Source organism: Phyllostomus hastatus, unplaced genomic scaffold (assembly GCF_019186645.2).
Source record: "Phyllostomus hastatus isolate PE091 unplaced genomic scaffold, TTU_PhHast_1.1 phas_scaffold_93, whole genome shotgun sequence".
Lineage (NCBI taxonomy): Eukaryota > Metazoa > Chordata > Mammalia > Chiroptera > Phyllostomidae > Phyllostomus > Phyllostomus hastatus.
This window is the reverse complement of record NW_025334042.1, coordinates 9668472-9812650: the sequence shown is the minus strand read 5'-3', so window position 1 is coordinate 9812650 and position 144179 is coordinate 9668472. Positions and strand designations below refer to the sequence as shown.

The window sequence follows — 144179 nt, the reverse complement described above, 5'->3', positions numbered from 1 at the left end:
GCTGAAACCTCCGCCTAAGCTAAGGCTAAGGGAACGCCCTTGGAACTGTAAGCCAGCAAGGAGACAAAAGCTTATCTCCCTGGCAGGAATGCTGCTTCTGCTGCTTTATTCATGACTGAACCCCCAAAAGCTTGGTCGGTTAGCCAAAGACGGGTAAGATTCCCCACGGGGGGAACGACCTAAGCCAGGCACGATCACTTTGGGAGGCCCCCCCAAAAGAAGGACTTGGGGGGCTGCAGCAAAAGGGGGTGATGGACCCTTGCTCCTCGGCTCTGACATAGCCTGAGTTCTCAGCGTCTGGAAGAAAATCTCCTTATCTCTTAGTTACCTAGTTCCCTTGCTCCACCTAAGCCTGAAACAATAACAGGGTGGTGCAGCTCGGTACTGAGAAGTGCGGATTTCCCGGGGTGATCAGGCCTAAGAAAGAACATGTAAATTACTGTGAAACCTTCTTTGTTTAGAATGCTCTCAGTTGAATGAGAAGGGTCCAAGGAGGAAATTAGTTTGTTCCTCAGTCTTACAGCTCTTTGACCCCAACTCAATAGACCGGCAGAGTTCTTTGTTTTCTATAGTTCCTTACTTCCCCTAATGAGTACTGTACTTTACCTGAATTATTATGCAAAATGAGCCCAATAAAAGCAGGTATGGACGGTAAATCAGCGCGCTCCCCACTGGGGGGGTGGCCATTTCGTCCCTACTTCCCCACAGAAACTAGTTTGTCTCTGTGCGTGTTGTTATTTCTCGCGTGTTTATCGTCGAGCCATCCACAGTGTTCCGTGGTCACTGCTGGCCGGTGACCCACGCGCAACACAATTGCAGATTAAACATTGCAGACTGCACATATACATTTACTTTTACTTCCTCCTCAGTCCTCACAAGATGACAGTTACAACCCTGTTTGAAAATACACATGCTCAGTACTCCCTGTTTCACTTCTCTGCTTTATATTATTCTCCATAGGACTTATAACCTTTAAGAAAACCATAACATTTATTAATATATTTTTGCTTATTATTTGTCTTCTTCCACCACAATGGAAGGGCAGGGAAGGGCTTTTGATCGTCTTATTCATGTCTATATTCTTGGCATATGGGACAGTGCCTGACATGCTGGCAGATTTGTAAACATGTTTTTGTATAAATGAATGAATGAAGAGAATAAGCCACAACAATGAAAACAGGAACAGAAACAACCTGGATGCTAAAAAAAACCTGATCAATCAGAGGTAACTGTGATAGATGGATTGCAGTAGCATCCTTTTATTTCCTTGTTGATGCTCATTGCAATGTGACTTTGAAGATCCTTCCATCAAGAACTACAGCCTATTTCCCTGTTTCTTGAATGTGAACTGGGCTTGTCATTGGCTTTGACCAGTAGAAAGGGGCAGAAAGAAATGTTATCAGTTCTAGCCTAGACCTCAAAAGGCCTATGTGTTTCTGCTATGAATCTAGGAATCCCTGCTTCTACCATGAACAATAGTGGACTTAATCTGATGAAAGATGAGATAATACATGGGCCAGAACCGAGTCAGCCCAGCTGCTCCAGTCTAAACTGCAAGTATGTGAGTGAACTCAGCCAAGATTGTACCCAAATGCAGCTGCCTGAGGAAGCTCAGCTGAAAGCAAAAAGATCACACAGTTGGATAGACTTGTGTGTAAGTGATTATGGGGTTAAGCCACTGAATTTTGGGGGGGGACCTTGGTACCTAACAATAGCTAACTGATACAGTAAATCACTTGGTGAACCAGAGAAGGCTGAAAACTGTGGGAAGGCTGAAAACTGAATCCCACTGTGGGATTCCACAGTGGGGAAGCCAGGGAAAAAGCAGGCTGATTTCTCCTGCCAAATTACCCTGCGAAATCTGAGCTATCACTTTCTATGGAAGGTGGAGGTCTGTGATTTAAAGCCTTTAAAAAGAGTGTTTAGAACCCTAGATCTTCTTCCCTATCTGAGCATCCAAGTAACTGTTCAAACCTTTTGGGAGAGGTCTTTAGACTCAGATACACCGAGCATATGTGGGACCAGGAATGGTGAAGAATCATACTAAAAATAGGGAACAATTAAAAGCCATTAAGGTTAATGGTAAAATTCTGAGCCCTCAACTTGGTAACCAGGACAAAGCAGCCAGGCTCAAACCTCTGAACAGCACACTGGAGGGAAATCTGCCCTGTCCATGGAAAAGAATTCACACATATGACCAGGTGCCACCCAGTGACCCTTCAACAAAATCTACCAGCTGGCAAGCTCTGTCTCCACACACAGAGGGCTTCTAACCAGTGTTTAAATGTGAACTTTCAGTTATGTGAGGAAAGTCTTTTGTGTGACAGTGAGAGTCTAAAACAAATAAACACTAATGAAGGGAGCAAAAGAAAACTTAAAAAACCTATAATTAATATCTGAAGGAGATAAGAAGATATTGCACCTTCGAAACAAGACAAGGACACTATTTTAGGACTTCCAGCCAAGATGATGGTGCAGGTAGACACACTGTGCCTCTCGCACAACCAAAACAAGGACAACAACAAATTGAAAAATAAAAACAGCCAAAAATGCCAGAAAATAGAACTGTACGGGAATCTGACAATGAAGGAGTTAAAGAAGAAACATTGACCCAGACCGGTAGGAAGGGCAGAGAGGATGCACGGCAAGGTAGACTGGGTGAGGCAGTGGCTTGCAGACTGGGCAGTCCCACATTCATGTGCAAATAATCTGGGAGGAAAAACTGGGGAGCAGGACAGACTGTGCAACCCAGGGTCCCAGTGTGGGGAAATAAAGCCTCAAACCTCTGATTGAAAACACCAGTGGGGGTTGCAGTGCTGGGAGAAAGTCCCAGCCTCACAGGAGAGTTTGTTGGAGAGACCCACAGGGTCTTAGAACATACACAAACCCACTCACCCAGGAATCAGCACCAGAAAGGCCCAATTTGATTGTGGGAAGTGGGGGAAATGACTGAAAACCAGCAGAGAATAGAGCAAGCACCATTGTTCCCTTTCGGACCCCACCCCCACATACAGTATCACAACACAGCCAAGTGGGTTGCCCAAACCTGGTGAACACCTAAGGCTCTGTCACTTACTATGTAGCAGGTACATTGAGACCAAAAAAAAAAAAGAGGCCCAAATGAAAGAACAGTTAAAAGTTCCAGAAAAAATACAGCTAAGCAACAAAGAGACAGCAAACCTATCAGATACACAGTTCAAAACACTGGTTATCAGGATGCTCCAGGAGCTCACTGTATACTTCAACAGCATAAAAAAGACCCAGGCAGAAATGAAGATCACATTATGTGAAATAAAGAAAAATCTACAGGGAACCAACAATGACAGGAAGGAAACCAGGACTCAAATCAATGGTTTGGAATAGAAGGAAGAAACATTTAATTAGAACAGAATGAAGAAACAAGAATTCAAAAAAAATGAAGAGAGGCTTAGAAACCTCTGGGATAGCTTTAAACATTCCAACATCCAAATCATAGGGATGCCAGAAGGAAAAGAGGAAGACCAAGAAATTGAAAACTTATCTGAAAAAATAATGAAGGAGAACTTCCCCAGTCTGGCAAAGGAAATAGACTTCCAGGAAGTCCAGGAAGCTCAGAGTCCCAAAGAAGTTGGACTGAAGGAAGAACACACTAAGGCACATCATAATTACATTACCCAAGATTAAAGATGAGAGAATCTTAAAAGCAGCAAGAGAAAAGGAGAGAGTTACGTACAAAGGAGTTCCCATTAGACTATCTGCTGATTTCTCAAAAGAAACCTTGCCTAGGAGGCAAGAAGGGGCTGGAAAGAAGTATTTGAAGTCATGAAAAGCAAGGACCTACATCCAAGATTACTCTATCCAGCAAAGCTACCATTTATAATAGAAGGGCAGATAAAATACTTCCCTCATAAGGTAAAGTTAAAGGAGTTCATCACCACCAAGCCCGTATTATATGAAATGTTAAAGGGACTCATCTAAGACAAAGAAGATAAAAAATATAAACACTGAAATGACAACAAACCCACAGCTATTAACAAGCAAATCTAAAAAAAACAACCCCAAAACTAATTAAGCAAACAACTAAAACAAGAACAGAATCAAAGAAATGGAGACCACATGGAGGGTTATCAGTGAGGGAGTGGGATGGGGAGAGAAGGGGAAAAGGTACAGAGAATAAGTAGCATAAATGGTAGGCAGAAAATAGACAGGGGGAGGGTAAGAGTAGTATAGGAAATGCAGAAGCCAAAGAACTTACATGTATGACCCATGGACATGAACTAAAAGCGGGGGGAATGTGGGTGGCACAGGTGTGCAGGGTGGAGGGGAATGAAGGGGAAAATGGGAAAACTGTAATAGCATAATCAATAAAATATATTTTTAAAAGGAAAACAAACAAACAAAAAAAGAAACAAGACAAGGACACCATTTTTAAAAGAATAATCAGAATAAGAACAAGTTTTGGAAATAAAATATCTGACAGAAATAAAAAATTTAACAGGCATGTTAGAAAGTAAGGGTAAGAAAATCTTCCCAAAAGTAGAACAAAAAGGCAAAAAAAATGAAGTAATGAGAAAAAGAATGGGATTTAGAAAAGAAATCCAGAAGGCTTAAAATGGCATTCCATAGCATTGAAATTTATTCAATCAACATTTTATGGCTTAATATTAAAACTTTCTGAATTTTGTAGTTATTGACATTTATTATAGTGAACATCTTTGAAGCTATATTTTGGTCTGTGCCATAATTATTTCCTTAGAATTAAATTACAGAATGGAATTACACTTAAAATATATAAACATGTTAAGGTTTTTAATGTTTTGTCAACCAAAAAGATTTTTTTTATTTGTAATGCCAGGATTTGAGAAAAGTTGCTTGTAACTTTTTCCTAAATTCAGTCATTCTTGTCTCAGTCTATCTGGTAACGGGCTTCCATTGTATCAACAATAGGAATGGAAATTGGCAGTTGCAATTTACTTTTATTTTCCAACAGGGTTAAACAACCTATCATTGTATAGAATCCTGAATTGTCTCACTATATTCTGCTTTCTTCTGTAGACCAAAAACCCTGAATGAGAGTTCAGAGGAATTTAGTATTGATAAGTAAAAAAACAAACAAAAAAAAAACACCCAAAATGAAACAAAGCAAAACCCTCTGTGGTAACTTGCTTAATTTCATCTTTGTTGATTAAGTGTTTATTTTTATCTTTCTCTAGAAAGAACCCATTTTGGGATATAATTTTGGTTGTTCACAGGTCATAACATTTTGTCCTTTAACTTAGTCTCTGTAACTTAAATAAAACCTTCCCTCTCTCCTTCCCTCCCCCCTCCCTCCCTCCTCCCCTCCCTCCCTCCCTCCTTCCTACCTTCCTTTCTTTTGTTCTAAGGGCATAATATCTTATCTCTTAGATATTAATTTTAGAATTTAAAAAATATTTTCTTTTGCTCCCTGCATTGTGTCTGTTCCCTTTTTTCTGTTTGTTTGTTTTAGACTCTGGCTTTCACATAGATGCTTTCCTCACACAACTGATGATCCTTGACTGAAGGTTCATATTTAAACGCTGGTTAGAAGCCCTCTGTGTGTGGAGACGGAGCTTACCAGCTGGTAGATTTCATTGAAGGTTCACTGGGTGGCACCTGGTCATATGTGTGAATTCTTTTCCATGGACAGGGCAGATTTCCCTCCAGTGTGCTGTTTAGAGGTTTGAGCCTGGCTGCTGTTGTCTTGGGAACCAAGCTGGGGACTAAGCTCACAGTGAGGAAGTCAACTAGAAGCAAGCTCATTCCTCCTGCCAAATTGTGCTATAGAATTAAAGTTATCATTTCCCATTGAAGGTAGAGGTGCATGGTTCAAAAGCTTAAAAAGAGTGTTAAAATTCTATAGCCCAGTCCCCACCTACCCCTAGTTCTTTCCTTTCAGGGGTATCAGCCCTGCGGAGAGCCAGGGCCTCATGGTTTGACCTCCTTGCCTTGCTCCCATTCTTTCCCTCAGCTTTCCCCAGCAAGGAAGGAGCTTATATTTCTTGTCGGATGCAAGGAAAAAGTCCACAGGTTAATGATGGCATTTAGCTCAAAAGCACAGGGGCTCATGGGTGACAGATGTTTTTGCCTTAAAAAAAAAGAGTAGTATTATTATTTAATATTTAGGTAAAGGAAACAGCTGTAAATGGTCATCCCTGAAAATTCATTTCAGGAATTTGCCTGGTCTGCTCATGCAAAGAAGCCTTAGCTTGGTGATATATATATATTTTGTACCTTTGAAACTGAAGTTGGTAGCAAACATAACAAAGAAAAATTAACAGGTGGCACTTCTGTCCAATCATTTAATATAATGTCTGGCCCTGAATCCCATCTTATTTAAACTTTATTCAAGGAGAAATTAGTTGTTTTCTGATGGGATCTAGACACAAAGCCAACTAGAGAAATGTGAGGAGCATGTTGCAAAACAAGGGCTTGTTCTTCAGTGTCTGTTAAGAATTAGCTGTCTGTCTTTTTCGGTGTACAAGTCCAATCTATGAAATATCACATTCCTGGAAGGTAGATTAATGAAATTCTGAAACCTTCTATAAATATGATACACCTCTGGAGTAATCACCATATGTTAGAATGGTTACAGACATTTTCTCATCACTACAATTACAATTTTTTGTGTGTGGGGTAGGGGGAAGGAAAGAATTCGTGAAATTAAAGTCCTTAACATGTGGCAAGGCCATCATCTACGTGATAAATCTTTTTCAGAGCTGCACTCTGTAGGACGAGAGTGCCTATTCTCTTCTACCACCCCCTGGCCTTCCATAACTCAGTACTTCAGTGTATAATTAAACTTCGCATCAAAACAAAATTCCAAAGGCCCCCAGTGGGCAGTTTGTTTCTTGCTGAGTGCATTTGAAGGTTGTATTTTGAGTTGTTTGTCTTTCCCTGCCTTGAATGCCATGGAGCCGTTTACCAGAGCAGAATTGTTTTTATGTGCCCTTTCCTTTCATGTCTGTTTCTGGCTGGCTGTTCAATAGTGTGGCCATTGGCATGAGCTGGGAAGCTGGGGTAACTGGGCAAGCAATTAGTAGAGCCAGAAAGATCTTCCTTCTTCAGCCAGGCTTTCCTGGCTCCTCCAAATGCAGTCAGCCAAACAAAGACCAAGTCACTTCTTTCTTTAAAAGAAACAAACTCAAAACATAAATAGTTGCCATTTTTCAGTTGAGGACAAGATGCTTCAGGAACCGATGCCACAGCGGGTGGCTGGATGCCATCCTAGCCCATAGTTTCCTGTGCTTACTCTACTGCGCCTCCCTGCCTCCACTGTAGTCCGTCACCCTGGGGAAAACATTCAGATTTCAGATCCATGCATGGCTAGTGGAAGAAGCTCCTGAAAATCTCCACTGACATTCTGAGAAACCAGCTTGAAGTGGAAGAACTCCGTGAAACAACTCTTCAAACATCTTGGAAACAAATGACAGATCAGTGCTGGAGCTGTAATTAGAGTCTGAGATGCGATTTCTTCCATCCTGGAAACCAAACAAACTAGAGGAAAGAAAAAAAATCCAAATATAATTTATGGACACAAAAGGAACAATTGAATTAGTAAAAATAGGCAAGAGCTCAAAGGTAAATTGGAGCATGAATTCTGTAGGCACGGGATCAGATGAAATATATTTTTGTACGCCTTTCAAACCTCTGAATTCTGTTGCTTTTGAAATGGAGTTGAAGAAATGAAAAAAGCATGGCTGGAAACTCTGTTACAGCCAGCAGAGTAAAAATTCTTGGTTCTAACTGGTTGAGCTCATCTCAGGGATGAGGATGAAGAGCAAAGGAGTTGTGTTCCCACATCATCCCTGTGGAGTACATGAGATCTGTAGCCTCACTCTTCATTTGACACCATATGGGATCACTCTTGGTGATGATAAGTCCTTAGTGACTGTGATATTTCTCTTTAAGATCATTCAGTTCTGACATGGGACTGGGGTGGGGTGGGAGGGTAGAGAAGGGGGAGAGAGAAAAAGAGATCATAGGGGATGAAAGGAGGTAATGAATTTCAAACAAACCACAGGAAGACAAAAAGATTGGACTCCTCAGAAAAGTTTCAACACTTCCAAAACAAGTAAGTTAGGGAAACCTCACTAAATATGCTGCCCATAATTTAAGGTAGTAAGGGAGAAGATTCCTTTGTATCGTGCTTCTGAAGGCTGGAATAAGTTCTGATGGATGCTTTTGCAAATAATACTGTAATTTTTAATTTCTCAACTTGCTGGAGCTTGCCACTTAAGGAGGACACCTAGGATGCAGTTGGTTTGTGTGTTTTTTTCAATTTATAAGAATAATCACAAGGGAAAGAGCACTGTATTAGGAGGCTGCAGATGAGGGGCCCCCCATGGACTGATTTGTGTGACCTTAGGGAAATTAGATGCATCTCTGGATCTGCTTGCTCAGCTATAAAATGAAGGTGTTGGGTTGAATGACCTTTCAAAACCCTCTAAGTTCTGAAATGCCCTCAAAGCTAACATTCTACAATTTGAAATTTACCTTATTTTTCCTCATGGACATAACTCTCAGTCATCCCTTCTGGCAATTTCCTCAGAATTCTCTTGAAAGGGAAAATTTCATTTAAAATATTTCCTATATAGTGAAGGACTTCAGAATATACCACCCCAAAATATGCTTCTCATGCATATCAATTATTATGAGTTAAAAGCATATAAAAAACAGCAGATATAAGAAGGGTCCTCTGATCTTATTTTTCCTTTCTGAAAGCAAGACATGAAACTCCTCTATGGAGAATGTCCTTCACATACGTGGAGGAAAGAAACATTCTTATCACCAGGAATGAGTAGTTGAGGCCAAGAGAAATCTGTGCAAACAAACCTTGTTATACTAATTATTATCTTCCTAGTCACTTCTCCACAACTAACCACCCTAGCCTAAGCCCCTTTGCCTTGTCACATTTTCACAATTTGCTAGTCCTTATCCAACTTAACATATAAGCATTCAACTCCAGCTGCTTCGTTTTTCCTGCAAGGGCTCCAACAAGCATGTAAAAAATAATGAAAACTTGTGTGCTTTTTCCCTATTAATCTATCTTTATGTCAGTTTAATTCTTAGACCCAGTTGGAGACCCAAAGAGGGTAGAGGAGAATTTTTTTTTCCTTAGTCTTTATTTGCTAAATGCATGTGACATACATAACCATCTGTATGAGTGCTCTCCTACCTGCCTTCTGGGGGAAAGTCTTCCTTTCTTTCTGTTTTTCATGATTGCAAGTGATGAAACCCAAGTAGAATCCTTGAAAGCAATAATAGGGAGGAAAAGGGAAGGAAAAGAAGAGAAAAGTGAAAAGGAAGATCTGCCTAAAATGAGAGGAAGTGGAAGAGGACATGAGGAAGGGATTGGTGAGGGAAGAAACTACAAGCACCATGAGGAATGGACTTTGTCCTGGGCAATACTCAGGACAATAGAGCTCAACTTCTGGGTTCAGCAGCCCTCCTGTTGCTCAAAAGTTTTTAAAAAACAAACCTAGAGATGCTTTAACTGGTCTCACTGAGAATATACACCTGTTGATGCTTCCTCTTGAGCTCCATGGGGCTTTGTGTTACACAACTAAAAGAGCCCTGGAATTTGACTGTCTGACATGTTGCATCCGGTGTGACAAAACCAGGCTGGATTTCAGCAGGAGCCCCCTGCAGGCAACAGAATTCAGCATCTCTGCCAAACTCCTTCTCATGGGAATTACTGTCCAGGTCTATACCAGGCAAGACTCAGACCATCACCCATTAATCAGCAACACCAGCACTATAGAGAAGCAGAACCAGGTCACTGCTCAGGGAAATGATGTTAGCACTGTGGGGACCTTGGTCCCCAGGATGAGAAGCTTTATTCTGGAAGAACCAATAGTTAGTTTTCTTCTTATCTTTAAAATTAAAAAAAATTTTGTTTAAATAATTTTTATTTTTCAATTATAGTTGATGTACAATATTATATGAATTTCAGGTGTGCAACCCAGTGATTAGACATTTATATAACTTACAGAGTGATCACCCTGATAGCTTTCCTCCTTTAAATCTCCTTTAAAAATGAACTGCTTCTGACAAAACCAGTCCTGGTGGCCCGGAGAAGTGGTAGTGATCGGCATAGCAACATGGCCACTGGGTGCTGGCAACGTTCCTTTTCTTGATTTGGGTACTGGTTACACAGGTGTGTTTGGTTTGTGAAAATTCACTGAGTAGTGCAGTTTGGATTTGTATGTTTTGTGTCTGTGCATGTGTTACTTGTCAATTTTAAAAAGTTGCCTTTAAAAAGTGCCCTTGTGCTTTCCTTGAGGGGAGAGACTCTGTTTTCTTCATTGCTCTATCCCCTACTTTGGGCATAAAGTCTGCCCCATAACAAGTATGTAATATTTGTTCAATAGAAAAACAGGAAGGGGTGACTTTCCTCTGATTTCCCAGCACCGACCATTTGTGTCCTTCAGAAGTGAGCAGTTGCACCCACACAGCTCACAGGTGTCTGCTTGTGGCGACATTGCAGTGCTGCTCTGGCCAGGACGCTCAACGGGCAGGTCCAGGCCTTTTTGTATTTTAAGTTCTCTTAAGCATAGGATGGATTATCAAGCCTGGGAAACCATGCTAATAACAAACGGGACTCATCGGGGACAAAAGCTCCACGGTAGAGGGAAAACCAAAAGGTGTAAAAGCCCTCCTGCTCTTGGAAGAGCCAAAAGAACTGTGCCAGATTCTGTCTTACCTGTAGTTAACGGAACAGCCAGACCTCCTGACAATTCCAGGGGAACCTTGCTGTCAGGTATTCTGTTGTCGCCACAGGACATATTTGTCCTAGTATTTTAAAAAAATACCTAGAATTTCTTTCCTATAATCATTAACTTTACAGAAAGGTGGCAACTGTAGTTTCTTGTGAACTATGAGAGTAAGTCACCCACCCGATGCCTCTCATCCCTGAATATTTCCATGTGTGCTGCACACAACAAGGACTTTTTCCTACATAGCCACAGCACAACCATGAGATTCAGGAAATTTATGGAGAGGCATTGCTACCACCTAAACTTCAGTCTCCATTATAGTTTCTCCGACTGGCTCAGTGCTCTTTATTGCGCAAGGGCCAGTTCATAGTCATACATTGCGTTTAGTTATCACGTCTCCAGTTTCTTTCAGTCGGCAGCAGTTCTTCTGTCTTTCCTTGATTTTTGTGACCTTCACACTTTAAGGGATTACAGGCCATTTATTTAGTAGATGTTCCCTTAGTTTGGGTTTCTCTGTTGTTTTTTCATGATTAGATTTTGGTTAGTCACTCTTGGCAGCAAAACCACAGAACTGAGGCTGTGTTCCTTTCATTACGTCCTATCAGTTGCACAGGATTTTAATTTGTTCCATGACTGTTAATGTTCACTTTGATTACTTGATTAAGGTGGTGTGCGCCTGGTTTCTCCACTATATAGTTATTTATAATTATAGGTATTTGGGGGGAAGGATAATTTAAAACTATGTAAATATTCCATTCATCATCAAACTTTTAATTTATTCATTTATTAAGTCTGTGTGGACTCATGGTTTCCTTCCTATTTATTTAGTGGGCTATGTATGATGTATTACTATCATTATTTCTTTAGATGCTCTAATTATCCCTCAGTTTGGTCAGTGGACCCCCTTCAAGTTGGCTTCCGTGTCCTTTTGACAAATCTTAATTTTTCTTTGAGTACTTCTTCATTTCCTGGCATATGATATTCCAGGCTTACCTTGTACTTTCTCTACTCTAGCCAGAGAATGAACCATTTCTCCAAGGAACAACACATACCCACCCCACCCCCCTTTGTAACTAGCTTTGTATATGGAACTAGGGTACACATCCATACCTTTGATTCTTGTCCAACACCAACATCACAGGGTTCATATTTGTAGCTTCCTTTTCTGACAATGAGAGACAGTATTATCCCTACAATAGTTGCTAATTTGATCTAGCTCCTTGAACATAACTAATCTCCTTTCTCCTCTGCCATCCCCTCCTCTGTATGGTCACCCTTCACACCCTCATACCCTGGTGGAGCTCTCTCACCCTCTATTGGGTCACTCCTCCTTGTGGCCTTTCCTCACCCTGGTCAGGCTCTGACATCCATGCGGGACCCCGGCATGTTGGGCACCCTGCTCACCTGCTTTGTCTCTGGCCACCAGTGCTGCCCTCCCTTCTGAGGCCCCTGACACTCTGTGTGCTGGACTGTTCCTTCATGTGGCTTCCTCCTCACCTCATCTGGGCTCTGATACCCTGGCGCAGTTGTCTTCATGCGTGGGCCCCTTCTTATCCTACCTGGACCCCGAGCTCTGCTCTGGGCCCTTCAGCTCCTTTCCTTTTCCTACTGCCAGTGTGGATGCCCACCTTGGTCTGCCCTACCCCACAGCTTTAGGAATGAATTGTTCAGGAAAGAAAAGAGAAAGGAAGGGGCATAGGGGGAAGGAGAGATTTCTCCTACAGTTTGGCCCAGAAAAATGTGTTCAGCATAATTGTTTTCTTTTAAAGGTGAAAGAAGTGTTTGTCTGTCTGAAATATACCAGATACTTTAAAATATTCAATCATTAAAACAATTATATGGCTTATTATTGACTCATTTTTCAGAAAATATAACTGAGGCAAAGAAAAGTTTTTAAAAATCCTTCCCAAGGACATGTAGCTACATTAGAATTTTTGGACTATTTCATATTCCTTTCAAAAAGTATCATGTACTCCTAGTCTTAAAGGATTGAATTTCCTCCCATTTTAATTTATTAAAAAATTTTTTGCCAGTGATCCTTTTATTTTTAATTTTTATTATTTTTTTATTGTTGACAATATTACAAATGTCCACCATTCCCTCCCCCTTCTTCCCCATCTACCAAAGCCCTGCCTGCTCACCCCGTCCAGTCCCCTCACACCCACTACATTGTTGTCTGTGTTCATGGGCTTTGCATATATGCATATATGTTCTTTGGCTAATCTCCTCCAGTCCCCCAGCCCTCCCCTCTGAGATCCATCAGTCTGTTCCATATGTCTATGCCTTTGTTTTTATTTTGTTCATCAGTTTATTTGCTAATTATTTTTTAAAAATTATTGTTGTTCAAGTACAGTAGTCTCCATTTTCCCCCCACCACTCCCCTTCATCCCAGCCATCCCTACCTCCCACCCTCAATTCTACCCCAGTTTGACTTTGTCCATGTGTCCTTTATACATGTTCCTTGATGACCTTTTCCCCATTCCCCTCCATTAACTCTTTCCCTCCTCCCCTCTGGTTACTATCAGTTTGTTCTTCATTTCAGTGTCTCCGGTTCTATTTTGCTTGCTTGTTTGTTTTGTTGATTAGGTTTCACTTATAGGTGAGATCATATGGTATTTGTGTTTCACTTCCTGGATCATTTCACTTAGCATAATGCTCTCCAAATCCATCCATGCTGTCACAAAGGGTAGGGGTTCTTCCTTTCTGCTGCATAGTATTCCATTGTGTAAATGTACCACAGTTTTTTGATCCACTCACTCACTGATTCCACATATAAGTGAGATCATATGGTTTTTGTCTTTCTCTGACTGGGTTATTTTGGTTAGCAAGCTATTCTCTAGGCCTATCTATGCTGTTGAAATGAGTGAGAGTTCCTTCTTTTTTACAGCCACATAGAATTTCACTGTGTAAATGTACTACAGATTTTTTATCCATTCACCTGCTGATGGGCACTTGGATTATTTCCAGACCTTATCTGTTTTAAAGAGTGCATAGGGATGCATATATTCTTTCTGATTAGCATTCAGGATTCTTAGGATATATTCCCAGAAATGGGATCACTGGGTCAAAAGGCAGTTCCATTTTTAATATTTTGAGGAAATTGATACTATTTTCCACAGTGCACCAGTGGCTGCACCAGTCTGCATTCCCACCAACAAACAGTGCACTAGGGTTGCCCTTTCTCCACATCCTCGCCAACATTTGTTGATTGTTGATTTGTCGATGATAACCATTCTGACAGGTGTGAGGTGATATCTCATTTTGGTTTTAAATTGCATCTCTCTGATGGCTAGTGATGTTGAATATCTTTTCATGTGTATGTTGCACATCTGTACGGACTCTTTGAAGAAGTGTCTCTTCAGGTCTTTTGCCTGTTTTTAATTAGATTGTTTGTCTTCCTGGTGTTGGGTTGTGTAAGTTATCTTTTGACTTACAACTGAGAAAGAGATATCCTTCCAGACCAGTAAGGAGAAATACCTGATTCTTTGTGTCATAGTTTTCAGAAGAGTGTTTACCATGTAAATCTAATTTCAAGTAACCCTGGGCTAATTCATAAGATTGAAGATGTGGGTAACAATTTCAGTGAGAACAGAAACCTGCCTTTAATTTGTAGCTACCAATCAAGAGAATCACCCAAGTTGCCACCCTTCCTTCTACCAAAGGGATCCTGGTCACACCAAGAACCCGTCTGCGTTGTTGTTGTGGAGAGGGCTGGGATGAGGAAGGGGCTGGATTCGATTTTCATTAACCCCCAGGGCTGACCTGGGGCCATTCCAATGGCACCGCCCTCCCATCACACCCACTCCACGTTTTTTTCCCAGGATCCTTGATCTCTTTTTACTTCATTTTGATCCTGCCCACCCGATGGCACTCCTAGGAGTTTGAGGATGGCTTTGGGGCCTCTTTTCCTATTTGAGATGCTTAATCCAGGTCCCTAAGACAAAAACATCTGTTGCAATGCCATTATCAACATTCTTCCAGGGGCCCAAAGTTCCCTTGGAGGCTTATGCTGGTAAGCCTGAGGATCCCACTATTTTCTGTAATTTTCTCTACATTTAAAATAAGTGCTTATTAAGCAATGTTATCTCAGTCACTTTAATTATACTAAAAGTAATTTAAAAAATAATTTAAAAATAAAATAAAATAATTGGTAATATAAATCCTATTTTGAAAGATTCAGAAATGAGATTATAAGATTTCTAGTAATGAATAATAACAATCATGAAAAAACAGGTAGAAAATAAGTTGATGGTAGTAACCTCGTTAGTGCTTATTAATTTTTTTCCTTTAAGTCTGGACATTAATAAAAATGGAATTTCTAGCCATTTTTCTGCACTTAAACATTGCTACGGATCATCCCGCCTCTGAACGAGGTTGAGTCAGTCACCCTGCACTTGTTATACAGAGCTTACCCAGTTGTAGTTAATTAGTCATACAATTGCTTATTTGATGGCTGTGTTTTCCACTAGACCTTAGGCTCCTTGAGGACATGAAATTTATCAGGCTTGAATAACCCAGTGCCTAGCACAGTGCTTTACACATAGAGCTTAAAAATATTTTAATGAATGAATTAATATTCCCTGAGTACGTATCATGATGTCATTGACCTCACATTATTTAATCCTAATAACAACCCTTTTTATTAATTGGGAGACAGGCTCTGAGAAATTAATCTTGTAAAAATATGCAGGCTTTAAAGGGCAGATCTTGATTACTAACCCATTTAGAGAAAGAATAACCTATAATGGTTAAAAGCATAGGTTGTGAGACCAACTGCCTGTGTTCAGGAATTGTATGCGCTGTTAGGGAGACTGAGAGAGTTCATGAAGGCAAAGCACTTATAGTAGAACTTGTCACAGAGTCGGCACTTGGGCAATATTAGGGATTACTGTCGTTTATGCCTCTCATTCTGTGTCATTCCTACTCTATCATGTTGTCTCCTCTCTGATTAACTAAGCCTCTTCCCCCATTATCTAAATAACTAATCAAAATTCATAAAAATTAATATATTATGGACTATGATAAAAAAAATTGAAAGCCCAGAAGCAGAGCTAGAAGATGGAAGGGGCTTGGTTCCCTGAGTCACTGTGTGGAGGACAGCTGCTCACCCACCAGGTGGGCACCTACCAGAAATTAACTTCTTTGGATAAGCCTCTAAATTTGTGGGGGTTTCAGTTATAGCAGCTAGTGGTATCCCAAATAGTACATCTTTTTAGAAGAAAAAGCTGGGGGTAAACTAGACAACAGTTGCTTTATAGAATTTATCATTTCTATCACTCTGTTTCTCTATCACCTTCATTATTTATCTTTGTCTCAGCTTCTTTTCTCTGACAGTCACACTTGAACATTATTCAGATTTTAAAGAAAATGGGCAAAGAAAACAAGAAGTCTTATTTAAACTTCCACATCTAAACAAGCCCATCTGGGGTATTGGGACATGCACGGATGTTAACAAAGTGGGGTTTTGTTCCAGATTGCCTGTCATTTCCTATGAGTATGGAAATTCTTTGATGAGGAAGGTGGCAGTCAGGGACAGGTTTAGAATTCCTGGATTTGTATTAGTAATATGATTATAGTAGCTCCAAAAGCTTACCTCTATGCTCTGCAGGAAGGAAAAATTTATTGCCTCTTTATTCAAAAGAGAGAATTTAATATAAAATCTTGCTGCTTTCTGTTTCAGTTTATCTTTCCTATAAGAATCCTGGCTGTTTGGGGAAAAAATGTGAGATGATCCTAACTGTAGGCTAAAAACTCAAATTAAGACCTTTGAAGTGTAAGATTTATTATCTCCAGCTAGTGAAATACAAGAACTTCGTGCTTAGCATGCATCACATTTATAATTAGAGGGAAAAGCTGTTTTCATAAAAATAAAACAACAGCAATAACAATAAAAACCAGCAGTTTCAGGCTTATTTGTGGAATGTTTTATGTCAGACACTATAAAAACTATCCTATCACCCCCTTTCCACCTGTCTAACTTGTTTAGGAATTAACTCGAGGCATTTCCTGTAGGAGGAAACTTACCCTAGCTCATGCCTCTTCATTGTGTTCCCTGAACACCCGCCCTCTGCTCTACAGAAGGCTAATAAATGATCTGCTTTCCCTCCTAAATGATTCACTTCTTAATGCAGGGAATTGTTCAGCTTTACATTTAGCACATTGTAGGAATTCAGTGAATATCTGTTATGTGATTAAATAAATGAGCAACAATTTAATTCTGCAGCCACCTTGCTTGGTAAGACGCACATTGGATTTGAAGGTTAGGCTGTGCAAGGAAGGGAGTTGTACAGGCTGGTCAGGAAATAGCAGACATGCAATCTTCCCTTTAAAAAGGGGAAAGCAAATTTCAGGGAGCTTTTCAAATGTCTTGTGGGAATCCCACTTTTGGTTCTCTTTAGGAATCTTTTTTTGTTCATCACCCCATATACCTCATGAACCAAATTACCACTTTTTTTCTTCTTCTGGTGGTTCAACATGTTCTTGGCTATGGAAGGCTGAAATCCTGCTACAAATTGAGCCTTGTAGGAACTTAAAAGGAGATGTGTCTCATGGGAAACCTGTCCTTGGCATGCCTTAAGTGAGACTCAGACATTTGAAGACATCAGATGCAGACAGCAAGATGAAATTAACCAGAAGGAGCTCCCAGGAGGGGGATGGGATGCCTCAGATCACATGAGCAGTCAATTGAGTACAACGAGGGTGCTAATGAGCTGTTTTACACGGTTCTGGCAAAGTTACCCGCACCCATAATTTTCTCTCAAGGTATCATTAAAATCAAATGATTCCCTTATTTTGGGTATCCATTTACACTGTAATTATTTTGGTCTTTTGTAGTGACTTTCGTGATTAAATTAGGCAATTCTCCTGCCTGTGTAGATAATGTAATGACTTTTTAATCATTTGTTTTTTACTGGCCAAATTGTTTCCATGATCCCATTAGAAGTTCTGTAGTGATTCCAGTGGATTTACTGAACTACTGGCGGCAGCCGCACTGATGAACTGCAGGCTGCCTGCTGCTCAGCTCTGCCGATGAGTCTCAGATCCCTTGTGTTTTCTCAGGCATCCAGGAAATATCTGATAATTTTGATCAATGGATATATTTTCAGACATTAAAAGTCATAAAGAATATTATGTGGTTATGGTAGGTACTTAAAAATGACATTTAGTTTTCTGATTATAAAAGTAAGACATTATTACTATAGAAAATTCAAAAATACAACAAATGCTGTTAAAAGACCTATAATTTTGCCAGTTGAAACCATTTCATATTTGATGGTTTTTCATTATTTTATTATTGTTTTTATCTGTTTCTTTTGCTATTATATATCTGTCTGTCTATCCAAAATTGGAGCCATAACTTACAATTAATTTTTAGTGAGATTTTTAAATTTACTATGTATGGTAAGCATTTTTCCTTATTACTGAATATTCTTTTGAAGTTATAACTTCTAGTAGTTATATAATATTCCATTATAGCAATTTGTTTAAATATTTTCTGAGATTCTAGCATGAACAAGCACAAGATTTACTGCCATTTATTTAGTTATTTCCTTAATGTTTGAATATTTTGGTCCTTTAAAAATATGTCACACCATGGCTCTCTGCTCCAAATCGTGCAAGGGCTGCCTGTTTTGCTAAGAATAAAAGCTTAAGTCCTTTGAGGCTCTTCACAACAGCCCCAACCCTTACCTCTCTGGTCTCTGGCTTCATCTCCTACTCCTTTCGCTGCTCGGGCCACTTCAGATACACTAGTATCTCTACTGTGTGCCGCATAACACCTACTATGTGCCGCATAGTGTTTTGGGTGCCTGCAATACATTGGTGAAAAAAATTAGCAAAAAATTTACTGTTGCTCTAATTGCCAGATAGGCTTGTGGCCCTGGGCTTTTGCACCAACTATCTCCTCTACCTGGAATGCCCAGCAACCCACTACCCAGTCTGTCTCAGCTCCTTCAAATCTTTTCTTAAGTGTTGTCTGCTTAATGAAGCAACATGCTTCTCTCTATCTTGCCTCAAGCCACTTCTGATCTCTCTTATCTTGCTCTGCTTTTTCTTTTCTTTTTTCACAGCACCTATTATTTTTTCATGAACTACCATATTTTGTCGTGTATAATGAGTTCCCATGTATAAGGCACACCCACATTTTTGGCCCAAACTTTCAGGAAAAATATCTTTCTCTTTAACTTTTTAATTCAATTATTTATTTATTTATTTATATTTAGAAATAAAACCAATTATTATATTCTAGGGTATTATTTTTCATATGTATATTGTTATTGTTTCTAGGGTTATACTTTTAACACATAAGCATAAATAAAAGAATTAAAAACATTTATATAGATATTGAATTAGTACTACCTGTGTATAATGTGCATCCTTATTTTCCCTAAAAATTTGGGCAAAAGAGTGCACATTATACATGACAAAATGTTATTTTACTTTAGCTATTTATTAAGTTTACTATTTATTATCTATTCATCTCTCTATAGTATAAATTCTATAGTATAAATTCTATAGTATAAATTCTGTGAAGGTAGAGATTTTTGTTCATTTTTTTCACCAATGTATTGCAGGCACCCAAAACACTATGCAGCACATAGTAGGTGCTCAACAAATATTTGTCACATGAATGGATACATGATTTGCATTTTTGGCTATTGTGAGTCATGGTGTATTGAATCTAAATCTTTGACCAAATCTTTTGTGATTTTTTGATACCGAGTCAAAAGAACAAATATTAAGGTTTCCTGATAGGTGTCATTAAATAGCTTTTTAGCTGTAGGTATGGCTATGTCCATCTCATTGCAATAATGTATGTATTAAGTATTGTTTTAAAAATGTCTTTGCCAATCTGATGAAAAATGCTACTCATTAAAAAATTTATAATAAAATTTTTTACAACTATTTGATTACTAGTAAATTTGAAGATTTAAAAATCAGTTTATTAGTCATTGACATCTCTTCTTTTGGGGATTACCTGGTCATATTCCTTATTGATTTTTATATTGTGAATATTAGGATTTTTTATTTTTATTAGAAATAATTTGTACATGTCAGAGAATATGTTTAGAGAAATAAAATAACAGTCTTGAACCCACCACCCCACTTCAAAAATGGGATGTCACCAAACCGTTTGAAACCCCAATGGGTGCCTCCCAATTTCATTTCTCAGCATCTTCACCAAGAAACCATTGTTTTGTGTGTGTGTGTGTGTGTGTGTGTGTGTGTGTGTGTCCCTAAATGGCATATTAATTTAGCTTCTTTGCTTTTGAAAATGGAGTCATACTGTGTGTAGTCTTCTGTATTTCAACATTGTATTTATAAAATTCACCAGTGTTTGATTTCTACAACCGTAGCTTGCTAGTTTTTCCTGCTGTATAGTATTCTCTTGTGTGTATAAACCACCATTTATTCATCCAGTGTCTGTTGATGGGCAGTTGGGTTTTTTCTAACTCCTTGGTATTAAAAATAACACGGTGACAAACATTCTTGCTCAGGGTTCCTGAGACATTATATGCAAAGTCTTTCTGGTGTATGTACCTAGTGGTGAAACTGCTGGGTTGTAGAAGATGTGTGTGCTCAACTTTTCAAGATAATGTGAGACTCTTTCCAATTCGGTATATCAGTCTACGTCTCCACTAATAGTGAATGGGCCTCTCTGTTGCTTCACAATTTTTCTAACTCTTGGTACTGTGCTGGAGTGACTAAAAAATGGTATCCCATCTCTGTTGAAATTAGTTACCTGATTGCTAACTAATGAGACTGAATGTGCTTTCAGATGATTATTGGCTATTTATCTTTCCCTTTTTTATATATCTATATTTAAGGCATGATAACCACCATTATTGCCACAGTCATTTATTTGGGTACTACTTGGTGTGTGCCAATCCCTACACATTATGTGTTATCCTTCATCAACTTTATGAAGTAGTTACCATCATATTTGGGGGCCCCAGAGAGGTGGTTATCAGAGTATGTGTTACAAACAGTGTTTCTCCAACTGATGGCCTTTAAATCTTTATAACATGTGACTTGAGCCCCTGGACTAACCTGTAATCCTGTTAGACTGTAGTTTGACAGTAGTTATCTAATTTTAGAGGTCTGTCCCAAAGTCTTTTACAGATTTAAAAAATCACTAATAGTTATGTAAAAAATATTTCTTTAGAGTTTATCTCCATGTCCATTTCCTTGTTACCATAGCAGAAAGGCCAAGGCAAGTGGCGTTTTGGCTCATGAAGAAACCATTCACAGGTGAAAGTATCAGCTGGAGCAAGTACATACCTTCTCTCAGACGGGCCGTCTCCTGAAGAAAGTCAATAGAGTTTGTTCAATAAATGACTTCCCCTGTTGGATTTCAGAATCCAAGAGGAGTTGGCTGGTGATTTTGTGAGTCTGGAATTTTAGAAAAAGAGAATGTAGTTATAAGGTTTTTAAATGAACCAATCCAGTAAGCATCTATTTTGAATCTACTTTGTATAAGATCCTAAGACACAGATTTATGTGAGAGCAAGAGGATATCATTTCCATGTCCACTCTGTTTCCTATTAAGTTGGAAGTTTTCAAGCTTACTCCTTTATGCTTATTACAAGTAAGCTTTCCTTACTCACGTGTACCCTGGTGTATGGGTCAGGGTGCCTGGTTGGTCTTTAAATACATGGAAAGTCATCATTTTAAGAAATGTTTTCAACAATGCTAATACGTAGGGGAAAAATAAGCAAATTACCTAAAGCTAACGGACTTACTATTTAAAACAGAAGTTCTTTGTGTTGCAAATGACAAGCTTTCATTTTCCTTGAATGAGCTTCAAACAGATAGGATAACATTAAAAATTTTGAAGAAAAAAAGAGGATGTAGTAAAGACCCAACTTCAGACACTTCAATCTATTCTAGGGCTATGTTCCCCAAAGTATGCTGTATGGAATACCATTCCTGGGAAATGCTTTAGGGAAAAGAGTTCTCTTTGATCAAGAAAGCCTGGGGAAGGCTGTGTGCTAGCGCCCTCTTTGAGATGTGTGATGCACACTAGTCTAGTGACGGCTCCGAGCAGTGCTACTGCAAAGACATTGCCCTTGTTTACTCTAATTCCCCAAACCATAGACTTATTTGACTCCAGAATCTGTTTTTTATATAATGCCTATTAACATCTTGAGCAAAATTATATTCTTCAGGACACGATTTTAGAATGCCCACACCAGGGTTATTATAGCCTTTAAATTGTTTGTGATTCAAATCCTGGCCTCAGTTTCTCCTTTGAATTAATAACCCTCCCACAGAGATGCTGTGAACCAGAATTTCCACAGAATGATTCTCTAAAAACTTTGGAATGCTCCGTCTGTGTTGGGCTAATGTTCATTACTGGAAAGCCACCTTATTGGTTCTGCTTTTACTCCACTCTGTTAGGACTGTCAATAAGGCACCTCCTTAAGATTTCAGTTTCGGCTTGGCACACGTGTAAAAGCATGGACACTTTTCCCTTGGCACAGCCAGGGAAGCTACAACTTGTTTCAATTTCAACCTGATGGTCTGTTTCAAAGGTCATTTTTTTTTCTTCTAAAGGTGCAACTGCTGTTGCAGTAATTTCCTTTAGTAAGTTTTTAACCATGTAGATGGAGACAAGTTGTCATAGAATAACCTGTGTTCACATCATTTCAAGGGTGGCTTAAATGTGGAGCCAGGGTGGCTGCAGCCTTGAGGCTCACCTCGGCTCATTACTCTGAAGCTGCCTTCTTAAGTCTGGTTTTGGTTTAGAGACAAGGCAGTACGTAATCCAAATAAACAAGCCAGGGCAGACTGTCCAAATGACTGAAAAGCAGAGCAGCTTTAAAACTCCAGTAGGGTACTTGGAGTTTAGCTCTTGTGACACAAGCCAAGGATTCTTTATTCAGTAAGGTGCTCAGTGGATGGGGAGCCCATGGCTGGCCAGCTTCTGCAGAGGCAGGCTTTGCTCCTTCCCTAAGTGTGCTGTGTTGTGGGCACAAATGCAAACTATGACCAAATATTCCTCTTTATAAAGTATTAAAAAAATTACAAATTTGCTTTTTTAGTTTTGGGTGTTTCCCTGAAGTAAGGCAAAACTAATTTGGACTTTGGGGACATTTGTCTCTGGGGTTTCTGGAGAGTATCATAAGGCTCTTCATTAAAGCAAGCTTCCATGGGTGGAGATGAACTTCATTTCTGTCACAGGGTTTAAGATCCCAACTCCAGCCAGGTTTCTGCCTTTCTGTCTTCTAATAAAAAACAGCAGTTATAAGTTGGAATGACTTAAGATTATCTTTTTGGTTAAAATGGATTGTTCACAGAATTCTGAAAAGTATCTTTCCCTTGTGAGCTATAAACTTAAAGTTACAAATTCTTTCTTTCTTAAGCAGGAACTGAGGTTCAAAGAACCTGACTGGATTGAAACATAAAGCAATAAATTGTGTCTTCTTAATTCGTCTTCCACTTTCCCTCCTATTTTTATGTTTGTAGTGTTAATACAGGAAAAATTCAGTAAGTGGTCGCTGACTTAGCTGGTTTGATGGCTACTGATTCTCCCACTCTCAGGCTTGGGTTGTGACAGTCCGCCATGGGGCTACAGTTGATGGAGGGGAGGCAAGGAAAGAGCTCATGTGGCCAGTGCCTAAAGAGAGGCAGATGTTTTTACCTAAACTTCTTTATACATGGACCCAATAACTTGCTCCTGGACAAGGCCAAGTTCATGGATATGTGAACTGTGCAGCTGCACAGAGCGTGGCACTAAGAAGACCTCCAGGCTTGGTTTAACGCTCTGCAGTCACTATCTTAAAGTTTGTCATACTTTCTGGACAAGGGATCCTGCATTAAACTTTTCTCTGGGCCCCTGAAATTATACAGCTGGTCGTTCTCCTGGGTTTTAGCTGGCCAGGTCTCCTCTTGCTCTTCCTTTCCAGTCATGTCCCCCCATCCAGCCTCAGGACCACACTCAAGGCTGGACTGTCCAATGTCATGTCCACTAGAGCAGGAAGGTGGGTATGCACCCCACAGTGAATCTAGTTTGATTGATCCTCTTGTGGATTTTATGGATTATTTCTCATTTCAGAGCAGCCTTTTTCTTGGTTCGAACTTTAGGGAGATGCCAGGTAATTTCATCAGTTGTGCAAACTGAACATGATTAGGAAATGTGTTACCAAGGAAAAGCCCTGCAATGCCCATGCTTAATAAAAACTCCTTTTCATTTGTAATGTTTATACTCTTATTGATAATAAACCAGTAAACAGGTGCAAAATCAATTTACATGTGGAGTTCACATTAGAATTTTAAAAAATCTCACTGAACACCTGAATACTTTGTTTTATAATGTCAGTTTCCTGAGTATGGTTTCTATTTTTTATAGTAAGCCATATGGAGGATGTTTATTCAATATGCTTATTAAACTTTTATCTTTGTATCACTTGCATAAACCACCTAAAAATTATGACGACGACACTCCTGTCTTTGGACAGTCATTTATTTTCTTTCCTTTTTATTGCCTCATGAAATTCTTCTGAAATGGCCATGTTTCTCATTTGCCCAATTTAAAAATCGCTCACCTCATGATATCATCCCCTTCCCCTCCCCTACTTTGCTAGAAATGTTTTTATTACATTGCACTCCATTGTGATGATTTGTGCCTCCTTCAAGAATGTGGAAACAGCCCTATCTATTTTTACCCTATGTCACGGAGAGCACTGTGTACTGCCTGGTACTCTCACCTCTTTACGAGAACCCACAGGGGGCACTGCTTTCTGCTCTCAATTAGGGCAAAAGCAAGCAAATCTGGGGCTAGGCCTAAGCATATCAAGCTAAAACTGTGTTATATGACTCAGTGGTCTTGGAATGAAGTGGGAAAAAAGTTACTTACCTAAACTTTTTTTAGAAGGAGTATTGCAGCCCTGACCATTGTGGCTCAGTTGGTTGAGTGTTGCCCTGCAGAGCAAAAGGTCATAAGTTCTATTCCGGACCAGGGCACATGCCTGGGTTGTGGGCCCACTTCTCAGTTAGGGCATGTGCAAGAGGCAATCGATCGATGTTTCTCTTGCACATTGATGTTTCTCTCCCTCTCTTTCTCCCCACCCCTGCCTAAAAAATAAATAAAATCTTTTTTTTTTAAAAAAGGAATACTGCATATGGTTGAAGGGAATACTTTGAGAAACCACTTGGGGAGGTGTTAAGAATTTTATGGAGCATGCTCAAGCAACAATAAGCTTAATGAACTTCCCTCTGAGTAGCTTGGCTGGATTTAACTGGAGAGTTTTTGTTCCCTGGTTGGGGTACAGAATTTCTGGGTCAGAGACAAATTGCCTGAGATGGTGGGTGAGAAGCTGAACTCTGTTGGCCACTTAAAAAAAGAAAAGCCCTCTTATTCGTTCATGTAGCTCTTCTGTAAATAAATGTGGAAGAGTTATTTTAAAGACTTTCAAATGGAAGGAATGCCAAAAAGTAGATTTCCCAAAGACCTATATGTCTTGATTTAGCCCAAATGAAAGTTGTTGGTATAGTTTAAATTCTCCTGAGCAACTAGTTAGATTTTGTGTTTATGGTTTCCTGTTTGAGGTGGCTGAAGCAGAGCTTACAGCTAAAAATATGGTCCACCTTCATAAGTGTGCGGGGGTTCCCTCCTTGGTCTGTTTTATGGTCTAACCCATAGTTCCTTTAAATTCATTTTTTTCTACTTATTTTATCTGGCCAATCGGCATGTGTCTTTTCAGACTGCCTTCACTCCTTACTTTTAAGTTACTGTTTAGAGGTATTTTATGTTTATTTATTTATTTTTAATTTTAAATCCTCAGCTGAGGATATATTTTTATTGATTTGAGAGAGAGAGAAAGAGAGAGAGAAAGAGAGAGATATCTATGTGAGAGAGAAACAATGATCAGTTGCCTCCTGTGTGCACCCTGACTGGGGATAGGACCCCTAACCTAGGTATGTGCCATGACTCAGAATGGAACCTGCAGCCTTTTGGTGTACGGGAATATGATCTGACAAACTTGGCTTGGCCAGAGTTAGAGATAATTTATATAAATATTCTCATCCTCATCCTTTCTATTCCTCCCTCTCTTCTTCTCCTATGGTAACTTCATATGTGTAATAACAATTATTTCACATCCCAGTTCTTGGCCTTTGTTTCAAGAACTGACCTCCAATATTGTGATTCTACATAAATTGACAAAGTAACCAAGGGTACATCTTGGATGAAAACTCATAATACACATGGTTATGGGGCGGGATGAAGTGCTCAGGTGATTTGCCGGAGTACAGGCCGTATTGTTATACAAATAAAAATATACATAGGTAAGCTGCAAGGGAGGTTCACTGGATATGGAATCCAAGAACACAGCTGAATCCTACTGTATTTTACCAAAGCTATCATATATGTGTGTGTATCATTAAAGTATTCAACATATAATTAGTATTATTCATTTATAATGTAACTAATACTTAAAAAATTGTTGGCCTAACCTCCTAACTGTATTTCCAAGGCATTCTGCACCATGATGTCGTAAAGGCACTCTAAACTCAACATCTTCAAAACTGAGCTCACATCTCTGGAAACCCACACTTGTTCCTTCTCAGTCTTTAGCATCACTGTCCAGATCCCTCTCTCTTTTTAACCCCTGTATTCAATCAGCCATCTGGTCCATCGATTAGATTTGAAATCTCGCTTGAGTCCAAACTTTCCTGTCTGATGGTAAAATCATTTCAGATTCTATTACCTCTTCCCTTTACCTGAGGTCCCCTATGGGGTGTGTATGTAATGTACTCCAGGGTATATGCAAAACCATCTTTGGGGTAAGTGAAGAATATAATAGAGCTTTTTATACCTTTTCCTTTTAACATTTGTGGCTTTTATAATGCATATATTGGTAGTTATGTATGTAAATAATATTCATATACACATAGGACTGTGTGCTCAAATATTTTGAATGGGGTATGCAGTCAGGATGGTCTGGGGTGACCAACCTAGATGGTGACAGTCTGTCACCCTGCCTCTGGTCCAATTTCCCACCATTCTATTTTTTTTCGTCTATGAGTTAATATAATTAAAGTACTTAGATAAACTAAGTACTGTATAAATGTAAGCTATTGTTATCATTATTATTATCCTATCCCCAAATTTAACTCTCTGCCACTTAGATTCTCATTATTATGCAGTTGGATTTTTGCTTACAAGTCTTAAAAAGTTGGTTCTCATGTTAGGATCCCAAGGTTAGCTCCCTGGTCTCCGTCTGCTTTGCAAGCACTGTGTGGCCACGGGCTGACACTCTGGGCTCTAGTTAGTAAAGGGGAAGGACTGCTGAGGTCTGGCACCGAACGTGACAAGGTGTGTCCACCCTGCTTCCAGCCTCCCGGTGTTCAGTTCCCTAAAGCACACAACGGATCACTGCCACTCCCTAGCATGAGAAAACTTGCAGACTTTAGAATATCTGCATAATAAAGTTCACGTTCCCTTAGGAGAATGAGGAGAATAAAATAGGTGGGAAGATTGCTACCTAGGATTTGTGGAGTTTTGTTTTGTGCTATATTTTGTCAAAAGGAAAGAGAAAGAACAGCAAAGAGTAAGGTTTCATGGATTGAAACCTGTCCATCTTATTTGAAACCATATCCTGTCATAGGTGATCCTGGGTAAAGTGCTTCGTGTCACCATGACTCAGCTTTCTTGTCTGTGAAAGTGCACGATGATGCCTGCCTCACAGGGGTGTAAGGCAACACGTGTGATGTGGGTGGGAAACGGCAGGTCCTTAATTAATGATGGCACTTTTCAGGTGCAACATTCTGACACCATTAGAAAATCTTCCATGAATGTGATATAGGACACATCCTGGTTAGAGAAGAACTTGTGGAAGAAATGATGACAGCTGACAGCTGACAAACAGCAGTATTGTAGGCAGTGACAGCAGGGCGTTGTGTGGTGTGGCTGAGTGGAGACAGAACCCGGCAGCAGAGATGGAGCTGCAGAGCCAGGACGGTGTCTGACAGTGGGGTGGCTTCTCTTTTCAAGTGCGCTGCAGTTTCAACCACCAACTTTATTTTCACAAGATAGCACATGCAAAGACCACTCCATACTGCGCTCTGAAAACTAAAGCAGCACCTTTATTTTATACATACAAACAGTATAAAACGTTTATTATGTAAGAGCTGTGTTTTGTTTACAATATATTATATTGCTTCAAGCCGATGCCAAAAGTTCATACATTATATTCCCTATTTTATTGTGTTTACAATATATTATATTGTTTAAATGCCACTACCACAGTGTTATTTCTTCTTCTTCTTTTTTTAATAGTGAATTCTCTGGAATGATGGTAAGGTCAAAATGTATTGAGAGTTTAAAAATAAGGACAATTAAAAAATGTGACAAATGTCTAAATACAGGACAATAAAATTTGAAATGCTGTAACTTCAGCACAATTAACTGCTTCAACCAAACCCTTGTGATTTATGCTTATTCGTTCCATTTACCTTCTCTAATATACTCCCAGCCCTTCGACACCACGAATGCATTGTGATTTTGGAAATTACCTGCCAGCTACACACTGAAAAGGCAAAATTTTAACCTGATCAACTGCCATAACATAAAAACTGTCCCAAAGCACTGAAACAAGAAAATCTATACCATCATGCTACAGACATGCTTAGAAAACTTAAAAGGAAGAGTAAATATCAGCCCAATGATTTATAATGAAGCTAATAAAATTCAGGCCAGTATTCTTAACTGTAATGAACATTATTTGAACATTCAACACATGAAAGGTTAACAAAGGCTATGAACTTGGTGTAACTTAAAACGTTTCAGATGTCGGAGTTCACCAGATGTAATTGGATTCAGGTGGATCCTGCCGCTCCTCCGCCTTTTTAGGTGAAGGCGTGTGCTGCCTGAGCCGGGTGCCTGCTGGCCTCAGGGCATGCATGAGGCTGGCTCCATACCCTGCAAAATTATTCACAGCTTAAAAGAAAAGAAACTACAAAAACAGGCTCTTCAGATTCATTATTAACCATTCAAATGAAATCCATTTTCCCTTTTCAACCCAGTGTAAAAGACCACAGCAACCACAAAAAGCTACCTGATGGAAGAGATGTTACAGGTTCAAATTCTGTTCAAAGAAACCTATTTTACTAACTCTGTCAAATCTGGCTTCCATGGAATGTCTGACTTACCACATATTTTGGCTATGCAGAAACTCTTGGTGCAAAGATTGGATGAATGTGATTGAATGGCAGGATATTCTCCACCTCAGGGCTGGTAAGGATCTAGCACTGAGGTTTGAATGTAGGGATACCCTTGCAGAGGATTTGGTCATTGATGCTTTTCACTGCATTGCAAAACTAGCCTCAATTATATTGTTCAACTTAACAACCTCTACTCTTCGTATAGACTATCCGATTACGTGTGGCTATCACGTTTACCCAAAAAAGGCATTTTGTAAAGATTAAGGACTTCCATTGTACATATTAAGAAAAGGTTATGGTTTGAAATGCCTCCTTATTAATGGGGGCTTATGAGTTTTAGTCAAGGTGGGCATCTATTTCCAGCTCAGTTGTTGTTAAGTAGAGTTATACAACTTGAGGCCTCCCTTCCTTCTATTTGTGAGCTTTTGGGCACAGACTCATTTCTACCGATTCCCTAAAACTGATCCAAGACAGAAATTACGTTGTAAAAATCTACCTCCATCTTCCTGTGCATGAGAGTCAAGTTCAGCATTTCATTTGTTCCTTGTGGTTTTTAAATGCACGCATGCCATAAATAAGTATGGGGAACAGAATACTTTGTGCCTGAATGTGTTTCTTTGAATTGTCAGGATGCAGGCTAGTAGCTTGTGGAACAGCCAAAACATGAGCCAACAATGTGCTGGAGTAAATCCCCACCCTGCTGTTGGCCCTGCCACCCATGAAGCCCCAAGCCTCCCTGCTGTGAGGGTGAGCCTAGCAGAGTGGTCCATCTCCAGTACCCTCCTCCCCACTGAGGTGTCTGAGTGCCTGGGACCTCCCAACGTGCCACCCCACTGGGAATCTGTTCATAGAAGAACTCTGTGCCTTAGAGCTTCCTTGTTACCTCTTTCTGGTCAAAGTAAACCTCATTCTTTCAGCCTGATTCTCTTAGCTAATGCACGAAGTGGTGGGTGGCCTCTCCCAGAAAACACATTTGCGTTTTAATCAAGTACCAGGGCATCTTCTTGATGCCCTGATCCAAAGGAGGTACACTTGTGACGGAGCTTTCAGCAGCATGGCTTGCAAGTGGGGATGCCATGTGGGGTTGGCACACCTGTCTCAATTGCTCATCTCTACTCCAAGGTGGCCCCTAACTTGCCCTCTTTTTAGAAGAGTGACGGGGAGTGTCAGCAGGAACAGTGGACCTCGTGCTGTCCCCCCATCACTCTCAGTGCTCACCAGGGCCCAGATGTGAATCCCAGAAGCCTTTTGTAATTGAATCCTGGAGTGTACGGTCTGACCTGACACCTAGAACTCCTGAAAAGGTTCTCTGATTCTGGGACAAGCCTCACAGTTTATATACAGATGAGGGTAGAACAAAGTGTTTGGTTTACTCTTTTCCAAAATAGCTCTAGAAATGATGAGTTTTCTATAGGTCTTTCAGTCCAAAGAAGGATTCCCGGTATATAGGTCCTAGCAGGGATACCATTCAACCATGACTTCCTGGGTAAAGGAGCTATTTTTCAGAGAAGCCACATTTCTTGTTATTGAAGCCAATTTAGTCCACTATCCAATCAATTCAGTAGGTGAAAAAGAATCAAATCAATGTGTTAGTGTAGTCTAGACCAGGCACCAATTACCTTAAAATGAACAAATTAATAAACATGTATACCTACATATAAATGTACTATATATACATAAGGATAATATAATGTGAGCATTTAAGCACAAAAATAAATTTGAGCTTGAGAAATATAATTTTTATATTACCTATGTGTTTGTACTAATATAAATAAAATAATGTTGTACTAATATAAATAAAATAATATAAAATGTATTTTAAAACTAGTATTTTTCCTTAGCACCCCAGCTGACCATTTCCACACTCACTGGGCTATACACATCACCCTTCGGAGACCCTTGATCTAGGAAAACATCTGACATGTAAATGATGTGTTCAAGTATATCCATTATTTTTGAGACACAATATGACATACCAGTAATTTTCAACCAGTGTGCTGCAAAAATTTTTAAAACCTGTAATACCTGACCTGTTTAGTCTGGGGCACTGACCTCATTTCCCTGAGATTGTCAAATAAAAAATGACAATAGCCAACACAACAATAGCCATCTGGTGTGAATGAATCAATATTATACCAAATTTTTTGCCAGCACACCAAAAAATATATTTTTGCTGTAGAATTTTAGTCATCAGTTTATGTGTGCCATTAGATAAAAAGGCTAAAAACCACTGTGAGAGACACAATCTGGACTTGTGCTACTGCAGGGTGTTGTATGACTGGAGTGGACAGTGGGCCCCTGCTTGGGAGACTGAGGCCTAGCTGCCAGTGGACAGAAATGGCCTTGTTTCTTTGGTTCACTTGCAAATTGACTGTCCCTCCCATTAGAACCTGGGCTCTACCAGGCAGAGTCTTTTCTGCCTGTTCATTGGTGTGTCCTCAGTGTCCAAGTTCATACTTAGCACAGAGAATATATCAATCACAATGAAGTGGTTGCATTTAGCAAGTTTCATCTTGTGTATAAAACAGGCCAGTGGTTGATTATCTCAATAACTAGTTCATTTTTTATAGTAAATTTGAAAAAATGTAACTCTATCATTGTATCTCTCCCATACTTTATAAACCCTTTCTTTCCCTCAAAAGAACTCATATAATGTAAAGATTTTAAAGAGCAAAACTCTTCATGTTTTTTTATGCTAGTTGATAAATCTTGGAGGATAAAATCAGAGCCACGTAGAAACTAATTCCACATTTGACTTAAAATCTCAGTTTTACTTGTTGTCTCTTTCATATTTGACACCTTTTGTTAACAAAGCAACCTGTTTTGCTAATGGAATCTAGAAAACATTTGTGGTGATGTTTTACAGATGTGATATTTTGCAGAGATGTATTCTCTTTACACTCTAAAACTTAGACTGTGTGGGCAGCAGGAGGAAGCCTGGGGGAGAAGACGGAGGGAAGAAGTTGCTTTTAATGAAGTGGAAAGCAGGCTGAATTATGAGTTGTCCATTAGTCTTTGGAGCCAAGAAACAGATGTGAAAGAGGCTGGCTCCCCAGACAGCTCCCACTCACTTTTATTGCAATGTCTTCCATGCCAGCCTTCCTGACATTGGCATTTGTTGGGTTCATGGCAGGTTCCGTGTGTCCCGCAGCCAGGTTCACAGACAGCTAGAATCAAACGAGATAAAAGAATGTTTCCCAAGCTTTCATTTTTCAACAGAATTACACAGCTGTTTTTCTTACAGTTCTTTAGAATGTGTTAGTTTTGGCTTCATCCCCTAATTTTTTTTTTCTAAGTCAATCATAAGCTACAAGTTAGCTTGGGACTTATTGAGAAAATCCTGAGAGAGATCTTAAACTAAGTTTGATGCTTCTTATTCACAAAAGACACTCAGCAGGACTTTGAAACTGCTGGGCAGTGTAGGTTTATTTCCCTTAAGAAACTCCTAAGGGTTAAAAAGTTCCATTGTGTGTGTGAATGAGTGTAACTTTTTACACGTGTGGATTTCCTACAGTGTCTTTGGTCCACATAAAGGAAACATATATCTCAGTGAGAAAGGTGAACTGTGATGCCCAGGCAACATGCAGTAGGCACAGAAATTATGTAGCACAAGACTGCAGCGACTTTAATTGTCCCATACTCAGGCTGATTGCATCTGGGGTACTTACGCTTTGAACAGAGGTCTCCTTGGTAACCTTTGGAGCACTTACATTTGCTTTTACCAATGCATTTACCTCCGTTTCGACAGGGCTGTGGGCATTTGCCTGAAACAGAGAAGAATGCAAGTAAGCAAGGAACTCAGTGCTTTGTTCAGGGGTAATTACATTTTTCAAAGGAATTACAAAGCTTTGTGAGGATAAAGCTATTAAATGGCAGTTATTTCCACTTATTTCAGATCTAATCTGGCTTCTATTCTGTTTGAATTTCATTTTTGGAAAATAGGATAGTATTTTTACTGACTACTTTGAATATATATTTTCTATAATCAATGTGTTGCTCACATACTATATTCACATTACTTTTTGTGAATAGAATAATATCTTAACTGGTTCATAAGCACTTCTAATTTAATATATACTAAAAGCGAAGATATGATGACCCTGTAAATGATTTTTCTGAGTTCTCATTTTTGAATGTCACTTTTTCTGAAAGCAGGCCTGCACCTGTATGTGATGGCATCTGCCTTAGCCTAGGATTTGCCAGAAAGCAGGGCCTGCACACAGACAGAGTATTTGGGGAAGTGGTCCTAGGACACAGAATGGGGGGATGGGGAGAGGGACTCAGAGAAGGAGGGAAAGCCAGCACAAAAGTATGCTTGTGGGTGGGTCACTGCTGGGACAGTCAGGCTCTCTCCTGCATCCTTCTGAGGAGGGATGGCACCTGCAAATCCTCTGACAGGAAGTGAGAGGGGCCTTGTAGTCATCAGCACCTGCCTCCCACTGGTCAACGGTGAAACCATGGGATAATTTGCTTGTATGCTTCCATTCTGCAACTGTGTTTGAGTGCAGGCTGTATTTTTTTAGGACTCAGAGGAGTTTCTGGGTGGAAAGCAAGAGAAACGTGGAACAGCTAAGATGAGATGCAATCAGGTTATACTTGTGCAAAACAGGTTGTGGTAGCAGTGGCTGGAGGGAAAGGCTGGCAGAGAAGGATGTCAAGGGGGGCACAAAAGGTGCCTAATACACACCTATGCATTTTTCAGGAATGTCTTAGATCCTAATAATACATCATTCTTCTTTCATCTACATGCCAACTGAGTATTGCTAGTGTTTTCACAGATCTTTGAATCACAGGATTTTAGAGCTGGAATTGGGCCTTAGTTATAAAAAACTATATAATAATTTTCTTCTTACTCCCAAAGCTACTTATCTCCCTCTGTACTCTAGAATTTGCTGTCCTAAGGCTGACTTTTTTTTTTAGAGAAGTAGAAGAGAAAGGTTGGTTCATGCAGAGTTGAAACCATGCCCCACAGCTGGCATGATGAGGTGGCAAAGAGAGTGCACAGCCATTAGATTTTGGTAGTGGAGGAGTTTGGATTTTTTTTTTGTTCTTTTTTTTTCCACTTTAGCAGGATACTTATTACAAAGGCCTCAGTACATAAGCAGAAGAAATGAAGTCTTTATCCTTACACACTCACCTTTCCTTCTCTAAGCTCTTCTTTTTATGGTCAAAGCTTTGACAGAAGTTAACTACTGTGTATTTTACTGCTAGCAGTGTGCTTGGTAGACATGAAGTGAATTCCATTATGAAAATCATTTTGCTGAAACATACTTTTCTTTTTATTCAAAAGGACTTTCTGAATGAAGCAGCATTTAGTCATGACGGAGACAATATAAACTTAATATTGAGATGTTAGAGTCTCTCAAAAACCTAGAATGCCATTAGACCTTTAGATTTTTCTGATGTATGAGGTGTTCCAGAAACAGGAACATCCTTCATTATTATAAACAACCTTAATAATAGAATACCACCTTTTTGTTACCCATTCAAAATCCAAAAGGGTCCTTTTTGCTAGGCTTGGATACAAAGAATAGCATTTACTATTTGGTCAAGATCCTAACTCTTACCCAAAGAAAAGGAACACCTAACTCTGAATGTCTGTTTACATGAAAAAAATCTGACTCCATCATATCATATCACAGTATGATCCAGTGCACTGGATCAGTGCACTGAGGTTTTTCAATGTAAGCAAGATGTGGGACAATAATTACATGGCAGCAAAGAAAGAGTACTTATTGTGAAGTACTTGGTGATCCCAAATTTTCCCATGTTCTATGAGAAGTGAACTCGGTAACCGGGGACAACACAGAGAATGATTTGTGGTGAGAACTTTTTCATTGACTCCACGGGTCTTTTTATTTCCTTGGCAAGAGGGAAGTGAGTACCATTAGGTTCACTGCAGCTGCAAAGGAGGACGTCCTCTCCTGGTTACCACAGCACAGAAATGTGGCTGCAGGCAACTGTTAGAAGCCATGCCTAGACCAAACCTCATGAAGCTAAAGGCTCATGAAGATATGATTGTTTTAAAATTCAGAGTCTTATAAGTGTCTTGAATACTGACTTTCTTTTCCTAAAGATATTTTGGTATCCATTAGACAGTGGAAAACTAAGTCAATTTGAGAGATTATGTAAAAGAGGTGAGGGAATTCAGGAAGACAAACAGATTTGACTAAGTGTAAACACTTGGTATTTTTCTGTAACCAGTGGGTACGTCCTGTGAGAACAATGAGATAAGATATCAACAGAATAAAGGTATTAAACTTCCTCTACCCATTGGGTTGTGGGATAACTTAAATTTGCTACTCTGCTTCACACAGAAAAAGATTTTAAATTCTTACGATAAGTACCAACAATCATCATCTCTGTGTCTGAGGGTGATTTGTAATTGTCTCATTCAATATTCTAAATTTTTTACAGAGAACTTTTATAATAATAAGAACCCGTTAAGTTATTTTAAAAATCCATTTACAGCCCTGGCTGGCATAGCTCAGTGGATTGAGCACGGGCTGTGAACCAAAGTGTTGCAGGTTCGATTCCCAGCCAGGATACACGCCTGGGTTGAAGGCCATAACCCCCAGCAACCGCACATTGATGTTTCTCTCTCTCTCTCTATCTCCCTGCCTTCCCTCTCTAAAAATAAATAAATAAAATCTTTTTTAAAAAACCCATTTACTATAGAGTATAAATAATTTGGTCTTTTTAATTAAAGGTTCATTAAAATATTGTGGGAAATCTCTGAAACTTGAATAACAATAAACATAAATTATATCCAGATAACCTCTATTCATGGTCTTATTTGTTAATCTACAAGTGTACTTCATAATCAAGTCAGAATGAAGTTTCAGAAGATATCATTCCTACTACAGGTCAGAAAAAAATATATAAATAATGTCAAAGTACATATTTTCATTAAAAGAGACAATAAATAAGTGTTGGCAAGGATGTAGAATAATTGGAACCCTTGAACATTACTGGTGGGAATGTAAAATGGTAGGGGCTCTTTAGAAAAATAGTTTGGCAGTTCCTCAAAAAGATAAACATTATCGTCTGGCAATTCTACTTCTAAGTATATACCCAAGAGACCTGAAAACATATGTTCACATAACAATTTGTGCATGAATGTTCATAGCAGCATTGTTCATAATAGCCCCAAAGTAGAAACAACAAAATATTCCTCAACTGATGAATGGATAAACAAAATGTGGCTGGTATATCCATACAGTGTGATATTAACCAGCAGTGAAAAGGAAGCAATGATATTTGCTACAATATGGATGAACCTTGGAAACATCATGCTGAGTGAAAGAAGTCAGACACAGATGGCTGTATATTATGTGATTCTACTTACACAAATAGGAGTAGGAAAATTTAGAAACAGAACAGGAAAATCGAAAGACACAAAGTAGATTAGTGTTTTCCAGGGTCTTGAGGAGAGGGAAATAAGGAGTGATGCTAGTAGATGCAGGGATTCTTTTGGGTGTGGTGATGTGTTCTGGTTTAGATAGAAGTGCTGCATGGTTTTGTAAGTATACTAAATTATATACTTATAATGCTAAATTTTATGGTATGTGCACTAGATCTCAATTTAAAAATAAGAATACATAAAATAATAAGTATTATATGGCTCAAGAAACTGTTTCATCAGTGGTCCAGCCATGAGAGAATATTACAGAATTCAAAGAATTACAAAAAATTATAAAGCAGTTATTATAGTTGTAAGTTATTATTGTTTGCTTTTAAAATTTCTCTTAATTTCTCCTTTTTTTCTTTTCTTAAAAAGATTTTATTTATTTATTTTTAGGGAGAGGGGAAGTGAAAGAGAGAGGGTGAGAAACATCAATGTGTGGTTGCCTTTCACATGTCCCCCACTGAGGACCTGGCAAGCCAGGCATGTGCCCTGACTGGGAGTCAAACTGGTGACCGTTTGGTTCGCAGGCCTGCGTTCAAACTGCTGAGCTACACCAGCCAGGAATTTCTACTTTATTTTCTGATGTATCCTGTAAAAGCACAGGTTGTCATTAAAAAAAAAGAATACATAATTCAACTTTTTGTCTCTATTACACACCAGTGGTACTTTCCTACTCAAGACCTGTGTTCATATTTTTTTGGTAATGTGGTTCCTATAATAGAACAGAAGGTTTCCTAAAAGGATTTCATATAACTGTGACAGGGATAATCAAGAGCTTTCAAAGGCCCATGTTTTTGGTGCAGTTAGGAAAAAAACCAGGAATAGAAAACATTGTCTCTGCCAATGGAAAGGTCATAAACCTAAGGGCATGAAAGGGCGTACTTACATGAAGAGAAATGAGCCCATAAACAAAGATCCATAAACATGAACCGACTAACTATGCAAAGTCTGAGAGTAAGTACAGGGAGAAAATTGAGGGGAGTAAGTTCACAGATATCTTTATCATGGCTAGGTAACTAATAAGAACAGAAACCACATCCTGGCAATTAATTACATGTTCTATGGAAACTACAGAGGTATTTCATTTGAACTCTATAAAAAATGGTTACTTCATCTAGTACTCATTAAAGTACAAAAACCCACAAATAAATTAGAGGTTGAAAGTTAAGAATAGGAAGTCAGTATTCAATTTTGAACCCACTACAACACCAAACACAATGGTATTTTACAGATACAATACAGCTGGAAATGAAAACGCCATATTCCAGAACCTCCAGAAAGTCAGGGATATGTGCCCTCATCAGACGTGCTCACTCTGCTTTTGCGCCTTCCAAAGGCGGGAGCTTTGATGTTATCTACCTTCTGGATCATAAAGCCATCTAGAATGGGGTTGGCTCATTTCTGAATTTAAGTGAGAACTTCAGGGACTTGCTGAGGGTGACATGAGTGGTAGGTAGTGAAGCCAGGACAAGAATTTGATGTCCTGATTTCCAAAACAATGATTCTCTATCACATTCCACCTGTAATTTTTTTTTGTATTGGAGCATGACAAATATCTAGTGAAAGCATAACATGCCCCAATCTTAAGTTTACAGCTCAACTATTTTTTTACATAAATAAAACACTCATGTGACACTTCACCAAACAAGATATAGAGCATTTTTGGCAGCCCATAAAGTTCCTTTGTACCCCCAACCACTATCCTGGTTTCTACCAGCATCCATCGGTTTTGCGTGTTTTTGAACTTCAAAAAAAATGAAATCATGCAGTGTGCACTTTTTTGTATTTAGCTCCTTTTACTTAATGGGAGATCTGCACGATTCATTCATGTGGTGTGTGCTGTTAGTTTGTTCTTTACTGCTATGCACCCTTTTTTCTCCTTTTTCCTCCTTTTTCTTTAGTCTATCCTTTTGTCTTAGATGGGTTTCTAGGCTCAGTCTAGTTTAGGAAATGTGGTAGTGAGTAGCAGAGGAAAAAAGTCTCTGTGCATGAGGGTAGGTGAGCCAATTCCAGCTGTCCCAAAGCTCTGGTCTACATTTCCAAGCTAAAACTATGTGCTCTGCACAATGAGAAGGAGACAAAATCACCAACAAGAACAACGCAACAGGCTGGACAACAACCCAAACCCAGTCATAACTCAGCAGAGTGTTTGCTCTTCAGTCATCTGGGCTCAGCTTAGTCACTCTTTGCCCCACCTTTAGCTAAATGAATGGGGGCTGAGTCTAGTGAAGAGAAACCACTGTCCTGAGACCTTAAACAAGCGGCTCATTGTCTCTGGGCTTCAGATTGCTCACTGATAAAATGAAGGGGTTAGATGGAGTTTCTAAGGTCTCTAAAAATCAAAGAGAATGCAGGTCAATACTCACTTATTTCACACTGTTCTCCCTCTAGTCCTGGAGGGCAAATACACTTTCCGGGGTAGAAACAGGTCCCTCCATTAAAGCAAGTAGTTGAGCAGTTTGCTGTTAGAATGAATAATGGTATTGCATTAGACAGTAGGTTAAATCTAAAAACAGAACTTCACTTACAGTTAGGTGATATTTTGGAGGCATCTGCTACTCACCCATTTACTTATGTAGTAAAGTAAGCCACGCTATAAATACAGGAATTGGAACCACTTGACCACATATGGACTCCCCCAGCATAACAGGATGCCACACACATTACACAGAACCCACCCAAGGGGTTATCCCTTAAGTGAAAAGAGGCACGGTGTGCAAAGCATTCTTTTCTATTTTCTTATAAATATCTGTACCCTTAAAAGGAGATCACTATAAGCTCCATTCCTCTTATTTTTTTTAGAAATTAAAACATTGTTTTTAACCTCAAAGAAATTTGTTTTGAACTACAATACATCTTCAGTCTCCAACCCCCGCCAAACCCAGTTCATGTCACCCTCCTCCCCAGTGAGGGAGTCACGTAGTGTTCCCTTTGTAAAGCTTCTCACTTATATTCTTGAGCCAGATTCTCCTTAAAAGCTGTTTGCAATAGTGAAAAGGGGGAAATACAATGTCTAAAGGGAAGTAATGTCCTACTACTACATAATGCTCCATTGAAACCCTCCCAAAGTTTTTAAGATAAAGGAAGAAGAAAATGAAAACTTTCAAAGGGAAAAGTTTTTAAGTTGAAATAGATAAAAGGAAGAGAAGTCCTAAGTATTAGGATCCAACAAAAAAGAAAGCAACTTTTTTTTCCAGAATAAGAACAAAGGTTCATCTTCAGTAACAGTATTTTTTTTTAAATCAACTTTCATGATGTTTGGGAGAAGGGATATTTGTACTCAGGAAAAGACAGCCTGTCGACCCTTGTGAGACCCCATGGGCAGGGAAGTGGCAGCAGCGTGAACCAGAGGGATGAAGAACTTGGGTATATTACTGTGGAAATCCAATTCACTGGATTATCCAGGTAAAAATTGGACTGTGTGCAATTCACCCTAAAACCTGGCTGTCAACTTCTGGAATTTGGCTGCTCACTGGCACCTAAAATAGAAGGAGGACAGACATGGGGATGGGGGAGAGCAAATATCTAAAAATAGATAAGTTGGCTCATTCTATAAAGGGGATTAAAATAAGAGCTTGGATTTTCAGCAATTCCAGTTATATGGCCTATGTGTTCTTGTCCTATATAAAACAGGCCAAAGTTGGCTATAGATGAACAAAAGCTGAAGTAAGCGTCCAGTAGGAAAACCAGAAAGGAAATCCAAAAGTTGTAAGTGTGTGCTTTCTTTGTGAAAAAGGAGTCCTACTAGAGTGTTCTATGAACACCATGCCTCTTAAAAGAGAAAACTTTTTGTTTAAAATCCCAAGTATCTCTCAGCTTAAGACAATGATGTACTCGTTTTGGCAAAAATCAAGCCCACTATGTGGGAGACGGGGAGCAGCAGCATGTGGTGCAGGATTTAGGATGTGGATTTGGGGGAACCAGCTCTTTTGGTTTCTTCTCTGCTCCTTGGTGCTGGTGTTGTTAGGGCTGGTCAGTTGTGTTTGTGGGTGTGTCTTGTCTCCCTACCTGTCCCTGTTTCTCCTGGGGATTCTCAGATGTGAAAACATCAGGATCAGTGCCCAAATGGCTGCAGCCCTCTGGGCACCAGCCCTTATTAACATGTAGAATTCAGCAGGCCTGGGAGGTTGTTTGAAAGTTACAGAATATGACAAAGCTGGTTATAAAATTTGGCCACACTCTTAGTATTTGCATCATAGCTCACAGTGCTGACCAAGCCCCTCTACATTTCTGCTGTGTGATGCTTCTTGACCAGAAAAGTGAACCACAAACCCTCAGTGGCTTTCACAGGCACCAAGGGTATGGTAGGCCAGTGCATTCCTGAAGTTTGTGAAGATGTCCCAAGAGCCCATGAAAATTAATCTTTAATGTTTCTTTAAATGTGTAGTGCTAAGGTCTAGGTCCATGCCAGTAATTAAACCATTTTTCAGAAGCTCTATAGTCCCTCCTGGACAATAAAAGCATTTTTGGTTGAGGTAGTAAAAAAAATGTTTTTTAATGTTCCTAGATCTCCAGTGAGACCAAATAAAATTTCAGTAGACTTTCTAGAAGAATTTTAAAAATTAATGGAATTTAACAAGGAAGGAAATCCTTTATCTAAAAGGTAAGTAAAGTATTATCAAATGTAAAATGTACTGGAATACAGATAGATATTCTCCCTGAACAGTGATCATGGTTTTGTAAAACCATGTCAATAGAAAAATAGTGCAACTGGCCCTGGCTGGTGTGGCTCAGTGGATTGAACACTGGCCCATGAACTGAAGGGTCGCTGGTTCAACTCCGAGGCAGAGCACAAACTCGTGGTGTGGGCCAGGTCTCCCATGGGAGGGATGTGAGGGGCAACTGATCAATGTTTCTCTTGCACATCGATATTTCTCCCTTCCTTCCCCTTTCTCTAAAAAATCAAATAATATCTTTTAAAAAATAAAGAAAGAAAAGCAGTGTGATTGACACTCCACTGTACAAAGTACACCAGTAACAGCCATATCTACATAAGCAGGCCTCACAAATATTCCCATTAAACCTGTTAATACATGAGTTCTTCACCCAAATCTCTGAAGGACTTGCTTTATTTCCAAATAGTTTCAATATAACATGAATTTAATTCTGCTTCAAGAAATGCCTAATTTTCCAATAGCTGAATGCTAAATTTAGACAACTTAAATAAAGATTCACAATAAAGAATATCACACACTGGTTGTTATCTGTATCATTGGTGCTTTATGAATACCAATTAAAAAAAATTTTTTTATCCAATGCTCTACTTTTAAAAGATTACTTGGAAAAAAAAGGTAGAAATGGTTTCACATATTATCTCAAATGGCTGTGGGGTCGGGGATAAGAGGTCAGTGACTTCATTTCCAGTTTAGGAATGGGGAAACATGACCCACAGAGAGGTCGAGGCATTTGCCCAGATTCAGTGTCACTCATGAAGCAGTGGTCTGAGTGTCAGCATGGGGCACTGGAAGGTGTGTGTCTGGATTAGTCTCCTCAAGCTGTACAAACTTCAGTTATCTGGGAATGCGATGGATGAAACTCTATACATCTCAAAAGGTTGTTGAGAGTAAAATCAGATAATTGTATGAAAGTACTCTGCATCAGAAAATAGCAGGCAACTGAAATTATTATCCTGACTCACGCAGAAGGTTCTTTCTTTTAGCTTTCCTTCCTTCCTTCCTTCCTTTTTCTCTTTCTTTTCTCTCTCTCTCTCTCTTTCTTTTTCTTTCTTTTTTAAAGCTGCTCATTTCAATCTTAATTGGTGCTAGCTGCATTATCACTAAAGAGACAATTTTCAAAAATAGCACTCAATTTATTTCAAGCATATATTTGTTTTAAAAACTAGTGTTCTACTCATGCAATTGGCTATTTTGACACAAAGCATGTTCCATTCCATGAATACACTTTACAGGATATTATTTAATTTTTTCCATAAGAGATGTGAACCTGTCAAAATAGACAGATATCTTGTCAAGAGTATGAATCATTCAATAACATTTTAGGGCCAAATTTCAATCCACTTTCTAAGAGTAACTTGGCTATGAGGTTGCATTATAGGAAGGAGGAACCTGATCTCTCAGGGATGTGATCTGTAAACAAAGCATTGAATTGGGGGTTCAGCGAACATCTGGGTCAGGCCATTTGGAGCAGGTTGTTTCAGTTCTGTCTTAGAAGTTCATGCATAAAACTGATTAGGACCTACCCAAACCCATGTGGCAGGGACAGCTAGCTGCTCACAAAAATCCGGGGCTCCCCTCCCAAAAAATTGTCAGTGGAAGACAGACATCCAGCCTGGGACTTAATCGTGGGGTTAATTCCTACCTATGGAATAGGTGTGGAAATTTTGTGGGCCACTTCTGAGCCTGTTTTGTGTGTATGTGTTTTGTTTTTAAGCAGTGCATACTCCATTCTCCCTTTCTCTGCTTATTGGCTGGATCCAAAGAGCTCCAAAGTAGGACCATAGATGGAAGGGACCTGGGTCCCTGAGTCACTGCTTGGAGAAAAGCTGCCCAGCTCGCTGACTGTGTATTCCTGCACAGGAACATTCTGTGAGTGATAACAAACTTCTACTCTGTTAAGCTATAGTAAGAGTTGGGGTTCGAGTTATTACAGCAGCCAGCTAAGCAATATACCCTGTTTATAGTGCTGTTATGAAAAGTGATGATATATTAAATATATGTCTCTTATGAAACATTTAAAAATTAAAGAATCTTTGTTCTTAAAATAAAGAAAAGAACTGTTACCTTTATCACAATTGACTCCATAGAATCCAGGTGGGCAAATGCAGAAACCAGGAGTAACACAAAGCCCGCCATTCATACATCGTGGTGTACAAAGGGCTGGTAGGGGGAGAGAGCTCTGATTAAGGCCAAACAGGGTTTCGGAGCAGGAACATTTTAGAAATGTCAGTAATATAATAGGCCTACATTTTCAAGCTTTGTGGTTGACTAAAAAATGGTCACTCTTTAGAGATACAAGTTGTCTATATTAAAAATTATTTTTGTGATGTAAATCAGACTGTCTTTTCATATCAGACTATTTTTAACCAATTTCATGGAAGAAAATTTTGGAATTGTTCTATCTGAATGGCTGATCAAAATTTGCCCAGAATCATTATTTCAACTAAGATGTACTCATAAGACTGTGAATATTTTTTCCTGTTCTATTTCCTTGATCTTCTAATTACAAAATAAATGCAAATAAGAAAAGTCCTTATTTCTTGAAGATGAAAATATTTTGATTATTTTGATCAAATAAGCTCTTAGGATTTAAGTACTATGTGGTTCATAACACATTTTCTTGTTTATCTCTTTCCTTTATATAACTTCCTTAATAGTGATTTCACTTAAATGGATATGCTCATTACACAAATTATATTCATCTTTTTTTTGCCTTATAGCAACTTAATAACTCAGGTGTAGACATAATTTTGAATTGAGCTACTTTTAATTGGAGTAGAAACTTTCAAATCATTTATAATACTAGCTTTTAAAACACAGTTTAAGTAGAGGGAAAAAACCCCTCAAAACTTTTACAAGATTACATCCAAGCATAGTGCATATAGTAGTTAATATCTGGGGGGAGGAGTGGCCACAAAGAATGTAGACATTGTGCCAGAGTTCTCTGACCCTGTCACTACATACTTTCATTTAACAGAAAACCCACTTCCAGAAGAGATCCCTTCCAAGAGCTCTCCTGTGGCTTTTTTAAGATTTCACCAAAGCTTATACTGTGACCAGAAAAATAATTTCAGGGGAGGTGTTACAAATATATACAGGGCCCCTGTGTGACATCCATTTCATTAGGGAGCAAGCAAGGGAAGCTGTCTTTACCTTTCTCACAGTGAGGTCCGTAGAATCCATCAGGACATTCACAGACACGTCTTTCATTACAAAACCCTCCATTTCGGCACCCTCCTGGGCATTCAGCTTCACCAAAGAGAAACAAGACTAATGGACGTCTTTGAAATCATTACAGCAAGCATGAAGAGGTAGTGGTCATTCTTCCCCTCAGTGCACCAATGACCATAATTTATTGAATACTTCTACCATTTTCTTTCTATACCACTAGTACTTTACTAAGTCTTCTTCAAAGTAAGATTTCACATCTCTCAATCTTACTTCCTCCATAGAAGAAGGCAAAGCAAGCCTTATTCTGCCTTCATCTCCACCTGTCAATCTACTATACCTCCTTAAATTCATGCTAGAATAGAATGATTGACAGTGCCCTCACCAATTGCTTTCAAGGGGTGGAATGACCTCCTGGTACATCTTTACAGAACCGAAAGCTCCCAGAGCTTGATTCTATGCTGGAAAATCTTGTACCAGGATGGGAAAGGAGCCAGGCTTTCATGTGTAAATGGGCATGGGGGTGTGGTGGCGAGATGCCTTTGCCCAGCAGAGATTGCTAGCATGATGGTGGCACCCCATTCTCTATGGAAGTCAGCAGTGCCAAGTTTTGGAAGACAGTGGGGAGTGTTGCCTTCACAGGTGGCATTTGCTGGTAATGACTGCCAACCTTGGTATGAGGATCAAGAACAGGAAATGGGGAAAATTCATGACCATAACTAAGATACACCTGGCAACTCCCAAAGATTGTGTTGGGGGAGGAGGAGGAGAGAGGTAGAAAACAGGGCACTTTGAAGGAGGTATTAGAGTTCCTAAAATTGTGAGTGGGGTCAAAGCAGAGAAAGTCTTGCTTGGTATTGTTACTGACCCTTGTGTTTATCACCCTCTCCTCCCACTGGTATGATTATAATTATACATTTGCCTACCTACCTACCTACCTACCTATAATTTTTACCCGTATCACACCTGGAAGCTTTATGAGCTTTCTCTTGAATCACCATCACTGATTACCTTGTTGACACGTTTTAAAGAAGATAGCATTTTGAGGTGTCCGTAGGATGGTATTGCCTTCAGAATTCATTACAATCACATTCACTTCAAATGCTGCCACTCCGTCTTGTTTTCCAAGGCATGGGAAACCAACTTGAACAACTAAAGAAAAAGCAAGTATTGACAAACAGTTTATCTACTTTATTCCAGTTTTATAGAAATCTCAGTAAGAGAGATGAAGAACAAAGCAACAAAGCCCACATTTCATTATTTGACATTCTTGTACCTCCGTCAGAGTAGGGAGTGTATTTTGATCACCTGGGCATTCTCCACAGAACTGTACATGATGCTGGGTGGAGAAGGAATGAATTACCCTACCAACATGGAATTGGGGATATTTTGTTTGTAGTCTGTCTTGTACTATCTTGAAAATGTTTTCTATGAAAATTAAAGGTACAAATATGCAGCATAGATTAATTAATTAGGAGAAGAAACTTTGTGGGCCTCTTCATCAGCCTCTATACAATCCAAAAAACAGCTAAAAATCAACACTTCAGAATCCATTAAATAAAGCCTTATAAGCAATTTACCACTAGTTTATTTTTACTCTGTGCTTCAAAGTGACAAAATATGTTTTTTGGAAATAGTCTATAAATCAGACTAGAGTTTAGTCATTGGATTAAGTTAATGAAGTTAATATTTTCTCCTGCTATTTGTTAATATTAAGAAGTGTCCATATCTTGGGGATTTGGAAGACAGTTTGGTGTGATGAAATCATGTCATTCTAGCATTAAATCTAATAGTTTAGGTTCCTACAGAGGAGGCCACTGCTATTTTGTGAGTCTAGCAATCACTTGGGGTGTGTGTTTATTGACTTAGGAACTAACAATGCGATTGTACAGAGAAGGTGAGAAATCATGGAATACCATAAGTCATTGGGTGGGAATTGGCTCAAGTCATTGCCGAGAGGCTGGTTATGTAAATTTCTAAAATCTACTTGACTATAATAACATGTCTGCTGGGAATGATCTAGCTGACCCAATAGACTTTAGTTCTTCCTTACAAATAGGAAAAAGTATCGCTAATAGTTATACACATGAAATTTTGCTTCATTTTGTTTTTATATGGCAGGTAATAGTTACTGCCAAGTTTAGGAAAATTATGGCAAGCCAAGAAAAATCCTTTCCCTTTAGAGTTTTTATAAACCTTTCCTCTAGGTTTATAAGAAAAAATGAGCTGGAAATTTGTCTCCTCTTTTCCATAAGGCATTGCACACAAACTGGTCATACAGTCTTCTGAACGTGCTTTGGCAACCAAAAACTCCTCCCAAGGTTTTGGCATTGTCAGCGTTCATTACCATGCCAGTCTCAAAGTAACATGGATTTCCAGTTCTCCTGCATCTTAAGAGGTTGGCATTGCAAATAATCAATTACACGATGAAAAGGATATACAGATATTTTAACAGAAATAAGAAGAGAGAGAAAACCAAAGTTGTGTCTGAAGTTCCAAAGTAAAATAGTCTCCATTGAAAGCCTTCATTTAATGAAAGCTTATATATGAAAAAGCCAATTTACAAAACATGGAAATCCATTCTAGGGATTTCCATTTCAGGAGGAAGCAAATAATTTCTTTCCATTGTTAACTCTTATAACTTTTACTTTGTACAATTATAACATTTTATTTATCTTTCTCATGAATCTTTTTTGGTTTTCTTGATTATTTATTATTATTTTTAATTAAATTTATTGGGGTGACATTAGTTAACAAAATTATGCAGGTGTCAAATGTACATTTCTATGATACATCATCTGTATATTGCATTGTGTGCCTACCACCCAAAGTCAAATCTTCCGTCACCAGAAACTAGCTTTATGATTTTGGGCAATGGTTCCTTCAAGTCAAGCTTGCTCTCATAAATCTTTTGTATGGATGGGTAGGCCAGTAATTGCCCTGAGGTATAAAAAGATGGGAGAATCCGAAAGGATACCTAAAGATACAACATTTAGAATCTTACTCATCACATGTAATCACCCAAACTATTATGTTCCAGGTGTATCTTTTTCCTGGACCTTCACTTTGCAGCCCACTTAATTCTTTTAAAAAGGCTCATAAGTTTTATTTTAGCTTTCTGAATCTTGATATGAAAGGGTTTCTAAGTCAACTCGTTGTTTCTGTTTATCACACTGTCAAATTTCAAAACATATCTGGAATGCTAAATATCAAAAATCATGTTATATTTATATGTATAGGAAATGCAGTTAAGAATACTTACTAGTTTGTCCATATTTGCAGATGTGCTAAAAGCCAAACCATTTACAAATCTGGTTAAAGTATGACTGTGTGTTCACATGCTCTAGTCATCTGGGGGTGCTTCTGGAGAGTTTGGGGTGCTCACGTGAAAGTGTGTGATTTCCTAACATGGCCTTGAAGTTGGTCAAAGTAGTGAGATGCATAGAGAGTTTCCTGGCCTGTGGTTCTAGAAAATAAAGCTCTGAACAGTCCCAGGGAGAAAAACAAGGATACAAAATCCAACAGAAATGTCAAGGAGGAAAACATACCATAAGTAACTTTCTTTAGGGTTTTCAACATGAATTTCTCCCTCTAAATGGTTAAATAAAGTTTGAATCAAAACACAAAGGGCTAATCCATTCAATGAATATTTTTTAGGTGATTACCATGTGCCAGTCCCTGTTTTAAACACTGGGGATACTTTAGTGGAGAAGACAAATAAAAGCTGCTGCTCTTTTGGTGCTTATGTTTTAGTGATTTATTTTGAAGACATTTTGCGATAGTAAAATCTTTTAATCATTAAAAATTCTTTAAAATATTCACTTATTGATGGACACTTAGGTTGTTTCTATGGCCTGGCTACTGTAAATAGTGCTGTTATAAACACGTGGGTGCAGATATCTTTTTGAATTAGTGTTTTCATTTCCTTTGGATGTATTCCTGGGAGTCAAATTGCTGGATCATATGATAGTTCTACTTTTAATTTTTTGAGCAACCTCTATAAAGTTTTCCATAGTAGCTGTACCAATTTACAATTCCACTGATAATGCAGAAATGAGCTATTTTCTCCACATTCATGCCAGCATTTGTTATCACTTGTCTTTTGATAATAACCATTCTAATAGGCACGAGGGGATGTCTTATTGTGGTTTTAATGTGCATTTACCTAATGACTAGTGATGAGTATCTTTTCACGTACCTGTTGGCCTTTCACATATCTTCTTTGGAGAAATGTCTACTCAGGTCTTTTGCCCAGTTTTAAATTATTTTCCTTTTGCTATTGAGCTATATAGGTTTTTCATATATTTTGGATATTAACCCCTTATCAGATATATGGTTTGCAAAAGTTTATTCCTGTTTCATGGGTTCTCTTTTCACTTTGTTGATGGTTTCCTTTGCTGTGCAGAAGCTTTTTGGTTTGCTGTAGTCATACTTGTTTGTTATTTTATTGCTTGTGTTTTAGGTGTCAATCCAAAAAATTACTACCGAGACCCATGTCAAGGGGCTTTATTCCTGTGTTCTCTTCTAGGACTTTCATGGTAACAGGTTATACATTTTAAGTCTTTAATCCGTTTTGAGTTAATTTTTGTGAGTGGTACATATGTTAGGCTCATTTCAATAACTGACTTTTGTGAAAGCTTTGCTCTACCCAGATTAGATTCTGTTCAGTTCCCAAAGAAGTGGCACATGCCCACAGTGCCCTGATTCTTTGCACCTGCCCTGCTGTGTGGAGTGTTTTTTCTCCTCTTTTCTGTCCAGTGTTCTCCTACTCACCTGCCAAGATACAAATTAAACTGCACTTGTTCTCCATAGACTTTCTTAAGGCTATGCCATTTCCCTTATATTTAACAAATACCTCTCTCAATTATTGCATTAAAATATCATGATTTAATTAGGATTCTGCATCCTTTGCCAGACATGAGATTTTCAAGGCAAGGGCCATATCTTACTCAACTTTTTAAAATGATATTTTATTGATTAGGCTATCATAGTTGTCCCAGTTTTTCCCCTTTTCATTCCTCCACCCAGAACCCTCCTCTCCCTCAGGCAATCCCTACACCAATGTTCATGTCCATGGGTCATGCATATAAGTTCTTTGTCTGCTTCATTTCCTATACTCTACATCCTCATGGCTACCTTGTAATGACCTATTTGTATTTCTTAATCCCCTCATCTCTTCACACATTTTTTCCCATTCATTTCCCATTTAGCAACCATCAAAATGTTCTCTGTATCCATGATTCTGTCTCTGTTCTTCTTGTTTGTTTAGTTTGTTTTTTAGATTCAATTGTTGATAGGTATGTATTTTTTGCCATTTTATTATTGATAGTTTTGATCTTTTCTTCTTTAATAAGTTCCTTTAACAGTTCATATAATAATGATTTGGTGATGATGAACTCCTTTAGTTTTCTCTTATCTGGGAAGCTCTTTATCTGCCCTCCAATTCTAAATGATAGTTTGCTGGGTAGAGCAATCTTGGCTGTAGGTCCCTGATTTCCATGACTTTGAATATTTCTTGCTAATCCCTTTTGGCTTGCAAAGTTTCTTTTGAGAAATCAGCTGACAGTCTTATGGGAACCCTGTAGGTAACTGCTTTTGTCTTGCTGCTTTTAAGATTCTCTCTTTGTCTCTAACCTTTGGCATTTTTGATTATGATATGTCTTGGAGTGGGCCTCTTTGCATCTATCTTGTCTGGGACTCTTTGTGCTTTCTGGACTTGCATGTCTCTTTCCTTCACCAAATTAGGGAAGTTTCCTTTCATTATTTTTTCAGGTTGATTTTCAATTTCTTGCTCTTTCTCTTTTCCTCTGGCTCCCCTTTGATGCAAATGTTGGAATGCCTGAAGTTGTCCCAGAGGATGCTTATACTATCATCATTTGTGGGGGATTCTTTTTTCTTCTTGTTCTGATTGGTTGTTTTTTGCTTCCTTATGTTCCAAATCATTGATTTGATTCTTGGCTTCATCCACTCTACTGTTGTTTCCCTGTAAATTGTTCTTTATTTCAATTAGTGTATCCTTCATTTCTGACTGGATTTTTATGCTGCTGAGGTCCTCACTAAGTTCCTTGAGCATCCTTAAAACCAGTGTTTTGAACTCTGCATCTGATAGATTGCTTATGTCCATTTTGTTTAGCTCTTTTTCTGAAGTTTTAATCTATTCTTTTATTTGGACCATGTTTCTTTGTCTTCTTCTTTTGTCAGCCTCCCTGTGTTTGTTTCTATGTACTAGGTAGACCTGTCTTGGTAGCATGGCCTAATGTAATAGATGTCCTATAGTGGCACAGCTTCCCCCATCACCCAAGCTGGTACTTGAGGTGTGCCCTTCGTGTGGACTGAATACACCCTCTACTTATAGTTGAGCCTTGATTGCTGTTGGCAGGTCAATGGGAGGATTTACCCAGGCCAGTCAACTGTAAGGACTGGCTGTGATCACTGACCTCCAATCTCTGCCCTCTGTGGAGGATCAGTTGTGCACAAGCAAGGTGGTGGTACTCTGATGTGGTCCATACCTGTCCACTGGGTGTGCAGGCTCTGGGGTTCCCAGGTAGTGGAGGACAAGATCAGTCCCCACCTTTGTTCTGCCCAGGGCCACCCTGCCTGAGGTATAAACCAATCTGAGATGACAGCTATTTGTGCTGGGCCTAGAGATTCCCAGGTGAAGAAGCCAAACTGTGAATCTAGGCTGGCTGCTGCTAGTGCTTGACCTGGGGCCAAGCAATTAGCAAGATGTACTAGAGCTGGGGGATTACTGAGTCTAGCTGTTGCTTATTTGAAAAGATTTAGGAGGTTGTGAAGCATGGGCTAACAGTTTCATGTGCTCACAAGTTAGGTGGGATGGAGTCTCAGGGGATCTCCAGGGCAGGATGAATAGTGTTAGCCAGGTTGATGGAGTCTCAGATGTGGCTTCTGCCTGCTGGCTCTGGGGGGGGGGGGTAGGCTCAGAAAGGGACAAAGGCCTCTGCTGCCTTTCCATCAGAGAGAAAGCTGTCCCCCAGCTCGTGCCTTGATGCTGGACACTTCAGTGACTCCCTATATGCTACTGGGGCCTTTCAAGCTTCTACACCAGTGCTGGAGCTCAGAGGGAGTCAGTGTGAGTAAGTCCATGTGAGTATTTTAAGGTGTACTGCCTGGGACTCCAGAAGTTTCTTCTACTGCCTTAATCCCCACTGATTTTTGTATCTGGAAGTAATGGGAACTTATATTCTTGGCACCAGAATCTTGTGCTGGAGGAACTGGTGTGTGGCTGGGACTTCTCACTCCTGAGATATTCCTCCCGAATTTTTATCCACCACACATGGATGTGGGACTACCCCATTCTGCATATCTGCTCTTCCTACCAGTCTGGATTGATGTGGTTTCTTTAATTCCATAGTTGTCAGACTTCTATTCAACTTGACTTATGATGGTTCTGGGTGATGGTTTTTCTACATTTTAGTTGTAATTTTGATGTGGTTGTGTGAGGAGGTGAGCCATGCTTACCTATGCCACCATCTTGATCAGAAGTCCCTTCATTCATTTTTGTAATCTCAGCATCTAATATTTGTCTGTCACAACCTAGGCACTGACAGACACAAAGATATACCTTATGGGAGACATACCAGTACACCTTTATACACACACACACTTGCACATATATGCATATACATATACAGAAAGACAAAAATTCACCATAGTCAGTGGAAAATATAGAGAATAAAATATTAACAATGTATATTCACAAGAACACATATACAAAGGAAAAGGAACATTGAAGGCAGAAAAAGCATAGTTCTCGCTACTTCCAAGGACTAGTAGAAATGTGAAAGTTGTAATGTTATGCTTTGCAGCAATAAGTACATGAGTAGTGAGCTACTTTCACTAAAAGACATATGAAATTTGGCCAGATGCTATAGAATCCAGTGCAGTCTAGGTTGTATGCTTGAAACTGAGATAAATTAATACACTCAGAAAAACTAAAGCAGATTGAACATAAATCACATGGCATTCAAGTACACATTCATATGCAATTGATTGCATCTAAACAAACTCATATAAAGTAAATAACAAACATATTCTGATTAAATATGTCTTCCACACTGAGATGGGCATGTTGCTCATACATCGTTAGTCTCTGGTTACCCGAATCACTGCCCTTGCAAGGGAAAAGGGTGAGAAAGGTGGGAGAGAGCTCATTCTCAACACCACATAATTATACACTGCTCTGTGATTATGAATCATGCCACACAAACAGTCATCAGTGCTCCGAGCTGTGCTGACAGCCATTCATTCCCTCAGCAAACACTGAGCAGCTACTCTGAGCTTTAATTTCTGCTAAGACCTGGGTCACCAAGAAGATGATCAGCATTAGCATCTATTTTAAAGTTTCTAGACACTGGATTCCTGAAAGTCTTGATTGAGGAATACCACTGTTCTGTTGGATTCATGGTATGACAAGAGTGTTCAAAGAGGCAAAACCTTGGCTTTATGGAAATTTTATGTTTTTTGTTATCCAACTCAGTAATTTTACGGAACCACCCTGCAGTTTGTATTTCCTGTTTTTGTTCTCTACAGATGCCAGAAGGCAGGCACTTCATAACTGTTAAAGATCAAGAGTTTTCTTTTTCAATGTTTAGGCATATAAGGAGTCTGTCGGATAAAAGAATAGCTTAGCAGCTTGGGGGTATAAAATAGACCAAGAGAATAATGAACACTACCTGAATGCTTAGGACCATAGACACACTGATTTGGTTACTTTTTAATAATTCAAGGTACCCTCACTGCTCCTACTGTGGGGACTGAGCTAATGAGGCTAATGAATAACTGCCCTGCAATGGGCTGAAATTCCCATAAACTTCTTGCACCTGCATTTTTGCAAACAAATCCTACATCTGCCTCCAAAACCTGTGTGTGGGGTGGGGGGAGGAGTTGTACATGCAGAGTGTGTGTGAGTGTGTGTGCATGTGCATAAGTCACCTGGTCCCAGAGGCTTGTTCTTTTCCAGGTCACTTTGCCCAAAGCATCATCCATTTTTTCCCCTAAATTTTATTACTTGTAAAGATTCTAACTATTAGAACATGATATAGCTAAACATGATCTATTAAAATATTCTCAAATCATATGTTCAAAGTCTTTTTGTTTCAATATCCTAAAAAGCAGAATTTCAGTAAGCTTTTTTCACTACACACAAAAAATGAATAAAGCTTGGAAGAATTAAGACACAGGCATTAAATTAGAAATTCAAAAATTCAAGGCTGTGTAATGAATTTAATTATGGATTTTGTAGGCTACAGTGAGCTTGTATTCTTTCAATAATCAGAAAAAGACAAAGGGAACATGGCTCTGGCCAAGATGGAGTTGTAGATAGATGTGCTTTGCTTCCTTGCATAACCAAAAGGATAACTGAATTTAAAACAACCAGAACTTCCAGAAAAATAAAACTGTATAGAAGTACAAAAACCAAGAAGTTAAAGAAGAAACATTCATTCAGACTAGTAGGAGGGGTGGATACAGGAAGCTGGGGCAGAGAGGATGCTTGACAAGGTGGGTAGTGGCTGACCAGGTGGGCAAGTGGAGGCTGGTAGACTGGGTGGTCCCACATTCAGGTGTGGATAAACTAGGAGGAACAACTGGGGAGTGAGACAGACCGTGGCAACCCAGGGTTCCAGTGTCAGAAAAATAGTCTTAGAACCTCTGGCTGTAAAAATCTGTGGGGGTTGTGGTGGCAGGATAAACTCCCAGTCTCACAGAAGAGTCTTTTGGAGGAGCCCAAGAGAGCCTAGAACATACACAAGCCCACCTACAAGGGAATCAGTACTAGAAAGCTGCAATTTGCTTGTGGGAAGCCAGGGAAGTAACTGAAAGCAGGATGAGAGCCAAGCAACAGCATTGTTCCCTCTCTGACCCCTCCCTTACACAGAGTGCCACAGTGCAGCAAAGGGTGTTGTCCTGCCCTGGTGAATACCTAATTCTCTGTCTCTTACAATGTGACAGGTACACCAAGATAAAGAAATATGGCTCAAATGAAAGAACATACAAAAACTCCAGAAAACAACTACGTAACAAGGAGATAGCCAATTTATCAGATGACGAGTTCAAAACACTGGTAATTAGGATGTTCACAGAAATGACTGAGTATGGTCACAAAATAAACGAAGAAGTGAAGGCTACACAAAGAGAAATAAAGAAGAATATATGGGGAACCAACAGTGAAGGGAAGGAAACCAGAACTCAAATAAGTGATTTGGAACATAAGGAAGAAATAAACATTCAACCAGAACAGAATGAAGAAACAAGAATTCAAAAAAATGAGGAGAAGCATAGGAACTTTTGGGACAACTTTAAATGTTCCATCATTTGAATCATAGGGATACCAGAACAGAAGAGGAAGAGCAAGAAATGGAAAACTTATTTGAAAAAAATAATGAAGGAGAACTGCCCCAATCTGGCAAAGGAAATACACATGCAAGTCCAGGAAGCTCAGATAGTCCCAAAGAAGTTGGGCCCAAAGAAGAACACACTAAGGCACATCGTAATTACATTACTCAAGAAAACGATAAGGAGAGAATCTTAAAAGCAGCAAGAGAAAAGGGGAGAGTTATATACAAAGGAGTTCCCATAAGACTCACAGCTGATTGTTCAAAAGAAACCTTGCAGGCAAGAAGGGGATGGAAAGAAGTATTTGAGGTCATGAAAGGCAAGGACCTACATCCAAGATTATTGTATCTAGCAAAGCTACCATTTAGAATGGAAGGGCAGATAAAGTGCTTCCCAGATAAGGTAAAATTGAAGGAGTTCATCACCAAGCCCTTATTATATAAAATGTTAAAGGGATTTATCTAAAAAATAGAAGATGAGCAAAAATATGAACAATAAAATGACAACAAACTCACAACTATCAACAACTGGACCTATAAAAAACTAAGCAAACAATTAGAACAGGAACAGAATCACAGAAATTGTGATCACATGGAGGGTTTTCAGTGGGAAGGGGAGGAAAAGGATGGAGGAAAAGGAACAGGGAATAAGAAGTATAATTAGTAGGTATGGAAGAATAGTATAGGAAATGGAGAAGCCAAAGAACTTATATGTATGACCCATGGACATGAACTAAGGGAGAGAATGCTGAAGGGACAGGACACCCAGGGAAGAGGGAGATAAAGGGTAGAAAAAAATGGGATGACTGTAATTTCATAATCAATAAAATATAATTTTTTAAATCAAAATAAAAGACAAAGGGAAAGATTTTAAATATAAATGGAAATTGAAAGACATGTATTTGTTTTATCCCTGACAGTTTCTATTTTTTAAAGCAAAATATGTGATCAAGAAAAATTTTATTAAAAAATCATCTCTGACTAAAAAGGAACATGGCATGAGACATGTCACATGGCATCTGACATGTGACATGGCTGTATTCCAAGAACTTGGTGTCCAGAGTGCCTTTCTTGTCTCCAATATGTAGTAAAGCCCCAGCAATGCCATCTGAGTGGAAATACAATATCCATGTCTCTGGGATGGGATATCCAGGTCCCTGCGGCTACAAATCACAGGCAAGTGAATCTCCAGCACCCCAAGCCTCATTCATTCACATGGGCTTCCTAGAACCTCAAACTCATTTAGATTGAAAGCAGATCCTCTGGGAGGGCTGCTAGTCACAATGCAGCACTGGAATGACCCAAAAGAAACTCAAATTCACTCTTCCTGTCTACATCCACACAGGCACTTATGCCAGAAAATTAAGAAAACTGTGCTTATTCAGTCCCCAATTCTTACAATGCTGGAATGTGGCAGTGCTAGCGGTTGGAAGTAGTAGGTAACTGCAACCTGAAGATGGACTTTGTAAGCGTGCCTGATTTCCTGATTATTTCATAGATTTAAATTAGCTCCTAATGAGATCTTCATTTGACATCTGACAAAATTATTCTAATATTCCTCCAGAAGAATAAGAATAATTTTTTAAAAGGTTACACTATCAGTAATTTTTTAAAATATTATAGCATTACCAATATTACAATGTCAGAACAAACAATATGCTCTAAAACAACCCCTTATGTTAAAAGAAGTTAATATGAAATAAAGAACATATCTTGAATCAGTTCAACTTCTCAAATTGGTAACTTTGATGATTCATAAAAATAATTTGGGTTACAGCCTTATTTCATAATGTTGCCAAAATAAATTTTTGTAAAACCCTAGAATAGGAATTAATTTCCAACCATACAAATAATAAAAAAAAAATCTCAAGAGAAAAGATAGGTTTGACCACATAGAATTTAAAAGCCCCTGCAAATTCCACTTCTCTCAAAAAATAAATCGAAAAGAATTGCATTAAAGGGTAAATGTATAGGGAGCTTTGCAAATCAGTAAGAACAATATTATTTCAATATAAAAATTAGCATGGTACACAAACATTTTAAATTGTCTATTAGATAAAAGAAAATGTTCTACTTCAAAGGGAATTTTAAGAAGTCAGATTGAAAGAACACTGAGAAACCACTTTTCATTTTTAAAGCAGCAAAATAGTTCATGTGATTAATAGCCTGTGTTGATGAGGTGACGTAGAGTAAGCAGGCACTCTCCACGCTGTCAGCTAGGGAACAAATGGGTGCGAGCTTTGTGGACAGTAATTGCATTTTGGCAATTTGTTCTCAGAGCCTTTCAAAAAGTTCATAGTTCTGAGAATTTATTTTACCAAAATAATAATATGAGCACAAGATTTTGATACACACATTAATCAACAAGTATTTTCTCAATGCCTGCTGTGTGGGGCCCTGTGTTGACAGTTGTGTTGAATTAAAAAAAATAGAACTCCTGTCCAGTGACCATCTGTTACTTAGAAAGGATGTGTATTGTGATATTTTTAGATTCAAACCCTGAATACAATCTAAGTAACACAATAAAAGAATGAGTAAATAAATTATGGTATGTTCACAAAATGGAATACTGTAAGGGCATTAAAAATAACTTTTGGAAAAAACTCTGTGACACAGGAAAATGTTTATGTTAAAATGTTAAAAGCAAAAAAGTCGTGAAGAAAGGCCAAATATATAACTTTACCACAATTATGAAAAATATATGTTCATAGGAAAAGACTGGATGGAAATATTTGAACAGGTTGACATAAGTGATCTGTATTTTTCTAGAAGTCATAAAATCTGGGCTCCACTGCTTATTACCAATGTATGACTTTGAGAACGTCAGTTAAACGTCATAAACCTTAATTTTCTAATTGGTAAAATGGAGCTGTAATTCTGGCCTTGACTGCCTCCCAGAACTCAAAGTAGATCATGCATGAATGAGTACTTTGTAAACTAAAATCTCTAATTAAATATCACATACTATTATTTTCTTAGCAAAGAAAAATGATTAGACCTGAAAGAGTAAACCCCTTTCTTCCACTTTTTAAGGTGGAAAATTCCTATTTAATACAGTCATCTCCCTTTATTTGTCAGGCATATGTTCCAAGACCCCCAGTAGATGCCTGAAACCACAGAGTACTGAACCCTACATATACTCTCTCTTCCTATACATATGATAAGGTTTAATGTATAAATTAGGCATAGTAAGCAGATAACAACAATAAATATAGTAAAATAGAATAATCGTAATAATATAATAAAAATTGTGTAAACGTGGTCTCTGTCAAAGTATCTTACTGTACTATACTCACCTTTTTACTTAAAAGAAGCACTTTACACCTTCTCTTTGACACACCAGAATTGTCAGTATCACTACTCTTGTGTGTTGGGGCGCTTATTGAGTAAAGGGTTACTTGAACACACATACTGTGATAGATGATCTGATAACTGAGTGAGTGGGTGGCATATACAGTGTGGATATACTGGGCAAAGGAACGATTCATGTCGTGAGCTGAAGGGAGGGCACAGTGTGAGACTTCATCACACTACTCAGAAAAGTACACAATTTTAAATGTATGAATTGTTTATTTTTAGAATTTTCCATTTAACATTTTTGGACCATTTTGGTTCTGCAGTTATCTGTAGAGATGACCAGTTGTCCCAGGGTAACTGAAACCACAGAAAGTGAAATTCCAGATGTGGGGAGGCTACTGTACAATGCTCACTTTGGGGAAGTTTTTCTCGACAAAGCCCATTGACCCCCAGTCATGAACTTTGCCACATTTATGTGCACTATATTAATCCACACTCCCTGACGAAGTATCTCACCGGCAACTTTCTTTCTTTCTTTTTTTAATCTGGAATTATATGAATTGGGGCTGACTAGAGTTTTCCAGGAATTTATAAAACTCTTCACTCCCTTCCTAATCTTTTTTGTCCAAAGGATATAAAGACATAACAACTGAGCTGCCCTAAAATCAAGCCATCTCTTCAGGAGAGTATTCCATAATCCCTCTAATGGGTGACATCTGGATCTTAAATATTATTCTCGTCATCGTTACATTTTTGAGGGTAAACTTTTCTCTGAGGCAAAGACCACCCACCTGAGGCCTTGTGAGGCACTGTTCCCAGCAGTGGGACATTGACAGTTGGATCTGCCATGATGCCTTTGTCCAGAGAGCGCAAGGACAGGAATTCGTAGAAGTATTCTGCCTGCAACAAAAGGCATGGGTAGTCAGTCAGTACCATGGAAACCACAGAGAGTGAGAAGGCACTAATTCAACTCATCATCCCTTTGATGGGAGAGTGACATTTTTTACTATGGAAACTCTGGAGCACACGACATCTAAAATATTGTGTAGGTAGAATTCACTCTTCCGGATTTTAGAGCTCTAGAATTAGACTCTGTTTGGAGAGAAATAATCTTTTAAAAACATTAATAATATTAATCTAAAATGTCCTCAAGGTAAACTTTTAGCTTAAACAATATTATTTACTTGCCATCTCTTAAAAGGATTGAAAAAAATGCTCTGAAGGAAACAAGTGGTATCAAAATAATCAGCTAGCCCTTAGAAAATTCATCTCAGCTTCATGGGTAATTCTTTAATTTTTTTTCAAATTGGCAATGTGCCTTTTTGGAAAACTGTAATAATAAGGAATAATGAAAGCAGAAATCTATTGGCAAGAGAAGATATTAAAGTCCAAAATTGAATGATATTGTTGTTGCCATTTTTCAGTGCTATCCACTCTAAGAGGTTTCTATTTAAGATCACAACTAAAATATGGAGAGAAAAGTCTAAAAATGCAAAATGCACCACCATCATACGACAACAAGCCATCAATCTCTACACTGTAAACATTTTCATTTTCCCTCTAAGTCTAGTTGAAAAAATGGTTCCCGCTACTTAAACAACCACGAAATATGGGAAGTAGTGATGTATAATCTCACTGCAGAGCTTTATCTTTGATTCTTAACTGATTCCCAACTGGGTTATTAAAAGAGTTTAAAGTCCAAAATTTAATGATATTGTTGTTGCCATTTTTCAGTGCTATCCACTCTAAGAGGTTTCTATTGGAGTAGAAACAACATTTTTCAGTGCTATCCACTCTAAGAGGTTTCTATTGGAGTAGAAACAATAGGTTCTTACTTTGGAATATAAAACAATCAATATATAGGGCAGCTGCTAAAATGAGAATTAGACAAGTTGACTGGTTCTGCAGTTGTCTGTAGAGATAACCAGAATATGGATGGGTTAATAAATGAAATTAATTATGTAAACATGAGCTAGAAGGAGATTAAAAAGGAATATGGCTTTTTTATATGCAGTATAAAATTTATTTTCCAAAGTAGATGATATTGAGATACATAGTTGACATCCACTCAGTTTTCTGCTTTAAAGGATGGTATCAAATGGGTTAGGATCATCCTCATATGAGGATGATAATGTGAAGGGGTGATCTCAGTTGCTATCGGGACATTGTCTACACTGGCAGGGAAGTGAAAAACACTTCCTGGTTTCACTGGGCCAAAAGGAGTGGCTTCATTGACCAAATTCTCACTGCAGCCCCTTCTTTGCATTGTGGCAGTGCTTCCAGAAGACCACTCTGAAAGGTTCCCTAGAAGGGTAAGAGTTTCATGAATTGATTTTTCAAATGTGTTCATTAGGAGGGCTCTAAGGATAAAGGGCCATAAAGCAGTCAATTCTTCCTCTGTCTAAGGCAAGGCAGAAGACTGCAAGAAGTCTGATGAAGAGTGTAGTCAGAAAGGTAATTCAACTTGGAATGAACTCCTTCAAAAAAGAGAACATTATTTCTGTCCCTGAAGGAAAATGAGCAACTATTAAAAGTGGACAGCTACTTAGCTTTTCACAAATTGTGGTATTTTAAATGACTTCTCCAGTTACATTCCCCTTTACATTTCGCTGATAATATTTATCAGTTAACATTTTGTTCCAAAATATATTTTAGTTGATATTATAAACAGATTGAGTGCTGGATGTGTTTATAATTAATACTTTTTAATTATTTATATTACCAATTACACCGATAACTACTAGTGACAATGACATGACAAACATACTTGTGCTAAGACTTAGTCTAAACATTTGTATCAACAGTGCATATAGCAGTGGACGAGAGTTGCATGGGTGGAGTGCAAATACTTTGAAAATAAAGCTTTTTAATGGCTATATCACTTCCAATACCCTGTAATAAATCATTTCCTGCTCCATGATTATATTGTCTAGCTTTATTGCATTATAAATTAAATCTATGTGTATATGGGTGATACATTTAAAATTACATTTATAAATACTAATATAATTTCAATAGGTTTTTAAAATTAAACTTATTGAGGTGACATTCATTAATAAGATTATGTAAGTTTCAAATATATGACTCTATAATACATCATCTGTATATTGTGCTCACCACCCAAAGTCTAGTCACCTGTCACCATTTATCTGACTCCCTTTACCCTCTTCAAACTCTCTCCATCCCCTTTCCCCTCTCGTAACCTTCACACTGTTGTCTGTGTCTGGGAGTTTTTTGTTTCATTTTGTCTGTTGATTTGTTGCTTTCTGTTTTATAGCCCACATATGAGTGAAATCATATGGTTCTTGTCCTCTTCCATCAACTTATTTTGCTTAGCATGATACTCTCAGGATCTATACAAGTTGTTGCAGATGGAAGCATTTCATCATTTCTTACGGCTGAGTAGTAGTCCATTGTATATTTGTGCCCCAGTAAGTTTTTTTTCAAGATTGTATTTATTTTTAGAGAGAGAGGAAGGGAAGGAGAGAGGGAGAGAAACATCAGTATATAGTTGCCTCTCGTGCACCCCCTACTGGGGACCTGGCCTGAAACCCAGGCATGTGCCCTGACTGGGAATCAAACTGGTGACCCTTTGCTTTGCAGGCTGGCACTCAATCTACTGAGCCACACCAGCCAGGGAAATCAACAAGTTTTTAAAACCATTTTATGTATTATAAGAAAAAGGATGAAAGATTAGACAAAGATTAAAACAATGATTGTATAGGATTGATAACTGTTTTTTTCTTTTTTTCTCTTTTTCAAATGTATTTCCATACCTTTTACAGTGAAATAAATACATTTATTTAAAAACAAACATTAATCATGTACTCTACTTTCACTGCTAAGTGCCTGATGATATTTGTATAATTATCTGGTAATAGATGAAATATTCTTCCTGGACTTCTATTTAGTGGGGCTGTGCCCATGTAACAGCTTCATTTAAAACTCTCATGTATCTACTTGAAGCATGCTTCAAGACAAGAATACTCATTATTGAGGTAGTTTATTAATGTCTATTCTAAAAACGTTTGATGGTGTTCAAAGAATGTGGAACTGGAAGAATTTCACTCAGGGTCCATTAACAACTCCACAGAGCAGCAATTTTCAGCCGTTTTTATCTCATGGAACACATAAACTAATTACTAAAATTCTGCACCACACCAAAAATACATTTTTTTTCTGATCTGACCAAAAACTAGGTATAATTTCGATGCAGTCACACCAGAAGACTACTGTTTTGTTGGCTGTTGTCATTTTTTTATTTGACAACCTAAGGGAAAAGAGGTCAGTGACTCTAACTAAACAGTCAGGTACTGCATGTTTTAAAAATTCTTGCAGCATACCGGTTGAAAATCGCTGCCATGGAGCACTTGGGTCTCCTGTTGCAGCTTTTGAATGTAGCCACACTAAGTGGACTGGGCAGCACAGAATCCACTGTATTCAGTATCAGAGAGTTCATAATTAGTGTTGGCGTGACTGCTCAACATGATGCATTTGGGCTTAATGGGCTTCTCTGGACAGCCAATACTCTGACTTACCAATAAGAAATTTCACAATGCAGGGGATTTAGGATGTCCCTTTGAATTCTTTGAGAATTGGTAGATTAAAATTAGTAGGTTTTTCTGCTGCAGTTCTAAGATTATATCACAGGTGAAGAACTGGTGGTTAACAGTTTCTTACTTGGATCCTATCAGTGAAAGGCAGTTGCCAGAGTCAACTTTTTTTGTTTGTCTGTCTTGTTGAAAATGATAGTGTTTCTATAATCTCTAATATATAAAATCTTCTTTATACTTGGTATATTTTTTAAAAAGGGGTTTGTTCATGTATTGTTTTCATTGCCTTATTAAAAATGTCCAGCTTGAAAACCTCTTAGAAATTGACCAACTCTTTGCCTCTGATCTTGACACTGAGTTCTTTCCAAGTTTGACTGTCATTATAAAGAGATCTTTTAAAACCACCAATACTGTATAAATATTTCTATAGATCACCATGAGGTAGAGATGAAATATATTCTTCATTTAACTTAAACATTTAAATATTTTCTTCAGAATCATAGAAAATGGATGATGAAATAAGCAATAGAATTATAATGTCATATTCTAACTTCTAGACAGGACTCTCTGTTTTTACTTTATTTATAATATAATAAATATTCTTAGTCCCAAACCTTTCCACTGGAGAAACTTATTTGGGGTCAAAGAAAACCTAAATTCTATGCCAAAGAGAACAGAGAGCCAGCCTTAAAGTTTGGAAACAAGTTTCACAAATTATAGATTTATTAGTTAGATAAAAGAAAGTCAGAGCATGAACTGTTAAAGGTGGTGGCATATTAGAGAGCACGAGACTTCTATTAGGAAAAAGTACATTTTGTTTCATTAAATGACACTAGCGGAAATGCAGGTAGAGGCAAGTGGGGAGCTTATTTGGGAAACACATGAAAGATTGCCTTGTACTCAAACAAAGAATGGGTCTATTCAGGAGAATAATTCACTGCTAAATTAAATTGCTGAAAAATCTTGCTGGCCTGGTTTGTCATGCAGTAAATTTTCTTTTCATGGGGAAGTATAAAAGTCAGGCGAATTTTATCAAGAGAGAAGTGCTGGGGTCCATTTAACTTGCTTCTAAGAGACTTGGCTAAATATTAGGGTTGTTCCTTCCAGGATTGAAGACGATGTCATTTAAACAGCAAGTGGCACAACCCATAATGCCTTCACTCTGGCACTCTTGTTTTTTGGAAGGGTGGGCAGGTAGGCATGGAGAAAGGAAGCAGAGAATTGCATAAACCATTGGAAGGAAGAGAGACAATCCAGCATTTCTTTTCCACCTTTGAAGTTCTGGGTTTACGGCGTATACTTAATCCAATAAGTACAATAATTGCAGGAACCTCTGAATTAAGAATCAAAAGTTTTTCATACAACCCATAAGGCTTTCAAAGAGGCTCTCAAACCTCTTTTAATTTCATGTATCCTGATGCTGACCTGAGGGCTCATGGGAAAACAGTAGAACAATAAAGGTATCATATTTGTCCCAAAGAAATTTTCAGGCTGTTTAGAGGTGCAAAACTACAGATGCCTAAGGTTTCAAACTTTAGAAGTAATTTTTTTGAGTGTTCACTATACTCAAGTCACTGTTCATTTCTTTCTCACAACAGCCTCCTATTTTTATAGCATAGAAGTATGTCCAGATGAACAGGGCATGGAATATGAGAATTACTATAAGGATATAACATAGCTCCTATACTGTATATGAAGGGCAAGAAGAAAGCTACTAAAATGATCAAGAAAAGAAAATAGTTCAATGTGAAAGTCCCAAACAAAACATATAAACATACCAGTGCTTAAAATAATGATGCCTGAATGTCTAGACTAAAATTGCCAGATCTCACATTCTTCCTTGGCATTTTTCTTGTCACCTGTCTGCACAATTTTATCCTTCAAACTGAAAACTCATTATCCTTGGATTCTGTGACACTGACTATCCTCCCATGCCTTGATTTTCCTGCATTTCCTCATTAACTCTCCTCCCCTAGGCTCATGATCATGGAAAATCACTAAGACTCAGGCCTCAGCTCTTCTCTCTTTGTATTTTGTCATAACATTCGTGCACTCTCACGGATGGAACCATTTCCTTTCCAGCAATGATGCTCAACAGGAACCATTAACGTTGCCTCTGGGCCGTTCTTGCCTGCACAGAGCCTAGTTCCTTATCAAGAGTATTATCATTTTCACAATAACAAAGGTACTGAACCTCAGAGCTGTTACTGTTCCTTGCATATATCTCATCTCACAATAGCCAGACACCAAAATCTTATCCTTTCTCATTATATCTTTTGATCCTGTTCCTTCCTTTCACTCCCACTGCTTCCATCCTAACCCAGACTTTATTTCCCCATATTGGCATTATTATAATACTTTCTGAAATACTACCTTGCCTTCCTCTTTAAAATATCTGCCATAATATAAACCAATGTATCAATTAGAACACAACTTTGCCAGGTCACAGTCCTCTCCTATCTCCCCGGATCTCCAAGACAAGGCCTTCAGCCTGTTAAGTGTCCTCAAGTCTGGCTCCAAATTTTCTTTCTTTATTTTTTACTTTCATTTTTCAATTAGTTTACTTTCAGTATTTTGTATTGATTTCAGGGCTACAACATATTGGTTAGGTAATCACATACTTTTCAAAGTGACCTCCCTGATATTTCCAGTACCCAGCCGGTACCATGCATAGTTATCACAATATTACTGACTATATTCCCTATGCTGTACCTTACACCCCCAAGGCTATTTGTAATTATCAATGTGTACTTCTTAATTTCTTCACCTTTTTCACTCAGTCCCACAAGCTCCGTCCCCTCTGGCAACCACCAGTCCACTCTCTGTGTCTATGAGTCTGTTTCAATTTTGTTTGTTCATGTATTTTGTTTTTTAGATTATTACTCTCAACAGGGGCCCTCTTCTGGAAGTCCACTGGCCTCCTCTGAACACACCATAGCCATGCCTCGGGGCCAGTGTCTCACCTCTGCCGGCCTGTGACAGGACTTAAGTCAGCGGCCCTTAAACATATATCACCACACATTATTATTAAACTTTTCACAGGTGTAGGGCATGTATTATCATATACATTTCAATTCTTTGTGGTTAAGGATGAGGCTGCATTTTTTCCAACACTCTCTTGGGGAGTCAGGTAGCATTGTGCACAAGCAAGGCATTTAATAAGCATTTGCTGGATGAATGGATAATCTAGTGAGAGGCTTCAGGAAGCATAAGCAGGGTGTTCCTGAACATGCTGTTGTGGTGAAATGGCATTAGTCTCTGATTTCACAGACAGGCAGCAGCTTTTCTGTTTTTGCAACTGCTAAATTACTTTTATGGGTCAAAAGATTGCTTTTTGTTATGTTGGATTTATTAGGGTGACACTGGTTAATAAAACCATACAGGTTTCAAGTGTACAACTCAATAACACATCATCTGCTCACTGTATTGTGCACTTACCTCCCAAAGTAAAGTCTCTTTCTGCCACCATTTATCCCCCTCTTTCCCTCTTCCACCTCCCCATAACCCCTTTTCCCTCTGGCGGTTACCATACCGTTGTCTGTGCCTATGTATTTTTTCTTAATCCCTCCCCGCTTTTCACCCAGCCTTACTAACCCTCTTCTTTAACAGCTCTCAGTCTGTTTTCTGTATCCATGAGTGTTTCTATCTTGTTAGTTTATTTTGTTTGTTAGATTCCACATTTAAGTGAAATCATATGTTATTTGTTTTTCTCTGACTGGCTTATTTCACTTAGCATAATGTTCTCCAGGTCCATCCATGTTGTTGAAAAGGGTAAGATTTCCTTCTTTATTATGGCCAAGTACTATTTCATTATGAAAACGTACCAGAGCTTTTTTATTCACTCATCTACTGATGGGCATTTGGGCTGCTTCTAAATCTTGGCTATTGTAAATAACACTGCAATGAACATAGGGGTGTGGATATATATTCTTTCAAATTAGCATTTTGGGTTCCTTCAGATATATCCCCAGAAATGGAATCACTGGATTATGAAGCAGTTCCCATCTCTTACTTTTCTTTGTGGTACCACAGCACACATAGTGAATAGAGAACATTTTTTTTTAAAAAAAAGAGCAATCAAAGGAACATTGATATTTGACAGTCAGCCAGTCTGTGTGTAGACTATAACTGTTTTATGCTTTTCTTGGACAAAACCTAGGCAATGAGACTCCCAGAAAGAACGTAAGCTGCTAGTGTAAGCAAGGTCCCATGCTGACACATGACCTTGTCCAGTGCTCTTCAGGTTCACATTACCCACTTGGGTCTCCTTCTATACTGTATATTTAATTATAATTTTATGTAATTCATAGAATTTTATAAGTTTTGTAAAGTTGCAGGCATTTATAGGAACTTTGCCTTCTGTAAATTATAATAAATAATTGCAACATCACTTGGAAACTGAGATATTAACAAGGACTTTTTTCCTGCCTTCTTTTAAAACTGGCTCTAAGAAGAGCTTGTTTCAGAAGCAAAAAAAAGGTGCCTCCTCTTGCAGAGTAGTCATTTAATTATTTCACTGATCTTGGCTTAAATTGACATTTAAATGGACATTGCTTAAAGACAGAATCTCAATTGCCCTAGTTCTTCTGTTCTAGTAATCACTTTTATACACATTAGACCACAGTCAGAGGGCTGGGTGGAGGGAGTAAAGTTATTGGAATATAATGGTAATATTAAAACTTGAAGCCCAAGTAAACACATCCAGGACGAGAGTTTTGTAAACTAAAACTGGCAGGAGATCACACGGTTTGGCTTCACATAAATCCGAAATATCTAAAACATTTCCATGTTTTTCCCCCTACGGTTTGGAATCACCATTGCTCATGCAAACCAGAAACAGACCAGGATATCTGACAAATCACTGTCTAGTCACTCTCTTTGAAGATATGGGAACAACACAATAGAGCGCTGTATTGCTATTTGGTGTTAGATAGAACCCAAAGCTGGTTGTTGTTTTTTTTTTTTAAACAATGAGGGAGGGGTCACAAGGATATAGAAAAATAAAGCACTAGGGAATGGAAAAGACTTTTTAAGTTCTTAAAAGACTGAAAGAAGGGGAGGGTGTCAGTATAAATACAAAGTAAGCTCTGAACAAAATCCAGTCCCTGGTCAGCACACTGCTTTCACCAGATTGCCAAAATTTCCCATGAAAAGGGCAATGGAGGCAGTAGTGGGGCTTCTGAAAACTTCATTCCTCATTATTCCTCAAGGGTTCTGGGACAAGTGGCTCCTTCTCACAGTGAGCCTGCCTTGATTCAAGCATTTACAGAATCGGTGCCAACCTAAAAACTAGGCACCGAGAAGAAGGTCAGTGTTAAGCAGTATCGGGTGGGGTAGGGTAAGGGACCAAGGAAAGAAAACTTCATTACAAGTGTTACACCTGGCACTTAGGGGACCAAGGACAATCCAAACAGAAGGTGTGGGAAAAGAAACAGTGTGGAGGGACTTGAGAGCACAGCTCTAAGTTTCTCCTAGATACTAAGACAGAATAATTATTGGAGAATGTGAGAGAGCTAATGAATGCAGGCATTTTAGAGGAGAGGAGAGAGGAAGGTTTCAGTTCTGAAAAAGGGAAAGGAATACTTTTTCTATTTTTTCCTCTCCAATCAAGATTTATATTTGAATTTTTTTCAAATGATTTAACATTAGGTCATATTTTTCTTAGTTTTAGCTTCAGGTACTTTTCTGAAATTCCTTGATATATTTTTTTATTGAATGCACATGGACAGTGTTCATTCACTTTTGTGATGAAAACCAGAAAAAAACAGACTTTTCCCCTTTATGTCTTGAAAAAAATGCACTAAACTACTTTGGTAAAGGTTATTAAATATGCCTTAATTTGACTTCTTTATTCATATAATTGCAATTTCATATATTAGAATACTACATTACTAGATATATCCAGTGAACAGTTGTTCTGTTCCTATCTAAGAGCCAAATAGAAAAGAAATATGTCTGTAACTTTATAGTTACAGATTTTCAAGTCCAAAATTTAGGGAACAAGTCTTACTAGTGGAAGATTCAACTAACAGTCATCACTATAAACTGTTTTTATTCTGCAGAAACATTGCCTAGAACATACAGCCCAATTAGCCTTTTCAATCTTCTAAACTCCTCTACATATTTGCTATTTTAAAATTGTTACTCATCCATGCACGACTGATGCTCCTTAAGAAAAAGAGAAACAGAGGTGGCACTGAACAATACCCTGGAGAACACTGATGATCAAAATCCATAATCTGAGAACTGGTTAAAACTAGGTGGCCAGCTTCAATTGCCCCTAATATTCCTGAGCAATTCATTTAAATATCACTAGTCTCTCCCTTCCCCTGCACACAACAATTCCATAGATTGCCCAAGTCCTCCTCCCATTCCTGCTATCTTCACTCAGTTGATGACCTCAAAGAAAACAGAGATTGCTAGATGTGAATTCTCTCAACTTTTTCTCTCCTTCCACTTACAAAAAGGCCACATCCATATTCATTCCTGGTTCCTGCCCGTATCCTCTGAGATTGACTCCATAAATCATGTCATCTTCCCTCATATATATTAATGTGGTGAAAAGATTAAAAACCCAACTGTGTCTCTACCAGGTTATCTTTCTTCCTTCCTGGCATTACAATGCTTCCAAAGGAGTCTGTAGTCATGGCCTCCGTGTTGTTGCCCATAAGTCTTCAGCTTACTACAGTATGGCTTTTGCCTCCACTACTACTAAAATGTTTTTACAAAAGGTCACAGATGATGTCTAAGTTGTTAAATCCACTGAACACTCTTCCACCTTAATCTCTCCTGTATTCTCTGAAAATTTTTATTGCGAACAACTTCTCTTTCTTCTGTTTTTTGACCTACATGTAGCAACAACAGTCTCTTTGAGTCTTACTTTTCCTTCTCTGATGGGTCTTTCTCTAATGACCTTCATGTTCTTCTCTTTGTAGACCTGCACCTGACAAAAGGTTCTGAATGTGGGCCCGAGGGCCCTTAGAGAGTCCGTAGCTTTTGTGCCCATCTGTGTGAGGCTCAGTAGAGAGCAGACCTTAGCTCTTTCATCACATTCCTAAAGGACTCTGTGACTCGAAAAACAGTTAAGAAATACTGCCTTAAATGCTGATGTTTCCAGGAAACAACTTCTGCTCTGCTCTTCATGCTTCTGCTCTGTTCTTGGGGCATCTGTTTTGTGACTTCAGTTCACACCTACATTTCAGTGACCTACCATTTTCTCTTCAGTTGACCCATTGTTTTGAGCTTTAGATTTGTATCGCCTCCTGGTAGCCATCTACCAGACATCGCCTCCTTGGACTTAACATCTCAGAACCAAACTCATTATCTTCCCAATGAACTATCTATTTTTTTAATATGTATCCTTTCAATTTTTTTCCTTTGCTTTTCTTGTTGACACTATTGCAGATATCCCCATTTTCTCCCCATTTGTCCCCCTTTTTCCGGCTCTCATTACCCCTCCCCCCCGGCCATCACCACACTGTTGTCTGTGTCCATGGGCTATGCATATATGTTCTTTGGCTAATCCCTTCACATTGTTTCATCTAGTTCTGACCCCTCTTCTTTAGATAGCACTATATACCTGATCGCCCAAGACATAACCTTGGCAGTCTTTCTAAATTTTCTTTCACCAAACATCTCCACAGACTCTCATTGATTTCTCACATCTGTTCCATTCTTTCCTTCCAACTGTTACTACCAAAATTCAGACATTTCTCACCCCTGTTTCTGTAATTGTGCCTTGAAGTATCTCCCTGTTAACTATGACCTCAAGATTTATCCCCTCCTTTTAGAAATACAAATTGGTAGTTACAAAATGGTCATAGGGATGTAAAGTACAGCTTAGGGCATATAATCAATAATATTGTATTAACTATATACAATCGTATGGTGCCAAGTGGGTAATAGAAATATTGGGAGAGGGAGGACATTATGTAAAGTTCATAATTGTCTAACCACTTTGCTGTACACCTGAAACTAATACAAAACAAGGAATATAAACTGTAATTGAAAAATGAAAAAATTTTCTAAAGATTTATCCCCTCCAATTTATGTAAACTGTCATCCAGTTTACTTCTTAAATGCCAGCTGGACCATATCACTGTTTCCACTCTAATCACAGAGAAGAGTTTAGCTACAGCTTTGTGTCTGGCTCTGCCCACCTACCCGCAGATTCTCTCACATCTTCCCTTGCATGTCTCTGACCCAGCCACAGCACGCTTTGAGTCCACCGAACCACCATGTTCTCTCATGATCCCTGCTCCTTACTCTATGCCTGGAATGTCTACTCCCTACAAAATTGACTTCCCTCTCCAGGCTCAGGTGAAATGTCACCTGTTTGTAAAGCTTTCCTGCACCACATGCTCCTTTCCTATACTTTTCCTTATCTTTACTATTGTACTTAGAGTAGCAATCTATTTACTTGTCTGCTCCCATTAAACTTTCCTCTATGGAAGAGATTTTATCCTTATTGGAATCCCCAGTGACTAAAATATTCTTTGTGTCTCAAAAACTATTTATAAAAAATGAATACAAGCTTTAAGTCAAATTAGTCATACCCCCCCCAAAAAAAATCCAATAAATCATGTCTTACCATGTTCAGTCCAAGTCATAAAATTTCTGACATTAAATGAAAAAGAAACCCAGGTATACTTATGAAGCCTTGATTGACAGCAGTAGACATTGGGATCCCAAATACAAATCAGCAGGAAATGGGATGTAATGGAGCCATGCACAGGAGACTAAGCTGGTCCTGAGCTGGCTCTCCATGGAGACAGCTAACCATCCAAATAACATCCACAGGCAGGCGTGAATTGGGGTGGCATCTGGGCTGTAATCATACCAATTTGGCTTAAATTCTAATCCCACTACTTACTAACTGGCTTTGGGCAAAGTCTTAGCCTCTTATTCATCTAACACTGAGTGTGCCCACAACGCCAAGGATGAGTAAAAACAGACCTAGTGTTTGTCCTCATGGACAAATCTGTTTGGCTTTCAGGCTGGGAGGAAGTTGATCATTAATCAAATAATTAAAATATTAAGACTTATGATAAAGTGCTTCAGAGGAGAAGAGTGCTGTACTTTGAGAATAGGTAATTTGATTTAGCTTAGGGGTCAAGAAAGGCTTGCCTAAGGAAGAATGGCACAGCTGAGGTCCATGTGAAAGAAGAGGCAGTATTTGTACTGCAAGAAAGATCAGGTGTATTAGCTCTGATGGGACTTTGGCAAGCTTGAGGAACCAAAGACAGGCCAGCACCTACTTGATAGCATTGTTATAAGAATTAAAATAAATAATGTGTAAAGTAGGTAGCAAGTGTTGGCACACAGTAAGCATTCAACAAATGGTAGTCATTATTAACAGGACCATTACACAAGTGAATAGCCACTCTTACTGGGGGGTGTGGCAGCAGAAGTTTCTAGACAGTGGGAGAACCTGTAGGTAGAAAGACAAGGAGCAGTCTGGGGATTTCTGGGTTCTGGGGCTAGAGGAGGGTGATCAAGGGGCTTCGCACAGTCCTGAAGGCCATCGGCCATGTGCTGTGTGTAGGGAGAAGAGTGCAAAAGAAGAGCAGGGGCTGTGAAAACAGTCTAAAAAAATCTTCATTTTCTGCTATTGCAGTTGTGAGTTTATAGTTCAGCTTAGTGTATATAGGCAAAGTTGCAATTATCTTATTTCTTTAGCTTTAAAACAAATTAGAAATGTCTTATCAAACTATGAATTTACAGGAAATTTAGAGGATAGAAGAATGAGTAAAATTACCCCACAAAGATGTAATCAGCAAAATCCAAGCTATGAGAAACTCTAGAGGCCACAAACCCAGTTTACTCAATGAAAGATTTGTAGGGATAAAAACGAGAGAGGTGGATGGGAGGTCTATAGATTAAAAGACCTAAAAGACTTACCAACAAGTCCTAATGTGTGACCTTTCCTGGATTCTCAGTCAAATGAACAGACCTCTTAAAATGTATAACATTTTTGAGAGATAGTTGGAACTTTAACTAGATATGTGATTACATTTGGAAATGACTTTTTAATAGTTTTGAGGTTTTTCTTAATTTTATAGATACAGTAGAGTTTCTCAAAGACAGAGACTAGAACTCCTGTAGCACTCACCTTGCCTAACACTGTACCAGCAATATAAACAATAAATACTACTGTCTGAAACCAGTATTTTTTAGGAAAACATACCATCTTTGTTTTCCTTTGTTCGTACTATTTTTGTTCTTTGTCAGAAAAGTTTCTATAGCCATACCAGTAGGCAAATATGAGTGTTAGAAAACTTATATAAATAATTCAACAAATATCTGGGGCTAAAGCACTCCAGCAGAAGGACTAGTTAGTGCCAAGTACCCAGGTGGGATGGTGCCTGGAATGATCAGGAAATAACAGGGAGGTCGGTGTGGTAGAACTGGAGTGTTCGAGGTTCAGCATATCTAGCCAAAGGGGAAGCACTGCTCTATCACAGGCACATTGGGCAGAGGCTCCCAGTGGTGGAACCCTGGAAGGAGTCCATAATAACAAGATCCGGCTCTAAACATTCTCTGGGACCAGAGTTAAACAGTGTAGGTGACACCAGTGCCCTGCCTCTGGTCTCTTTTTTCCGTGCCCTACACCGGCACGGCAGCCGTCCAGCCCTGGTGGTCTAGTGAGAAGAGGCAACCCTGGCACCTTCCAGGCTGTAGCCAAGGGTGGGGAAGAATTTTAACTATGAATAAAGATCAAAATTTTACTACCCAGAAGTGGATATTTTAATTACTGAAGTGAAAATAATGTTAGCACTAAAGTAATCAAAAGACATTGCATTATCTCTGGCTGACTAGAGAAATTCCAGCATCTGTCTGAAGATTCATCCACAGACCTGGGGCAGAAGTAGCTGGTGTACCGGATAGGGCTGCAGAGGCCATGTGAGGAAGAGTGAAGACTGCTCTGTGTGATTATCCATGGTGGCGTTTCGCCGATTTGGTGTATAGCTTTCAGCCCCTGGATCCTTATTAGGGTTTTAAGAGCCAAACAGGGGGCGGCATATTTTCCACTGTAATGTTAGCCAACCTCACAGTCTTTCTATTTTGCCTACTTGAAACATGCCAGCTTATTAGGACAACTCTGAACTCACCATTATTACTTTTGAATTATTACATGTTACATATAGTTTTCTCATTTCTAAGAATTATTTCTGTAAATTTTTTAGTACTTGCAATTCCCCTTCCTAGATATAAACCTAGTTAATGATCACCACTCTCTTCCAAGAGCACAGTGAATGACAGTACTTTATAGTCAAAATAAACGGTTATGGGGCAGATGTGAGCAGAAACCATAGTTAGTCAGGCTGATTCATTTTTTAAAAAGGCACATTAAAGTTGAATCAACTGTCATCTTTTGGTGATGACTGTTGATCTGATGTGATGAGAGAAAGTTCACACACGTGGATGGGTTGATACAGCTCCCGGATGGTCTGGAACATCGTTAACTCATACAGACTGATTCTGCCATTGGTTCAGACTTCTAAGTCTTTGTTCTCGGGGCTCAGAGGACAGCTTTGAAGTTCAGGATAAAGCTCTTCTAACACACCATTACCAAAGAATAACCTTTTGATTATGATCTCATGAAAGTATAATCAATAACTTACATAAGTTAAAACCATGGCAAACAGTGATGGTCCTGTAATTGGACCTTTATGAATTCCATATGTAACAATCTCTGTATTAGCTAGCAGTCTTGCATAATACATATATCTCTTCCCCAAACATAGCCGTTGAACTTTCTTAAAAGGCTATGAAACTTTTCACAGCTACTGTCAGCCTTGAACTGTTCAGGCCCCTAAGCCAGGGTGTGGGTACCTAATGGGCAGGATTTTGGGAAAGTTTAAAAGGATAAATTTTTCCTCCAAATCCATTAAACACTCATTTGTGTAAAGCAATTTAATCAAAGCCAGTAACTTTTTATTTAATTGCACGGCTTGTGTGCTTTAAAAAAATATGTCAAGGAAAAGACTTTTCTAACAACTCATTGTTAAAAACATAAGTGGAAAATATACTCACTCAGTAAAGGCTCCTCTCATGTGAAGCTCTCAGATGCCTGGGACTCAGCGAAGAAGCTGTGGTGTCGTTATCTACGTCATCTAAATTTATATTGACTTCTCTCACTCTCCCTCCCTCCCTCCTTCCTTCTCAGTTAAAATATATTATTACTCAATTTAAACTATAGGGTTTTCATGTAACTGAATTGGCTTCACTTTGGGAAGGAGGGCAATATGATTATGAGAGAATATTTGGAAAGTAAAGTACCCAACTCAGACCCACAGCAGTTGAAAATAACAACAACAACAACAACACCCCAAAGCAAACAGAGTTTTCTGGTCTAAGAGGACAAAGAAGTCTGAATTGAAGGAACACTTAATGAGAGAATAAAAGATATCCAAAAAAGATCAGTCCCATCTTTCTGGATTAAATATCCAATCTTTAAAGTGAGATGAGACAAAGCCAAAACCAGTGAGCAATGAAGGGGCACATCAAAGGAGTTATTTTTGCATTCTGGCCTCCTCCCCACCCCAGTGACACCTGATTCGGTTTTGTTACCTGTTACCATGATTTTTTTTCTTTTGGAACATATTTAAAAGTTGCCAAAGCTAATTTCCAGCATATTTATATACCTTTAGATTCCATAGTTCAAGACCACTGCTAAAGTAATCCTCATGATGATGCTGCCACGATATAGAACTTCTCCCTGTGAAAATATGTTGCTAGCTTTCTAACTAAAATTTTCAGGATTGACTCAACTCATTCATTGTACCTATTTACATAAAAATATAGTATTTAGCCCCATAGCTCCTCTATTGATTATAATTCCTAAAGGTAGAGCCATCTATATTGGTAAATAATAATTTATCAATCTATTTTCAATTGTCCAATTTTGTTTTATAAAAGTGATCTCAAATGTCTTGCACTCATGGAAAAGAAGGAATGATCAAAGAAGACCAGTAACACCAATGGGGAGACCAGTAACACCAAGGATCAGGCTTCTAACATCTTCAGTTTGACTATTCTTTAAGTAAATATCAGTAAACTGGTTTTGGTCTCAAGTTGTGGCAGAGGTTAACAGGCTATAGAGAGGAGAAGAAACAGACCAAGGGGAACACTGGACATATGCAAATCAGCAGGGCTGACACGATCTGAATTGTGATTTGTGTGAATGTGTGGAAGCCAAAAGGCACTGAAAAGTGGGTCTCCTGGATTCACCTTTTGTGTGTGTGTGTATGTGTAACTAAAAAAGATGGCTCTGGAAATTATAGACCAGACAACATCAGCATCTGTTTTCATGGTTCTTTTAAAACCCAGAAGAATAACCTACACATCAAGATACAGCCACAAAAATAAGCAGTGCCTGGCTACATTGTTCTTCCTCAAAATAGAGGATAGAAAGCAAAAAAGAGTCTACCTCTATTTCAAAATAACTATTGATTCCTTCCCTCAGTGAGGAAGTCCAATCTTTACTATTGCAATCGATTTAAGAGCCACATCCAGCCCTGGCCAGGTGGTTCAATTGGTTGGAGCATCATCCTATACACCAAAAGGTTGGGGGTTCAATTCCTGGTCAGGGCACATGCCTAGCCTGCAGGTTCAATCCCTGTTGGAACACATAGGGGAGGCAACTGATCAATGTTTTTCTCCCTCTCTCTTCCTTCCCCTCTCTCTAAAATCGATAAACATATTTAAAAAAATAATAACAGCCACACCCAAAGCATAAGCCTTTGTTGGCCTGGTATACATACTGGGTGGTGTTTCATTCAGATTGTTCTTGGAAACCAGTCTATTAGATATTCTTATTAGTCACTTCTATAAACAAAATATGAAGGCACTCACAAATGCTGTAGGCTTTCTTAAACTAATTAGGTTTAATACTCTGAAAATTGTTAACCAACTAATCATGACAACATTAAAACTAAAATAAAATTTTCAGGCTGGAAAAATCAACTACATAATGGGTTGCATAATAGGAAGCATAAAAGGGGCAACTGAGACTAAGCAAATCAGATTTGGAAAATCCTGTTTTACCACAAGCTGAACACAAGTTCGCAGTTTTAGACTGTGGGAAAAGTCGACTTGCTTATGAAACTTGTACGTAAAATTCTTTCTTCATGTCATGCATTAGATACAATACTAGTATTTACTTTAAATAATATGAGTGAATTAGGATTCAGAAAAGCATATCAAAGTTTATGAAAACCATTTAAAAAGTCTTACAAAGAAGTGGTTTTGAAAATTAAGTATTCAGATTGATCACTTTTCCAAGTTCATCATTGTCTCTAGTTCTTAATGGGTTTCTTTTCTTTTCTACATACTATTCTGGAAAGCTAGCACTGCTTTGTTATAAATGAATTGTGGCTGTTGTTCTCAAGTCCTGAAAAATATATCGAAAAGAAATAAGATTCTATTGTAGCAAGGATGATTCTGGGTGGAAATAAAGAGTGGGCCATCAAAATGTTGAAACACCAGATAGTCAGAGTGATGGTTGGGTGCTTACAGAAGGCCTTTTAAGATCTGCCCTAATGCTTCCTGTTAGATGCAGGGATCCTATCCTGCCCTGAGAATCTATGGTTGACCTTAAAAGACTCTTGCTGTTTCTATTTCATTTTGTTCATTTGTTCATTTTGTTTTTGAAAAAACTGATGGTTGCCAGAGTGGAGGGCGGTAGGGAAATGCCAAAAAGGTGAGGGAGATTGAGAGGCACAGACTTCTAGTTATAAAATAAATAAGTGACGGGAATGTGAAGTACAACATACAGAATGCAGTCAATAAAATTATAATAACTTTGTATGGTGATGGATGGTTACTAGACTTACCACAGTGATCACTTTGTAAAGTATACAGCAGTCAAATCACTGTGTGGTACACCTGAAAATAATTTGATGCTGTATGTCAACTATAATTTTTAAAAAGAAGACTTGCAGCCCTGGCTGGCGTAGCTCAGTGGATTGAGCGTGGGCTGCGAACCAGTGTCGCAGGTTTGATTCCCAGCCAGGGTACATGCCTGGGTTGTGGGCTATAGCCCCCAGCAACCGACATTGATGTTTCTCTCTCTCTCTCTCTCTTCCTCCCTTCCCTCTCTAAAAATAAGTAAAATAAAATCTTAAAAAAAAGAAGACTTGCATTCATAAGTGGCCTCCTTCTCAACATTCCCTCCCTACTCCTGCTTTGGACCAGTACACTGTCTACTTCTTTTTCTACTTGTTCCAATCCCAAGCTTTATCAAGTGTTCATGCTACTCTAGATTACTCTTCCCGATCCCTCCAAAATCACATTGTTCCCAAAAGTCATATCTTTCTTTGGCAATTATTTCTAAATTATCTCCTTCCCAGACAGTATGCATTTCCACACAACTCTCTTTTTTAAAATGCTGTTTTTCAATTATAGTTTACATTCAGTATTTTGTATTCATTTCAGGTGTACAGCATAGTGGTTAGATAATCACGTACTTTACAAAGCGATTTCCCCCAATATTTCAAGTGCCCACCTGGCACCACACATAGTTATCGCAATGTTATTGACTGTATTCCCTATGCTGTACTTTACATCCTATGACTATTTTGTGACTACAGATTTGTCACAAAATACTATTAATCCTTTAACCTTCTTTACCCAGTCCCCAACCTGCCTCCCCTCTGGCATTCATCAGTCTGATCACTGTATCTATGCATCTGTTTCTATTTTGTTTGTTTATTTGCTCATTAGATTCCACATATAAGTAAAATCGTACCCTTTCCTCCACATCCTTGCCAACACTTGTTGTTTGTTGATTTATTGCTGATTTTCCCATCAGCCTTTTTTAGACTCAACTTGGAATTATCTCTCATTTATTTCTGTCTTCAGTGTTTGCCCTTAATTTTTCTTTTGTGCCACATCACCCACATCACTTGGGTGAAATTATTAAAAGAAATTAAAGTAATAGAAGTTCTAGTACCATGGGTGAAAATCACATTTATTAAATGGAAAAAGGAAGGAAGGAAGGGAGAGCTGTTATAATTCTAGGGTTGGTGGATTCTAAGGGAAAGAACTCATGTCCAGTAAAGAGCCAACATTCTAAAATGAGTTAAGAGAACAACAGAACATAAGGTTTAGCACATGTGCTAATATTAATGTCTTTCTTCCTCCATGAAGAGTGGGTAAAAGACAAAGTCAGTCTTGAACCTAGCTCTTAGAAACAGGTTAGCGCAGGGTCAGGCCAACTTTTCAAAGTTATGTAAAAACAATGTTATTTTAAAAGATATATATTATCTGACTGTTAAACACTTTTCAACTCTTATTGAAAAATCTGTATGTATGAGGTCTGTCCATAAGGTATCCAGCCATGTAATATGAAAAAGAGACATTTATTGAAGAAGATACAAGAAACATTATACATAGGACAGTGATACCTCAGTTTCCTTCAAAGTAGTTACCCAGGGACCTCGCACAGTTCTCCCTATTGCTATTAGCTGCCCCGTCATATTTTCCTGAGTCTCATCGATGGTCTAAAATCTCTTCCCTTTCAAAGGTGGTTTTAGTTGTTAGAAAAGCCAGAAGTCACAGGCACAAAATCTGGGCTGTAGTGGCACTTTGTCACCTGGGTGATTTGATGTTTTGCTAAAAAATTCTGCACAAGACGTGATGCACAAGTGGGTGCGTTGTCATGATGAAGCTGCCAATCACCAGTTTCCCGTAGCTGCGGCCTTCTGGATCATCAAAATAGTTTCCATGGAGGAATGTTTAAACTTAATGCAAAATTCAATGCAGATTCGTTGCTCTACTCACTCAGTCACTTTGAATGTGACAGCCATACAGTACACATTCTCACTCAAGGGCATTTACCGCTACCACTGACTAGTACAGTGAAATTGTCATTGTTCACCCATGTGCATTCCAGTCTACTCTCCTTAGCTGCCAGGTTACACTGATGTCGTGCAAACCATTCTCATTATATTCATTATATTAACAATGGCTGGACTTTTTCTGGACAGACCTCATATAGTTCCTTTTGGTGCTTCTGGAATTTCTACAATAAGGGATCTCAGAGAGCTCTGTAAACAAGTCAGTCTTCACAAAGGCCCTCTAAGGTAAAATGGCAAAACAAACCACTCTAGAGCTAGAAAAATTTTAGGTCATGAGGGGAAACTGTAGGCCAGGGAGATTAAGTTATATGTCCAAGTCCTATCCATCAGGACTGGCTCAGAATGCTTTCCATGATATCATACTGCCACCCTCCCAACCATTTCCATTATATTGATGTTGAAATTAAAGAGAAGGTAACCTAACACTGATATTAGCCTAAGATGGGTGGACTACCATTGTTAAATATCTGCCATGTCCTGGGCACTGTACTGGGTGAAGTGTGTCATACAGCCAGACCTGAGCAGTGCTGGTAACCAGCCCATCCAGCTATCACCTCAAGAGTGAACAATAAAGTGCGTGTGTGTATGTTTATTGAACTGGATAACAGACTTCCTCATACTCTGTTCTGGGAGAAAAAAATGTAGGCAATTCTTTTCTTCCATATTTTATGGAACTGTTGAATTGTGATGTGGTGATGTTGTTTTGGATAGAAACAAGGCAGAAAGCTCTGCTCTGGCTGTCAGAAGGTATGTGCTCTTTTGCCAGCTCTATTGCTAGCTCTCTCAGTGATCCTCAGAAAGTTGATCATCATCTCAGGTCCTCGGTTTTCCCATCTGAAAAAGCAGGTCATTGAAGGGTCCCTTCCATTCTAAGAGTTTGTGATTGTAAATGGAGGTAGCCCCTGAAATATCCAACCAAGATTTAACATACAGTCCCAAGTATTTGTGAAGAATACAGTTCATTCTGCATTGATAACTAGGTAGACAATCAGGCTCTGTACAGAGTTAGCTCTCAATGTTAAAGTCTCAGGATATTAGTTCTGTACTCTTAGTGATCTAAGATCTAATGAGTAATCATCTCAGAAACATATGCAAACCAGGAAATTTGCTACACAGACATCCTTGGGTACACACTTTTGCATTTATCAATTTCTGATATTTTCAAAATGCAGAGATACATTTTAATAACCAATGAACGAGATCACTTAGAGTAAGCCACAGTATGGTTTGAGAATGCTTCCCTCCGTCAGACCCACCTCTTTCCCTTCTGTTTTCCTTGTGTTCATTCACCACAGGAGATTTTGCTCAAAGAAGCACACGAGGGCTCCGTCTTTGAAGTGCCTGCAGAAGATGCTCTGCAGTCGAGAAGCCAGCAGTTTATAAACCATAATGTGTGTCTACCTACCAGGCTCTTTTTATCCCTGAAACATTTTATTCCATAGAGAGCAAAGGCAGCACAGAGAACAGACACTTCAAAGGCTAAAATGTGGAGTGTTTACTTAGATATCCAGACTGCTGGTTCAAGTGAAATCGGTGCTTAGGGTGCCTGAGTACTTTCTCTTAAAGACTTCCCTCTATCTATCTCCTCTTTGCCCTTCTTCCATTCTGGGTGCTCTGATTAGCAAATGAAATTGTTTTTCCTTTTATGGGCCACCTGTAAAAATACGTTTATTTGCTCAGAGTTCTCTTATTTTGATAATGTAGCAAATACACCATTCTTCTTCTTAGAAAGTGCTATGTTCTTGCCACTGAGGACAGTAACTCTCTACTTGCTAATCTCTGTCTGCCTTGCCCCTATGAAAACTGAGGAAATTACAGCACTGAGTGCTGGGAGAATAAATTACTTAATATATATTAAAAAATTAGAGAACATGTGCACAAAATGTTTCAATCACTGTTATTTCAAAATATTTCTGGACAAATATATATCTGAGTGTGTACAGAGAAGCTCATATAAATATTTACTAATATTCACTTAAAATTAGTAGAAGGTTTCCTTGCTATGTTAAAAAGAATTACCTATTGTAATTTTTTAAAATCACCCATTAATTTTGTATTTGTAGGCTAGAAATATAATTTATAATGAATATTTATCTGAAGAGTCCTATGTTCACAATTAATAATCATCCTTAAGCAGAACTTTTTCCCATGATGGACCTTAAAATCCCTGTATGGAAAGAGAGAAGAGTCACTTACTGATCCCCCACTGCCCCCTACAGTATGAAATTCCCACTGAGCTAAACCTGTCACAACCTAAAATGCAGGCACAAATGGACAATCATCAGTATCATTGGAAAGTTTCATCTGGAGGCCTAGAAATAAGCCACACAAGAATACTAAAAAGGCCATCCATGCATATTCTGTTGTGAGTATGGAGTAGCTGTTACAAGCCATTCAGCGGCAACGCCTGTGCCAAGAGCCTGTACAGTGATCAGACGCTTTGACTCAGAAATTCCACTTGGACTGTGGAACTCAGTCCTGAGGAGGTAGTAACCCTAATATGGAAAAAGTTTTATGCATCAAGTTGCTATTGACAGTATTATTTGTAACAGTGAAAAATTATCCAAAGACATCATCTAAATAAGAAAATGTTTAAATAAACTACAGAATATTGTGCAACTGCTAAAAAATCATTTACAGAATATGTAATAATGTGGGAAACTGTCCCACTGTCTTTAAGCAAACAACAAACAATAAAGGACAGAAATTGTTAGTTCAATGGAAAAATACTAGGTGGAAAAACACCAAAATATTAAAGTTTTCTTACATGAGTTAACTATACATTCTGCTTTCTCTTTTTCTTTATTTTTCAAAAAGTTTTAGAAGGTATACTAGTTTATGATGGAAAAAAGTAATGAACTTAAAATGAAACTCTGTAAGGATTCATAAAAAGAAATAGTTATACCCAGGAAATTAAGCACTGCAAACTCTAATGAAGTCCAGTTTATGTTCCTGAGTAAGTAATGGGTCTCACAAGTTATAATTACTACAAAGACAGCTTGAAATGTGAAAAAACTCCATTTGCAACAGAGAGACAAAATCTGAGTTGATTCCTTAGTTCTTTGTAAAGAGCCATGCTGGGAATAATTGTTTTAAGTATCTACAAAGGAGCTACTATTTGGAGAAGGACTTAAATGGTAAATATTAGTAACATAGCCATCCTGTTTACCTTCCTCAGAGTGTAACTCCTAAAGTCAGTTTATTAGTCAAATTGAATGGACAGAAACCAAACTAATAGGAAAACCAGATAAAAGTTGTGTAAGATAGATTTTAGTAGCTTTTATTAACATTATTCAGGCCAACAGTATTTTGAAAAGTGAATTCTGCACAAAGTTTGTTTTATTTTTCTGGTACAATTAACCCCATTGTCCAGGCCATTTTTCTTTCTCTGATTTGAATTCCAACACAAAAGCAAGAACAAGGGGGAAATCATAATGACTAATAATAAATCACAGACCTTTTAGAGCCAAAGGAACCCCCTTATTTTACAGATGAGAAAGAAAATGAAATACTTTTCTGAGGTCCCAAATAGATGGTGTGGGAGCCGGGGCGGAAGCCAGGTCTCCTCAGGCCAGCTCAGTGTGACACTAGTTCAGGGAGTGGGACACCATCTCTGAGAGTGGAATGTGGGCGTCCTGCCAGCGGCTCCCCAGCCTGGGCTCTGTTACACTCCCTTTGTTCGACCTCATGGCTCCCACTTACCAGGAACAGCTCATTAACACAAAGGGAAGAAAGGACCCAACTTTTTCAGTGTCTACTATGTGTCAAGTACTTTGCACACATTATGCAACTGCATTTTGCTGCTGGTGTAAACAGAAAATTAATTATTTCCTTTTAGTGCTTGAAGAAACCAAGGCCCCTCAAGAGTTTAAGTTGATCAGAATTTGGCCCCATACTCCATTTGCCTCTTTGATTATAAGTTCTCCCACCATTAGGCAGTTAAGGGATAAAATATGGCATATTAGTCAGAATTCTCCAGAGAAAAGGAACTAGTGGGATAGATACATAGGTAGGTAGGTAGGTAGATCAATTGATAGATAGATAAATAGACAGACAGGTAGATAAATAGGTGTATTATAAGGAATTGCTTCATGTGAATATGGAGGCTGATAAGTCCCAAGGTCTGTAGTTGGCAATCCAGAGACTGAGAGCCAGTAGTGTAGTTCAATCAGAGTCCAAAGGCCTGGGAGTGAGGAGAGCCAATGGTGTAAGTTCCAGTGTGAGAGCAGGCAGGCTCAAGATCCAGAGCCAGAGCCAGTGTTTCAGTTTGCAGGCAATCAGACAAAAGTTCTCCCTTATTCCTGGGAGGGTCTGCCTTTTCGTTTTATTCAGACCTTCAACTGATTGGATGAGGCCCACCCAAGTCAAATGTTAATTGCATCCAAAATGCCTTTACAGAAACATCAAGAATAATGTTTGACCAGATGTGTGGACACCCTAAGGCTCAGGCAAGTTGACACATAAAATTACTTATTGCACATCATGTTCTTCAGTACGATCGGGGCCTGGACTAGGGGGAGGCAAGCAGGATGACCAGAGCACAAATTTACAGAGGCTCCCACTCCTTGGTTCATCCACACAGGCACCCTGAGTACCTCACTAGTCTCACCTAGTCGTAGCCCATGTCCCACTCCAAAGGGAAGGTTTGATTACCTCTCTTAACTTGAAGTATTTTATACTCAGGGAAAAACTTTCTCCAATGACATAAATACCATTCCAGAAGAGTTTTGGATATGCACAATTTCTCAAGGAATTGATGACAAAAAATATCTTGAAATACCGAATATGAAAACAAACTTAATGGTAATTATTACTATGCTTACTATGGAATGGAATGGTAATCCACTTATATTTTCCACTGAAAGTTTCCTTATAATTTAAATAGTATTTATTGAATGGGCCCTTATTTATTTTTATTGAAAGGCAAAAGCATTTCCATAAAATCACAAACACAAAAATCTTTTGTGCATTACAGAAAAATGCACAGCTATTAAAGATCAGCTTTGAGTTATTTTACTTTTGGCAAATGGCCACTCTCTGAGAATTATACAGTTATTCCTCATATTTAGTTATCTACAGTTTCACTAATGCATGGCTTTTTGCAGTTATTGAGGACTAAATGAACCTTATGAGATAATATAAATGAAAGCATGTTTTTATCCATTAAGTGCAATACAGAAAGGTGTCACTGCTATTAGCAGAATACAGGACAACTCTTACTTCAGTTCAAGAGAGTTGTACCAGTTTATACTCTCTCCCTCAGTTTATGGGTAAATAAATGCTCCCTCAAATCCTAGATAATGTAGGGCATGCAATGATAATTCCAGACTCAAGTCAGCAGATATCCAAGAATCAGGTAAGTGTAATCATCCAACTTTGGGAGCCAAAGACATTCAGCCAGTCTAGAGTCAAGTAGATTTTTGTATTAGTTCTACCGGTCTTCTGAACTGTATCTTGACTTAGATGATTTGATGTTTATCTTGTAAGGTGGGACTGTCTAAATGAAACTTTTCTTTTAAAATTAATTCGGAAACTTCTGGTCAAGATGCCCCCGTAGGAAGACATGGCTTGCCTCTTTACGCAGCCACATAAAAATTAAAACTAAAATACAAAACAACCATCACTCAGAACCATCAGAAATCAAGTTGAATGGAAGTCTGACAACTACAGGATTAAAGAAACTACATCCATCGAGACTGGTAGGAGAGGACCGATTGCAGGCCTACTACATTAGGCTACACTACCAAGACACGGAGTCAAAGCAGCTCTACCTAATACATAGAAACAAAGACAGGGAGGCTGACAAAATGAGGACACAAAGAAACATGGCCCAAATGGAAGAACAGATCAAAAAGAGAAAGAGCTAAATGAAATGGAGATAATCAATCTATCACATGCAGAGTTCAAAACACTGGTTATAAGGATGCTCAAGGAACTTAGTGAGGACCTCAACAGCCTAAAAAAAGGTCCATTAGAAATGAAGGATACACTAATTGAAATAAAGAACAATTAATAAAGAAACAACAGTGGAGTGGTTGAAGCCAAGAATCAAATCAATGATTTGGAACATAAGGAAACAAAAAACAACTGATCAGAACAAGAAGAAAAAGAATCCCCCCAAAATGAGGATAGTATAAGCGGCACACTGGTGTTTTCCTCTCTTTATCCTTTCCCCTCTCTCTAAAAATAAATAAATAAAAATCATTTAAAAAATGATTTGGATAGACATTTGGCTACTCTTGTATAACCTAAAGTGAAATGATATCCATACAACCACCAGGGTTCACACCCAGGCTCTGCAGGTGACTAGGGTGTGAACTTGGGCAAGTTACTTAATTTCTCTACATCTCAGTCTTCTTATGTTTTAGTGGAGATAAAAATAGTACCCTCAACTCATAGAACTGGTCCAAATATTAAATGAGATCATCTATGTAAATTACTGAGAAGAACCACTGGCACACAGTAAATGTCCAGTAAATGTCAGTTCTTATTAGGCTAAATCACATGAAATTCAACCACTTTGACATACTAAAAATGTCCATTTCAAGTAAGTCAGCCTAATATTTATTAAAGCCATGCTATTTTAACCTCCTCAGACAATGTAAGCTCATATTGGTCAGGGTCTGCAGTATGCATGAAATAAATGTGTCTAAGTAATGTAGATGCAGGTTCAAGAAAATCTTGATTTCAAAGAGTTCAAGCTGCAGTTTCATCATGGATTCTGGAGTCAGACCACCTGAGTTTAAACCCTGGCTCCACTACCTCTCAGTTGTGGGACCTTAGGCAAGTTGCTTAACCTTTTTGTGACCCAGTTGCTATTTCTGTAAAATGGGATTATTAGTAGTGCTTATCTCACAGGGTTGTTTGTGAGGATTAAACTAGATAGTCAAGGAAAGTGATTAACACAATGACTGGCAATTTGAATGTACTTAAGTGTTAGCTATTTTCCTCCTCTTCTTTTTTTTGAATCTCCTCCTCCTCCTTTTTCTTGCCCTTGTTCTTTACCACATGGGACTTATAGACCAAAAACTGACTTCACAATTCTAGAAGTAAGACAGTTATTCTCTAATGTAGCAATGAATTCTTTTCTTATCAGAGTATAAAGAGGGAAGTACCAGTAAATTTCATCTCTGACAATTTTATACTTTTGATAAGTATTTAGGAGTCGAGGCTGAAGAAATACAAAACTGTTAAGTGAAGTAGCTGGAGAAACTGGGGCAGCTGGAATAGAGAAAAGACAACGTAAAGAGGATGTGAGCTGTCCTCAAATGCCTGTGGGCTGGCTACCAATCAGAAAGAGGTTAAAAGGCACTCCAGCAGGCTCCAGAGGTCAGGGGCAGGATGAAGGCCGGGAATTATAGATGTGACTGGGCATTCCAGTGGGGTGTCGATTAGGATTGGAGTTTCAGCTGTATCTCTGGTGGTCTGTGGCATGCATGGGGTTCAGGGGACCTGCTAATAGGGTGTTTGTTTATGTAGTTGCCCAGTGACTCCAGTGACTAAGCAGATGGGAGGCAGAGATGCACATTTGTACTGAGAGATTCTAAGTCCTGGCTCTAAGGATGAGGCCTAATTTCTATGGGACATGCATGGGCTGCAGGAAGTTAATGTTGTCTTCATTTGGAATCAGGGTCTTAAGCCATGCTGCTTTAGGTACTAAGCAACAAAGTTCATGCCCAACTGAGGTAAGGGCTAGACTTCTTATTTCTGCACAGAACAAGCTGCTCTGAGGCCACAAGGCCTGTGGAGAATGCAGACCAGCTTGGCTCCTTGAGTCTTTACAGCTTAGGAGCATGGCAAGACTGCACTTGGACCTGAGAAGCAGCCTCGAGAAGCAGCCTCTCACCAGGGCCTCACTCAGTGGCAGAGGTCAAGACATGTCCCTCCAGGATGGCATGTGTAGAAGAGCCCTTGTAAGGGGATATGTTTCACAGGAGTCGCTGGTATTTGCCAGAGGAGCAGTAGGAGTCAGGGAACCAGTAGCCGTACATCAGCAATGGGGGCAACCAATCAGTCATCTTCAGGGTGTAAATGCAAGGCAAGATTCTCCAAATGTGAGTCCACAGACTGGTAGTCTTGGGATTTTCAACTTACACCAGCAAGGCAGGTTTTGAACTATGACAGAGAACAACTTTCTATGATTGACACAATGAGAATTATGACATAAATTCTGCTTTAGTAGCTTCCCTGCCACTGAGCATCTTCAACTATGGGTTGAGACACCACAGCTCATGGATGCTTCAGAGAAAGGTTGGGTTTGATGGGGTGGATGAACCCTGCAATCTCTTCCAATGCTGCTATTCTGTGACATCTAAAAATACAGCCAGAGAAGACAAAGAAAAAACTGGGTGAACATGAAGCGATAACTCAAAGCTTGATTCCTGCATGAAATCCAACAGTTATTTAATAGGAAGAAACAGGTGATCAGTGTATAGTGAAATCATTCACATGTTTAGTTATTTAGGATGAGCTCTCAAAATACAAGTTTTAATGCTTTCAGTGTCATTGAATCCGAGGAGATTTTTTTCCCTAACTTACTGAATATATTAGTGGTCTATTGCAGTGAGTTACATAAAGATCACAGTGCCCTACAAATGGGTCTGTTAGAGAGCAACTCCATAGCCTTAAAATATATTGAGTTGGAAAATTTCATGAAGTAACTTTTACATTGCCATCTGCTGGCTACTGCTATAAGTAACAGAAATATAAAGATAATCTTAAATCCTAATCAAGCTCCAACAGGGAATAGGAATGTTGACTGAACTTATAAATGTTAGGAATCAAATCACTTCACCAAGTACTCAGAAGCCAAATAACAGAGTAATTTTACAAGTCTTTTGGTGATCCATCTGGCTATTGCCTTAATAGGAGATGTCCTACTTGGACTTGACTTCAGTTGTGAGTCCTCCCCAAAACTGCTTCCTCAAGGGTAGTTCTGTATGTTTAATTTGGGAGAGCTGACTTGCTCTGTTATCTAGTGGTATAAGGTCACTTGTATTTATTTCCAAAAAATGCAAGTGAAAGGTAGGATACATTAGGCCAAGCTATCTCAAGTACATAAAAGCCATGAAGTTCAGTAAAGAAGTTGCTCCCAAGGTTCATATCTTAGGTTTACATTTCCCAGGCTATGCCCTGAAAAACACCAAGAACTCCATGCAGATACTTCACCCCTCTCCCAACAGAATAAATACTCCCTCTTCAGTACTTTAGAGCACCTTGTTCATATTGCAGTTAGAACACATTTTAAATTATATATCATTGTCATTTATTGGAGGGAAAGCTTCATACACATTTACCATTTTTCTTTTTAGCATTCAGCACAAGCTTTGGCATTAGGTAGGTCCTCAATAAATATTGAGTTGATGTTGAAGGAAGAAAGGAAGAAAAAGAAGGATCCAAAGTCTCCAAAATCAGTACTTCTATCTTATATTTCAGGACTTAGCTCTAGACTCATTTTCAAACACCTGTGAGACTTTACCATCTGACTGTTAAGTGGAAATTCATGCTCAGCAATTTCCAAATGCATGCCACTGTCTTTGAACCTCAAACTATTAATCAATTTCCTGTCATTTATTTTTCAGCTAAGACATAACTGTCTGCACAATTATCTCAGAGTTATCCTCTATTCTCTCATTTCCAGAACACCCACATTCACCAAGTCCTGTCAACTACCGTGGGAGATAGCTCTCCAGTTTGTTCCTTCCTCTGTTTCCCACTGCTTGCCTTAGTTCACATCCTTGTAATCTCTTGTGCTGTCTTAAATAACTCCCTAATTGGCTCCTAGTCTTAAACCAGGGACTGAATCCTTACCCTCCATCTGCCACCAAAGTTATCCTTCATGCAGATAAAATATTATCATCTACTTTTAAACTTTCAATGGCTCCCTGTTTTCTTTAAGACAAGTCATCCCAGCAGTCTCCAACCTTTTTGGCACCAGGGACCAATTTTGTGGAAGACAATTTTTCCACTGACAGGGTGAGGGGGCAAGGGTGGGGAGGGGGGCAATGGTTTCAGGATGATTCAAGCACATTACATTCAAGCTCACCTCCTACTGTGAGGCCCAGTTGCTAACAGGTCTGCACCAGTTACCAGTCTGCAGCCTGGAGGTTGGGGACTCCTGAACTATGGCATACACTTTTTTAGATCTATATCATTCAGATCTGTTCCATAAGCCCTATTCATTCTGAACCATCATATTTCAACTACACCAATGACTCTGAATCCTGTGTAGCTCTCCGTGGGTCATTAGGTTCATACCTAGAATAACCATCCCCATCTGCCTCAGCCACTCTCTGCTTACTGAACATCTTTTGTGACCCGGTTTAGATGTTACCTCCTCTCTGATATCTTCTCTAAAATAGATTTACTGGATCTCTAGATTTACTGGATCAATGGCAAATCCTCTGGATTTATTCTCCCATAAAACTTTTCTTAAGGTATTTATTGGGGCCTACATCTAAGCCATATGAGGGCTCTCTGCAAATTATGGAGAAGCGTCCTCTCTGGGCAGTGAATCTCTGTGTCCAGCTATAAAACTGGGCAAATGAAGTGTGGGTTGGATTTCAACTTAGTCAGGCTGAACTTGCTGCTTTGCTCAGATTCCCTTATCTAATGAAAAACCTTATCTAACTGTACATATTGACCCTGAGAACTTATCACAATTATTATGATTTCTTTATTGATGCCACAGTCTTTACCACCAGCTGGTGAATTCCTAGAAGGCAGTTATAGCAATTAAAACTTGTATTCTTAGCTCTGACTGGTATGGCTCAGTTGGATGGGCATCATCCTGCAAAGTGAGAGGTCACCAGTTAGATTCTTGGTCAGGGCACATGCCTGGGTTGTGGGTTTGGACCCCAGTCAGGAGTGTACAAGAGGCATCCAATTGATGTTTCTCTCTCACATCCATGTTTCTCTCCTCTTTCTCCCTCTCTCAAAATAAATATATAAAATCTTTTTAAAATTTTGTATTCTCAGAACCTAGGACATAGTAAGTATTGATAAATGTTTTTTTAATTGTTATTTTTTGAAACGAGGAGATATTAAAAAAGTTTTCAAAGTAAAATCTCCAAAGTGTGTAATAAACATGCACATAAGTGTTCTTGGCTGTAGAGTCTTGGGCAACTAACTTGACGCCCTTAATGTTCTAGTTTCTTCATCTATAAATTAGACATAATGACAGTTCCTACCTCAGGGTCGTTGTGAGGATCTGATGAGATAATATCTGTAAGTGCTTAGAGGAGTGCGCAGCCCAGGTTGTGCATTATGTAAATATTGATTCTTATTATTAACGTAGGAAAAATAAGGAGTAGTCTGAGATGAACCTCTTTAAATTTGACAAGACAATTTAGAGGAAGAATCTTTTTGTCTTGATTTTTTCAAATCATAGAAATAGATATTACAGTTTGTATAAAGATATTACCATAAATATTACATGATTAAAGATGTTTTATTTAAGAAACAGGATTCTAATATTTTAGAATTTAGAAGGAGTTTGGAGGTGACCCAAACTACTTTTCTTATAGGTGGAAGAATTGACTTAAGTGACCTTTCATGGCTTCAAGTGTTTCTCCATCTGGCCTTACCAAATGTCCAGCTTCGGCTTCCCTCTCCCTGGCCCTCTATGTCCTACCTTCCACCCATCAAGCCCCAGGCTCAGGGTCCATTAGTCTCTCTCAGAATGCACTTGTACAACTCCCTTGCCTCTGCCTGTGACAGTCCTTCTAACTGTGCCTCATTCATGCCTCCGTCTCAGTTGATTAAATAGCTTTATGCATGTTCTTCAAGTCCTAGTTCTATTGTTACGTCTTGTCTAGTAAAGCCTTCCCCCTACTTCCTCAGCCAAAATTAGCTGCTTCCTCCTCCATGTTCCTGGAGCTTGCTCTGTGATTATATCTCTATTTAGCACTGATGAAAGCAAGGACTAGGATTGAATCCCTACTGCATAGGCTTGAATCCCAGCTCTGCCACTTACTCTCTGTGTTTCCTTTACTCCGCTGTGTCTCAGTTGCTTTATCTATCAAATGGGACCTACCTCATATATTCATTCATCCAACAGACAGTTTTTGACTGCTTATCATGTGTCAGGAGCTGTTCCACACCTGGAGTTGTATGGTTAACAGGACAAAGTCCTTGCTCTCATGGGCTTACACTGAACAGAAGTCAAACCATTAAAATCAAATATAATCAATTATATCATTATACTAAGTGCCATGAAGAAACAGACAGCAGAGAAGGAGACTTAGAGTAATGGGGGGGGGGTTAGAGAGGGAAGTCAGGGGAAGGCTCTTAAAGGAGGTGACATTTGATTATACAAGGGACAAACGCAGAAGCAAGCCATAGAAGTCAGGCAGGAGTGCATTTAGGTGGAGGACACTTCCTATGCAAAGGCCCAGAGGCAGGCGGGATGAGCTGGGGGCAGAGAGATAGAAAGGCCAACAGGGCAAACTGCCAAGTTAGTGAAGCTGAGAGTGGGAAGAATTGAGCCACTCCTTCCTAGCACCAAGACTTTCAGATTGTTATCTCCTAAATATTTCCCCAATCCACTTTACACTTCCCTTCTCCCTAATCTTCTATCTTATACCTGATTTCTCCCCATACAGTCAACTCCTCTTGAAGCTATTTCCCATCCTGCTGACAAGATGATCTAAAGATGAAACTCTGACCCTATTGTTCTCTGCTTTGTACTTCTCTGTGGATTGACTTAACATTGCTTACAGAGTAAGTCCCAACTGCTTTCATGCTGGACAAAGTCCTTTAGGATGCAGCTCCTGCCTACCTCTTCACTTCCTACTTTACACAGACACTATAGCCACGCCAAAGTACTAGTTCTCCAAATAATGTATTTCTGGGCTCTGTGCCTTGCTTCAGGCTGTTTCCGTTCCCTTAAAAGGATTCCCTCTCCCAGATTTTCGCTTGGCTAACTCAAATCAGACTCAGCTCAGAGTTATGTCTCTGTGTGCTCATTATAACCTGGGAATGCATCAGTGCTTCCACAATACCACTGAGCAGGAATTATTAACAGGCCAATATATACATATATCTGTCTCTCCAGGTAACTTTTAATTTTCTCAAGGGCAGAGAATTGGTTCTTAGTGTTTTTCCCCCAGAGTGTGGTCTGAGTTCTGGCCAAAAGCAGCTAAGCAAGGACTAGGTTTATCTCCTTTCCATTGTTGCCAGATAAGAACTCCCTCCTTAATCTCTCCCTTGTCCCAGGCCCACAATGTTTAGAGGCCCTGCAAGATTTTGTTCAGGTGAATGGGGTTCCAAAGATGCCTGAAAATTTCAAGAGTCTCAATCATATTTGTCCATAAAATTAAAAAAGAAGACAAAATGTACAGCTCAGAATAGACATCCACATGTGTATCCGAGAAAAACTGGGAAGAACAGAAATTGTCCTGTGACTTTCAAGTTTTACTTAATAAGTTTTAAAAGAAAATGGAGCTCTGGCCGGTGTGACTCAGTGGGTCTAGTGCTGGTCTGTGAGTCAAAAAGTCACTGATTTAATTCCCAGTCAGGGCATATGCCTGAGTTGTGGGCCAGGTTCCCAGCTGAGGGTGTGCAAGAGGCAACTGATGGATGTTTCTCTTCCTCTGTTTCTCCTTCCCTTCCCCTTGCTCTAAATGTGAATAAATAAAAATCTAAATAAATTTTAAAAAGTAAAATAGATTACTTGAAGAAGCAAGCTTATTTTAAATAAATTCATTTCTAGTGTTCAACTCTCATTATTTAAACTAAAGGATACCCAGCCAAACATGATTTCTATACCTTTATTATACTTCTCATGATACTTTAAAGAATAGTATAGGAGTTGAGAATAGAAGCTAAGTCAATTCTTTTTCAAATTAACATATTATATTCCTTATTTAAGCTTTGTTTTACATTAAGTTCAAAGTTCTAGTTTCCATTACAAAACTAAATTGACTTATTAAAATCCTATGCACTAAAAGAAAGCAATATTTTATAGTTCCATGACCTAATCACTTAAAAAAAATACTGTGGAGCTGATACTAATTATCACAAACTCTTCCAAAAGTTTAGAAAAAAGAGTGAACAAGCGGTTGTGGAAAAGCTACTGTCCACCCAACACATACAGCAAAGACTGACTTAATACATCTGGGAACAAACTTTCAAAATATTGAATCCATTCTCTTCAGAGCAGAGAAGAGAGAAACCTCCCTGAATTGTTTCATCTTATTCCCCTTTTTGTCTGTTATTTGACCTTGAAGTCCCCTTTACTGAATTTCTATTACCTCTCAAATGAGATACAAGGACCCCCATGATTATCTAAAACATGCCTTCCCCTTTAAGACCTCCAGGCACTTAAACATCCTGAGCTCTCCACTTGGAAGGCATTTGTCTGATGAATGCTTAAGCTATCTTTAGGAATTAATTTAGACAACACCTGCTCAATAGAGTGCTCCTGGCTCCCTTCCTCCTCCAGGCAGAGACAAGAATGGTCTTCTTTATGTTCTTAGCCAAATCTATACTTTCTAACCTCATTTTAGTGAGTCTGATGAATTTTTGTTTCCCAGACTATGAGCTACCTGAGGGCAAGGACCATGTTTATTCCTCTTTGTATGGTCTGTGACTAACTCAGGTGTCTGTGATTGTTGATTCAGTGAGTGCTTGAAGCAGACAGAAATGCTGCATGAGAAAACAACTCCCCATCCACTAAGGAAAGGTAACCAATTTATTCCCATGTTGGCAAGTGGGGCAAGTTGGTTTAATTACTACAGCAAAAGAAGCCCTGATCAGACTGGCTACAGGATGAAGCATTTTCACTAAACTCTTCATTCCCAAAGTTTTCCTTCACGACACCCATCCTATTCATCAGGGACATTTAAGTTAAATGAGTTTAATCCCAAACAAAATGCTTTATTGAATATCATACATTTCGCTTCACCACAGCAATTTAAAAGAGTTTTATTTGTGCAAGCATTTTAAAGTCAGGAATAAACACGGAGAATAGCAGTGAAGGGTTTGTTTACGCGCCTTGACACCACTGTGTAAGGAAGACATAGTGGAGTTTACATTTATGCCATGTAAATCGCTATAGAACCAGATGTTGCTTACAGGGTACCTTGTAACTCATCTCCTCTAAGCAATAAAGCTTTTTTTTTTCCTGGCAAAAGTTTGAGGAACTTACTGCTGTTTTGTATCAGCAGATACAACAGATGGCTGGCACATGCCTGCTTTGCTAAATGAAATGGGCTCTCTGCAGAATTGCTCTTTGATCCCTAGTGGCATGTCCACAACACCACAATGCAAAACGCCACAGCACAGCACAATCTAAACATTAAAGGTTTAAAGCTGCGTTTTTGCTATGAATACCTCCTTTTTAAAAAATCATGCCCATGATATGTAAACATATTCACATTCCCACTTTGAAACCATGGAAAAGAGGTTAAAAAATAAGGCATTTCCTCCTTTTGGTGATATAAAACCACGTCAAAGGTATGACGGCAAATCCCGGGAGTGCAAAGGTATGCAGCCACTTGGATTCTAACTACCAAAATAATCATAACTCCATTAGGAAAAAATGTGGACAGTATATATTAAGGGATTTAAATAACAATAACAGTAATAAGCGTTACCCTAACTTCAGAGTTGAAAGGAGGTGTTTAAGGGTATTTGGCAGTTCCTTTGAAGAGAGAGAGGAGATACTTGAATTTAAATTCACTATTGTTTTTCTTTGATTTTTGTCAAGGAGAGGAAGGAAAAAAGTATTTTAATACAGGTCTCCTTAACTCAACCACCAGTCTAATGGCAAATTTGAGACTGCAAAACTGCAGGCAATTTAATGGGACCAATGTTACATTGTATCAAATACTACATTGCAAAAACAAGCTTTCTGGACCTTTGGGGGCATTTTAATGACAGAGTTGGATTATCCAGTTGATGTTACAGAAACATGTCCAGTTGATATTACAGAAGCAATAGATTAATTCTATTTTTTTTAATTAGCAAAAAAGAAAAAAGAAGAAAGGGAGTCAGTTGTCAGGAAAATAGCCTGTTTATACTTCTTTTTTCAGGGGGAATTTTCCTCATTTTAAAGCTGAATTTGGGTGCTACTAACAGGAATCATTCATAAAGACACTACTATCCAGGCAAAGTTCTTCAGCTTTCTTTAGATTTGATTTTGTGTTATTATTGTTATTGTTTTGGCAATTTTCAATAATTCAAAACATTTCATTTTTAATTGATAGGGAGCTAATAAGGGTTATGAACACATTTATAATTAACCTTACATGTTGGAAAATATTTCACTTGATACATTGTATTTTCAGCATATCTAATATTTCCTGTTTTCCAATGGTTACACATAAAACCAAGCAGCACATTTTTGCAGTTTAACAAAATAAAATCAATTCTTCTACAATATCCACATAACCACCCACCTCTCCAGGAAAGCAGACAAAATTCTGATCTTCCTTTCCTATACCTACAGTATAAGACTTTTAATTTTTGTTTTTAAACTTCATGAAATTGAGGGACATGAAGGCATATCATTGATTTCTGGTGGTTAAAAGAACTGTGAGCCCTATATGTGATAAAAAGCTTATTCTAAGATCTGGACCTCTTGAAACAAGTGGTTAGATCTTGCTAGCATCCAGGTGGGAAGTTTGAAGTTAATATTGGCCACTTATCTTCACCCAGAGAATTTCTATTCTATAGACACCAGTTCACCCCAGCCCTGCCAATCATCACAGAAATCCAGGCATTTGGTCACAAGGAGGTTGGAAAACTAGTATAGATGGCTTAGCTTAAATCTATTATCACTACTAAAAAAGCCAACATAAAAAGGGATGATGCCCTGGCTGGTGTGGCTCAGTGCATTGAGCACAGGCCTGCGAACCACAAGGTCACTGGTTTGATTCTCAGTCAGGGCACATGCCTGGGTTGTGGTCCAGGTCCCCAGGGTGGGGCACACAAGAGGCAACCACACAATTATATTTTTCTCCCTCTCTTTCTCCCTCCCTTCCCTTCTCTCTAAAACTAAATAAATAAAATCTTAAAAAAAAAGGGATGCCCTATTAACTAGGTTCTAGTCTCGCAGTACCTTGGCTCTGTAATGCAGGTGATAGAATGTATTATAGTTATTAAGATCAAGTCTATATGATCTTTATAAAGATCATGTAAGATTTTATCAAACATTTATTGTGTGATCTATATAAATAAATTTTTTTGGCCTTATACTAAATTCATTCAAGTAGAAATCAGCAGCAGTGTCCTAATATTAGAATTCAGATTTGTCTAACGAAACTTCTCATTAAAATTTTATTTGAAAGCCATTAAGTTTAGAAAGGCTTACTTTTCAAGTAAAATGTTTAATTAGTGCATAGTTTAGAAAACTAAAATGGTTGCTCATGGCCCCTACCTGTCTCAAATTCAGAAAAAAGTTAGAATAAGGGATGTCTCATTAAAAAATATCAATTATTAACAGTTACATGTAGTAACAAAGAGTACATTTCTTTAATTACTAAAATCCTTTAGGCCTAAGCCTCTTTAGTAGAAATTATTCTCTCATCTAATAGTCTTGAGATGGGGCATGACAGATAATGAGTATTTTAAATGGGTGATAAAAGTGGAAACAGGGTTTTCCATGGAAAATGAGGACTTCAGGAAGAGAAAGAGGCCAGGTAAATTTCATTTCGGGCAGGAAAACCTTCCAAAGCAGATTTTCAGGGATCTCAAGATACTGGTGGTGATCCAATGTGGGGGGATTCATAGTTATAGTGAATTTGGGAGGATCCGTAGATATAATCAGTCATGAAAACCATTTGTTTCACCATTTGTTGAGTGATGTGTAGTAAAAAAATGCTACTAGATGATAAATATACATAAACTATAATACAGAACACTATACAACTTTAAACTCTAAAATACACTCTTTCACACACAATGTAATGTAAAATAATTTTTAAATTATAAATACATATTCGTGAAAAAAACAAAATGTAATATATGCAGATGTAACTAATATTTACACCTTGTAGCAGCAATTTTCAACTTTTTCATCTCATGGCACACATTAACTAATTACTAAAATTCTGTGGCACACCAAAATATATATATTTTTTTACCAATATGACCAACAAAAATAGGTGTAATTTTTATTCATTCACACCAAACAGCTATTGTTGTGTTGGCCATTGTCATTTATTTATATTATTTGACAATCTGTGGGAAAAGGGCTGTGACCCTGACTAATCTGTCAGGTATTGCATATTTTAAAAATTTTTGTGGTACATTGGTTGACAGTTGCTGCCTTGGAGGATCAGACATTTATCAAATGTTTTTTCCTATATCTGCCTACATATTTCAATTTTTACTCATATCAGTGATTATTTCCTTAGGATGAACCACTGCAAGTAAAATTTCCCAGTCACAGTATCTATATCAAACCTTTTGCGATCAGATTAGAATTGCCCTGCAAAAAAGCTGACATGCATCAGCCACATATGAGTATGTACAATTCTCCACATCCTACAAACCACTTTAAAAAAAACTTGACCAAATGATGTGGAAAAATGAATATCACTGTAATTTTTATTTGCATTTGTTTGAAGTAGAACATGAAAGTTATTTTAAATGGCCACAAGAACACCTTGGGTTATTGGACTAATCATTTATTGGAAGTATATAACACCTACTGCCTCTATGAGGTGTTCAATCCCAAAGTTATTTTAACTTTCTTCACATGTTTCCCAAACACTTAAATATGAAGTTTAAATTTTCATTAATCAGCTCTGGGTTGTCTTTGTGCTGAAATCCCAACATGTTTGATATTACTTGGATGAAATAACTAGATCAGGGAATGAACTTTTCATTTTCCTTGTAGATGTGTTGATGTGGTTTGGCTATAGCCAGAGATGCCTTTGAAAGAGTTTAATTGCTATTGAAGTCATTGTTTTTCCCATCAACAAAATTTCCATACATTCTAAAAACTATGGTGCTAGAATCACATAACTTTGAATAAAAGGGGTCAAATTTAAAAACACGCCGTTTGGCATTGTAAAGGTCCCACCCCCTCACTACCCTCCTCCCTAAGAAAAACAGCCACCTGTGGTCACCCAACCAGAGCTGACTGAGCACAGAGAGGGGGATAATTTAAGTGAGGTGCTAACATTGTCCTGCATGATGAGATGATCCACATGGGTAATCAACACCCAAAACGGAGCTTCATCTCCATGCCAGTTCTACCATCTTCTCTAAAGCCCAAGAAGCAGTATTCCTGAGGGCGTTTGATGAGCAATCTGTTTTGTACTCAACAATATTCCAGTGTCTGCAGACATGCACTGTGCTATAAGGCAACAGGGGAAATAACACAAAATTTAGGCTTTGCTTCAAATTCCATTCTTTGGAAGACAAACTCAGATAAAAATAAATAAATAGATAATAAATAAGAGCTATTGATGTTTTCTGCTTCTCCTACAGTTACCAAACCCTTTCAGCTAGGGAGGAGTGCAAGTCAAGTTATCTAATGGATTTTATGAATCCATAAAAATACAGGTAAGGAAACACTAAAAAAACCCACAATTAATATTGATCCCATTTGACACTGGTCAAACACAAGTAAACAAAATTCAAGTGAAACAAAAGAATAATAAAAAGTCCACTTATTGACTCATTACTGGTTTCATGATATTCTAAAATTAATTGTCCATAAAGTATCTATAAAGAGGGAATTGTAGGAAGAAAAGCAATAATCTCCCTTTAAAGTGGTACAAGTCTCAGTGAACTTATCTGCAAAATGGGGGTATCAGAATAGATGGCCTTCTTGCTATAAACTTCAGTAGATACAAAACATTTCTCTCCCTCTCTCTTAATCTCTCTCTCTCTCTCTTTCAGCACCAATGGAGTGTCAGAGGATTTAGATTTGATCTACTTTAGAAAAGAAAGATGAGAGAACAGATCTGAGAGAAAAGAGACAGCTAACAGGTAATTAAAGGGAACCAAAGTGGTTTCTCAATTCAAAATAGTTACTTTTTATAAAGTGGGGGGTTTTTTTTGGATCACATTCTTCATGAAAATATCCATTTAAGTAATTTTAGGGAAAAAAGTCCTGAAAAGTGATTTTAATTAAAATTTCAATGATTTTCACAGAACACATTTTAACAAATAATGAGCAAAAGAATTTATTACTTACCATTTCATTAGAGGTCATTTATGAGATACTGAAATCGTACAAAAAGTAATGTATAAAAACAGCTAATATGCTAGGAAATAAAAGGAATACTTCTTTGTGAAAATACATTGCAATTGCAGTTTTCTTTTTCCATATAAAACTATTTAAATAGTAACTTTAAAAAGTCAATAGCCTGCAATATTTTACAAATATTCTTTTTGAGTCTCTGAACTTCTACCAGAAATATATAGCATTCATATAATTCCAGTGAATAACATTCAACATATCAATTTTTTTAAAGCACAATGTCAAAAATACTTATAGTCTTTAAAATTGGTTGTAAAGTACAGATGTCATAACTGATTAGTATATGCTATGGGGACAAAGAGCCTTTTAAATACTATGTTAAATTTTAATGTCAATAATCACAGACAGAAGTGATGTTGGTACTTGGGGTCCAGCAGTCTGAAGACACCACGTCTTATCAAAACAGTGAGCTTAGGCCACAGTGCTTACCCTTTTCTTCTGAGAATTCTTAATTTATGTGACATGTTTAAATAAATGGGAGTTAATTCTTTATTTGCTTTGGAGATAAGATGCAAAATCACTCTCACAAATTATAAATATGTGCCAGACTACACACTATACAGTATTATTTCTACCTGTCATCAGGCGGTAGAAATATTAGAGGGTAATTTTCTCCACCTCTTCTGGTCAGAGTTCAGAACTTACCTGTCCTGCAGCTTGCCAGGTAAAATTCATGGAATGGATATTGACAGGAATAGCTGGCATTCTCTGTTGTGCTTTTCTGAAATCATGTGTGAAAGGGGCCATTTTCCCCTCTGAAACAATCAGGATATCTTCTTCAAATCCTAGTTTGTTTAAAAAAATAAACAAAACTATCAAACTAGGTGGACTTAAAAGAATCCAAATCAGCAACTGCATGCAAGAACACCAAATATTTAGTATGGGTCATCTCGTTTCACAAAGCACCTGCCTTGTTTTCCTCTGGATGTGATAAGAATGATGCCAACAAGCAGATGCTTTCAGGGAAAAGGAGTGGACGTCGAGTTAACAGATGCTAATAAATGCTGGGTCTACCTAAAAACGGAGAGTTGTAGAAACTAGCAACAGCAAGATCAGCGCATGACATCAGCCTAGGTTTCTCCAGAGAGAAATTTATATGCTTTCAGATGGAAAATGGCTAATTAGGAAGGGGAGCAATTTCCCTTGGAAATTAAGTTTTAAAAACATACTAAATGCATGCATCGATCATTTTTTAATGGAAGTTTGAAAGAGAGTGAAAACACGGGCAGAGGAAGGTGTTGGGCTCTGGCGCCTTACCTATGAGCACTCTTGCCTGGTGAGCATCAATCCACAGGTACAGGCTTTCCTCGCGCGGCTGCCCGACCTCTGCCCGCAGCACCAGCAGGTACGGGAGGATGCTCCAGAGCCCGAGCGCGGCGTTGAGGAAGGCTCTTCTCTGGGCCATGCTACTCCGGACCTGTTCGCTGGTGGCTCTCGCTGCTGAAACTCTTGTAGCACCTACAGCAACCTGCAGTGGTGAAGGTCTCACTCAGCGGGAGCTGTGCTCGCTTAGACTGCTGGACGCTAGCCTTCCGCTCCCGTTGCGAGTGAACTAGGGAGAGCCAGAGGAAGAGGGAGGGGAAAGAGCGGGCGCCAGCCGGACAAGAGGAGGGGGCGCGGGAGCGAGAGGGGACAGCAGAGACGCAAGACTGGCAAAGCTGCAGATGCCAGCACGCACGGCGAGGCCAACAGTCAGAGGGTTAAATACAGCGAGAGGAAGAGCGGGAAGGGCGGGCGCCAGTGGGATGCGTGCGAGGAGTGACGAGGCCTAGCCAGCCGCCACTGGTGGGCGCTACGGCTCTCGCGGGGCGGGGCGGGGCGGGGCGGAGTGGGACCCTGAAAGCTGCCTTTAGACTGCAGTGGGCTCAGTGCGAGCGCGCGCAAAGGCGTGCTTGGTGGAGGCGGTTGAGGAAAAGCGTATTTATAGGGATTCCTGGGATTACACTGGCTTGTTCCTCCAGCCAGTCAAGGGAAAGGTGTAGGGAAATAGGGTGAGCTGAAATCTCAGGGTTTGACTGAGCGCCGATGATGATGATGATGGTGATGCCCACGACAAGGACGACTCCCATTTCTACACCGGTGCTAAATGAAGCTGTATATTCTTCCACTTCTCCCTTTCCGCCTATTATTCCTCTCTCTGCAGACTCTATCCTCTTCAATCCGCGCTGCGTTGACATATTCCGCGTTCCCGTGCATTTAAAACCCGAGACTCCAGCGTCCAGTGGTGCCCTGACGGCAGATACCCCTTGCGCACTTGTCAGACACTATGAAGTGTGCTTTAATCCTCCTGGCAGCGCCGGAAAGAGTTCCCTGGGCTCTGGATGACCCTGAGGTCCCTGACCCTGTAGGGTAGGGCTCCCTAAAATTGTGAATATCTTCATATTTGCTGGTGTTTCAGTAAACTTGGAGGAACGCTCTGGTACTGAAATCACAGGCTCCTGAGGACAAGACCAAGGCTCTGGCCTTGCCTGTGGGAACAGTAGTTGGTTGGCCGTGAGTTCCAGCCTAACATACCCACCCGACCCCAGCCAAAAGGACTTAATTTTCCCCCTACCTAATCCCTTGGAGGAGCAAAGAAAACAGGAGCAAAAGGCTTGGGCTATTTATTACGAAAGATTTCAGATTCAGAAAAGTGTTTACTTCTCTTTGTTGTTTAGCACCCAAATGCCGAGTGAGACAAATGCCTCCTCAAGGACTAAGTGTCTGGGCTGGGGTGGTGTTTCACTCAGTGCTTGGTGCTGTAGTGGACATTTCAGAGGGAAAAACAACAGAAGGGAAGTTGAACATGTGCCTACACTGAACTAAATAAATGTTAGGTCATTAGAAGTTACTAAAATGAACAGAAGATGTGGTTCCAGTTACAAAATGATTTCAGCTGTACAATTGTTGATCTTTGAAGAGAAATAGCTGTCTCTGACAATTTGAATTTGCAGTGTCTTAATTTTAAAAATATTTTTATTTCAAATGCTTACTTAATTCTTACACTTTCAAGTAGGTGCAATAATTATTTCCATTTTATCGATGGGGAAACAAGGCTCAAAAAAGAGTCCTGTAAGTTGATTGTGGTTACCTAGCTAATAAGTGGTAGGGTTAGGGTTCAAATCCCAGTCACTCTGATTTCAAAGCACACGCTCTTTGCTGCTATAAGTAACTCATAATTAAGTAGGTTTGAATTCAAAGCATCACAACCAGTCTCCCTTTAAAATAAAAAGTTAGCTCTGTCTGGTGTGGCTCAGTGGATTGAGCACTGGCCTGCAAGCCAAAGGGTCACCAGTTTGATTCCCAGTCAGGGCACATGCTTGGGTTGCAGGCCAGGTCCCCAGTTGGGGGTACATGAGAGGCAACCACACACTGGTGTTTCACCCTCTTTCTCCCTGTCTTCCCCTTTCAATAAAAATAAATAAATAAAGTCTTTAAAAAATAGTTTACCTCTTTTCAAATATTTTGTTAGTTTATATTTCAGAGATTATTTGTTTATTTAATGTATTCATATACACTGGGAAATTTTCAGAGCACTTGAGCATTGTAATGCCAATTGTCTCCAAGTTAACGATAATTTCAAAACACAACAGACATTTTCTTCGACTGCAGAAAGTGTGGTTTTAATTGAAATTTTTCCCCTAAGTATTGCTCAAACCTCTATGGCTCTTGGTGCAAGGACGCCCTCTACAGGTTGTTCTAATCAAATGCTAGTAACTGAATACTTTTCATGATACGTACTTTTTGGTAGAGAAAAAGAGGTACTAAATTTCCTCCTAATTCAAATTCCTCTAAGTGAGGTTCTTCTACAGCAGTTTAATTTGGTGTTGATGATAATGGTAACATATCTTTCTGTAAAAAATTATTTTTCCTTCCAGAATGGTTGGTCTCTGTTCACTTCTGTCCAACAGTGGACAATTAGAAAACATATTTTATTATAGAGAAAAATATTATTTTAAAAATTTGGATTTGAACCCTTTGGTTTTAAAGAGAAGGAAGAAACTGTTATGTTATACAGCAATAAGATAGTTTCCAGAGTAACAGGGTATATATCTTTTGGGGGAAGGTCCATCTAAGAGCTCAGTCAGGCTTGACTCTCTTTTCTGTCATTAAGGAGCTGTGAAAGTGGCCTTTTTTCATTTAGAATGCAGTCATTTTTTTAAAAAATCCTCCACTCAAATAAAAATACAATATTTATTTGCACATGATAAAATTTGGAAATAATGTCCTATGAAATAATGTATTACAAATCAAACTTTGTGCAGTTTGGAAATTCCATTTATTTTCCAGTCCATTCCTTTCCTTTCTAATTTATTCTCATCAATTACATTTGTAGACAGGTTCATTTATTTGTTCATTAACCCATTTCCTCATTCCAAAAAGATTTATTAAACACCTATTTTGTGCAAGACACTTTCCTAGAAAGTACAGGAAACACAAAGACAGTAAGAAACATCATGAAACTACGTGAAAACAAAACATGATCCCTGCCCGTGAAGAGCATTGGAGTTTATTAAAATGAGAGAGACAAACACCAAAGTAACTGTAATACAAGGCAGAACATGGTGATTGTTGACAAGACAGAAGGACTGGAAATTCAAAGAACAAATCTCATAGTTGGGATTCCGAAAGTTTTTTTAGTTCTTTCCTTCAAAAAAAAAAAACAAACAAACCATTGACTAAGTGTCTGATGTATGAACTGTTCAGGCACAGGGGGAAGGTGAGTAAAAAGTCAACCCCACTGGAAAAAAAAAGAATTAAAAAAAAAAAGAAGACAGCCCCTGCTCTTGGATTCTCAGTCTAAAAGACAAGGGTGTTAAAAATAAACAATAAGAATGAATGTTCTGGCCTGGTAGCTCAGTTGGTTAGAGCATCATCCTGATATCCCAAGTCTGCAGGTTCAATACCAGGTCAGGGTACATAATAGAATCAACCAATGAATGCATAAATAAGTGGAACAACAAATCCATGTTTCTCCTTCTCCCTTCCTCTCTCTGTTAAAAAATCAATAAATTTTCAAAAAGGAATGAATGCTATGATGGAGACATACACCGGGTATTTTGAGACTGGAAAGTCTCTTAATGCAGACTGCATTCTGGGAGGACTTCCTGCAGTGCAGGGTACTTGAGCAGTCTTGAAGGTTGAAGGGCAATTCAGCATGCATGGGAGGGAGACAAGGGAGAGACACCTGGTCACAGACAGTGGCAATTTCAAGAACAAAGACTAGAGAAAGAATGGAACCACCAAGGATCTGCAAGTAACCATCCACAGTTTGATGAGTCTTGGGGGGGGGGGGAGGGAGTGGCTGGATGAAGCCAAAACGGTAGGGAGGAGCTGGTTATGGAAGACTGTGTGGAGAAGAATCGCAAATAATTTATAGAGACACATAGCCTGCAAGGAGGTGGAGCATAAACCCCCAGTTCTTAAGTGTGGGCTGTGTATGGTGACTTCTCTTCATAGACTTCAGTGTGGAAAGGGGGAGAAAAGAATAGCTTTACAGTGGAAAGACTTGACAAACATGACCTCATCTAGGTGATCAAGGTCAACCTCAACTGTGATAAGTTATGTTGATAGTATGTGCCCTTGATACAGTGTGATGAGAATGGCACTTCTCTCGAAAACTCATAAACTCTAATCATGAGAAAAATATTGGAAAAGCCAAATTGAGGGACATTCTACAAATACCTGACCAGAAACCCTCAAAACTGTCAAGGTCATCAAAAACAGGGAAGTCTGAGAAACTGCCACAGCCGAGAGGAGTCTGACATGCATGACAACTAAATGTAATATGTTGTCCTGGACGGGATCCTGGAATGGAAAAAGGACAGCAGATAAAAACTAAAGACACCTGAATAAACTATTAATGACAATGTATTAATAAGGGTTCATTAATTGTGGGAGGTGTACCATACCAGTGTAAAATGTTAATAACAGGAAAAACTGAGTATGGGATAGAAGGGAATGCTACACTGTCATTGCCATTTTTCTGTAAATCTAAAGGCACTCTAAAAAACAAAGTTTACTTAAAAAATAAAGGATAAAGACCTAGATTCATTCAAACACTTAGCTGCTGGCGTTTGAGTATCAGAAGATCTCTCATAAAAAAAAAATTGCATTTCTAGCTTCTCAAGGCCTTTTCTGGCTTCTCATAGCCTGTTCAAGGAAAATTTAGAGCTCTGGCCATATTCCCTCCTCACAAGGGGATGTGTGTGAATAGGGACTGCCATTCAAACAGGGCTAGTGCTCTCTACTTCTTCTTTTTCTTTTTCTTTTTTTTATTGTTATTCAATTATAGTTGTCTCCATTTGTCTCCCGCTACTCCTCCCTGCCCCACCCATCCCCACCTCCCACCCTGGGTCCTACCCCTTTTTGGCTTTGTCCACGTGTCCGTTACACTTCTTACGGTTACAGTACTCCGCGCCCCCCCCCCAGCATGCCTCACTCATCTACTTGACTTGCTGGGCTTCTGTATGCTTCTGAGGTGTGGCCTGGAGGACAGGCAGGGAAGGTACCGAGGGGCTGCAAGTGCGGTTGTGAGGCAAGGAGGGCAAAGCCTGCTGTACAGGGGGATCATGTCATTTTCGCCAGCCCTTCTGCATCGTGATCTCAGCCAGCTGTCTTGGTGGCTGAGACTGAGACTGGGTGTTGAGCTTGAGACTGGGTCATATCTGCGGCACCCTGAACTGTGTTTTGGGAAAGAGGGAGAAAAGAATATAGTAAATATACTGTGGTATACTGGCCCCTGTGGTATACTGGCATGGAAAGGGGGCCACAAGATAGTAAATGAAAAGAGGAAGTAGCCAAGCATTATTTTTAGTACAGTCCTGTTTTTAAAAAACAGACGATGTGTGTATGTGTATTGCTTATATGTCTATAAAATTATGCATAGAAAATGTCTGAAAGGTTACATGCCAAAATAGTACCAGGAGTTATCTGTGGGGAGTGGGACCTGGAACTATGGAACAAATTGCACTTTATGCACAGGTATTTTCTGATTTTTAAAAAATGCAATTAAAGGCCATTTTTAAGAAGTGAAAGGTCCTTTCTTTCTGGTTTCAGCCCGTTTCTCCCCAAGTAGGCAGCTGTCACCACCTAAGCCAGCACCCTTTGCTATGCTGCTTGCATACTTTATCACTTAAGAACTGTACATCACAACACATGACAGCTCATTGCAAGCACAGCACAGCTTGCGTGTTCCTCATCATCCTGTGCAACGCTCTTGCTCTTCTTTCCTCACACGATGGCATTGCCAAGCAACCTAGCACAGTCTTGTCTTCCACAAACCATCTCCATTATTTTCTATTCATCCATGTTATTGTATCCCTGTGACACTAAACAGAGGAATTTTTTTTTATGATCGGAAAAAAGGAACAGTTTTATTGCTTGATATTAGAGGAAGAGAAAGCAAATTAGAATACCTTCATAGGATAAAATATTATTGTAATATTAAGTTGATATTCTGACATATGTATTTAACCATGAAACTATCATCACAGTCAAGATAATGTATATAGTCTGTCATTCCCAAAAGTTTAATAAATCATACACTTTAAATATATGCAGTTTATCATGTGTCAACTGTATTTTACTAAATTTGTTCAAAAGCGTTTTAAAGAAATAAAAAATATTCATGTTTCATCAGGACACAAAAAGCACTAACCATAAAAATTTGGTAAACTGGATTATATTAAAAATAAGAACTTTTTATCAAAAGATGGCATTGAGATAGAAAAGAGAAGCTGTAGAGTGGCAAAAGATGCTTGGATATAGCAGATTTTTATCCAGAATATATAAAGAAGTTTTACCAATTTGCAAGGAAAAGGAACTCACAACACAAATGTGTTGCTTCAATAACAACCACATAATTCATCTGAAAGCACTTTGCAAACTCCAAAACCCCACCAGAGGCTGGTATTTTATGATTAGAAGCAGTGGTCTGAAAAGCAGAGGCCTGGGCATGAAGCTCTCACTCACCTGTGGATCTGAGGCCATCCTGAAAACAGAGGAGTGGGAGGGGTTTCTGGTTTTAATCACTGATCTGTGAAGTCTCCAGAGCTTTATTCCCTACTGATTCTTCTCCTCTGACTTACTTGCCAATCTGGGTTCTAGTCCTTCACCCATTCCTACATTCAGAAAGTTATCACAGGCACAGATGTCCTACAACACAGACACCAGAAGCCTTGGAAAATTCTATGAGTAACAGAACTACTATGTGAAGGAGCTTAATTCAGAATGAGCCTCAAAAAAACCAGCATGGCATTTTTGACATACAGTTTTGATAAGGCCATTTTGCTCGAGCAGGAGTAGGTGTACCATCCTCAGCCATCATTTGAGAGGGTTGGTAACCCTCACTCCTTCCTTCCCCAAGTCTTTCTGTCTCTGGTGAGGCTGAGGGATGACAAAGAACTGATGGGTGGGTTGAAGACTTTTAGTTTGTATATTAGTTGGGAAAACAAAATCTTAAAAGCATGATAGTTCACAGTCAAGAAAAAAATTAGTTTGGTATCTGGCAATTTTTCTAAGAAAAACAACAAAGATATGTGCTCACTTTATCTATCTATATCTTTATATAGTCTCCATATACATATAGCTACATATCTATATACCTTATTTTTTGGACTATCAGACACACTTTTTTCCCTCAAATTTGGGAGGAATAATGGTTGTTAATGCTGCTGTTGAGTTCTGTTTACATTTACATTGGATTATATTATTTATATTATTTATGTTATTAAATATTTTACCACATGTTTTGCTTCAAAAATTTTTTTCCTGTTTTTCTCTAAAACCTAAGTGTGTCTTATGGTCTGAAAAATGCAGTATGTGTATCTATAATGTCAATATTTTATATGTTCCATGATACAAGAAACAACATTAAAGGATAAATAAAATATTGCGGGGACCCAAGATGGCAGCAGAGTTGGTGGCAGTTATACTTGCCTCTGCCCAGGACTGTTGGGAGCCCATCAACAGCTGACCTTTGACACAGATGGGTCGGGTGAGACGCGTCTGCACAGCAGAAGCGGCTGTGGTCGGATCTCCTGTCTATCTTCTCCTGTATGCCTGTCCCTGCTAGCAATAGGTGGTGGGATTTTTAGACACCTGTGTGTTATAACAAAAAATCTGCACTATGCCTCTGATTCTGCTCGAAATGACTTGCTGACCACAGAATAGAGACCCCTAGCAACCCTAATGTTGCTTGCTTTCCCCACCTGGAAAGTTAAGGATAGATTTAAACTATGGGCAGAGTAGCTGCCAGAACGCTGGAGGAGGCTGTTGCTAGGAATGTCTAGGGAGTCACTATTCAAAAGCTCAAGATTTATTAGAACCACTGTCTTTCCCATGCCCTGGGCAGGAGTGGTTATTGATGGGACCAGGTAAATAGAGGAGGAAGGAGTTTTAATTAAAATATAATAATCTTAGTACATGGAAACATAGTATGCCCCCCCCCCACATATGTAGTTAATAGATCTAGGCAAAAAATCATTTATCTAATTTAGACAACCTAATTTCTATAAACAATAACTAATTTTTAAATTAGTTTAAAATGTCTGCCTATTAGTTAAAAGAACAATCAACTTGCACTACCAACTGAACCCTAGCTGAACAGAAGTCTTAAAAGCAAGGGCTTATAGAAGACATCAGGACTGGTAGAAAGGGTGGAAACACTAAAAGGGCTGGCCCTGCTCCCATGTGCAATGGCTGAGAATCCAGAGGGGTATCTCAGATGCAAAGTTTTCTCCTGAGGAGAGTGGGTCTCAACCCAATGCCAGACTCCTCAGCTCAGAGCACCAGAGCTGGGAAGAAGCAACAATATAACATCTGCCTATGAAAATCAGTGGAGACTCTGTCTGCCAGGGACAGACAGGAGTCTAGTAGATACCCAAGTGCCATCTTAAAGGGTCAGCACATAAAATCCCATTCCCAGCCACTCACCTGGGGCTCCAGCAGAGCACAGTGGAGTTGTGTGAGAAGAGACTGGGGTTTTTAGCTCCAGGGGGAGAGCTGAAGGGGACAGCCACCAGAGTCCCTGTGCTGAGTCCCTCTCCCACAATGCAGATGCCATCTTCCTTGGGTGAAGCTGTCCCGTCCATACAGGGCCAGCCTGGGGGAATGCAAGAGCCCCTACCCTCCAGACTCCTTGTCGCCCTACTCTTGGAGCTCATGTCCTGTGGAGGAGTCAGCTGCCTGGGCCCAGGGTGTAGAGGTGCAGACAGACTCAGGGAAGGGGGAGGGGAGCCAGTGACTGAGTTCTGTGGCTCTGGTGTGGCCATTCCTCTCACCCTCTTGTGAGCCTGAAATGCACCTCCCCCTCACAGGAAATCCACTAGCTCTACCCACTGGACTCTCAGTGGTCCCACACTCCTGATTCCTGTTGGCCCACCATGCTGAGCCCTGTCTTGCCAAGAGGTCTGGGCAGAATCTGGGACAGACTGAGTTGTGTGCTTCTGGGGCAGTGGCCACTCCCTCCACCTACCCCTGAGGCTGATGGTTGGGGAGTTTCATTAGCACTGCCCTACAGATTCCCTGTGGCCCTGCCAAGCTTGGGCTCTCTAGGACACCCAGGCAGAATCCAGGACAGACTGAATTGTGTGGCTTTTGGACTGAAGCCATTTTCCCCACACCCAACTGGTGCAGAGCCCTCCCTTTACACGGGCAAATCTTGGTCTTTTGGGGCCTTATAAACCTTTCTGACTTAACCCTGATGACTCCCTGAAATCCTGCCCTACTACAAAAGTCTGCAGGCACCCAGCAGATGGCAACTAACTTTGATGTACCCTGTGAGGTCTACTGAGTGGCCTCAGGTCCAGTACTAACATGAGCTTGAACCTGTATCACTCTGGAGACTCACTGAGAACTTACCTAACTCATTGACAGAGCCTAATGGGCAGCTGGCAAGGACAGGCAGGTGGAGGAATGCAGAGGCAAATCTTGGGGTGCCTTGGGCCTTTTGCTGACCTACCCCTGGGCTTGGTGCTGGTGGAAGCTTGTCTTGGTGTGCAGCTTGGTTTTCTCATGTACAGCCACACCCAGCAGAGGCAGCCACAAACTGTAGATCACTTTGTAACTCCAAACAAGTTGCTCAGGGCCGGTCACAAGCAGCGTTTGACAGTGATCTGCTCACAAGTCCCTCCCAACAGGCTCCAGAATCAACACACTCAATGGCAAGCTTCAAACAACATTTGAGCAGGATCCAATTAGTTTCACAAGTGGTACATCCAAAGGGAGATCTCAGCAGGCTCCAGACCATGCTGAGGTGAATTCTGCTACATGTGGTTAGGACACATATAGCATCTCGTACATGGTAGTCAGGGCTAACTCTCACAGCCAGCCTGAAGGTAAACCCCACACATAAATGGGTCAAACAACAGATGTACTAGATGAAATTGATGAAATTTCAGGCTATATGAAATTGAGACAAGCAATCTACCAGATTCTACCGGATATAGAGTTCAAAATAATGGTTATAAGGATGTTCAAGGAACTTAGGGTGGGGATAGATGAAATCTGAGAACTTAAACAAAGAGAAAGTAAGTATTAAAAAAGGACATAGACACCATGAAAAAGAACCAGTCATAAAGGAAGAATACAATATCTGAAATGAAGAATACAGTAGAATGAATAAACAGTAGTTTAGATGAAGAGAGGATTGAGTCAGTGATTTGAAAGACAAAGTAACAAAAAATACACAATCAGAGCAGGGAAAGACAATTTTAAAAATGAGGATAGTCTAAGGGACCTATGGAACAACATGAAGTATAACAACATCTGCATCATAGAGGTACCAGAAGGAAAAGAGAGAGCAAGGGATTGAGAACCTATTTAAAGAAATAGTGACTAAAACTTTCCTAACATGATAAAGAAAAAAGATACACAAATTCAAGAAGTATAGAGAGTCCCAAACAAGATGAACCCAAAGAGGCCCACTCTAAGACAAAGAGAAGGTTGCAAAAGTAGCAAGAGAAAGATAGTTACCTACAAAGGAGCTCCCATAAGACCATTAGGTGATTTCTCAACAGAAACATTTCAGGCCAGAAGAGATTGACGTGACATATTCAAAATAATGGAAAGCAAGGACCTACAACCCAGACTACCCTACCAAGAAAGGCTAGCATTTAAAATTGAAGGAGAAATAAAGAACTTCCAGACAATAAAAAGCTAAAGGAGTTCATTACCAACAAACCAGTATTATAAGAAACGGTAAAGGGTTTCTTTCCTTTAAGAAGAAGAAAAAAAGAAAAACAGAGTTATAAAGAAGAAAATGGCAATAAATAGTATACTTACCAATAGTCATTTTAAATGTAAATGCTCCAATCAAAAGATACAGGGTAGCTAGCTGAATGGTAAGAAGACAAGGCCCATATATACAAGGTCTGTCCAGAAAAAGTCTAGCCATTGTTAATACAAGAACAGTTTGTACAACATCGATGTAACCTGGCAGCCAAGGAGAGTGGACTGGAATGCACATGCATGAACAATGATGGCTTCCCTGTACTAGTCAGTGGAAGCATTAGACATCCTTGAGTGAGAATGTGTACTGTATGGCTGTCACATTCAGAATGACTGAGTAAGCAGAGCGACGAATCTGCATTGAATTTTGTATTAAGTTTGAACATCCCTCCATGGAAACTACTTCAATGATTCAGAAGGCCGAAGCTATAGGCAACTGGTGACTGGCTGCTTCATCATGACAATGCACCCACTCATGCATTATAGGAGACCATTCTGTGTGGTGTGGGTTCAGCACCCCCCCACACAAACATTTACTACAAAATAACTTCCTAAGGACCATGCTAAACCTTCCAAGGACCAGAGTAACTGGTTCAAACACTTTAGCCTTTTCATTTGCAAATATCCCTCTTCTGTGATGTGATTACGAGCATTCTCTCCCTTGTTTTCTGTATAAGGTAACCACCTAAAGCAAGCCTGTGCATAGTTAATGAGGACCTTCATGTAAAGTGCCCAGTAAGACAATCAAAGCTCATCGAAGCAAGGGCCAAGGCTTTTGCTCCCCTTGAGAGAGAAGCCACTCGCCTTTTTTTCCCACAGGATTCGGTAGTCTGTGTGAATTTTTTTTTTGTTTCAGCTATAACACCATGGACCCCATGAGCGAGGGTCCATGACAATGCATCTCATCTCATGCAGAGTTTTTTGGCAAAACATCAAATCACCCAGTGACTCAGCCCCTCTACAGCCCATATTTGGCACCTTGCAACTTCTGGCTTATCCCAAAGCTAAAGCTAAAATCAGCTTTGAAAGGAAAGAGATTTCAGACCACCAATGAGATTCAGGAAAATATGATGGGGCAGCTGATGGCGATTGGGAGAACTGTGTGAGGTCCCAAGGTGCCTAGTTTGAAAGGGAATGAGGCATCCCCCTCCTATGTACAGTGTTTCTCGTATCTTGTATCTTCTCCAATAAATGTCTCTATTTTTGGTATTACTGGATAACTTCTGGACTGACCTCATATGCTGTGTATAAGAGACTCACCTCAGAACAAAAGACACATAAAGACTAAAAATAAAGGGACAGAAAAAGATTATTTCATGTAAATGGAAAATTTTCTTTAAAAGCCAGGGTAGCAATGCTTTTATCAGATAAAAATAAACTTTAAAACAAAAGCTATAATAAGAGACAAAGAAGGACACTATACAGTGATAAAGGGATCAATCCAAAAAGAGGATATAACCCATGTAAACATTTTTGTACCCAACACAGGAGCACATAAATATATAAAGCAAATCGTTATAGACATAAAGGGAGAGATCAACAGTAATACAGTCATAGTAGGGGATTTTAAGCCCCTATTGACATCAATGGATAGATCTTCTAAACAGAAAATCAGCAAGGAAATAGTGGCCTAGATCAGATGGATTTAACTGATATCCTTAGAGCATTTCACACCAAAGCAGTAGAACATATATTCTTGTCAAGTGCACATAGAATAATTTCTAGGATAGACCACACTTTAGGACAAAAAACAAGTCTCAATAAGTTTAAGAAGATTGAAATTAAACCAAGCATCTTCTCTGACCGTAATGGTATCAAACTAGAAATCAATCAATCAACTACAAGAAAAGAAACTGAAAAATGCACAAACAAATGGAAGCTGAATAACATGTGACTAAACAATGAAATGTTAACAATGAGATCAAGGGAGAAATCAAAATACCTTTAAACAAATGAAAATGAGAACACAACAACCCAAAGTCTATGGGACACAGCAAAAGTAGTTCTAAGAGGGAAATTTACAGATGACTGGGCTACCTCATGAAACAAGAAAAATCTTGCCCTGGCCAGTGTTGCTTGGTTGGAGCATCATTCCATAATCAAAAGGTTGTAGGGTCAATTCCTGGTCAGGGCACATTCCTAGGTTGCAGATTTGATGCTTGGTCGGGGTGCCTGTGACCCCCAATAGGGATATGTACAATCCCTAGTCCGGAGGCTGATCCCTAGTCTGGGCACATATGAGAGACAACCAATTGGTGTCTCTCACATCTATGTTTCTCCCTCTCCCATCTTCTCTCCCTTCTCCCTTTCTAAAAGTAATGAAAAAAAAATCCTAAGGTAAAAAAAAAATCTCAAATAAACAACTCAAACTTACACTTAAAGCACTAGAAAAAGAACAACAGTGTCCAAAGTGAGCAGAAAAAGAGAGATTAGAACAGTTATAAACAAAATAAAATCTTAAAAATTACAAAATATCAGTGAAATCAAAAGCTGGTTCTCAGAAAAGATAAACAAGATTGATAAACCTTTAACCAGACTCATCGAGAAAAAGAGAGGACCCAAATAAATAAAATCAGAAATGAAAGAGAAGTAACAACTGACACCACAGATCTACATAGAGTTATAAGGAAATACTACAAACAACTCTATGCCAACAGATTGAACAATATGAAAGAAATTGATGAATTCCTAGAAATGTACAATCTCCTAAAACTTAATGAGGAAGAAACAGAAAATCTGAACAGTTTAATTACAACTAATAAAATTGAAGCAGTAATCAAAAAACTTCCAACAAACAAAAGTCACAGACCAGATGGCTTCAATGGTGAATTTTACCAAACATTCAAAGAATAACTAACGGTTACTCTTCTCAAACTCTTCCAAAAAAAATTCAAGAGGAAGAAAGAGTCCCAAGCTCACTTTATGGGGTCAGCACTGTTCTAATTCCAAAACAAGTTAAAGACACTACAAAGAAAGAAAATTATAGGGCAATATCCCTGATTAACATAGATGCAAAATACTCAAAAAATTATTAGTAAAATAAATCCAGCAGTACATTAAAAAGATCATATGCTATGATCAAGTGGGACTTATTCCTGGGATGCAAGGTTGGTACAATATCTGCAAATTAATTGATGTGATACATACATAAACAAAATCAATAGTAAAAATCATAAAATCAGATCAATAGATACAGAAAAATCCTTTGATGAAATCCAGCACTTATTTTGATAAAAATTCTCAGCAAAGTGCAAATAGAGGAAATATATCTCCAAATAATAAAGGCCATATATGACAAACCCACAGCTACCATCATACTCAATAGGGAAGAACTAAAAGCATCTCCTTTAAGATCAGGAACAAGACAGGATGTGCACTTTCACCTCTTGAACTCAACTTAGTAATCAAAGTCCTGTCCACAGGAATGAGGAAGGAAGATGAAATAAAAGGCATCCAAATTGGAAAGAAAGAAGTAACACTCTTATTTACAGATGACATGATTCTGTATATAGAGAAGCCTAAAGATTCTACCAAAAAAAAACACCAAAAAACAAAAAACCCTACTGGAACTGATAAATAAGTTCAGTAAAGTAACAGGATACAAAATAAATCTCCAGAAATAGATTGCTTTTTTATATACCAATAATGAATTATCAGAAAGGAAAACTAAGAAAACAATCCCATTTATAATTGCATCCAAAAATAAAATATCTAGGAATAAATTCAACCAAGGAGGTAAAGAACCTGTACTCAAAATATTATAAGACACTGAAGAAAGAAATTGAAGAAGATACAAATAAGTGGAAGCACATACTGTGCTCATGGATAATAACAGGTAACATTATTAAAATGTCCATACTACCCAAAGCAATCTATAGATTCAATACAATTCCTATCAAGACACCAATGGTGTATTTCACAGAACTAGAACAAATATTCTAAAAATTTATATGAAAACACAAAAGGCCCCACATAACCATATCAATCTTGAGAAAGAAGTATCAAGTTGGAGGAATAACACTACCTGATATCAGACCATAGTAGTCAAAACAGCATGGTACTGGCATAAAAACAGATATAGATAAAGGGAACAGAATGGAGAGCCCATGCCTACATGGCCAATCAATATTTGACAAAGGAAGCAAGAATGTAAAATGTGGTAAAGACAGTCTATTCCATAAATGGTGTTGAGAAAGTTGGATAGATACATGCAGAAAAAATAAAACTAGACCACCTTTTTATACCATATACAAGAATAAACTCAAAATAGATGAAAGATTTAAATGTAAGACTAGATACCATAAAAAATTCCAAGAAGAAAACATAGGCAGTAAACTCTCAGACATTTCTCTTAATAATACTTTTTCTTGTATATCTTCTCAGGCAAGAGAAACAAAAGAAAAAATAAACAAATGGGACTATATCAAACTGAAACTTTTTGCACAGCAAAGGAAACCATCAGCAAAATGAAAAGACAACCCACTGTTTGGGAGAACATATTCACCAATGATACATGTGATAAGGGGTTAATATTCAAAATTTATTTAAAAACTCATACAACTCAACACCAAAAAAATCCAATTAAAAAATGGGTAAAGGACTTGAATTAGCACTTCTTCAAAGAGGACATAACCAATAGATATATGAGGAGATGCTCAACGTCACTATCACAGAAATGCAAATTAAAACCTCAATGAGATATCACCTTAAACCTGTTGGAATGTCTATCATCAATAAACAACAAGTGCTGGCAAGAATGTGGAGACAAGGGAATCCTTGTGCATTCTTGGTGAGAATGCAGGTTGGTACAGCTATTGTGGAAAACAATATGGAGGTTCCTCAAAAAATTAAAGTGGAGTTGCCTTATGTCCCAGTGATTCCAATTCTGGGTATGTATATGAAGAAATCCAAAACACTAATTCAAAAAGCATGCATCACTATGTTTATTGTAGTGTTATTTACAATAGCCAAACTGTGGAAGCAGCTCAAGTGCCCATCAATAGACGAGTGAATAAAAAAAGCTGTGAGACATACATGCAATGGAATAGTACTCCACCATGAAAAGAATAAAGTTTTACCAGTTGCAACAGCATGGATGGACATAGAGAATATTATGCTAAGTGAAATAAGTCAGTCAGAGAAAGAGAAATATCACATACGACTTTACTTATATGTGGAATCTAAAAAACAACATATATGAAGAAACAAAACAGAAATGGATGAATAGCTACAGAGAATACACTGACTGATGGTTGCCAGAGAGGAGTGGGGTTGGGGGACTGAGTGAAAAAGGTGAAGGAATTGAGAAGTATAGATTGGCAGTTACAAAATAGTCACAGCGATGTAAAGTGCAGCATGGGAAATGTAATCACTAATATTGTAATAACTGTGTATAGTGACAGTTGGTTATTGGAAATATCAGGGGAAACACTCTGTAAAGTATGTGACTGTGTACCCAATATGCTGATATCACCTGAAACTAATACAGAGTAATATTGAATGTAAGCTGTAGTTGCAAAAAAATTTAATTCATTAAAAATGAAAATTAAAAATAGTATGTTGAGGGGGAAATTTTGGGTTAAAATCCTTAATGTAAAGCAATTCTTACCAAAATTGAAAAAAAGAGATGAATATCCCAATAGAAAATGGGTAAAGCTTTGGGTAATTGTCATGCACAGGCAAATAAATGAAAAAATTATGGTCATTTAACATTTTAAAGGTATCCAGCTTCACTGGTAATCACAGAAATTCAAATAAAAACAATGAGATGTATACTAGAGCAAAGATGATGATTGATAGCATTTGCTGTTGGTGAGTGTAGGAATTGGAGCAATCTTTCTAGCAAGCAACATAGCCTTTTATATCAACATTTTGGATAGGCATATTCTTTAACAAGACTTTTCACTTCTGGGAATTTATGAAGTAATTAGGTATGGATAAAATGTATATGAACAAGAATGTTCTTGACAAACTTTACAATATTAAAGAATTAGAAATAAAGATCATCAAAACTGAGCAAGTGAGTGAGCATATAGTGGAATGTCATGCTGCAGGTTAACATAGTGTCTAATGGAATTTGTTGACATAAAAAGTCCTTATTATTTTAAATTTGAAAAGAGCTGCAAAATAGCATGGATTGTGGTATAACCAATAATCATACCGTAGTGTAATGGTATGACTACCATTGGTTTAAAATATGTCTGTGTATTTTAACATATTTGATGTATCTGGACATTACTTATGTGAACAGAGATTAACTTTAGATGGTTAAGTTACTCCAGATTTTCACTTTCTTCTTTATATCATTTGATTGTATTATTTTAATATTTTATAATAAACATGTATTAATAAGAAAATGTAGTAAAGCTATTTCCCTTTGTTTGGAAGGTATTTGGTGTGTTGTTTTTCAAGCAGAGATTGAATCAAAACATCATGTTCCCCCACCAATGATGAGTGTTTTGGAATCCACAATAGCATTGTTAAAGGTTAGTTATTAACATGTTTGGTAAAACCGTCTTACAAAAACTTCTCTCACTTTTTGCAAGAATACCAAGAAATTACATGCTGTTTTGCAAGAATACCAAGGAATTACATACCAAGGACAATATATTTATGGTTTGCACAATTTCTCCTTTCCTTTAGTCTTTTAGTACCATTTTGGAAGTGATGTAGAGTAATGGTAAGAATGCCAATTGTGGAATCAAGATAGCTCCCCATCAATTGAATACATGTATTTGAGGACATTTTGATTAGATCCTTCAACTCACATTCACTGTAAATAATACTTCTGACTATAAAGTGCCTGAAGTATAATAGGTATCGTGTGAGAGTCTGTTAAATGTACATTAAAAGACAATACAATATTTGGATCCAAATGGCTAAGTTTGATTCTCTATTATAAGTTACTAGCCTCTTCCAACTTACTACAGGCAGTCTGTAAAAATGTGTTCTTAACTTAGACTGTTCTAATGGCATGAATGCCTTGGACATTTATCACTAATATAATTTATTCCCAGGAGGAAATTTTGCTTTGCCTTTTGGATATTGCAGTGAACTTGACCATTAATGGACAATGGGGCCACAGGTCTAGCTTCATCATCTGTGCTACTCTAGCAGTAACAACTAGAATCCCAGAGAGTATTGTGACTCTAAAAACTCTTCCCATATACAAATAAGCAAAAATCTTTATAATTTAAAAATGTACCAAGGATTTTATAAGATAATTGTGGAAGTTGCCTTACTGAGAACTGATAACCAAGTAAGAGTTGCATTCTTCTCTCTTGCACTCATCCTTGAGAATCCTCAGGTTTCCTGAGGCATCTTTCCCTAGACCATCTCAGTGTGATACATTTTCTCTCCATTCATAGGAATAATAAAAATTTTTAAATGCCAGATTATGTGACTGGGTTTATTTAGATAAAATACTGAGTACCATTTGTGCCCATAATAACCTTAAAAATTTGCATTCCTGCATTAAAAAAAACACACATTCAAAATTTCAAGGGAGATTTGCTCATTGTGAAAATAAAACATATGGAGGGGCAATACCTTGGCAGAGTTACCACAAAATAGGAAGTTAATTTTGTTAAGACAAACCTCAATTTTGCTATTTTCAAGTTGTTCAGGATTGCAGCAAACTCAAAACAGAACTGGGATGAACCAAAATGATACTTTATTGATTTTCATTATGGGGAATATATTTCTGGAAACTAGAATGCAAAAGTCTGCACTTTCAGACTTCCCTTTCCTTGTACAAAGTATGTACAGAATTAAATTGGTAATCAAAAATTTGGTAAACATTAATACAAGATGACAGTATTGGATGGCATGAGAGTTACTTCATCTCAGCCAGTGAATCTCAACTGCCACTTGCTAGGAAGCATTTCAGAAATGTTGAGGGATATTGTTGGGATCTTGCAGGGTGAATGCTGGGGATGGCAGATGTCCTCCTACGTATAAGAGAAGACTACACACGAATTGTCCCACTGTCTACATGTATTTGATTACGCCACGGGAGAGTCACATAGATGAAAACTCATTTATAATTATCTGAACCTAGAAACCTAGCTCCATTTTACATATAAACACACAGTGTTAAAATACACTGAATTTTCCAGAAATGCAACTACTGGGAATAGTAAGATTCTGTGAGAGGTAAGATTGTGTTTGGTTTTATTTGGATCTTTACCAAGAATTATTCACGTTCTGGAAAAATCACATCACACCTCTAACTTTTTTCATTCCCCTATACTTTTTATACATAACAGCTTCTGATCTTCTTACTTCTCTCAAAACCAAATGCTTTCATTAAAGTAGATGCAAGCATCTGATTACTTTATTAGGTCAAGAATAGCTGTGCTTAATCATTTTCATTTTGGACACATATTATTTTATAGTTGATTTTTCGCTTCCCTTATATATTTATTGTTTTGAAATTACATGTGTCAGAATAAAAAAAACATTATGTTTGGATTCTATTTGTGGATAGTAAAGTGGGAATAACAGAATATTTCTTATAAAAAAGGCAGGTTTTGGTCAGTCTGTAAAGTCTATATACTGTGTGATTTCATTTATGTGACATTCTGGAAAACCATCATAAAACAGGGAGCATGTCAGTGACTGCCAGAAGATAGGGGTTCCCAAGAAGGTGTATTACAAAGGGGCAGCGTGCAGGAATTTGTGGGGTGGGGGAGAAACAGTAGCTGTTCTGAATGAGTCTTGACTGAGGCAGTGACAGTATGATTCAGTGTATTCGTTAGACCTTATTGACACGCACATCAAGAAAAGTGAATTTTACTGCCTATAAAATTTTAAACATTTAAAAACATGGAAAAACCCCACAAATGAAACAGAAAATAAGACAACCACACTGGGAATACTGGGTCTCAGTGTGGAGAACCACTGAACTAGCCAGGACACAAAAACCGCCAGTGACATTCACACTCCCACCGGGCAGTGCACACCTCTAGTGACGGAACTGCTGTCCTCATCCTCGTAGCTCCCCTGTGAGCTGTGTCCGGTGTGTAAAAAGAAAAGCACTTTGATAGAATTCATGACAATAAATGAACTATGTCTTAATCAACAAATTATTGTCAGTTAAAATTAAAACCTAGCCATATAATTCTACTGACATTTTTACTACAACCACCTTACTAGCTTTGTGCTAAAATGGAAGAAATCCATGAATTTTTAACTTTTTCCATTTATTGTTGGCATTACACCTAAAGTAAAATAAAATAAAATAAAATACCAGTACTCATATTATACTAACACCTGAATTTACTAAGAAAGAAAAAAAATGTTTTCTTAATAACATCATTTACATTCCTAGAAGAAAAGTATACTGTAATGTCACTTCTATTGACAGAGAATGCATCTCTTATGTTTTTGTAAGGTGTTTACAATAGGTCGGTGTTTTGGCTAGGGTGTTAAAGGCTTTTTGCCATTTATGGTATTTATTCTGCAGCCTTCTGAACCTACTTTGGGAAATGTTAACATGTAGAAATGTTTAGTTCACTTACTGCAGGCAGCTCAAATGGTAAAGAGAGAAGCATTAACTAATAAATGCCTTAATTTGGATAATATCCAAATAATAGGTATCAAAATGATTAATTATTAGCTCCTTCAATTTTCTTGCCTGACAGATACTCAACCAACTAAGGTTCATGAATAAGCAACAAGAATATAACATTTAGATAATCATCAATTGATACCTATGCTAAGACTCTGTAATTCAAATATAGTGTGCTGTCTTTCTAAAAGAAAAAACCAATATACATCGTCACTTCAATAGATTGCTTCACAGTGAATTCAAATGAGTTAAAAACTTTTAAAAATACTTTATTGAGTGTCAGCTGAACCATAGATTTGAAGACAAGATAAAGAAGGTACTAATGCCCAGACGGTACATTCCAGCATCTGTGGCACAAAATCAACTTTTAAGTAGTGTTCCTTCAAGTAGTTACTCACAATTGAGTTTGCAATCATTCCACCTACTATCAATTAAAATTGGTAGTGTCTGTGATATATTTAGGGAAGGTGGGAGTGGAGCTGGAGATATAGATGAAACAAGATTGGCCACGAGCAGATAATCATTGAAAATAAAACTTTCTTTGCAAGCTATGATGAAGTAACTGGTCCTGGACTTATCCTCCCATTGCAAACAACTAGAAAATTGGAGAAATATAAGAAACACCTGTTTTAAGATGCTGGACAATAGAAATGTAAGTCTGTAAACCCTAAAAGAAAGAAAACAAGTTATTTAAGCCCACTAATCTCTCTGGTTTTTTTCTGAAGGTACTTTCCTGACTATGGATCAGGGAGAGGGAATATACATAGAACGAGGTAGTTCCTCAGGAGACAGAGGCTGGGGAAACTGAAGCAAATGAAATATGTGGAGCAGAAACTTAGAGGACAGATTATGAGGAAAATAGCTCAAGAAGTCTTCATAGAAGTCCCCTTGAGTCTGTTTCTGAACACTAAGCTGAAAAGTCATAGGGGGAAACTTTAGAAGCCTGGTTAAAGAACTCTTCACAAGGTATAAGATGGAAAATTCCCGGAGCTCACACAGAGCCCGGAGACAGCTGAGTCCCAACCAGTCAAAAAGATGAGACCTCGTCGCGTGCCTGAAGCACTTGGTAGAGACCCCAGACGGATAATCCTTTAAGGGTAAGGGTAAACATACTTTAGACTTATGCTGGGGTGTCCAACCCACGGCCCGGGGGCCATGTGCAGCTGAGAATGGCTATGAATGTAGCCCAACACAAAATTGTAAATTTACTTAAAATATTTTTTTTACACACCAGTTTTTGTTAGTGTTTGTATATTTAATGTGTGGCCCAAGACAACTCTTCTTTTTTCATTGTGGCCCAGAGATGCCAAAAGGTTGGGCACTCCTATTTAGAGCATGTTTTAATTACCTTTAACAAATTCTTTTGAAACAGGATTCAAAAGAATCAAGCTAATATGAAAGTAAGTTAATTCCTTTACAAACAAGATTCAACACCACTTTAAAAAAAATTTAAATCCAAACAGCTAAAACCTAATTTTATCCTGTCTAGTTTTCAATAAAAAATTACCAGGCATGTGACTAAGAAAGATAATACATAAATAAGAAGGCAAATAAGTCCGTAGAAAAAGGTCGAGACATGACAGAAATGCTGGAATTCACAGGTAAGGGTTTTCAAGTACCTACTTTAAATACGTTCCAGGGCATAAAGGAAAACATGAATATAAAGAGGAGATAGATGGCAGCTATAATAAAAGATACAATTTTACTTCTACACTGAGAAGTGCTAGCTTAAATAAAAAATTCATGTAATGGGCTTAAGAGCAGATTTAGGTATTCTTGAAAAAAATCCATAAATTTTAAGACATAGTGACACAGAGGAATCTGATCAGATCACTAGGGAGAAGTAGGGAGGGGGCGTAGACTTTTGCTGAAGCACTGGTAAACCATCTAGGATGGGATTGGCTGAGAAGCTGAGTGCCTCCAGAGCACATGGAATTCTGGGTTAGAAGATTTGAAAGACCTCTCTGGCTTTCTCAGGCTCCTTCCTCCAGGAGGTCTGGATGATCCTGCTGCAACTGTCTGCATTTCCCAATGGACGGTATGGGAAGGAACTCCAGGCACAGCTTAAGGTCAGGCTGACCTGGCAGAGGGTGGCAAGTTTATTCTCTGGGTGTTCTAGAGGGGACGACCTCTGAGGCAGAAGCCTGCCATTCCTCCAAAGTTGTATAGCTTTTTTATCTTTTGTTGTTTTAGTTTGTAAACTAACCCTGTAGAAATAAGATAATTAAAACTAACAGGGGGAATGATAGAACTCAGGTGTTACAGAGCTTAGCCTTAATGGCTCGGCTTAAGTGACTAATGAATGTGGAAAGCTGTTATTCCACAATTGTGGAGCTTCCAAAATTGTGAACCTTTTGATAAAGACTCCTTTCCTTTATCACCAATATTTTGCCTCTGGAATTTTGCCTAGAGAGTGGTGGCAGGCAGTGGGACCCCAGCTGCTGTTCAGTAACAATAGCATTATGTACCCTGTGTTCATAGCAGTTATTGGTTATTTACAATAGCCAAGTTCTGGAAACAGCCTAAGTGTCTATCAGTAAAAGAGTGGATCAAAAAATGGTGGTACATTTATACAATGGAGTACTATGCAGCAGAAAAAAAGAAAGAGAGGAAGGAAGGGAGGGAGGAGAGAAGAGAAAATAAAAGGAAATAGAAAAGAAAAGAAAAGAAAAGAAAAGAAAACTGCTACCCTTCACAGCAGCATGGATGGATCTGGAAAGCATTGTGCTAAGTGAAAGAAACCAGGCGGTAAAAGACAAATACCATGTGATCTCACCTATAAGTGGAACCTAATGAACAAAACAAATGAGCAAAATAAAACCAGAGACATGGAAATAAAGAACAAACTGACAGTGACCAGAAGGGAGAGGTGGGGGGATAAAGGAGGAAAGAAGGGGAAGGACCTACGTAAAGAACATTCATGAATGACCCGTGGACATGGACAACAGGGTGGGGATTGACTGTGGGAGCGGGGCAGGGGATGGGGCCAAGGTAGAGCAACAGAGGAAAATTGGAACAACTGTAATAAAACAACAATAAAGAAAGAAAGAAAAGAAATTTTCTAAACTGAAAGCACAGAGAGGGAAAAAAAAGATGAAAAAAATACACCCTCAGTGATCTGTGAAACCACATTAAGCAGACTTACATATATGTAATTGGAGTTCCAGAAAGACAGAGGGAGGGAGAAAAGAAAACTATTTGAAAAAAGAATGTCTGAAATACTCCCGAATTAGTTAAAAATTATAAAGTCATAGATCCAAGAAACTCAACAAACTGCATGCATGATAAGCACAAAAAAAACCCCTACACCAAAGCACATCTTAATCAAATTGCTGAAAATGAATTATAAAGAAAAACATCTTCAAAGCAGGTAGAGAGTAAAAAGCACATTACTCACAGGGGAATAAGCTTCAGATTTCTTTTTAGAAATAATTCAAGCTAAAGTAAATGGATTTTAATGTGCTGAAAGAAAGAAAAAGTCAACCTAGAGTTCTGTAGTTATTAAAAATGTCCTTCAATGAATTAAAACAAAAATTGAAAAGTATTTGTCACCAGAAGACCTGTGTTACAAAAAATATTAAAGGAAGTTATATAAGCAAAATTATACTGGATAAATATCAGAAATGCTAAATATGTGGGTAAATATAAAATAGTATTTTTTCTTTTAATATGTTCTTTAAAAATAGTTGACTCTTTAAAGCAAAAATAGTATTATATTGTGAAGTTTATAATATATTAAAGTAGAACATATAACAGCAGTAGCACAAAGAATAAGGAGGAGGAAGCGGAAGTACACTGCAGCAAAGTTCTTCACGTGTGCGGTAGTACAATATTATTTGGAAGAAGACTGGACCAAGTTGAAGATGAATATTGTAAATCCTAGAATAAACACTAAAAAATAAAACAGATACAGTTAATAAATTAATAATGGAGATAAAACAGAATATACAATCTAAAATAATGTGAAAAAGAATGTAACACCTAGAAAACAAATGGCAACTTAATAGACTTAAAGTTAACTATATCTTTAATTACATTAACTATACATGTCTAAATATTCCACTGCAACAGCAGAGATTGTCAGATTGGATTTAAAAAGAGAGACTCAATGGTGCTATCTTTTTAAAAATGCATTTTAAGTATGAAGACTTAGGTAGGTTAAAAGTAAAAGGGTAGAAAAAATATACACCAACCAGACACTATTCATAATAAAGTAGGGAAGGCTTTATTAATATCTGAGAAAATTGATTTCAGGACAAGAAATATTAGCAGACATATTTGTTTAAGCTGGATGATGATTATACCATTCTCTCTACTTTTGTATATTCTTGACATTTTTTTATTATAAAACATTACAAATTGAAAGAGGAGAAATGCATTAAAACAGGTTTTTTCCTGTATACAGGAAAATGCCCATCACTTATTTTAGTTACCCATTTTGAAACAAAAACAGCTTTTGTTGTGGGTTTGTGTTACTAGTTTCACACTGCAAAGACCTACTTTTTCCTTTTTCTATTAATCTAACTTCTCTTATGATTGTAACACATACATTTTTTAAATAATAATACTTAGGGGGTAATAGAAATACATTAATAATTTCCCTGGTGAATGTGGATATTAGGTTCTGGAAAGCTGTGGGTGGATTTCAGTTTTATAGAGCTCCCAGAGTTACTACATTTTTGAAACACTGTATTGAAATTCACATTTTACAGCTGGTTTTTCAAATACCCCAGAACAAAAAGAATGTTTTCCAGTATTAACAGAATATTTTTATTTTCTCTCTTTTTTTGTTTTTGCAAAGGAAAAAAGAGAAAAACAATTAGTACACTATCAGAATGAGAATGGCATGTAATTTACATAACAATAAAACATTTCACAGAGAATTGCTGTAAATGGCATTTAATCCAGTAGAGAAAAGATTTTGTCATTTAACTTCTGTGCTGCTATGCAACAAGGATGGTTGTTATTTATCACCCTTACAGGAGTTTCATACAATTTATCACAGATAGGCATCATTTCCAATCCCAGGCAAGGTTTTCTAGATAAGCATTAAGTCCGTATTTTCCTGTTCAAAAGTCGGAAACAAAGTAGGGCTCTGCATATTTTCTAATTCACTAGGTATCATTCAATAAATTTCCATCAGAAACTGAAGAATAATATTAAACAGCATTTTACCAAATATACTGTAAACATACAGCCTTTTTGTTATAATTTTGATATCTTACATTTTTATGAAACCATAGCGAAACACTTACTCATGGTAACATGCTAATGTTTAGCAACTGCTGTGTGCCAGGTACTTTTATGAACTCAAACACAGTTAACATTGTTTAAATTTTTACCCTGGCTGTTTCATGAGAGATTTTAAAACGGTTTAAAAGATACATTGAATGTAACTGGATGGCATACATTTTGAAGCCAGGGTATCCTCTTAATGTCTACATCAGAACATGTAATTCACTTCTCTACTTCAAACCCTTCAGAAGCCTCCCTTCCTTCTCTGGAGGAAGCTTTTCAGTTGTTCACGTTGCTCACATTAGCGGTTGTCAGTCCTGGCTGCATGCTAGACTCATGTGCGGCTCTTTCACAACCTACCCATGCTAAGGTTTTATCCCAGCCCAGTTACATCAGGGTTGGCTGCTTTGAGCTGGTTCTCCAGGTGGTTCTGATGTACAGTCAGGGTTCAGAACGTCTGCCTGTACAAACGTGCTTCCCTCCCCCACACACATCCCCTACCTCTCCGACCTCTTCTACAACTTTTCCTCTCTCATTTCCCTCTAGCCATGCTGGCTTTCCAACCATCAGTCACACTCTCAGCTCAAGGCCAGTGATTATTTCCTCTTTCTGAAATGTTTTTGTCTCAGACATCTACAAGGCTTGCTTGCTCATCTTCTTTAGGTCTTTGCTCAAATTCATTTTTGCAGTAAGGGTCTCCTGTCCCTCCCTGCTTTAAGTCAAACCCTCTCCCTACCCAGCTGTGATACTCCCCATCTTCCTCCCGTGCTTTATTTTGATCTGTATATATCTGATATATCTTCCGCTTACTCACATGATCCTCTCTCTTCTCCCCATTTCAGCACTCCCCAAAACTAAGTTCTAGGAGCAGGGATTTTCTGTTTTGTTCACTGCTGTATCCCCAGGGCCTAGGATAATGCCTGGCACTTATTTGGCCCTTTATGCCTCTTTGTTGAATCGATCAAGAGCAACAAACAAACAAGCAAAAAACCAAAAACAACCCTATACAGGGAAACCCTATATTTGAGATATTTCACAGTTGATCTTTACCACAATGGTAGCAAATAAGATAGTTGTGATTTTTTTCTCAGCTTCTTAATTAAGGTCACCCCCCTCTAATATGGTAGAGAAGACGTGCCTCTCTGGATGACTGTGCATTTTGCTTTTCATTGCCACCTGAAATTTCAAATCTATTGTCGTTCTCATATGATGTTCTTAGATCCACACAGTGTCAGGGAGAAGTGCCCGTGGGGTAGGACACACTCCCCATTGCTGGTTCTTCATTCCGCACTCACACACTCGCATATAAAGGCAGACACATCAGACTTTAGTGCCATCTTGGAGAGGAAAAGGGGGGTTATGTCAAAGAAATACAAACATAGACTTGAATATTGAACATGCCTTTTTTCTAAAAGTTCTTTATTTGTTCACTTTAAATTTCTATAGGTTAGCTTTCTGCGGCCTCCTGCCAGGTTCTCATGCCCCTTCGGTCCCTTCTTCCTTCTCTCATGTTCTCCCTCAACCCTTGTTTCTGTTACTTCTCCACTGAGCACAGTTTAGTTAAAATTTCCCCTTCTAATAGATGTTCTTTGATCCCACTTGCATTTCAACCCATTGTTAAGATATTTCCCTAAATTAAAACAGTTCTCCCCTGTTGGGAATTTCCCTGCCTGGTTTCAGAAGCTGTAACCCCCTCCAAGGCTAAGGCTGAGGGAGAGATGTTGGACAGTAAGCCACTAAGGAGACAAAGCTTATCTCCCTGGCAGGAGTGCTGCTTCTGCTCCTTTTACTTCATCCACAACTGGCCCCCAATGCTTGGTCGGTTAGCCAGTGATGGGTAAATTCCCCAAGGGAGGAATGATCTAAGACAGGCATGATCACATGGAGGCCCCAGGAAAGGATTTGGGGGGCTATGGAGAAAGGGGGTGATGGACCCTCACCTCTCAGCTTTGACAAAGCCTGAGTCCTTATTCTGTTTGCGAGAAGTCTCCTAATCTCTTGGCTGCCTTAAATTCCCTGCCCTGACTTAAGCCTGAAACAATGACAGAGGGCGGTGCAGCCCTATGCTGGAAAGGGCGGGTTTCTAGGACAATCAGGCCTAAGAAAGAATATGTAAAGTCCTGTGAAACCTGCTTTGTTTAGAATGCTCTCAATTAAATAAGGGTCCAAGCAAGAAATGAATTTGTTCCTCATAAGTTTTATTGCTCTTTAGCTATTAGACCCTGATTCAGAATAGGCCCTCAGAGTTCTTTGTTATCTATTGTTTGATCCTTACTGCCCGACAATGATTAATGAGCTTTACCTGTTTTCTTGTGCAAACAAACCCAATAAAAGCCCATTGAGGAAAAGGCTCCTGGCCCTTTCCCTTTGAGAGATGGACCACCTTTCCTCCCCAAGCAGATCATGTCTTGGTAGACTTATTCTCATCCATGGTGGCTGGGGAGGGGGGCACCCTGTGGGCAGAGCCCCCCCCACACTCCCCCACCTTAGGAAAAACTACAATCCAGTCAGCAGAAATGATGTTTGTCCATTTAAAAACATTCACATGTAACGAAGGGAAAGAAAGAGGCTCAGTGACTCATACAAGGTAAAACACCCAGTCTTCAGGATGTAATCCTAGGTCATCTGTGATATTTATATTTCTTAACGTGGTGATGATAAAAAAAATCTTGGGTTAGGGAGAGATCAGCGCTGACTTCCACAGAGGAGGAGATCAGCTCTCAGGAACAGAGGCGTGGTCAGCCTTGCTTACAAATGTGGGTGGGCTCAGGACACTGGTCTCTTCATTATATCACACTGTACTAGAAGCTCAAATACCTGATGTTGAGAAACTGTAAGTTTAGTTAATATAATTAATATAACTGTATTAGTTAATGTAACTAATATATCTGTAATACTCTTTTGTGAGGAACTATGAGTTTAGGGAGATATGTAATTACAGCCAACAACCATATGGCACTTTCTGATTGGAAGGCACTCTTCTGAGCATGCTGCATGTTTTAGAGTCCACGACTCATGTAACCTTTGTGATGGCTCTCATAATAATTATTATTATAATTCCCACTGTATAGTCAAGATCACACAGCTAGAAAATGGTAGAGCCGGGATTTTAAACCAAGCAGCCTGGCTATAGAGTTTGTGCTATTAATCACTCTACAATAGAAGGAAACCATCTCCACTTGACATTTTCACTTCATGCACACATTTGAGGACTGACTGTACGCCAGGCTATTCTCAGTGCTTTTACATGTGTTGTCTCATTTAATCCTTACAAAGTCCTGGTGAGGTGGGTATTTTCATCCACATTTTACACATCTGTAAACTAAGCCTCACAGACGTTAAATACTCATATAAGATCATGAAGCAAATAATTGGTAAAGCCAAGATTTGAACCAATATAATAATTATATTATTATAAACTCACTATACCACATTCTCTTTTCAGAATATATAGTGCATCTATAAACATGCATATACAAAAACACATACAAGACATGGATTTGAAGTTCTTAATGAGCTCATGTGTTGAGAGAAAAGACAAACATATGAACTTCTTATTTTATTTTAGAATTGAAAAACTGTGACAAAGGTGATTGGAATCATGTTTTCCCTTTGACCTTGAAGACAAAGATGATGTCCTATTTTTATTTATATCTCCAATACTAATCACAGTGATAGTGAGAGAAAAAGTAAATATTCATTCCAATGAATAGAGATATACTTCTTTTTTCACATTTTTTTATTGTTTGAGTACAGTTGTCTCAATTTTCCCCCTACCACTCCCCCCATCCCACCCATCATCATTTCCCACCCTTGATCCTACCCCACTTTGGTTTTGTGCATGTGTCCTTTATACATGTTCCTAAAAACACTTCCCCTTCTCCCCCCCCCCCCCATTATTCACTCCTGTCTCTCCACTTGTTACTGTCAGTTTGTTCTTTATACAATGGAATCCTACACAGTAGGAAGGAGCTCCTACCCTTTGAAACAGCATGGATGGATCTGGAGAGCATTATGCTAAGTGAAATAAGCCAGGTATTAAAAGACAAATACCATATGATCTCACCTATAAGTGGACCCTAATCAACAAAACAAGCAAACAAGCAAAATATAACCAAAGACATTGAAGTTAAGAGGTATACTTCTTAAATCATGAATATTGGAGTACAGTGAACCTCTCTAAAATTGAGGTTTTAATGCTTTGAGTGTAATGCAAATTGGAAGTTACCATAAGAGATAGTGTGATATTTGACAGATATTTAGCTTCACAGATAAATTAGCTATAGACATTCAAAATAGTTTATGGGATTTGGCCCAATGGTAAGTATAAAGGAAAATAAGCTATAAAGATGGGGAATTTGGACACAGAAATTCTATTTGGGCTATGGGGAAAACTATCATAGTCATCAAAATAGTTTAATATTTTGTGGGTGATTTAAAAAAAGAAAGGGGATGACAAAATGGTCCTTAACAAAAACTAATGTCAACCTGGAAAGAATGTCTGGAAAATATCTCTTGGAAGAGGTAAAGGTAATGTACCTAGGTGGGTGCTTACAGTGGACCATGCTGGGCCGGCAGCTAGGATCGGGTGGTAGATATTGTAGTAGGCAGAATAATGCCCCTAAGGATGTCCATGACCTAATCTCCAGAACCTGTGAATATGTTATCTTAAATGTCAAAACAGACTTTGCCAGAGTAAGGTACTTATCTCAACAGAGTGAGATTTTCCTGGGTTATCCAGCTGGGCCCAATTTGATCAGGAGGGTTCTTATAAGTAAAAGAGGGAGGCAGGAGAGTCTGAATAGGAGAAGCTGTGATGACTGAAGCAGAGATTGGAGTGATGTGCTTTGATGGCAGAGGAAAAGCACACAAGCCAAGGTATGCAGGCAGCCTCTAGAAGCTGGAAGAGGCAAGGAAACAGTTTCTCCTCCAAATGGTGTGCAGCCCTGCCTACAACTTGATTTTTAATCCAGTGAGACCCATTTTGGACTTCTGACCCCCAGAACAGTAAGATAATAAATCTGTATTGCTTTAACTCACTAATTGTGAGGCAATTGGTTACACTAGTAACAGGAAATTGATATAGAAGCCAAGTTATGATTCATCATCATGGCCCAAAGAAATAATTTTTAAAGAGGCGAGGGCTAACCAAATAAAAAAATTCATCATAAAGAATAAGAATAATAAATCTGATGATATAAAATTTCCATACATCCAAAATAAAAGACCAGTGGCAATCTGAGAAAAAAGGCCTGCAACAATTATGACAGAAAGAGAGGAAATCATCTTAGTATTGAAAAAGAGCTCTTTCAAATTAGGAAAAAAATAGCAAAGGACATAAATAGATAATATCCAGGAAGAATGCAAATGGCAATAAACATGTTTTTAAAAATATTCTCATTATGCAAATTAAGACTGAGATAACATCTTTAATTTACAAAGTCAGAGCAGACTTGTTTTTAAAACCTCATATGCAAAGTTAGCAAGAATTCCATCAGATCGGCAGTCTTAGCCACCACTGGTAAACGTGTGTCTTTGTAAGTTTTTTTTTTAATAATTTTTATTATTTGTATTTATTTTTAGAGAGGGAATGGAGGGAGAAAGAGAGAGAGAGAGAGAGAAACATCAATGTGCGGTTGCTGGGCGTCATGGCCTGCAACCCAGACATGTGCCCTGACTGGGAATCGAACCTGTGACACTTTGGTTCACAGCCCGCACTCAATCCACTGAGCTACGCCAGCCAGGGCTGTCTTTGTAAGTTTTTTAAAATGAAAAACAACTGGCTAATATGTATTAAAATGCATACAATTGTTTATGGTTTGATCCAATGATTCTAAGTTAGAGATTGGGCTATTCTTCAGCCCCTTCATGTCACACTCCACCCCCCAGGTCCTACTATTTCTCATCCATGTGTTCCCTGGGCTGCCTTGCTTGTTAGCTTCTAGTTGGGTTTAGGCAATGAAGACACTGAAAGGAGAGAGAGAGAAGAAGGGAAATTTGGGGACATTTACCTCCCACCACCTGACCCCCACCCCCCACTTCCATGGTTTTATGAGTTCGAAACCAGTGGTTCTCAAACTTCAGCACATGAAAACCACGTGGGTGCTTTGGTTCTGATTCAGCCGGATGGGGTAGAGCCTGGGAATTTATATTCCTAAGAGATTCCCAGGTGTTGTTGATGCTGCTGGTGCGAGTACCACAGTTTGAGAAGCACAGCTTTAAGGCCACAGTGCTCTGTGGGGCAGCCTGTATTGCTCAGCGGAGGCTTTCTCTGTGCTCCACAAATAATACGTCCTTCCACTCTCCACCCTTTCTCCCTCAGGTCTAGGAAAGCCGAGGGCTTGTTTGCCAGTTCTGTCCGAGTGCTTACCATTCCTTGTTGATTCCCTTAACCCTGCCCACATCGCTTGTAATCAGTCCCTTTATTAAAGGAAGAAATGTGTATTAAATTGAACTAAACACTTTGACCCTGCCATCAATTTCCTTCTAAAATCTTGGCTGATGTTGGGATTTATCCCAGGGAAATGATAGAAGGTACAGACACAGACTGAGGTTCAAGACTGTTCTTTGCAGTATAATTCACAATAGCAAAAACATTAGAAGCAAGGTACATGTTCAACCATAGGGGAAGACAGACTAGCACACAGTTAAAATGACTAACGGCATTGACTAACCTAGGGACTGCTAAAGATGCAGTGTTTGAGTCAGAATAAGATATGAAAGCATAGCTAGAGAATGTCTCCAATTTAGTAATTATGTGTGGTTGTGCTTGGTACAAACTGAGGTTAAAAATTGGAAAGCGAGAGTAGTTCAAGTGACAGTGACTACATACATAGTTTATTAGAGTTTATTAGAAGAGGATTTGATTTGCTGGAATATTTCTCTTTTTCTGATAGGATGTTTTGAACCACAAGTGTAATTCCAATTAAAATTTTTCCTCCTTTATTTCTAGTGGGTTTCAGAATTATTACCATGTTTAATATTATGTAAATATTTGGTATTATATTTAATTACCAAAATAAAATGTGCTTTATATTTACAAAGGGATAGGAATTATATTCCAGCAATGAAGTTAATTCTTCATGTCACAACCACTTTCTATACAAATCCCTTTAGACACATAGACTCAGGTAAATTTCAGCCGCAAATATAATGAGTGCCTGCCCTCAAGGAAGTTACAGTCTGAGAGGGCACCTAAGACACAAATAAAGATGCAATGAAGAATAGTGGAAAGGATACAACTTGGAATTTAAACACCAGAGTTTGTCACAATCACAGTTAAGCAGTCCATGAAGTTTTTTGCAGGATATGTAGTAGAACATAAATTATAAAGTCCAATTATTTAATCAGAAAATCATGATGAGGTTTTTCATCAGTTTGAATGCTCTGTGGCTTGTATAACAAGTATGCATTTACCAAGTTGAAGTTAACATTAGTCTATTCTTTTAATTCTTCTCTGCTTCAGAACTGACACACATGTTGTTTTCCTGCATATACATAATTACAAAAAAGTTTGCTTATTTGTTACATTGAGAATGAAACTGTAAAGACCAGAGCTGATGATTAAAACAGAGGTGGCATTATTCTCAGAGGGGAAAATGGATATCTCATTCCTGACTCTTAACAGTAATTGGAGTAGAAAATAAGAAAGCTCAAAAGGCTGGTTAGGAATCTAACTTACATAAAATAAGCAACAAGTACAATATTTGCATAAGCAAGAATAAAATTATTAAAAAATTATACAGTAGAAAGACAACCCAATAATGGGCTAATGGCATCAAACTGATAATGACTGTGGCATTCAAATAAAATTTAAATGTTTTGAATTAAGGGAAATAAGCAACTAAGATGCAATGAGATTTCCAATTCTGACATTTCCTTCTCGATCACAGTATCCCACTGAGCTTAACTGTTTGTCCAATAATAAATTCAGTTCTTTACATTTCCCTGTTCTTTCAGAATGTCTACCTTCTGCAACTTCATTTACCTTCCTACTCAGTATAACGCCATAAACAGCTTGCCAGTAGTGCTCTTGTTTGAACACTATACTGAACTCTCTCATCAGTATATAAACTTGTGCCATAGCCTATTTGCCAGACTTCAAGCTTAGGAAATCTCCAACATCCATTTTCTTTGTTCATACTCTGAAGCTGCTAAACCCAGCTGTACAGCCACAGAACTACTCTCTCTTCTGCTTAAAACGGTTCAAAGAATACAATAAAAGAAAAGCCCTCCCAATTAACTAGGATAATATATCAAATAAGAAAAATCTTCCATGAACATATGGTAAAATAAAAATATAGTCAGATACTGTTAAGAAACAAAATAATCCTGCCTGTCTGTGAAGTAGGATTAAAATATAAAAACCTTGCCTTTGTTCATAACTTGTTGCCACAGAGACTAAAGGCATGGACATTCATTTTTAGGTGTTCAAGGACTCAAAAACTAGATTGCTTCCCAAATAAATGTCCTAAAGGCCTGCTTCAGAACCCCAACCTATTAATAATGATTTAGATTCAAGAAAACTAGAGTGGTAGCTAAAGGGAATGGAGCAATAATTAAGTTAAACATAGAGAGGTACATTGAATTTATACAAATAGTGTATAAATTTGAAATAAAGTTACTGGAAACAGACGATTTATACTGTTTAGCACAAAGACAATGATGCAGTTTGTGACTACAGTCTAATTGAAAAAGAAAAAAAAACAGAGAAGAGAAAAGGAGAAGCTTCACTAAAGGAAACCGAAGTCCTGGGTTTCACATCCTTCATAAAGGGAAGTAAAGTTCTTATGTTGCTCTCAGTTTTAATAGTTATGTGGGAAAGTCTAAGGATGGTTTATTTGAAATAGGATGCTTTGCTTCTTAATTATTGCAGAGGATAAGAACAGTCTGAATATAAAAAGAGGAAAGGGATTAAAACCCAGGTAGTGTAAATGGGACATTTTATTTATGTCACAATTTAATTGGTCATTTACCTCTTTTTCTGCTCAGTACCCCTTGCATTTTTCTGAGCCACGTCTCTGTGCCCCCACCCACCTCTAACCAAAGATTCCAAATGGAGATACCATCATTTGACATGATCTTACTCCCCTGGCCGAGATTATCTGGTAGTGAGCATCTAATTTAATATGGGTCAGTCTTAGAATCTCATCATCCCCAGTCCTTACCACCCAGCCCTGGAAACTGGTCTAGAAGACAGGCACACAGACACCTAGCACAAACTGAGCATCATATTCCTCTCCAGGGTCTGTTCAACTGGACCTGTGTGAAAGTCTTATTTCACTTCGAAGGTAAGGAAGGCTAGGTGTCTGTGGACGAGAGTAGTCAGAGAGAAGCAAAGAGAGGCAGAGCCAGAGAACTGTGGTAGTATCAAGTCTCTGGTCAGCGAGTCTCTAGCTGTACTCTTGCCTTTTCTGATTGCCGGAGCCCTGAACTTGTATTTTGCCTAAGCTAATAATTCAAGATCAATTTCTACATCCTCCAACCAAATACAAATAAGAATTATGATCATAAATGTAATTGAGTTTAATCTCTTAGTAAAAAGTCAAAACTCAGATTGGAATGGAAAAATAAAATCAGGTTATTTAAGAAAAAGATACCTAAAATAAAAGAGTAGAGTAGAATAATTTGCATATAGAAACCAGATAGATATATAAGATATATCACCTAAAGCGAAAATCATTAAATAGAAATAATGTCTCTTTGTCTTGATAAATTTCAGAGTCTACAGAAAAGGCACAGCAGGGCCATGTAGCTGCTCAATGATGTCTTCAATGAATGTTTGTATTTCTGGCTCATTCTCATCACGTGGCTTTCATTCCGGGCACAAGATGGACGCTTCAGCTTCAGACATCATGTATGTATCCCAATGACTAAAGGGCATATTATAATCCCTTTAACACTTTTTAATTCACATTAAGTTTCTATTTTATTAACAGACAACTGGAGTGAATCAGCATTCTCTGAAGAAAACATGAACTTCGATACTCTTTCCCTATCCCTTCTATGGCCCCCCCCTCACTACTTGACATCTTGAAATCATCTGGAAGTCTACTTCTAAAAAATAATTTCTTATACTATGTATTAATGATTAATTAGTCATAACAATAACTTTCATAGATTCCTTTATTGTGTTAATTAAATGAGCTAAAACATAAGAAGTGTTTGGCATGATACTAATTCAGTAGTGTTTGTAATGATGCTGAGGACTATCGATATCATTATCACTTGGCACAGAGCCCTTCTCTCTCCACAAGCTCTTTTTTGGTGATCTTATCCTCAGCTGTCACCATCGCTACTACCTGGATGGTTCCCAAACCTGTATCGCCTCACTGGACACCGCTCCTGGGCTCCCCTGTTTTATTTTCAATTTCTGTTAAAGATCACCACCTAATTATTTCACCAGAGCATGAAGCTCAACACATCTGAATTAAACTAGCCCCTAATTTCTCTTAATGGAACAAGCATTCTCCCTGTTCCTTAATCTGGAAAGCCTTCCCTCTTATCTCTCCTGATTTCCTCACAAAGATAGTTGAGCCCATTGCCTGTATCATGTAGCGGCACATTCAAAGTTAGTCTTCTTCCTTCTTTTCTTTTAATACACTGCTAAGCCCTGTAAAAACCTTTTAAAATGCCATTTCTATTTACCTTCTTCTTTACGACTCCCTCCTCCCAATGTATTACTTTCATCTAGTATTGAGATATACTCCTAGTTTTCCTCCTAAGTTTCTGAGCTCTCCTCCCTTCTTCTATTCTTACAGGTGAACCCTTAAACATCATGCCAATCATGCATTTATTATGTACTACCTAACAGGCTCCTAGCTTTGGACGTAAGTCTAAACCCCTCAGCCTACCGCTCTAGGCTTTCTAGTGACAGGTGTTGGGAACCGCCCTGCCTGGTATCAGGAAGCTGTAACCCCCCTTGACTTAGGCTGAGTGAAAAACCTCCGGACCAGGAGCCACTAAGGAGACAAAACTTATTTCCCTGGCATGAACGCTGCCTGTTCTAATGCCTGGCTCTCATTGCATGATCATCAGTCAATGACAGGTAACAATTCTCTAAGAAAGAGAATGAATCTAAAACAGACACAATCACATGGGAATGCCTTAAGGGAAGAGACTCATGGGACTGTGGAAATGAAGGGGTGATTGACATCAACCCCTGCCCCCTCGGCTTTGTCAAAACCTGAGTCCTTGTGAGAAATCCAAGTCTCCTGGCTGCCTTTGTCTTCTCTGTTAACTCAGGCCAGCAGGGGTGGTGCAGCCCAGACCAGAAACGGTGGACCCCTGGGGTAATCAGGCCTGGGACATAGAATATGCAAGATCCTGTGAAATCTGTTTGCTGGAGGATGTTATTAACTTGGAATTTAAAGGCACAGACAGGAAACCTTTGGAACCTGTAGTCCTTTCATATGTTAAAAACCCTAAACTTTACCCAGAATCACAGTGGGGGTTCTATCTGCACCTTTGTAAGTCACCTACTTCTTCTGATGTTTTCTGCCAGACTGTGAATCCACAAACTAAGTCTGTTTTCTCAATAGAAATCTGCTTGGGAATGGAGACGAGGCACTCTCCCCATTAGAGAGAGAGTGGCCATTCCATTTTTACTTCCCCACAGAAACTCCTTGTCTCTGTGTATGTCTTTCTCTCGTGTTTCAACAAGCCATCCGCAGTGTTCCGTGCTCACTGCAGGCAGGTGAGCATGTGTCAGACAGGGGTTTAACTTACCTCACTGACTGCCCCCCACTATGGAGAGTATGGATCAGTCAGCCTGGCACACTCATTCCTCCCTGAAAACCCCAACCACTTTCTGAACTCTAGTTTTATCCTTCTGCCTAGGAAACTTCTTTGAACCATCTCTGCCTGTCAAAATCCTGCCTGTCAGAAGCCTTGTCAGAAAGCCTTGATTCACACACCAGTTAGGATTTGTCCTTTCTTTGAGCCACTATAACATTTCATGTGCCTCTAATAGCAATGAAAGTATTTTTACTTTAAGTTAAAGATTTTCAGGATTTATTATCTTGACCTTTCACCAGACTGTAAAATGGTTAAAGGGCTTTGCCCTACTCATCTTTTAATTTTTTGTCAGACCTTATTAGTATAGCATATTTTAGTTTGTCCTCAATTACAGTTATTACAGATTGTATCATTTAAGACAAAGAAAAATTATTCTGAAAGCATAACCAAGGTTTCTTAGACTATGTAAAATAAGGACTTGTTCAAGTTCAAAAGGCTATTTTCTGTATATGAATCTTTGTTTAGAGAATGAACGAGCTAAATAAGTCTCCAAATAACACAGAAAAGGTACACACCATTTTTATGGTGGTAGACCTAAAGGAAACATGTACTTTGCAAGAAAACCAAGTCACAGAAACATCTGTGGGATATGAATGAGGTCTTTCTGAATATTTGATGAAGTGCCAGAGGTTTCTCTTTGCATACAGCTTATTTAAAAACATTTGGCTTTCCATGTTGCTTTTGTTAATACAGAAGTAATAATAACAGCTTTCAACTACTACACTGTACAGCCTGAGTAGATGTAAGAAAATAATGGAATATAAGTGTAGGAATGCAGATCAAATCCCAGTTCTGGAATATTTTGAATGCTGATATTGGGATTTTAGTTAGTAAGCAGCCCATTGAAATTTTGTTGTTGTGGTTGCTTCTTGCTTGTTTTTGATGCTGTGAGCACCATTGTAGAAATGTGCTTCAAGAAAGTTAGCAACACTGCTGCCTGAACCAGAGCCTCAGCTTCTGGCTTTCCTCCCTGAACAGCAGGAGCTTCAGGACTGGGTCTAGCTTCTCCACAAACTGGACCCTGGTCTCTGTGCAGTCATCCAGCCACTGGGCCTGGCCAGCCAGCAGCTTGAGCTCTCAGATCTTGGTGTCCCATTCCACCAGTGTATAGGGGCAGCTGTGGATCTAGGGGCCTGGCCGTGGGGAGGACAGGGGGTTTGGTGGGCATAGGAAGCATCCAGAGCAAAGAGACAATGCAATGTTTGAATGATCGCCTGGCCTCCTACCTGGAAAGGGTGAGAAACCTGGAGGCTGATAATCAGAGACTAGAGAGCAAAATAAGGGAATACCTGGAAAAGAGGGGACCCCAAATCAAAGACTGGGGACATTATTTCAAGACCATTGAGGACCTGAGGGCTAAGATCTTTGCAAATTCTGTGGACAATGCCCTCATTGTTCTGCAGATTAACAGTGCCCATCTTGCTGCTGATGACTTCAGAGTCAAATAAGACTTGGAGCTGGCCACTAACCACTGTGTTGAGAATGACATCTGTGGGCTCTCTAAGGTCACGGATGACTCCACTATCACTAGTCTACAGCTAAAGACAGAGATGAAGGCTCTCAAGGAGGAGCTGCTCTTTGTGAAGAAGAACCACGAGGAAGAAGCAAATGCTCTACAAAACTAGATTGCCAACTCTGTGCTGACCATAAAGTTGGATGCCCCCAAATCTGAGGAACTCAGCAAGATCATGGTAAACATCTCGGCCCAGTAAGATGAGCTAGCTCAGAAGAACCGAGAGGAGCTAGACAAGTACTAGTCCCAGTGGATGGAGGAGAGCACCACAGTGGTCACCTCGCAGACCGCTGATATAAGAGCTGCTGAGACGACACTCATGGAGCTGAGATGTACAGTCCAGTCATTGGAGACTGACCTGGACTCAATGAGGAATCCAAAGGTCAGTTTTGAGAACAACCTGAGGGAGGTGGAGCCACACTGTGCCATGCAGATGGAACAACTCAATGGGATCCTGCTGCACCTGGAGTCAGAGCTGGCCCAACCCAGGCAGAGGGGCAGCACCAGACCCAGGAGTATGAGGCCCTGCTGAACATCAAGGTCAGGCTGGAGGCTGACCTTGCCACCTACCAGTGCCTGCTAGAACAAGGGGAGGACTTCACTCTTGGTGATGCCCTGGACAACAGCCACTCCATACATCTACCTAAAAGACCACCACCTGCAGGACTATGGATGGCACTGTGGTGTCTGAGGTAATGAAGCCAAAGTTCTGCACCATTAAAGACAGCAGAAATGGGGCACCTTGGAAGGGTCAGGAGGCCAATAAAAAAATCAGAGATCATTGAGCATTTAAAAAAAAGAAAATTAACTGCAGAGAGGAGAGTAGGTTGGGCTGGAAGGAGAACTTAGAGGTAAGGACTTAGCTGGTCTGCTTATAATAAAGTAGAAAGAGGGCAAATGAACTAAAGTGGCCGAAGTGATGAAGAGGGGGGAAATTATGCTGATGCAAGAACTATTACAAAGGACTTAGCAATTGACCTGTAAATGATTCGGTTGGTCAGGATAAGGAAAAACCAAAAATAGCTGCTAAAGTTTTGTCTCGAAGAGAAGAGAGAAACAATAATACTGTGGAGGGAGGGAGGGATGAAAAGAGAGAGAGAGAGAGAGGCTGACTGGGAGTTAAAAGGTTATTCCCTTTACTCCTGTGAAAATGGGTTTTGTTCTTGCCTCTCCCATTGTTTCTTCTCAGTCTTATATATTGCTTTCTTTTCCTTTGTTTGCCCCTTTAAAAATTAGCATTTCCATGGCCGGGTGGAGTCAGAGGAGGGGGGTGGGGATGGCTGGGTTGGGGCAGGGGAGAGACAACTGTACTTGAACAATAAAATTAAAAAATGAAAAAAGAAGAGGGAGAAAAATTAGCATTTCAGATAAGCCACTAGTATCTGGAAAATGCAAGTCAGCTAGATAGATACCTCTTTTAGCATAAAGAAATGGAACAAAATTTAAAAGGGTTAATCATCTCCAGTGTTATTATCAGTATTGAAAACTACAGCAACAATAAAAGACATGGTTACATGCTCCTGGGAGGGAGTATAAATTGGGAATTAGTTTTTTGAACAAAGGTACATATATTGGATAGTTTGGGATTTTACAGTTTAAATCAACTTGATTGATATATAATTTACATATAATAAAATACACCCTTTTAAGTGGGCATGTTTTAATATGTAAATTATTTAAAAACTGACTGTTAAGTAAGATTTTTTTTAATCCTCACCTGAGGATATATTTATTGATTTTAGAGAGAGAGGAAGGGGGAGAGAGAGAGAAACATCTATGTGAGAGAAAAACATGAGAGTTGCCTCCCTTACACGCTCGAACCAGGACCAAACCCACTACCTAGTTATGTTCTCTGACCGGAAATTGAACCAGCAAACTTTTGGTGCACAGGATGATGCTCCAATCAACTGAGCAACCTGACCAGGGCAGTAAGTTTTAACAAAATTATAACTACTAAAGAAAATTTCCATCTCCCAAGAAAATTCACTCATGTTCCTTTGCTGTCATTCTCTCTCTATCCCTCACCAGCAGCAAACGTTATATCCTATTATAATAAACTGGTAATGTGGTAAGTAAAATGTACTTCTAAGTTCTGTGAATAGCCCTAGAAAATGAATCAAAACCCAGGAGATTGTAGGAACCTCTGATCTATAGTCATTTGATCTGTAGTACAAGGTGTGGGTGTCCAGGTAGATAGTGTCAGAATTGGGCTGAATTTTCAGACACCCTGATGATGCCAGAGAATTGCTTGGTTTGTGCAGCAACCACACCCTGCCCAAATACACATACACTTTCAAACTGAGTCCTGGAACCCAAAATAGTCTTTAAGTCTAGTGTGTAAGACATCCAAGTTTGTGGTGTTTCTTTTAACAATGTCTTGACTATGCAGGTCCTTTGCATTTCCATATAAATTTAAAAATCAAATTATTAATGTCTTTTTGAAAAACTTGCTAAGATTTTGACTGAACTTGCATTGAGTTTAAACATCAATTTGAGGAAGGTGTACATCTTAAGAGTAAGTCATCCAATTTGTGAATATGTAACTCTCCATTTAATTAGGTCTTCTTTCAGTCCTCTCAGCAATATTTTATAGTTTTCAGTGCACAAATCTTATCCACATTTTATAAAATCCATTCCTCAGTATTTCATATTTTCTAAATACTATTATAAATATTTAAAAATTTTAAATTTACCACTGCTCATATAGAGAAATACAATTGAACTTTTTTATACTGACTTTATATCTGGGACCTTGATATACATACTTAATTTTTCCAGAAGTTTTTTTTTGTAAGTTTCTGATCATTTTCCTTGTACAAATCATATGATCTGTGAATAAGAACAGTTTTGCTCCTTCCTTCCTTACTTTCTGACTATATGACTTTTATTATTTTTCTTGCTCTGATTATACTGGTTGGGACTTCCAGTACAATGTGGGCATGGTATTGAACATGGCACTCGGCATTTACTGGCACTTCATTTTAGTCTGACTTTCTGTACTGAAGTAGATGGAAAAGCTAAATACTAAATTTCCCAGGCTTCCTTGCCAACAGAGTTCTACATTTGATTAAATTCCACCAACTAGATGCACCTAGTTGCATTTGAGAAGATAGAGTTGAAGTGGAGGCTTTCTTACTGCAAAGTCTGTTTACTGATGACGAACACAGTCATGGAGCTGTGGGTTTCGTCTCCATGGATTTCAAGAAGCAGTTGCAGTGACAGTAGTACCCGCTTTCTGACAGTTGGATTGCAGCTACCATGTTTTTTGTGCAAGAGAAACATCCATCCATTGCCTCTTGCACACCTCCTATCAAGGACTGAACTCACAACCCAGGCATGTGCCCTGACCCGGAATTGAGCTGGCGACTTTTTGCTTTGTGGGATGATTTCCAACCCACTGAGCCACACCAGCCAGGGCTGTTAATGTGTTTTTAATGTGAACAGTTCTAGTGGCAGACTCCTGATTCCCTACCTTCTGGTTCATGGTAGAGGAGGTGACTTCCCTGGCAAGTCAGTTTTTCATGGCATTTGGGAGTGATTCCTGGGAGTGATTCCTGGGACCTCAGCTTATAACCCAATCTTCCAGCCCTTTCAGTGATTTTTTTGTAATGATCTAATTACATGTATTAAATTTCTTTCTGCTTAAAATACTTCCAGTAGTATTTGTTTCCAGCAGTGAACATTGAAGAGTACAGTCAAGACAGATATTTGAAAGAAGGCTTAATTGACAAAAATAGAGAGGCAGTTCAGGGACAAGAAATTAATTCCTTGGTGAGATAGGTGTACCAGAAAAAGTCTCCATCACAAGAAAACAGCACACGACCCTAGTTATCAGGGGACCAGAATACCGACATCATGACAAGCTGTGCTGTATGTAACACAGCCTGTGTGTTGACTTGGTAAACCTCTATCCTAGAGCTCTTGTGGCACCCCTTGTTCCCTAGTCTAAGAACAAATTTGATCCCAAAATTGCAGGGTGAGACTATACCATTAGCTCAAGGTACAGCTATCTCAGCATGACAGAGAGATACAAAGACAGAGGAATAAGGAAGGGAGTTTAAAATTTAAAAGGAATAATTTCAAGGCAAATAAAAGGCAGAGCTACTTCATAAAGCATTTAGTAACCATATAGTGAAATACAGACATAAGGCTTTAAATGTGTTTTCTTCATATACTATTAAGAACTGTAAGTTGTCAGTCAAGTCATTGAGCTCATTGGTCATCTAATTTAGAAATACCTCCCCCACTCAATGTTACTGACTAATGGTTACCTAACTCTTGCTTGAACAGTTAGAGTGACAGGGAGTTCATTACTTCACAGACTTGGCTATTTCATTTCTCTGATCATCAGAACATTAACTATCTTTCACATCAACAACATAATTCTGTTTATATACTAATGTATAATGACAGTGATGAGGCTTAACTTATGATTACTGA

At 38.6% G+C, this 144179-nt stretch overlaps 1 protein-coding gene and 1 pseudogene across 1 annotated transcript; one reads left to right on the top strand and one right to left on the bottom strand.

Annotated features, from left to right (window-relative positions):
* Positions 1–27783: 27783 nt before the first annotated feature.
* WIF1 (WNT inhibitory factor 1) lies at positions 27784–101187 on the bottom strand. Its single transcript, XM_045829574.1, has 10 exons — positions 100672–101187; positions 100060–100199; positions 58573–58681; positions 45144–45284; positions 44118–44213; positions 43029–43124; positions 38655–38750; positions 32549–32644; positions 31952–32047; positions 27784–28638 (listed from the first exon to the last, which is right to left on the bottom strand). Exons 1-10 carry the CDS (start codon positions 100817–100819, stop codon positions 28517–28519), a joined length of 1140 nt encoding a protein of 379 aa, XP_045685530.1. The 5' UTR covers positions 100820–101187; the 3' UTR covers positions 27784–28516.
* A 30059-nt stretch (positions 101188–131246) lies between these two features.
* Positions 131247–140460, top strand: LOC123812558 (annotated as a pseudogene).
* The last annotated feature ends 3719 nt before the right edge of the window (positions 140461–144179 follow it).

What these genes read in the sequence shown, in the direction of transcription:
- WIF1 (XM_045829574.1), bottom strand. Translation starts at nt 100,819, where the DNA reads ATGGCCCAGAGAAGAGCCTTCCTCAACGCCGCGCTCGGGCTCTGGAGC. An exon ending in TGGAGTCAATTGTGATAAAG is followed by an intron (nt 38,751 to 43,028) that starts GTAACAGTTCTT and finishes TCATTCTAACAG; the next exon opens with CAAACTGCTCAACTACTTGC. An exon ending in AGGAGACCTCTGTTCAAAGC is followed by an intron (nt 32,048 to 32,548) that starts GTAAGTACCCCA and finishes GTTTGATTCTAG; the next exon opens with CTGTCTGTGAACCTGGCTGC.